Consider the following 144,179-nt stretch of genomic DNA (forward strand, 5'->3'; position numbering starts at 1 on the left):
AAAGAACAAATTTCGAAAACTAAAAAACTAAAGGTTGAAAACGTGCTTTATTTCTTTGTGAAAGTGAAGGTTGCTCTGTCGTGTCTGATGCTTTGTGAGCCCATGGACTGTAGCTCACCAGGCTCCTCTGTCCATGGAATGCTCCAGGCAAGAGTACTGGAGTGCATAGCTATTCCTCCCTCCTGGAGATCTTCCCGACCTAAGGATTGAACCCAGGTCTCCAGCATTGCAGGCACATTCTTTACAAACTGAGCCACCAGGAGAGAACTTTATACCAGATGATGAATCTGGTAAAACTAGAGGAGCAATTAAATTTTGTTAGACTGTTTAATAGTGTCTCAGTGAAAGTGCTTCTGGCTTCGTCATCTTAGTCATTTTTAACTAGACTGGACAAGTCACTAGGGAATACACTGTGAAGAGCTGCCTCCTGGCTGCAGGCTAAATGGCCAGCTACACCATGACTTTTCTCTCTATAATTCTGCTATAAGTGACAGCTGTGTTCTTAGTACAAAAATAAGAACTCAAAGCCACCCACAGAGTTCTCCCCCAAAATAACCCATTTCCAGAAGATCAGAATCTATGCTGAAAGATTTTTTGGTTTGTTAGTTTTTATTTTTTGTTTTTTAAATGAACCCTGAGATCAGTGTGCTTTGACATGCCAGTGTTTGGAGACATTATAAAATGCACATTGCTATAGACTGTGGAATGGACACAATACAATCTTTGGGATTTCTGACACAGTGATGTACCCTGTTAGCAGTTGTCACCTAAATCCCCTGGTGATTCTAAACTCAGGTGACCAAGGGAAGGTATCCAGTGCTTCAGTGAGTGAGTGTGTGTGTGTGTGTGTGTGTGTGTGTGTGTGTGTGTGTGTGTGTGTAGGGTGAAAGTGTGGGGAGGTCTCTCTTCTGCCTTCTCTGCCAACTGCCACAGCAGTTTAATGATCACTGCTTCAGATTATATAACTGCCAATCAGGACTTGCTCATGTTACTTCCCCTTAATGCTATTTCTTTCCAATTCTTTTTTCTGAACTTAATAGAATGTACAATTGCTTCTGATGGACACGATTATTGGAAAGAGAAGCAGAATTAATCTATCTGGCATTAAATCTTAAAATGCATGATAGTTTTAAAAAGCTAACATATTAGAGCATCTCGGTGCAATTTATAAGCGAATAAGTCAATGACAGATCTTCCACTATTTTTCTGATCAAATTGAGCAGCTGTTGTAAGCAGTAAGACTGCTGTCAGTAGACTTTATATACAGCCTTGGGAAGTCTAATTACCTTCCCCTGAAAAACAGGAAGTTTTGAGTTGTTATAAATCCACAGAGTACCTCTTAGTGGATTGGCTGGTGACAGGCAAACTATGTTTTTAATTGGATGTTTTTTAAGGTGGAGTTGTTTGTATACTTTACCAACTATTGCCAGTTCCAATATTTCATTGCTCTATTTCAATATTTTTATATTTCATTGCCCTATTAATCTGTTTTCAAATTTGTGTCCATCCTTACACACCCATGTTTCCTTATTCTAGCTCCCTTAACCCCACTCCAACCTTTCTAATTTGTTTCTTGACTTTCATGTTATGGAATAAAATACTTAATCTCTATAAAATGGTGATGTTACTAGTACTTGCTCCATTGGGTTTTTGTCAGGTGAAAGATAATGCAGCATTTTTAGGTACTGTTAAAATTAAATATTAAAAGGAGACCAAAGTTGAAAATTTTTTAGTAGATGAAACCATTTAAGCCATGTAAGTGAAACTTAATTTAACTTATTCTGCAAAATAAGCAAAACTTAATCTGGACCACTTAGGGTAAATGACTCTGACAATCATAAAATAAATATAAGTCATCTTTCTAAAATAATATAAGATAATCACTTTTAACAAACCCCCTGGTGTCTGGTAACCCCCATTGTAATAGTCAATCAGTGTAAATGTTAAACAGCTTCCTTAGTTTCACTTAATAAGTTGTTTTGTAACATCGTGTCACTGAACTTCATATCAATCTTTGGGTTTGAAAAATCCCAGTTTATGAAGTGATTTTTGTCTGCACAATAAACTTTTACAAATAACTATATCACTAATTCAGTGTATTTACTTCTCTTGGTTCTGAAATGTTGACAGCACTCAGCACAGGCCCCTGCCACTGTAATTCCTGCAAACAAACATTTCCTGTTATTAATATTATTTTTATCATAGAATTTTATTTTTTGTGCATCTCAATCCTGGTTTTTGCAGACTTTACTTTGGCATCATTGCTCCAGTATTCTTGGCTGTAAACTTCCATGGACAGAGCTACAGTTCATGGGGATGCAAAAGAGTCCAACACGACAGAGGAACTGAGCAAATACACACTCACACACACATCTCCATCTACGCTCATCGCAAACTCAGCTGAGTACAGATCTCACTAAGGTTCCTAGCATAGCACCCTTGAGTTTCTAAATGTCTAGCTGCCTCCCCCTATCTGATTATGCCTTAGATTTGGTGGGATTCTATTCATTGTTCCACAGTTAAATCTCACTTGATTCAGAAGAAAATGGTAGTCAATATCTAAATTGCACCTATAGGAAAGGTAACAAAATATGTAGATTTCAGATATAATTTGATGATTAGTGGTCACCATTAGCTGGAGTACTTCTGTTTTTGATAATATCCTTGTCAGGAAAGCATTTATGTAATCAAAAGTATATTTTAAGTGTCTTCTTAGGACCCTGAATGTCATCAGTATATAATCTTAAGGATCGAGGCTGTTGTTTGACTAACCCTTAAAGAATAATGGTATTTGTCTGCTTCGATTGGCTGATGTTCTTGACATACTAGTCATTAAGTATCATCATTTAAACATCACCCTTTGTCAAGAGTCATTTTGTAGAAAAGTGAAAGTGAAAGTCTCTGAGTTGTGTCCGACTCTTTGTGACCCCATGGACTCTAGAGTCCATGGAATTCTCTAGGCCAGAATACTGGAGTGGGTACCATTTCCCTTCTCCAGGAGATCTTCCCAACCCAGGGATCAAACCCAGGTCTCTAGCATTGCAGGCGTATTCTTCACCAGCTGAGCCACAGGGGAAGCCCCCAAAATATTTATTTATATATTTGACTGTGTTGAGTCTTACCTGTATCATGTATGATCTTTGATCGTCACTGCAGCAGGTGGGATCTTTAGTTGCAGCATCCAAACTCTTAGTGGCATCTAGATCCCTGACCAGGTATAGAACCCAGGCCCTCTCTGTAGGGAGTTCTGAGTCTTAGCCACTGGACCACCAGAGAAGTCCCCTCATTTTGTAGAACTCTACGTTAATTCCTACCTTTACCAGATACCTGGAAATTAGAATGTTGATTGACCTGTTGATTGCCCTCTGTTTTGTTTCAGAGCTCTGGTTTTCAAAACTGATACTTAGAAATGATAAAGATGTTCAATAAGTTTTAAATATTTCAAGCTTTTCCAAAAACAGTTAAGAGAAAAATCACTGTTTTATAACATGTAGAAAAATAATGCTAATAAAATTGAATGGAATTGGGAAAAATCATACATGGTTTTAAAACTCTGAAGACCATGTAGTTGACTTACAAGACTTTGAAAAAGTCTTTTTGATTACATCTTTTGTTTAAACACTTCTGTTAAAAAAAATAAAACACTCAAAAGGAAGTATACTTTATAAAAAATATATTTCCTAATTAAGAAAATAATGTACAAATTTTGGAAAACACAGAAACATATGTGGCAAAATAACATCTTAAAATCTTAATTTGCATTTTGCTCTTAAAATGTTTTTCCACCCTGTATTCCAAGAGAACAGTTAGAACTCTTTGTTCTTCCTTACTCAGGAAAGATTTCTGTTACAAAGTTGAAAGGAGAAGCTGTTGTTGGCTGAAAATTTCCTTTCCTGGATTTAGTTATCAGAAAGCCTGAGTTCCTGAGTCCCTAAGAGCTACTCTTAGGAGAAATGAATGCTTTTAGGAAGAAAAACTGGCTACAATGGGTCTAAGACAATGAAAGATGATAAAACAAATGCAAGATCTTGGGTTTGAAAGGGACTGGGACACATGACACATTTATGGTTCCTGAAGAAAAAGTGACAGGTCTTAGGGGATCTGTGATGTAAATTAAATGCACCAGATTTTAAAATTGTTCTGAACCCACAGAGCAAAACAGAGTTCTAAGATTTCAGAGGACCATGGAGACTTGTATAATGGACAGCTTACCAAAGCTTGATATTAGAAAACCTTTTCAACTGCTTTGTGCCAAATCTTTAACCCCCATCTTTATACACCAAACTCCACAGGATAGTCATGTGATGTGAGGTAGGAGGATGGCGGTTCACATTGGCATAAAATTTCTCATCAGCCAAGAATGGGGCTTGAAGTTAGATTCCACTGAATTAAAATATATAATATGATAATTTTTAATATTTGCATTTGTGGAGTAAAATTCATATGTTCTGTACATGTACAGAACAAAATCTTAATCTTAAATGTCATGTGTCTTGTTCTGTTCTAAGACAAAAAGCATTGTGAAAAGAATTTAAAATGATAGATTTGTGTTGTAAAGATGAGTATAAACTGGAAAGATTAAGTACAGAGTCCCTTTCATAAAGACACTTTTCTTGTAGTTGTGTAAGGAGTGAAATGATATATATGGCAGCACTGACACATTATTTAACTAAAAATCTCTGTCCTTTTTCATATCCATTATTGTCCATTAATAAATGAAAGAAGTTTAGATCTCAAAGTATGCTCTCAAAATGCAGCTTACATGTCCATATTTTTATATGTAGAACAGGGAACTACTTAAATTAAATTTTAATCAGTTAAGTTCATTTTTATGGAATTATTATTACTTGGATAAATCATAATTTGGTTCATCTTAGTGTTTTTAGGGGAAAAAAGGTATATAATTCATGCTTTGTTCTTCATCATTTTCTGGAAGAAATAAAAATTCTAAACTGGCAAATTCCCAACGTTTCTAATTGCTGTTCCAATTCTGGCAATATTAAACATTTCAGTACTTGGTTGAGACATACCGTATTTTAAAAAATCATGAAATAAATGTATGTTTTGAGGCTGAGGATGGTTCAAACTGAATAGACAAGAGAGGTCTCGCAGGCGTCCATCCACATCGGTATTTGAGAACTCAGAGTCAGTATTTTGCCTCACTCCACACGATGAAAGTGAAACCTCTCCTCATCTCCCAATAGAAAATATTATATGAATTAGTAACCTGAAGTTAAAAAATTTGTTCCCTTTAAAGTTGACTTTTTCTCTTTTGATACGTAATTATTTCAAAAATGAAAACAAGACTCTGAGCATAATCAGAACTCCCTCTAGTGTTCAGAGCTGTTTGATTCACTATTTTAAAAAAGGAAAGAAACAGCTTAGAAATGTTCCCTTTCCTTCTGACCAGAGACAACTTGCTTAGCTTCCCTATTTGGCTCTATAACACAAGCATGTGGGGAGACCCTGGTAATTACTGACTGATTAGGGGGCTCTCAGGCAGGCTATCCCAAGACCTGGAGCCAAGAACACCAAAATGCCAGTCCTGGCTGCTGGAACCAACCACTCTGCTCTTTGCGCTTCTTGATGCAAAAGCAAAAGGGCACATTGGTTCCGTTCCAGAGAGCAAGCGTTAATGCCGTGCAGCTGGCAGGAATCGCCTTCCGTCTTGAGACTCTGAGTTCCCTGGTAGCATATGTTATTCATTTAAACACAGCTGATTTCACATGTTGCAATTACATAATGAGCGTACATGCTTATAGGGCCGCCCGGTAACTCCTGAGTTAAGAGGAATAAGCTCTTTGTCTCTTTTCTGCTGTGTTCTGAGCCGATTCTCAAGGTATTGCCACTTTTTTTTTTTTTTTTAATTTAAGGAAACTCTAGTTAAGACTTGCATGCTTGCCAAAGCCACAGTGGTGTTGTGACTTGTCAGTGCTCACTATGAGGAAGACAAAGCAGAAAAATTAATAAAGTCACCTACAGGGAAATCTATGCAGATGTATTCATCCTGAGCCAAATACGGCTGCTGGGTTCCCGGGGAGTTGAGTGTGAATTGCATGAGGGGTGGGCAAAGCGGGAGCTTTTTGAAGGTAAAATGATTATTCATGGCTTAGCTCCACCACCCCCCCCACCCCCGATTTTTGGCTACGGTTTTCTTTGGTTCATTATCAGAGGCATCTCTCTGATTTCCCCCCCCCCCCACACACACACACAGTTGTTCCTTTATTTCCCTGCAAAGGAGATGTTAATTTTCACGTCTCTTTGTTCTTAACATCAGCATGACATATGGTACAAGATATTGACACTTTACTTGGACTTTCTGTGATGCTTCCTTTCCTAACCATATGTTTTGAGAGTTTGGATATTTATGTATTGATGAACATGTTGTTATGCCTGATTTTTATCTGAAGTCATTAAAAAAATCTTTAGTTAGACAATTCTAAAGTTTCTCCAGTGTATAAGAATACAGATTTGTGTTATTACTTATTCAGCAATAATACTGTAGCAGGCACTTGATAGGATATCATGTCAAATAAACACTAGTCAGCTCACTGAAAGCAGGGAAAGAGAAGTTTTTGAAATATCTGTGGCTTGACAAATAATCCTTTTAAATAATTAAGACTGGCAAAAGATTCCATTTCCAGTGAGCATTAATCTTTATCCAGGAAAGTTAACAGAGTGGTAAGTGTGAATTATAATTCTTGGTGACCATCTAAGTATTTCTAAAATGTCTAAACTTTACTCTCGGATGCCCTGAGTAACCTGCTTTCCTAAACTTTTCCATCCTCGGGAAATACAATTCAGATTGATGTGATAAGTTTCTCCAAACAAAGTAAGGTCATATTAGTTAATATTCTTGATAGAGAAAGGAGCTAAAGAAATAAAAAAATGAAGGCTGAAGGGGAATTATTTTAAAAAGAAGAAGAAATTATCTGTCCTTTGCCTCCAGTATGTAAGCATAAGGTTGTTGAGAGGATTAATGAGATAAAGAGCTTAATACAATGACTCACACATGACAAATGCACCATAAATGTTATCTGGAATACTAGAATGTCAATGCGTATCTCTATTCCCTTTTGTATCTTCTTAATTTGGAACCAGTTACAAAAAATAAGTTGGGGGTGGGCGGGAAGTGTCGGCTTTATTTCTAGTAAGTTAAAACATGATGTAGCTTTGATCTAAAGGCAAAAGGACTTGCTAGCACTTTCCCAAGGTCTTCTATAAGAGTATACTGTGGAAGTACATTCAAGGAATGTTTGAGTGTAGAGAGCAGATCTTACCCCCAAATCCTCTCTTATACTGGTCTGGGGCAGGTAGGAAAGGAATAAAGAGAATGAGTCCCCAGTGACTGCCACAGTGTAATCAGATAACTCAGGAACATGGACCAGTGAATTTCACTCAGCAATTTTCTGGAGTGTAATTCTAGCCCAAATTCCTCCATATAGAAATACCAGACTGAGGGGCAATAACATTAATTATTGTTATTTATCATTATTACTACTACTACAAATGTACAGTGGCCTTTATTTGCTTGCTTAGCTAAAAATTTAGAAGTAAAGTAAAATTTATTGACTCAAGGAGTTGAGTAGAAACCATCCTAGGAAGCAAGGAGGTTTTTAACACTCTTATTGCATATGTTATTTCATTGAAGTTATTTTTCACACCACTTGGAAACAAACTCTTTTGCTGGTTGCCTTCCTAATATACTCCCCAGCTGCATGTTGCCAAAATTCATGGTCCAGCAGGGACTGATCACCACCAGTGGGAGTTCTCGGAGCAAAATCACATGAACTTTGCTTAACACGGGGGAGACCTTAAAGCTGACGTGTAGAGAAATGATTCTGTACTTTTATATCAGGGAAAGGAAATTCTTACCGTTGACCAGTTTTTATGTGTGGATATTAAATTCTACCACAGCAGGAAAAGGATACAGGAGAATTCCTAATAGGAGTACGAAAAAAATCACACTGTCACTGTTCTTTTCGGTCATTAGCACACAAGGAGAGTTAGCTTCTAATGAAATTTGAGAATAGGAATTTAAATAGTGTTTAGAGTAATTAGGTTTAAATGAGGAAAAGAAATATACAGAGCACAAGGCACTTCAGTAAAGTAAGAGAACTACAGTAAAGAGGCATTAAGCTGACTCTAGTGCTTGTGGTAGGAAGGCAATAGGACAGGAAATACTCAAATAGATACTAGATATATAAATACTAAAAATGGTAGGCAAATATGTGTAAAATGTGATCCAAAGAAACTAGAATAAATTGACCTAGGATTTATTCATTCACTCATTTTTGTGGTAAAATACACATAGCATACAATTTACCATTTTTACCATTTTATAGTGTACTGTTCAATGGCATTCAGTACAGCCACAATGGTGTGAACTATTGCAACTATATAGCTCCAAAACAGTTTGTTCACTGTTTATTCAATCTACTAAACCATCACTTCCATTCCCTCCTCCCTGAAGCAACTGGCAACCACTGATCTGTTTTCAGCCTCTATGAATTTTCCTGTTCTGTATAATTCATATAAATGGGTGCTATGCGTTGAATTGTTTTCCCCTGAAATATATGTTGAAGTCCTAACCCCTAGTATCTCAAAATGTAAACATCTTTGAAAATAATAAATGTAAATGAAAATAAATGTAAATTTCTTTGAAATAGAATTATAATTAGGATGAGGTCATACTGTAGTAGACCAAGGGCTTGCCAGGTGGCATTAGTGGTAAAGAGTCTGCCGGCCAATGCAGGAGATGCAAGAGACACGGGCTTGGTCCCTCGGTTGGGATAGGAAGATATCCCGGTGTAGGAAATGGCAACCCACTCCAGTACTCTTGCCTGGAAAATTCCGTGGACAGAGGGGCGTGGCAGGCGACAGTCTATGGGGTCGCAAAGAGTCAGACACAACTGATCACAACAGCAGCAGCAGCAGTAGACTGAACTCTTAACCCACTGTGACTGCTATCGTTGTGAAAAGAGACATGCACAAGGAGAGGATGCCACGTATCATCACAGAGGCAGAGACTGAGGGGCTGCAGCTCTGAGTCAGGGATTGCCAAGAATTACCAAAAAATCAACAGAAGTTGCAAGATGGACAGGAATCACCCTTCCTGATTTCAGATAGAACATCATGGTCTTCTCAACACTTCGATCTCATACTTTTAGATTACAAAACTGTGAAACAACACATTTTGTTTTAAGTCACCCAGTTTGTGGTACTCTGTTACACCAGTCCTAGGAAACTCATGCAATATATCTTAGAATATGTGGTCTTTTGTGTCTGGCTCCCTTTAATTTGGGTACTGCTTTCAAGCTTCATCCATGATATTTCGTGCATTTGAATTTCATTATTTTGTATGATTTATTAGTATTCCATCATATGGATATACCAAAATTTGTCCAACCATCCACTAGTTGATGAAATGATCTGAGATTTTAAAAGTACTGTTTAAATTGCAAACATGTAATAGCTAATTAATATAAAAGATACATAAGTTATAAAATAATCTTAGATTTAAAAATACTGCACAAAAAGTTAAATCCTAGCTTAACTAGAATTCTTTGAAGTAATTTCATCATTTTAATTTTAATACTCAGTATTTTCTTATCACAATGGAAAAAATGCTATGCTTCCAAAATTGTTTGTCAATGAATCATCTTCATACTTGTCCTTAAGTCTAAAGCTTCTTAAACATAGATGAATCCTAAATATCTGAGTTAGAAGCCATTCCTGGTTGTTCCCTCTATATGGAACTCTATCCTGTCGCACACAGTAGATTATAATTACTTGTTTATTCCTGTCTCTTCCCTTTAGACTTTGAGAGTAAGTGCTGCATTTCATTCATTTTTGTATCTCTTTGTATACTTGGCACTTAGTGAGTTCTCAATAATAATTTCTTAACTGAGTGAAAAAATAAATGAATTACCCCACTCTGTTCTCTCCTGCTGGGAAAAATATCATTCTACCATTTTGCTGAACATAGCATCACTTGGCAGCAGTACCAAATATCAGACTCATGCAAGCCTAGAAAGGATTAATGGTCAACATCAGCATTTTAAGAGCGAGCCACGCTCACTCATTATTATTTATGACTACAGGAGAAAATGCTTAATTAGCTTCAATTCTGAGTTTTCCCTTTGTACACTCAAACCTCTGCTTCACTTTGTTTATTTTTATGTTAAGGTCAAATATGTTTATCTTCAAATACACATTTGTTTTCAGAAATTCTTACTTTTTCCCCAAATCATCACACTTTAAATAAATAATAAATCAATCATCAATAGAACACATAGCTTCCTTGTATATGCTAAGTCACTTCAGTAGTGTCCAACTCTTTGGGACACCATGGACTGTAGCCCACCAGGATCCTCTATCCTTGGAATTCTCCAGGCAAGAATACTGGAGTGGACTACTATGCCCTCCTCTAGGAGATCTTCCTGACCCTGAGATCGAACCCACATTTCCTGCAGCTCCTGCATTGCAGGTAGATTCTTTACCACTGAGCCATGGGGGAAGCCCTTAGAAAAGGCAATGATTGAGTAGAAATTCTATATCAAATTTGAAAAATAAACCAAACAATAAAAGCTGTTATCTCCATTGGCTTATGATGAGTTCAATGTCATACATTCAACATTCATCAAAAACCTAAATCTGTATAACGCACAGGATAGACCCATTGTGAGATAAAAAGACAGATGTGACATGACGTTAAATACCTGAATTCTAGACAAAATAGATATCTACAGAATCAATCCTAAACTAAGACAGAAGAGACAAAATACAAAATATGTTTGGCTAGCACAGTGGTATAAACAATGTATCCTAAAGTTCCCAGAGGAAAAAAGTTTTAATTCTGAGAAAAGAAAAATAAGAAACCAAAGCTTCAGAGAGTAACAGTTATTTGAGCTGAACTGCTTTGAAAAAATAACTGACAAAAGTAAGTTTTATTAAATGTTTGCATGTTCCTGATTCCCAACTAAGAATCTTACATACTTTCAGTTCAGTTCAGTCACTGAGTCATGTCCACCTCTTTGCGACCCCCTGGACAGCAGCATGCCTGGCCTCCCTGTCCATCACCAACTCCAGTTTACTTAAACTCGTGTCCATTGAGTCAGTGATTCCATACAACCATCTCATCCTAGTTGTCCCCTTCTTCTCCTGCCTTCAATCTTCCCCAGCATCAGGGTCTTTTCATATGAGTCAGTTCTTCACATCAGGGGACCAAAGTATTGAAGTTTCAGCTTCAACATCAGTCCTTCCAATTAATATTCAGGACTGATCTCCTTTAGGATGGACTGGTTGGATTTCCTTGCAGTCAAGGGACTCTCAAGAGTCTTCTCCAATACCACAGTTCAAAAGCATCAGTTCTTTGGTACTCAGCTTTCTTTATAGTACAACTCTCATATCCATACATGACGATTGGAAAAACCATAGCCTTGACTAGATGGACCTTTGTTGGCAAAGTAATATGTCTGCTTTTTCATATGCTGTCTATGTTGTCATAACTTTCCTTGCAAGGAGCAAGTGTCTTTTAATTTCATGGTTGCAATTACCATCTGCAGTGATTTTGGAGTCCAAAAAAATAAAGGCTGGCACTGTTCATATTGTTTCCCCATTATTTGCCATGAAGTGATGGGACCGGATGCCATGATCTTAGTTTTCTGAATGTTAAGCTTTAAGTCAACTTTTTCACTCTCCTCTTTCACTTTCATCAAGAGGTTCTTTAGTTCTTCTTCACTTTCTGCTATAAGGGTGGTGTCATCTGAATATCTGAGATTATTGATATTTCTCCTGGAAATCTTGATTCCAGCTTGTGCTTCATCCAGCCCACCATTTCTCATGATGTACTCTGCATATAAGTTAAATAAGCAGGGTGACAATATACAGCCTTAACATACTCTTTTTCCTATTTGGAACCAGTCTGTTGTTCCATGTCCGGTCCTAACTGTTGTTTCCTGACCTGCATACAGATTGCTCAAGAGGTAGGTCAGGTGGTCTGGTATTCCCATCTCTTTCAGAATTTTCCAGAGTTTACTGTGATCCACACAGTCAAAGGCTTTTTCATAGTCAATAACGCAGAAATAGATGTGTTTCTGGAACTCTGTTGCTTTTTTGTTGATCCAGTGGATGTTGGTAATTTGATCTCTGGTTCCTCTGCCTTGTCTAAAACCAGCTTGAACATCTGGAAATTCATGGTTCACATACTGTTGAAGCCTACCTTGAAGAATTTTGTGCATTACTTCATTAGCGTGTGAGATGAGTGCAATTGTGTGGTAGTTAGAGCATTCTTTGGCATTTCCTTTCTTTGGGATTGGAATGAAAACTGACCTTTTCAGTCCTGTGGCCACTGCTGACTTTTCCAAATTTGCTGGCATATTGAGTTGCTGGCACTTTCACAGCATCATCTTTCAGGATTTGAAATAGTTCAACTGGAATTCCATCACCGCCACTACCTTTGTTCCTAATGATGCCTCCTAAGCCCACTTGATTTCGCATTCCAAGATGTCTGGCTCTAGGTGAGTGATCACACCATCATGGTTATCTGGGTCATGAAGATCTTTTTTTTTATAGTTCTTCTGTGTATTATTACCACCTCTTCTTAATATCTTCTGTTTGTTAGGTGGATACCATTTCTATTCTTTATTGAGCCCATCTTTGCATGAAATGTTCCCTTGGTATCTTTAATTTTCTTGAAGAGATCTCTAGTCTTTCCCATTCTATTGTCTTCCTCTATTTCTTTGCACTGATCACTAGGATGGTTTGTTATCTCTCTTGCTATTCTTTGGACCTCTGCATTCAAATGGGTATATCTTTCTTTTTGTCCTTTGCTTTCTCCTTCTTCTTTTCATAGCCATTTGTAAGGCCTCCTCAGACAACCATTTTGCCTTTTGCATTTCTTTTTCTTGGGGATGGTCTTGATCACTGCCTCCTGGATAATGTCACATACCTCTGTCCATAGTTCTTCAGGCACTATGTCTATCAGATCTAATCCCTTGAATCTATTTCTCACTTCCACTGTATAATTCTAAGGGATTTGATTTAGGTCATACCTGAATGGTCTAGTGGTTTTTCCTGTTTTATTCAATTTAAATCTGAATTTGGCAATAAGGACTTCATGATCTGAGCCACAGTCAGCTCCCAGTCTTGTTTTTTCTGACTATATAGAGCTTCTCCATCTTTGGCTGCAAAGAATATAATCAATCTTAGTTTGGTATTGACCATCTAGTGATGTCCATGTGTAGAGTCTTCTCTTGTATTGTTGGAAGAGTGTGTTTTCTATGACCAGTGTGATCTCTTGGCAGAACTCTATTAGCCTTTGCCCTGCTTCACTCTGTACTCCAAGGCCAAATTTGCCTGTTACTCCAGGTGTTTCTTGACTTCCTACTTTTGCATTCCAGTGCCCTATCATGAAAAGGACATCTTTTTGGGGTGTAAGTTCTAGAAGGTCTTGTGACATCTCCTGTTTGACCACTTCCAATTTGCCTTGATTCATGGAGCCCTGGCTGCATGACGCTGGAGTGGCCGTGAGGATATACCCCACATCCAAGGTCAGAGAAGCCCCAGAAAGATGGTAGGAGGGCCTAATTCACATTTAGAATCAAACCCCATTCCCGCCTGAGACACTCAGAGGGCTCAAACAAACCTTGTGCACACCAGAACCCAGGGACCCCACGGAGCCTGAGACAGAACTGTGTTTGAGCGTCTCCTGTGGAGGTTCGGGTCAGCAGTGGACTGCTGCAGGGTCACGGGCTCTGGGTGCAGCAGACCTGGGTATGGCATAAACCCTCAGGAGGAGGTCGCCATTAATCCCACCATAGAGCAGCCTGAACTTACACAGGACTGGGGAAATAGGCATTTGGAGGGCCCAAACAGAAACTTGTGTGCACCAGGACCCAGGAGAAAGGAGCAGTGACCCCACAAGAGACTGACCCAGACTTGCCCAGGAATGTCCAGCGGAGACATGGATTCGTGGTGGCCTACTGCAGGGCTGGGGGCAGTGAGTGTAGCAGTGCATGTATGGGATCTTTTGAAGGAGGTCACCAGTATCTTCATTACCTCCATCACAGTTTGAAAGTGAAAGTGAAGTCGCTCTGTCGTGTCCGACTCTTTGAGACCCTGTGGACTGTAGCCTACCAGGCTCTTCCCTCTATGGGATTTTCCAGGCAAGAGTATTGGAATGGGTTGCCATTTCCTTCTCCAGGGGATCATCCCAACCCAGAGATTGAACCCAGGTCTCCTGCATTGCAGACAAATGCTTTACTGCCTGAGCAACCACGGAAGCCTAGTTTGACCCCAGGTAAATAACAGGAAGGGAACCCATCTCCACCCATCAACAGAAAATTTGGATTGAATATTTACTGAACATGGCCCGAACAGCATCCACTGGATCATCAAAAAAGAAGAGAGTTCCAGAAAAGTATCTATTTCTGCTTTATTGACTATGAAAAAGCCTTTGACTGTATGGATCACAATAAACTCTGGAAAATTCTGAAAGAGAAGGGAATACCAGACCAACTGACCTGCCTCTTGAGAAATCTGTGTGCAGGTCAGGAAGCAACACTTAGAACTGGACATGGGACAACAAACTGGTTCCAAATAGGAAAGGGAGTACGTCAAGACTTTATATTGTCACACTGTTTATTTAACTTATATGCAGAGTGCATCATGAGAAATGCTGGGCTGGATGAAGCACAAGCAGGAATCAAGATTGCTGGAAGAAATATCAATAATCTTAGATATGATCCCGCTGCTGGGCATACACACCGAGGAAACCAGAACTGAAAGAGACACATGTACCTCAATGTTCATCTCAGCACTGTTTGTAATAGCCAGAACATGGAAGCAACCTAGATGTCCATCAGCAGATGAATGGATAAGACAGCTGTGGTACATATACACAATGGAATATTACTCAGCTATTAAAAAGAATGCATTTGAATCAGTTCTAATGAGGTGGATGAAACTGGAGTCTATTATACAGAGTGAAGTATGCAAGAAAGCAAAACACCAATACAGTATACTAACGCATATATATGCAATTTAGAAAGATGGTAACAATAACCCTGTATGCGAGATAGCAAGAGAGAGGCAGATGTACAGAACAATCTTTTGGACTTTGTGGGAGAGGGTGAGGGCAGGATGATATGGAAGAATGGCATTGAAACATGTAAATTTTCATATGTGAAACGAATCGCCAAGTCCAGGTTCGGTGCATGATATAGGATGCTTGGGGCTGGTGCACTTGGATGACCCAGAGGGAGGGGATGGGGAGGGAGGTGGGAGGGGATTCAGTTTTTTCTTTCTTTTTTTTTAGAAATTAAAAATTATTAAAAAAAATTTCAGATATGCAGATGACACCACCCTTGTGGTAGAAAGTGATGAAGAACTAAAGAACCTCTTGATGAAAGTGAAAGAGAATGAAAAAGTTGGCTTAAAGCTCAACATTCAGAAAACTAAGATCATGGTATATGATCCCATCACTTCATCACAAATAGATGGAGAAACAGTGGCAGCCTTTGCTTTTTTGGACTCCAAAATCCCTGCAGATGGTGAATTCAGCCATGAAGTAAAAAGACTCTTACTCCTTGGAAAGAAAGTTTTATGACCAACCTAGACACCATATGAAAAAGCAGAGACATTACTTTGCCAACAAAGGTCCATCTAGTCAAGGCTATGGTTTTTCCAGTAGTCATGTATGGATGTGAGAGTTGGACTATAAAGAAAGCTGAGCACAGAAGAATTGATGCTTTTGAACTGTGGTATTGGAGAAGACTCTTCAGAGCCCCTTGGACTGAAAAGAGATCCAACCAGTCCATCCTAAAGGAGATCAGTCCTGAATATTAATTGGAAGGACTGATGTTGAAGCTGAAACTCCAATACTTTGGTCACCTGATGTGAAGAGCTGACTCATTTGAAAAGACCCTGATGCTGGGAAAGATTGAGGGCACAAGGAGAAGAGGATGACAGTGGATGAGATGGTTGGATGGCATCACCGACTCAATGGATATGAGTTTGAGTAAAGTCTGGGAATTGGTGATGGACAGGGAGGCCTGGCATGCTGTAGTCCATGGGGTCACAAAAAGTTGGACATGACTGAGTGACTGAACTGAACTGAATTTAGCATAGCCCTGCCCATCAGAACAAGACCTAATTTCCCCCTCAGTCCCTCTCTCCCATTAGGAAGCTTCCATAAGCCTCTTACCCTTCTCCATCAGAGGGCAGACAGACAGAAAACAACAATCACACAAAACTACCCAAGCTGATCACATGGACCACAGCCTTGTCTAACTCAATGAAACTACATAGCTTAACTCATTTATTTAATCTTGTAGTCATGCTTGGAGATAAGACTATCAACATCATTTTATAAATTAAAAAAAACAGAGGTTCGAGTAAACTAATTTGTCTAAAGTCACAGTTTTATCAGGAAGAACCAGAATTTAGATCTGAGTGAAATTGATAATAAATTTCAAATTTGAGACTTTCTGTGTTAACCCATAGTTCTTTAGATTGACCCAATAATGGAGTTACCCCAACTCCCGTTTCTCTAGAACACATAACAACTGTTTCATTGAGAGATAAACGTATATGATCTCCATGCTCTAAATAAAGTTCATGCTCTCATCTCAGTGGATGAGAACAAAGCATGCTCTGAAATCACCCAAACATGCTCCCTTCCCGGTGTCATTTGGCAAGTGATGTATTGGTTTAAGCATTGTTTAAGTATGTTGGTTAAGCACAATATATTTCAAATTTCTTTCACGCCTCATTGCCAACTTGAAAATATATTTTGGCAAAAATCAAACAAACAATAACCTATATATGTATGTGTATATTCTTTTATTTGAGTAAACATGCAATAATTTAATATGGACTCTTCATTTTGAACAATAGCTGTAATCTTAACTGAGGCTCTAGGGCCAATATTGTATTCAGAGCCTAACCTTGTGTCAGAAGATGAAAATGTAGGCTTCCATTTCTATTTTGCTCCAGCCAAAAGTCAATGGATACATTTATCTTGGGAAAGGAAAAAAATAACTCGAAATGAGTTTTATAAATCCTGACTTCCAAACTGAAAGTGTTTTACCACTTATTTCTAGATCTTTTGAAAGGAATGACAGAATATAATCCTTTTTCAGTTAATAAATATTATAAAATGCTAAAAGTATATATTAAGTCTAGAAGAAAATTGGAAGTTGCAACTATTTTATAAGAATTACAGCAACTTTTAATACAACTTATAGTAGTAGTTCAAAATTATGAATTGTTGAAGCCTCTTTCCTGGGGAAATGAAGGCAGATATCTATTTCCTTCAAGAAAGTCTTTTATCAGTCACCAATAATTACAGTATAATTTCTCCCCAACTGGTGTAGTCTGTAGAAATATTGCTAAATCTCTCTTCTGTAATCAAGATAGACATCACTAATCTACCTTGGCACATTTCCTGGGGATGCATACCACTAAGAATCATCTTCATTAAACTAGGAGTGTGTGTATGTAAGTGTAATACTAAAGCAATTTATCATGACTTCCTTATGCATATCCTTTCCTTTAAAGGTCAGGCAGATTGAACTTTACTATTTGTAATGCAGGCTTTCATTTATGGATTCTGTAGTTTCCAAAGTGATTTACTAAGCACCTTTACAGTATGGATTCTACTGCATTTAACATGTATTTTGCTCATACCTGATATTTAGGAACATTACGATACACAAAAGGAAGGTTTTATATGTATGTCTGAGCAAATCTGAGTGACCAAAAGTATTTCAGAAAACTAGTACTGGTAAAAAAAATCAATAATAATAAAGCAAATATTTGATGGGACAATATCTGTCAATTATAAATTCAGAATGCAAACTTTATCTAAAGTAAACATTTAATATTCTTCAGGACACTTTAAAACTGTTTTTTAGCATTTATTTATTTGGCTGTGTTGAGCCTTGAAGCAATCAGGATCTTTGTAGTGTCATGCTGAATCTTTCTTGGTGGCACACGGACTCTCTGGTGTGGCACCTGGGCTCAGGAGTTGCAGCATCTGGGCTTGGTTTCTTTATGACTTGGTGGATCTTAGTTCCCTGACCAGAGATCAAATCCACATCCTCTGCATGCTGGGCTGACTGTTAATACCTGGGCCACCAGGGAAGTCCCATTTGTAAAGTCTATAGAGAATATTCACTAGTTAACCATGCTTCTGAAGTTTTCCAGAAACAGTACAGCATAGAACAGAATGATATTCAGTGTTACACAGCAAGTCTCTCCCTCTGATAGAACTGACTTCAGTAAAATATTTTTAGAACAGAACTTTTATACTATAATGTAACTTTATTGTTAATGGTGATCACTGTGCATTATAGCAGTGGGGGGAAATGAAGAAGAATTAATTAACAGACCAAACAAATGTAGATGAAACCCTAACATGTGTTAGTGTTTCCTTCAAATATCTACACTAGCTATCAAGTTCACAGTGTTTAATCTAGTCCACTCTCTTCCAAAAATGTATCTCCTTTACAGTGGCTTTGGAATCAGAGGCTTATGTAATCATTGCATGTTTTAAGATTTTGTAGAGATGGTCATTTTTTAAATGACCATAGCAGTGAAAACTTCAGCTAAATATGGAATCTGTCATATTCTAGTGTTTAAATAAATTATCCAAACTTCTTCCCTAACAGTGGGAAATGTTAGAAAAGAGCATTTGTTTGCAAAATAAATCAGTTTCTATAAAATATTGAGCATGAAATGAAAATGTCCAATTGAGCTAATCTCCATGTAGAAACTAAGACAAAGAAATAGTCCAATAGTGTTGTTAATATTAATAGTATTCATAATATTTTAGAATAGATTTGTATAAGAAATCCCAAAAGAGAGTAAGGATTCCTCTATCTGTAGCCCCAAAGTATCTTGTATTTATTTTTGTCATAGCAATACTGTATCCTTATTTACAGGTCATTCTTGAAACCAGACACTGAATTATTCATTTATTGCAGCTTTATTAATATATACTTTGTATACATCAAAGTGCTCATATACAAAGAGTACACTTTGATGAGCATTCATGGATGAAACAAACACCACAATCAAGATAATGAATAATCCATCACACTGAAAGCTTCCTTAGGCCTCTTTTTATTTCTTCCATTATTCCCTTCCCTTGCCTATCCAGAAGCAACTATTGAATTGATTTTTGTCATTAATTTGTAAATTCTAGAATTATATATGAAAGAGATCATATAACATACAGTTTTTCCTGTTTGATTTATTTTATTCAGGGTGCTTGTTTTGAGATTCAAAGATGTGGTTGCATGTATCAATATCGCAGTTCTTTTATGACTGATAATATTTCTTTTAATGGTTATGTTACAATTTGAATATGTTTTTCTCTGTCTGTGGATAGTTGTGCTGCTCCAAAGAAAGTTTCTATGGATATTTATGAACAATAATGGTATTCATATATTTTTACATTTCTCTTTCTCATTCCTATATATGGAATAACCAGGTCATATGGTGGACATATATTTAAGTTTTTAAGCATGTCAAGCTTTTTTCCTAAAGGATATTACAATTTTACATTGCTACCAACAGTCTATGAAAGTTCTAGTTCCTCCGCATATGCTACATAACACTTGATGTAGTCAGGTTTGATGGTTTCTTTTGTCATTTTATCAGGGATATGGTAATATTTCCTCGTGGCTTCAGTTTTTGTTTGTCTAATGACTACTATGGTTGAGTAAATTTCCATATATTTATTTTTCTTCTTATACATTATTAGTGGAGACTGTATTTTTTTAATTAGTCTCTTTGTCTTCTTATTTTTGAGTTATAAGAATTTTTCATATATCCTAGACAGAAGTCCTTGGGCAGTATGTTTTACAAATCATATAAAAATAAAAGTACAGGAAAATAAATGTATTTTTTTCATAGTGATACAGAAATAAAAGTTCCACTATAAATTCAGCTCTGGGTGCCAAAGACCTAAGGTATTTTTTAAAAGTGTTAAGTATCTAAGGTTATGAATAGATCTGATAATAAAGAACTATTAGAAAACTGAGTTTACAAGGTGAACAACCACCCCAAAATCTGAAGAAATAAACACATTCAGAAAGTCATATTTGAGGTCTGTTTCACTGAAGGAGAAGACACTAGATTCATAAACCAGTAAGTACATTTAATGATGATTTTGACAAATTGGTGAAGGTTGAGTGTGGACTAATGTAAGAGTGGATAACTCCCTAGGGTGACAATCTTAGGCATCTGCTACAAGTTCTGGGATTTTACTTCCATAAACTCTATCAAGTGGTCATGGTTAAGATTCTAAAAGCTGTTATGATTGTGGCAGACAGAGGGCAAGACAGAAAAATGGAAATCGCTCAGTTGGAACAGCAAAAAGAAAAAGATTAGAACAATTTAAGTGACCACAAACAACATCAAATGTATCAATATTGGCATTATAGGGGTCCCAGAAGGAGAAGACAGAGGAAAATGTGTTGAAAATCTATTTGATAAAATTATGACTAAAAACTTCCCAAACCTGAAAAAGAAAGCAAATATCCCAATACAGGAAGACAGAGGGTCCCAAGCAAAATGAATCCAAGCAGACCCAAAGCAAGAAATAGCATAATTAGAATAGCAAAAGTTGAAAAAGAGAACTCTAAAGGCAGTAAGAGAAAAATGACCATGTACAAGGAACCCCCATGAAGCCATCAGCTGATTTTGTTCTGAGAAACATAAACTCAAAATGGATTAAAGACCTAAATGTAAGACTGGAAACCATAAAACTCCTAGAGAAAAGGTAGACAGAACACTCCTTGGCGTAGGATATATCTCCTCAGGCAAAGGCAATGACAACAATAAAAGTAACAAGTGGGACCTGATTGAAACTTTTGCACAACCAAAGAAGCTACTGAGAAAATGAAAAGATAACCTACTGAATGGGAGAAAACATTTGCAAATGATGTGACCCATGTGAGGTTAATATCTAAAATATATAAACAGTTCATGCAGCTCAATATCAAAACTACAATAATCTGATTTTAAAAAGAACAGAAGGCCCGAATAGGCATTTTTCTCAAAAAGACATATAGATAACCAATAGGCACATGAAAAGGTGCACAAAATCACTAATCATCGGGGAAATGCCAGTCAAAACGCCATGAAATATTGATTCACACCTGTCAGAACGGCTATAGTGAAAAAGACCCCAAATAACAAACATTGGGGACAATGTGGAGAAGAGAGAGCCATGGCACACTGTTGGTGGGAATGTGGATGAGTGCAGCCCTTATGGGAAACCATGTGGGGGATTTCAGGAACTAAAAATAGAACTACCATATGATACAGCCATTCCATTCCTAGGTACACATCTGAAGGAAACAATAACACTAGTACAACAAGGCATATGTATCTCAATGTGCATAGCATCATCATTTAAAAAAGCAAAGATACAGAAACAACCTAAGTGTCCCATCAATGGATGAATAGATAAAGAAGATGTGTGTGTGTGTGTGTGTGTGTGTGTGTGTGTGTGTGTGTGGATACAATGGAAATTACTCAGCTACAAAAATGAATGACATTTTGTCATTTGCACAAAGCATGGAGTTTCATGGTGGGCATTATGCTTAATGAAATAAGTCAGACAGAGAAGATATTTACTGTGATATAAGTGATATTCCACATATCACTCACATGTGGAATCTAAGATAGGAAATGAAAGAATGAATATAAGAAAACACAAACAAATTTACAGGTATAGAAGGCAAACGAGTGATTATCCCATCATAACAAAAGCATAGACTTTCTTTTGAAACTCACATGAAACATTCACTAAAATAAAACACATTCTGTACCATGAAGCACACCTTGACAAATTAAAAAATCAAAATCATACAAAGTATGTTCTCAAAGCACAAGAGAATTAAACTGGAAACCATTAATAGAAAAATATCAGAAAAAGTATCCAAATATTTAAAGACCAAACAATACACTTTCAAGTAACATTTGATCAAAGAAGCCTCAAAGAAATTTTAAAATATTTCAACCAAGCTAAAATGAAATTAGATCTTTTAAAAATATATGGAATGTGGCAAAAGCAGTAATTAGAGGAAACCCTGCAATATTAAATGTATACATTACAGAGAAGATAAATTTAAAACCAACGACTTCCATTTAGGAGCTCTTGAACTCTATGAAAAGCAGAACATTTAAACAAAAGCATGCAGGAATAAAAATAATTAAAATTAGAGTACAAGTCAAGTAAATTGAAAATAGGAAAATAATTTTTAAATTATTAAAGCAATAAAACTAAACACTGATTCTTTTAGAGAATATATGAAATTGCTAAAGAAATAAGTTTTAAACAATAATTTTTTAAAAAAGAAAAATGCCAACTAAAAATATTATATGATGAATTTCTAGCTTGGCTAACCAAGACAAAAAAGGCAAAAGATACAATTATCAATATCAGAAATGAAAGAGTGTCATCACTGCAGTTCCCATGGACGTTAAAGTGATAATAAACTGTTATTCTGAACAACTCTATGCCCACAAATTTGAAAAGTTAGACGCAAGGGACCAGTTTCTTAAAAGAATGAAACTACCATCTAAGCAACTACAGATTCAAATCTGTGTCTTCTCTCCTCTGCAAGGCTATGTCCTGTGTTTGGATACAAGTTTCTTGTGCCAATGGCAAGAAACCACCTGCAGGCAGAGAACCAGGTTGATGGTAGGGCACTTCTCATTTATTTTTCTTCCTTCAGGAATTAAATTTATGTCCTACTGTCCAAAACAATTTGGTTTCCACTTTATAGTTATTTAAGGCAGGAAGCTATTCCTATCCCAGTTACTATCATGGTTAACTTTGATAGAATTTTGATTTTATCTTTAACGCAATCTTGAATTTACATTAGCCCCCCCCCCTTTTTTTAAGTATCCATTTTTTCTTTTTATTGATTTATTTTTCATTTATTTTTATTAGTTGGAGGCAAATTACTTTACAATATTGTAGTGGCTTTTGCCACACATTGACATGGATCAGCCATGGATTTACATGTGTTCCCCATCCCAATCCCCCGTCCCACCTCCCTCCCCCTCCCATCCCTCTGGGTCTTCCCAGTGCACCAGTCCCGAGCACTTGTCTCATGCATCCAACCTGGGCTGGTGGTCTGTTTCACACTTGTTTCAGTGCTATTCCCTCAGATCATCCCACCCTCACCTTCTCCCATAGAGTCCAAAAGTCTGTTCTATACATACATTACCCTTTTACCAAACTTGTGTCTTTTGTTGTTGTTGTTCAGCTACATACAAGTCATTCGCCTAATGAAATTCGGAACATACAGACTTCCTTTTTTTGTTGTTGTTTTTATTTACATTATATTCTCAGTGCTATATGATACTTTATTAGCCACAATTCAAATCCTTGCCTCTCTTGATGGAAAAATATATTCAGGGAAGTGAACTGAGTTTTCCACATTCATGTAAACAGCTAAAACATAAGAGAGCTGGAACGTAAGCCCAAGTCTCTCATCTCTTTCTCTTTTCGCTTAGTGGTCCACTAAAAATAAAGAAATAAGTAAGATAGGTTAGAAGTAGAATTGACCAAAGAGAAACAGCATTCTTTTCTGTATGACACAAACATACTTGTAACTCAGCATCAGTAGAGAACTTCAGTTAAAAAGCAATTTTGTGATGGTCTATTCCTCTAGCATCGCCTGGATTATTTTATCTCAGAACGGCAACCTTTCATGAGACATCGCAAATGTCTCCCTTAGCTAAACTAGCCTTGCCCAGGGTGGGGTCGCACTGAAGGCCAACGGACGGCCTAAACCAAAGCAAGGTCATGTCTGCCCGTTGCGTGTTCAGGTTCCCGCCCTTGGGGAGTTTGATGGGTCTAGCTCTGGCTGGGGACTGCAGACTGGGGTAGCCGGCAGGCCTGGGCTGGGCCCGGGGTGCGTTTTGTGCCTCTTGGGTTCTGCCATGCCCAGAGCATAGCCCCCAAGATTATGACGCTACTTTAACTGAATTTTCCATGTTCCTTTTTACCTCCAATTTGGGTCTTTTTGCTTTTGAAAAACACTGAGAAATTCAATTAAATGCTTTTGGAATTTAAAAAAAAAAAAAAAGTTTGACAAGTTTATATGCCACAGAGAAAAGGGGAGGAGCTGAGGCACAGGGAAGGCTAGGAGACACATTTAGTGAGCACCAACACCCAACTGTACAGAATGCGGCAGCTAAAACCGAGTCCTCTCTGCAGTGTTTTTCTTTAATCAGCATCTGAGAAGTGTGAATTACAAAGACCGGTGTCTGCATCCTCCTGAGGGCCTCCCTTTCCTTTGCTTTCTGACTCACCAACATTCCATCCTGTCTTTCTTAGAATAAACACTTAATGTTCTTCCCAAGATGTTTACAATTTAGTCAGTGAAGCTACTGTATACTTGAGCAAGTAGGAAATGTCTATCTATTTGTTTATAGTACCCAACCATCTAAAATTTCTCTAACCAATAGTCTTTTCTTTCCAAAAGCATCCCCAGGCTTTGGAGAATTTCTGAGCCTAGCTCAGTATCACCTTCAATAACAGCTTGCTTCTGAGTTTGCCTGTCCTCGAGGAATAGAAAGCTTTGGCAGCTGTCTTAGGCCTCTGTGATTGTGAGGAACTGCGTCACACTGCAAGCAGCTGTCTGAAGTGCTCTTCCTTAATTATGAGTATTGATTGTACTCACTGAGCTCCATCAAGAATACCATTTCCATATATAGTGCTAGCTGCCTGTCTTTCTTTGCTGATTTAAAGAACAGACAGATGTCTGCTCTTGGGCTTGATACAACTGCCCAGTGAATATTTCCCTAGGCTTTCCCTCGCATGCCACAAATATCCATACCATTTGACAGGGTTTGCATACACAGTGTTACAAGAAGCACCACATTCACACATTTGCTCACCATTTTTTATTTCCATTCACGTGGTTAAGGATAAATCAGAGATTGATTCAGGAGTTGTTTTCATGCTTACCTTCTTTCATTTCACTATATCACAAGACCTAGCAATAAAAATTAATAATGCTTTCAGAATGTTTTCCTCAATAATTATATTTTTATGCAGATAATATTTAATATTTTGTGAGATTCACTATTCATTTTTTCTTGAATGATTATTTCCATCAATACATGTTTATAGCATATTGTGTATGTGCCAGACGTATTAGACACTGAATATCCAAAGTTTAAAAGGTACTCTAAGGCCTAGGCAGGACAACCTTGAAGGTAGACACTATTCCTTTTCCAGGCATAGTTTAAGTAATTGAGAAGTGTGATTCTTCAAGTAGTCTAATATTGCAATGTTACACTCAGTCCTGTCTGCTTTTTTGCAACCCCATGGATGGTATAGCCCACCAGGCTCCTCTGCCCATGGGATTCTTCAGGCAAGGATACAGGAGAGGGGTGACATTCCCTTTTCCAGGGGGTATTCCCAACCCAGGGATCTAATCCAGGTCTCCTGCATTGCAGGCAGATTCTTTACCATCTGAGCCACTAAATAGGAATAAACCTTGTTAAATTCTATAGAAAGGATGCTTACCTGGTTTTGCCCACTCTGGACAACAGAATCTTAGAATATTAGCTATTATTGTTAAGTAGTATCTGCCAAGGACATAAATATATGGATTTATATAAATAAGGATTTTTTTTTTAATGTCAAAGAAAATAAAAGTATTAGTCAAGACTCATGAAAGCTTCAAAAAATGATCGTGACATCTATCCCATCACTTCAAGGCAAATAGATGGGAAAAGAATGGAAACACCAGCAGGTGAGTTCTTTACCACCAAATCACCGGGGCAGCCCAGTGCTTAAATAGTACCTGGCATAATGGGCACTCAATAATTATTTGTTAGATAAATGAAGGAAGGGAAATAACTGACAAGAGATATCCCACAATTACTCAAAAAATTATCCAATAAACTAGTTCAAATTGATTTTATTTCATTTGCATGCCAGAGCTTGAACATAAATATTTTAATATTTAAAAATTTGAGGACATATATTTATTTCTTCCTCTCTGAAAAATGACTTAAAAACTCCATTTAATGAGGGAAAATCTGGCATTCTAAATCCGTGGGTAAATAGAACTAGAGATATCATTCAGGATAGACTAAATTATACTACAAAAAAAAAGCAAATCCATAAAGCTAGCAGTTTAGGAAAACAAAATTATATTTTTCATCAGTGTGCCCAAAGCAGGGCATCAGGGAAACTGCTCCTCATAACACTTAAATAGAGAATCTCAATACATGCCTCTAAAGCCTCTGGGGCAGTAGAATAGGGTGCAAATCATACACTGGCTTCCAACGTTTCTACCCGGAAGGGACATATGACGTGTTTACTCACATTGGCAATGCCTAATTTCAGAAGGTGTTGGGAATTACTATCTACCATTGCTCTAGAAGAAACTGAGCAATTTGTGAACAGTAAAGTACCATACTGAGATTTTCTTACAGAAGTACTTCCAGCACTTTTGAGCTCTGTATGTACATAAAGCACCACAGTCTGTAGGAGGGTCAGCTCACTTTAGTCCATGGGCAAAGTGTAGCCTACTGCCTGAATTTCTAAAGTTTTACTGGGACATAACCATGCTCATTCACTTATGTATTGTCTAGGCCAACTTTCAAACTACGTTGCCAGCTGAATAGCTTAAAAAGAGACTATATGGTCAGTAAACTTAAGTATTTACCCTTTAAGCAAACTGCCTCAAATTGTATATTTTCTACTAATTAAAAGAATACTTGACAAGTTACAAACAGATTTACTAAATTCCTAGTAGTCTTGTCATTGACTATATTTCCAATAAATCAATATGATATTTTTATTATAAAAGAGTGCTTCATTCCATAAAAAGGAGTAGAATTCATTAATCACTGGATATTGTAGGATGTCAGTTCTATTCAAATGTGGATTCTGCTTCTTCTAGAGTCCTGTGATTATCTTTAAATGATCCCAAAGTGATAGAAAGTGCTAAAAAGTGTCTCATATTGCCTTAATTGCCTCTCTTAATAACAGTAGTTCTGCATAGAGCCTCATCCAAAACATAACTATTAGTTCTGAGAATTAAAATTTCCTGAACACATCAAAGTGACACAGTGCTCTGAGCATGCTATTTTTTATATTTCTTTTAATCCTCTAGAGCAGCAGTCCCCAATATTTTTTGGCACCAGGGACCAGTTTTGTAGAAGACAGTTTTTTCCAGGGACCAGGGGAGTGGGTGGGGATGGTTTGGGGATGTCTCAAGTGCATTATGTTTATTGTGCTCTTTATTTCCATCATTATTACATCAGCTCCACCTCAGACCATCAGGCGTTAGATCCCAGAGGTTGGGGACCCCTGCTCTAGGGGCTCTGCCTCTGCACCGCAGAGGTGAACAGGCACATGACCCGAGGAAGGCCAATGAGAGGCCCTCTGTAGTGATAACATGAGCACTGGGACAGGGTCTCTAGGGCTGATACAGTAAAATTTAGGGACCAGATAATACTGGACCTGTGATCGGGGATTGTCTTAGTTCAAGCTGCTCTGACAGTACCATAGGCTGGATGGTTTAAACAAAAAATGTTTATTTTGCCTAGTTCTAGAGGGTGAGAAGACCAAGGTCAAAGTGTCAACCGATTTGTTTCCTGGTGAAAGGTCTTAGAGATGGCTGTTTTCTTCCTGGATTCTCTCAGAGAGAGAGTATAAGCTCTCTGGTCTCTTCATGTAAGAACACAAATATAACCATGAGAACTCCATCTTCATGACCTCATCTAAACATAATTACCTCCCAAAGGCCCCAACTCCTAATAGCACATTAGATTTAAGAATAGGGTTTTAACATGAACTTGAGTGGGGAGGAGCACAAATATTCAGTCCATAGCAGGGATCATTCCTCTCAGAGCCTGAGAGAGGAAGAACCCAACTCAAAGAAGCAGAGACTACAGACCAAAAGAGGTAGAGATGGTTCCAAATATCTTGTTCAGCATGGTTTGTTCCAGCACATCTGAACTAGTTTGTCTTATGCTGTACAGTGAGAAACTGATTCCTTTAGCTTCAGGGTTTTGTTTTTGTTTGTTTGTTTGTTTTCATGTCTTTGAAAATAAAATATTTCAGGGAGAAGTAAAGCAATAAGGATTAAAATTGAAAGAGACACATGGATCCCATTGTTTATTGTAGCACTATTTACAATAGCTAGAACATGGAAGCAACCTAGATGTCCACTGACAGATGAATGAATAAAGAAGTTGTGGTATAGGTACACCACGGAATATTACCCAGCCATAAAATGGAACGCATTTAAGTCAGTTCTAATGAGGTGGATGAACTTAGGACCTATTATACAGAGTGAAGTGAGTCAGAAAGAGAAAGATAAATATCATATCCTAACACAAACATATGGAGTCTTGGAAAATGGTACTGAAGAATTTATTAACAGTGGAGAAACAGAGAATAGACTTATGGACAAAGGGAGAGGGGAGGAGAGGGTGAGATGTATGGAAAGAGTAACATGGAAACTTACATTACCATATGTAAAATAGATACCAATGGGAATTTGCTGTATGGCTCAGGAAACTCAAACAGGGGCTCTGTATCAACCGAGAGGAGTGAGGTGGGGAAGGAGATGAGAGGGAGGTTCAAAAGGGAGACGGTATATGTATACCTATGGCTGATTCAAGTTGAGGTTTCACAGAAAACAGCAAAATTCTGTAAAGCAATTATCCTGCAATAAAAAATAAATTAATTTTAAAAATGTTAAGGATTGAGGAAAAAGGATTTTTTTACTTTTTTCCTGATCAAAGATTTGATCAATGAGTAGGAAAACAGTATTAAACGTCACCAAGCAAGAATATTGTATAGAAAAAGGTGGAAGTTGGAAGATTAATTTCAAAAATTTTTCTCAGTCCTAGTGATAGGGTAACAGACAGGAAGGCCAGGAGTCTCCAAAGAGAGGAAATAGGCTGCAGGTGTCAGACATTTTTTATCTCTCTCTTAAGCCTCAGGAGGAAGAAAACTAGTGTTACATTTTTTTCCCTTCTCTATACAAATTTAAAAAGAGTTCTCTGTTAAAATTCTGTGTTGCCATAATGACACCTGGTTCCACCTGAAGTTAACTTTTCTCAAACCTTGAGCTAACCAATGCATTTCTCTTGTGGAAATGTTTGTCTTCAGCTATGTTAATATGCTATATATTTACCACAGACTCTGTCTTAAAGTCGGTTCAGCCTAAAGGCTCAGAACCACCTGACAAACCAGTTTGTTATACTCATCCATTGTTCTCCTAATCTATGTTAATGAAGCTATATATTTGTATGGAAAGCAGCCTTTCTTCAAGATCCAGGCCAATTGTTTTATGGCCCAGGATGACTCATCTGGTGTCAATATTATCTCAAAATGCATCTTGTGGGTGAGGGCCCTGGTGCCATTCCCTGAGTTTTGACACATTTCCTTTCTCTAATTAGCAGACTGCTAGTAGCTATATAACATCCAGCTAAAGACTAGCAGGGGAGGGGCACTCTTTCTGCCTGCTTCTGATATCTCTGTCAGAAGCTTTCTCTATCTCTTTTATACTTTAATGAAACTCTATTATACAAAAGCTCTGAGTGGTCAAGCCTCGTCTCTGGCACTGGATTGAATTCTCCTCTGGAGGCGAAGAATCCCAGCGTCTTTTGTGGTTTAGCAATAACCTTTCACTAGGAACTAAAAATTAAATCAATAACTGGCACTCTTATAAATAGGATCAATTGTATATGTAGGACATAGATGCTTATCTATGTGGTGACTGTAAAAAGTGATAGAAAGGACCCTTACCTCAGATGCTTATTACCAGCAGCTCAGCATTATACTGTAATCTGAAGCCAAACTATTGGTTTTTCACCCACACTTTAATATGGGCCCAAATTCCACTGGATCTTTTCATTTCCTGATACATGCTTCTTTAGAGTAAATTCCTAGATGCTGAATTCTTTGAGGGAGAAGAGCTCCTCTTGTTTTGTATTTTATGTTCACCACATTGCTCATTGTAATCCACTTATGTAATACTTAAAATTTATTATTATTTTTTTTTTTTGCTTTTTGCTTTTTTTAAAATCAAGATTACATTTTGAAAGAAAATTTTAATTGCTTAACCTGAAAGATAATTAGTTGCAGTCATTCAAACTGGATGTGATGATGACAGAAGAGATGTTTGGAGATATGGGACCAGTCTTGCAAGGTTTACTGAGAAGATTATAAATAAGACAGAATAAGACAGATCGATGTACGCTACCTGGGCAAACTGGGATGTGTTTAATTTCTCTAGACTTCAATTTCTTATGTAACTTACAGGAATACCAAATGTAGATGTGGTATCAAAATACTAGGCCTCAGTTTTTTATCTGTTTAAAATAAGTGTTAAAATGTAAGTACCAGGTTATTTTGAAGTGTAAAAGAAATCCTATGTGAGGCATCAACACATCTTGCACGTGGTAATTATTCGACAAATTTTTATCTTATCTCCTTTCCTCTGAAAGGGCATCACAAAGTATCCAGTTTTCTCATATTCCATTCAAATGGCCCCAGATTTGAAAAATCCCTACGCTTAGTCATAATTAGTATTCAGTGGCCCAACCACTGTTCTCAGACATTCATCACGCTAACTTATCCTTCATAGGGTTTGAAGTGAAGTTGTTCAGTCGAGTCCGACTCTTTGTGACCCCTGGACTGTAGCCTACTAGGCTCCTCCATCCAAGGAATTTCCAAGCAAGAGTACTGGAGTGGGTTGCCATTTCCTTCTCCAGGGGATCTTCCCAACCCAGGGATAAACCCAGGTCTCCCGCACTGCAGGCAGGCTTTACTGTCTGAGCCACCAGGGAAGCCAGGACACAAAGCGGGCCTTACCGTCTGAGCCCCCGGGGAAGCCCAAAGTGAAAGCACTTGCTCACTGGTGTCTGAGTCTTTGCAGCCCCATGGTCTGTAGCCCACCAGGCTCATCTGTCCATGGAGTTTCCCAGGCAAGAATACTGGAGAGAGTATCCCTTTTCCTCTCCAGGGAATCTTCCTGACCCTGGGATTGAATCTGGATCTCCTGCAGTGCAGGCAGATTCTTTACCACCTGAGCCAGCAGGGAGGCTCCAAGACGTTGGCCACCTAATGCAAAGAGCTGACTCATTGGAAAAGACCCGGTGATGGGAAAGATAGAAGGCAGGAGCAGCAGGGGACAGCAGAGGATGAGATGGTTGGATGGCATCACTGACTCAATGGACATGAGTTTGAGTAAGCTCCAGGAGATGACAGAACAGGGAAGCCTAGCACACTGTAGTCCATAGGGTTGCAAAGTTGGACACGACTGAGTGACTGAACAAAAACAACAAAGTGGGCTTGCTTGTATCATCTTAGGAAGCAGATTCTGCCACTGTCCACATTTTACAGATTTAAAAAAAAAAAAATGAGTTCAGAGAAATGTTCTTTAATGTGAAAATGATCTGATGCTTTAATTGACCTTGAAGTTGTAGCAATAATCTTCCTTGTCAGTTGAATAACTTTTTGTTCTTGGTAAATAAATACTTTTTTTCAACTCTGATACTTTTGATACTTTTAAAGATTGAGAACTTGACTTCTGCTGCTGCTGCTAAGTCTCTTCAGTGGTGTCCGACCCTGTGCAACCCCATAGACAGCAGCCCACCAGGCTCCCCCATCTCTGGGATTCTCCAGGCAAGAACACTGGAGTGGGCTGCCATTTCCTTCTCCAACGCATGAAAGTGAAAAGTGAAAGTGAAGTTGCTCAGTCGTGTCCAATTCTTCGCAACCCCATGGACTGCAGCCTACCAGGCTCTTCCATCCATGGGATTCTCCAGGCAAGAGTACTGGAATGTGTTTCCATTTCCTTCTCTGAGAACTTGGCTAACTGATTTGTAAATTAAAATTTCTCCTCTTTAAAAAAATTTTGACATTTAGCAATGTTCCTAGCATAATATCTCTCCTCCAGGAACTGGACAGTTCTTGTGTTTTTACTTGGTTTGCATTTTTTAAAACAATGCATGCTTTTGCAGTACACTGAGACCTCTGAGAGATAACATGACTTTTTCTTTATGCATATGGAAACAATCAAACAAACTCATCAAAAAAATTCTCTTTACAAGAGGAACTTGAGATTCACACATTTTTCATAAACTCTAAACCATGCTTTGCGTGGGGAGCCGGCCTGACTGCTCAGGCCCCTTCTCGGCCCTGAGAGAGATCAAAAGGGTCTCTCTCTGTCCTGCCACCCCTGATTTATTAAAGCGCAAATTGGCCTTTCTCACCTCCCTCAAGGAAATTGCTGCAGCCACCATTTGCCCATTCTCCTGACTCTGACAAGATTATCAAGCTCCTGTGAATCTTTAACTGATTGTAAGATGCCAGTGCCATCCTCTGCTAGTCTTAAAGAGTTGAGATAAAATTCATGAGCTAAAACTAGTGTCTGCAGTTCTGCACGTATGCATGTCTTTGATCTAAAATTTGGTGAGTCCTGTGAGCATATATATGTATGTTACCCCTCAATAAAGTTGTCAGAATCAGTCATGAGCTGACTCCGTCCCTCTCAACCCCATCTTTCCTAGTCTTTCATTTCTCAGGTGCTCTGGTGATTGCATCCTCGACCTGTTCCTTAGCCGGCTGGCCCAGCAGCTTTGGTCATTTATTTTGTGCCATTTCTCCATAAACCTTTTCATCCAATCCATTAATCATGATTTTTAAAAGTCTTCTCCAATTTACCAATGAGTCTGACTTTATCTTTCGATGATGAGGTGTCCAGAACCCAGTTTATGTTTCAAGAAGTTTTAGTTATCCAATAAAAATGAAATACCTATCACTTAACCCATTGCTTTAATCCATGCTATGACAGTTTTAATAACACCCTTTAAAAGAGTTAAGTGTCTTTCTATTTCATTTCTGGATAAAAATGAATCATAGAGATTAGCAATAAGGTCTATGATAGAGATTTTGAGAGCTCCTTATATTCTAAAACAAAACTTGAAAAATACTTGGATTTACCTTATGGTCAAGATCACCAACATTCTTTATGAGTTTCATTTTGTATTAACATATCCCAAATTTGTTCTCAGTCAACACCTTATCTCTGAAATACCTGAGGTTTCTTCTGTTTTATGATCCATTCATCTTCAAAGCCCCAAAAGACCCAAAGCCTTCCCAGATCATTGTGTCTTCAGCTTCTAAGGACTTGGCCCTTCATTTTTCACCTCTACTTTTCATCTTAATGTTCTCATCCGTGTACCTTCAGAGCCTTCTTTTCTCCTTCTATCACTATGTCTTTTTTTTGTTTGTTTGTTTAAATAATGACATTTACTGATAGTTTGCGTGGGCATGTGCTCAGTCTCTTCAGTCATGTTTGACTCTGTATGACCCCATGGACTTTAGCCCACCAGGCTCCTCTGTCCATGGGATTCTCCAGGCAAGAACACTGGAGTGGGTTGCCATGTCCTCCATCCCTCAGGGGATCTTCCCCACCCAGGTACTGAACCCAGGTCTCTGGGATTGTGGGCACATTCTTTACTGACTGAGCCACCAAGGATGGAACCTGAATCTCAGATCATCTACCTTGGCAGGTGGGTTCTTTACCACTAGTGCCTTTCTCAGTAAGAAAGTCTACTGAGAGTCTAATGTATACCAAAGATTGTGTTTCGTTCTGTGCTTGTGTTACTTTTTAAGCTTAACGATACTCTTATGAGGTGGATCATATTATTCTCCCCTTACAAGCTGAGGAAACTTCCAAAGATTGAGTTGTAAGTCAGGATCCAGTCAGAAAAAGCACACCAATTGTTTTTAAAGAGATAATTCAATATAAGGAATTGTTACTTAGGCATAAAAAGTTATTATGTATGTAACTGAGCATTATAAAGGAACACTGAGGTGGCAGGGAAGAAGCACTGGCAGGAAGAGGAGTTGAAAATCATTTTTCTGCAAGTGACCAGGTGCTGGTGTATGCGAGCTCAGAGGAAGATTTGGAGGAGGACCTGGCACCCAAACCTCTGAGGAATGCTTTCATCCAGCTTGTGCTGATGTCTCTAAAGGTTGAACAAACTTTGGTCCATGTTCAACTGCTTCTAAACAAACTGCTGCTGCCACAGTGAAGCAGCAGCTTTGCTGGTGCGGCAAATAAAAACAGGAAATCCAGCCACAACTAAATAGGAAGGAAACTAGGTGAAGAATATCCCTGATCTTTCTTCTAGCTGGTTGGTTTATTCTGCAATCAGCGTCATGTTGGTAGAGCCTTTTAGGAAGCTAGGTGACAGAAGTATGGTTTGCAGAATCCCAGTCTCAGCATCACAAAACAGAGTATAGAACAATGACTTTTAAGATGAGAAGCAATAGCTTAATAACTGGTGTGCTCCCCCTGTGCCTAGGCTTCCCTGGTAGCTCAGTCATTAAAGAATCCACCTGCAATGCAGGAGACCTGGGTTCAGTCCTTGGGTCGGGAACACCCCCTGGAGGAGGGAATGGCTACCACTCCAGTATTCTGGCCTGGAGAATTCCATCAATAGAGGAACCTGGCAGGCTACAGTCCATGGGGGTTGCAGAGTCGGACACGACTGAGCAACTAACGCTAACACCTACTCAACCTTTTCAGAAACTAAAACACCCTTCAACCTATATTATTTTTTAAATTTTATATTATGTTTGATTAACAGTGTTGTGTTAATTTCAGGTGTATAGCAAAGTAATTCAGTTATAAGTGTATCTATTCTTTTTCAGATTATTTTCCTTTGTAGGTTATTGAAGAATACAGAGCAGAGCTCCCCGCCACTATAAACCATTAGTTCATTCACTAAGTCTGTTTCCATCTTGCAAACAAGTTCATTCATATCACTTTTTAAAAGATTCTGCATATTTAAATTTCAACAAACAACAATAGTAACTTTAGATTCCAAGCAACATGATGCAGCAATTTTTTGGTTCACAACTTCTTTTCAAAGTGCAAGTGGTCATTGTATTCATCTCTGGAAAACAGTCACACACTATTTACCTTAGGACTCTGTTACTTTTCGTGCGATTCAACCATCATCCCGTTGTTACATTTCTTATGCTGTGAATTGGTGTCTTGGTGAGAAATAATTTTATAAAGAATATACTGACAGTGAGTATTGCATTGTAGAAATCCATGGATACAGGACTAGCAGAACCTTCATGGGCAAGACCGTCTTTAGATTGCATGTCCACTCCAGGGAGGACATCAGAAAACAAGTGCCATACTTCCCAGTCTTGTGATTACCACCGACAGAACACTCCCCACTCATCTGCTTTTCTCTCTCCTGACAGCTTTCCCACAACCAAGCTCATGGGTTTAATGCTCATAACCAACCCCAGTTATGCTCCCTCCCAGTCCCACTCCATATTAAGAGCTATTATCAATTTTTAAATCACTTTGATTTCATAATATTTAATTTTAATAATGAAAATATTTTATCTTCATAATAATAAAAAATATAAATTCTACTTTTAAAATACTATAAGTTAATGCAATCAACCCTTATGTTATATATCACATAAAATGACTACCATCCCCAAGAAAACCAACTTTTGGTTATATATTGAATGATAAACAGCCCAAAAGAATCAAAGTATATCAAAGTATCAAATCTATTATTTTACATTCTGCGATTATCAATTGAAAAGCAAATTTTTTTACCATCTACTGTATGTCTGTCATGGAGCTAGTGTTTAGGATTCAAAGATACCTTTGCTTTTTGGCAGCTTGGTCTATGGCAAGAGGCAGGCAAACTGGCTAAAATGTTCAGTTCAGTTCAGTCACTCAGTCGTGTCCGATCCTTTGTGACCCCATGGACTGCAGCATGCCAGGCCTCCCTGTCCATCACCAACTCCTGGACTTTACCCAAACTCCTCTCCATTAAGTCGATGATGCCATCCAACCATCTCATCCTCTGTCTTTCCCTTCTCTTCCTGCCCTCAATCTTTCCTGGAATCAGGGTCTTTTCAAAGAAGTCAGCTCTTCACATCTGGTGGCCAAAGTATTGGAGCTTCAGCTTCAGAATCAGCCCTTCCAATGAACACCCAGGACTGATCTCCTTTAGGAAGGACTGGTTGAATCTCCTTGAAGTCCAAGGGACTCTCAAGAGTCTTCTCCAACACCAAAGCTCAAAAACATCAATTCTTCAGCACTCAGCTTTCTTTATAGTCCAACTTTCACATCCATACATGACTACTGGAAAAACTATAGCCTTGACTAGACAGACCTTTGTTGGCAAAGTAATGTCTCTGCTTTTTAATATGCTGTCTAGGTTGGTCATAACTTTCCTTCCAAGGGGTAAGCGTCTTTTAATTTTGTGACTGCAATCATGAATAAAGTGTTATGAGTACATCATTACAAGTACACTATGAGCATTCTTGCATGTGTGCATGCTCAGTCATGTCTGACTCTTTGTGACCTTGCGGACTGTAGCCTACCATGCTCTTGTTCCCATGAAATTCTCCAGGCAAGAATACTGGAGTGGGTTGCCATGCCTTCCTCCAGGGGATCTTCCAGACCCAGGGTTGAACTTGCATCTCCTGTGGGTCCTGTGTTGCAGGAGTATTCTTTACCACTGAGCCCCTGAGGAAGCCCCATGAGTGTTTTTAAAGAAATGTTGATAAAGAGGTGTGTAAGGGGGAACACAGATCCTGACCTTGATTCTGATATGAATGTATAATAAGTTTCTGAATATATTACTAAACAAATTGAACAGTGTTTTAAAAGTCAATAAAACATTATTCAATACACTTACTGAAAATTCATTCTTACCTCTCATATAACATTTTTCTTGCTTTCTTGTGCCATCAAGCAACCACCAACACCAGGCTCTATCATAATATTTCATCTAGGAAAGTGAAAGTGCCAGTCACTCAGTCATATCTGACTCTTTGCTACCCCATGGACTATAATCTGCCAGACTCCACTTTCCATGAAATTCTGTAGACAAGAATACAGTAATGGATAGCCATTCCCTTCTCCAAGGGATTTTCCCAACCCAGGGATTGAACACAGGTCTCCTGAATTGAAGGCAGATTCTTCACCATCTGAGCCACCAAGGAAGCCCAGGATAAATCCTAGTGAATCTCTATTTTGAGCCTAAGACTGTGTTATTTTTAGTGAAGAACACATGAATGCGTAAGAAAACAGTTACATTCTCAAAATTTCCATCTGAGGGTAAAAGAAAAGTATATATGCTTGGTGAGAAAAGAAAAAAGAAAGAAAAAAACAAAGAAACAAAGAATCTAAGCTAAGGTAGAATCATACAGAAAAACTGTAGTTTGGCCCCAATATTATAAAGTTTGATTTAATTCCTCCTTGAGTTTAAATTCATGTTTTCATTTCCCTATGGAAATAGAGTAATCTTAATTTTTGATGTTCATTTTGAGAACTAAATGGAAAATATCCACATGATGTTAGTATTCAAAAATAATTTGATGACACTTCCAATTGCTGGGTATTTTATCATATTTAAAGCCTAATAGATATCTTATTTCACTAAGACCTTTTAAAAATCATTTAATGATTTACTAATTAATATACTTCTTATGCTGGTCTTTATAGTATCCTAAGACTTTGATACAAATCCCTTAATATTTAAAATGCTGTTGTTGTTTAATCTGTAAGTCATCTTATCTCTTGCAACCTCTTGGCCCACCAGGCTCCTCTTCCTTGGGATTTCCCAGGCAAGAGGACCGGAGTGGGTTTCCATTTCCTTTGCCAGGGGATATTCCCAACCCAGGGATCGAACCAGCAACATCCTGTACTGGCAGGTGAATTCTCTAACTGCTTAGCTACCAGGCTGTTAAACTGGCTTAATGAAAATTAACAGTGCTTAACAGAGGATGAGATGGTTGGATGGCATCACTGACTCAATGGACATGAGTTTGGGTAGACTCTGGGAGTTGATGATGATCAGGGAGGCCTGGCATGCTGCAGTTCATGGGGTCGCAAAGAGTTGGACATGACTGAGCGACTGAACTGAACTGATCAGTGATATATTATATTTTTAAAGTATTAGCACCTTGAGGTTTCCCTTATTGATATTTAAATGCTTAAGTAAGTAGTTGAATGTATTCTGCATTTTTCATTCTCCTCATCATTCTTCTCTTAATTCTTTTGAAGAGATACTGAATATATCTTTTGAAGAGAAACTAAATAAACACCATGTATTCCCCAACACAATGATGGAAAGCCAATATCTAATCTATGATATACTAGTATACAGTTTTTGGCAGGGTTGTTAATTTATATAACCCTCAGTTTCTTCATCCATAAAATGGTAAAAGTAATAGATTTTTTTATTTTAAACTTTTTATTTTGTATTATTGTACAGTCAATTGAAGTATATTCAGTTAGCAACGTTGTGATAGTTTCAGGAGAATAGCTAAGGGACTTAGCCACACATATACATGTATCCATTCCCCCCTCAAACTTCCCTCCCATCCAACCTGCCACATAACATTGAGCAGAGTCCCACATGCTATACAGTAGGTCCTTGTTGTTATCCAGCTTAAACATAGCAGTGAGTACACAGATATTTTGTAAGTTACTGTATTATATGAGTAACACACACAAAATATTTTGCACTCCGACAGGAAAATAGTAATAGCTACCCAATACATGTCAGTTTCTTAATTTATTATGATGATTATTTTTGGTTAATTTCGCTATTACAATTAGAGTAAAAAAGGTCATGCCATGCTCAAATCCCCAGGGTTTAGGATAAAGCAGAAAGAATAAATGATTTATAAAGTATAGTAATAAAGAAGTAGTATGAACATGGAATTACGCATCACACTGCCTTTGTTTCTGCTGGATAAGTAACAATCATGTGCCCTCTGCTAGGTTAGAATTACTGCCAACTAAATTATAGTTGGCAGAGAGCTGCAGCTGCATTTATTGATATCAGAGGGAAGATGCCAAGTGTCCATGAAATAGACCTACAGAGGAGAACAACCCAAAGACTTTTCTTTCTACTTTCTTTAAATCTCGTTCTTCCCTACCTTCCACTTCTTTTAACTTGGGATATGTTCCTTTATTTGATATATAAACCTGTATACATATACAAACACATATATTTAGTATTTTATATTAATCTTTCAAATTAAAGTTTTCTTACTTTAGAAATTGGTACCACTGTGAGGAGAGAAAAGTATTTCTTTTAATACAATGAAATAGAGTAGTAATTGGAGAAGGCAATGGCGACCCATTCCAACACTCTTGCCTGGAAAATCCCATGGAGGGAGGAGCCTGGTAGGCTGCCGTCTATGGGGTCGCACAGAGTCGGACACAACTGAAGTGACTTAGCAGCAGAGTAGTAATTGGTTAATACAGAAGCCTCTGCTGAGTAATTTTAACTCTTAAGTCACTACCACAAGCATTTATATTATAAATCTACTTTAAGGGAGATGCCAACGACAGGACTAGGACTCATTGTGTTATCTTATACAAAATGTTCATTTTTTTAAGAGTTGTTATGTGCGTACTAAGTTGCCTCAGTCGTGTCCAGCGCTTTGCAACACTACGGACTGTGTTCTGCCAGGTTCCTCTGTCCATGAGATTCTTCAGGCAAGAATGCTGGGGTGGGTTTCTAGGCTCTCCTCCCAGGGATCTTCCAAACCTAGAAATGGAACCCACATCTCTTATGTTTCCTGCAGTATGAGTAGAAGACTACTCTTATTACCACCTGGGAAGCCCACAGAATCTTTAAGGATTTTTAACCGTAAGAAAGCTTTTTTCTTCAACATGTCTCCTAAGGGCAGCTTGCATAATCCTGGGCACATGAAACAGCCTCAATAAAAACGTGTTAATTAGTTGACTTCACTGATTTCTAAGTAGACAATTTCTTCCATTTGTCTATGACATTTATTCCAAATAAATGTTTCATCTTTTATAAATCTTGGACTCATCAGTTTAAGAAAAAAATATATTACTTAATAAAAGCATGACAGAATATCTAAATTAATACTCAAAATCAGGTGAACAAATGCTTCAACCACATATAATTTCAATTTGCTTCAACCATAACATGTGTAAACCTACTTATATTTGTATTCATATGATCTTCCTTTTTTCATGGATAAAAGTTTATGCTTCTTTCCCAGGTCAGTTCTTCATAGTCCATGGAATTCTCCAGGCTAGAACACTGGGGTGGGAGGCCTTTCCCTTCTCCAGGGGATCTTCCCAACCCAGGGATCAAACCCAGGTCTCCCGCAGTGCAGGCAGATTCCTTACCAGCTGAGTCACAAGGGAAGCCCTTCTAAGTCATTTGTTGACATGAAAAGAGCAGCAGAAAATCTGAGTTTTACCTCATGACCCAAGTACCCTAGCTGAGGTCCCACGGAGGAACACTTTGCTTTCTTATTTCAGCTCTCACAGTGTAAACAAATATCCTTTCTTCAATTTACTTAGTACCACATTTTCTGCTTCTTGTGTCTCATGTTAGTGACTTCACTATTTAAAGTGGCCTAAGCCTAGCATTGCAGTGCTGTCTAGTTTTCCTAAATGCAAGGAGGCCGTGATATATCTTATGAAAATAATAGATAAACTTCATTCAGGCATGAGTTACACTGGTGATGGCTATATATTCTATATTAATGAACCAACAATATACGTTAATTAAGGTGTCTTTAAACAGAAACATGCTTACTACAAGGTTGTGCATTGATTAGCTGATGAAAAATGTGACCAGAGGCTCATAGGAACCTAACAGATATTTCTTTTAAGAGAAATTATTCAGTATTCTCTAATTCAGTGTTTCTGGATATTTTATCAAATAAGACTACTGAGAAGAATAAGAACCTTAGCAATACTATAAAAATTAAATAAACTTTTAAAAAGCAATAAGTAAGAATCAAAAGCTGGAATCAAGATTGCCAGGAAAAATATCAATAACCTCAGATATGCAGATGACACCACCCTTACGGCAGAAAGTGAAGAAAAACTAAAGAGCCTCTTGATGAAAGTGAAAGAGGAGAGTGAAAAAGTTAGTTTAAAGCTCAACATTCAGAAAACTAAGACCATGGCATCTGGTCCCGTCACTTCATAGCAAATAGATGGGGAAACAGTGGAAACAGTGGCTGACTTTATTTTTTCAGGCTCCAAAATCAATGCAAATGGTGACTGCAGCCATGAAATTAAAAGATGCTCACTCCTTGGAAGGAAAGTTATGACCAACCTAGACAGCATATGAAAAAGCAGAGACATTACTGTGCCAACAAAGGTCCATCTAGTCAAGGCTATGGTTTTTCCAGTGGTCATGTATGAATGTGAGAGTTGGACTATAAAGAAAGCTGAGTGCTGAAGAAATGATGCTTTTGAACTGTGGTGTCAGAGAAGACTCTTGAGAGTCCCTTGGACTGCAAGAGATTCAACAAGTCCATCCTAAAGGAAATCAGTCCTGGGTGTTCGTTGGACAGACTGATATTGAAGTTGAAACTCCAATACTTTGACCACCTGATGTGAAGAGCTGACTCATTGGAAAAGACCCTGATGCTGGGAAAGATTGAGGGCAGGAGGAGAAGGGAACGACAGAGGATGAGATGGTTGGATGGCATCACCGACTCAATGGACATGGGTTTGGGTAAACTCCAGGTGTTGGTGATGGACAGGGAGGCCTGGCATGCTGTGTTCCATAGGGTTGCAAAGAGTCAGACACAACTGAGAGACTGAACTGAACTGAAAAATCAAAAGAAAAGTTACACAAATGAACCCAACTTGTATTCATTTGGTAGCATTGCTACACACAGAGAAATATTCCACATAACTTTTAAATTCAATTATTTGACAGTATATTCCTTAAGGACACTGGGGAATGCAAATATATCCTAAACTACTTTTGCTAAGTGTATCTTTTAGGGTAGTATTTTTACTTTTACTCTAAGCCTACTATGTGTGTGCACAAATGTATATGTGCACACACTTATGCAGTGGGAAATAGCAAATGATTATGTTGATATCATTAAAAGTCAATTTTTTAGGTGCTTTTGTTGTTTGTTTAGTCTCTAAGTTGTGTCTGATTCTGCGAGTGTGGTTTAAAGGAGATAAAGTAAAAAATCAATGACTTTAAGTAAAACTTCTGTAGTCTCAATTTGAAATAAAAATATCAGTAGAACTTATGTTACATTTTTAGCTTTTAAAGATTTATATATATTTTTGGTTCTGTTTACTGAAAAATCTTAGAAATGATGAAAAATCCAATAGTAGTAACATGTCCTGATTCTAGATTGTGCTCTTTGAATATTATTTCCAGTTGAAAAGAATGAGATTTCTATGGAGAAATTTCTAATTCCAGATCTCCAGTAGGAATTATACCTGATAAGCTTGGATTATGCTGGAAAAAGTAGAAGTTATGCAAGTTTTGTGTTAAAATGTTTTTAAATCCCTCAACTCATAATGATTCAAGCAAACAAATATATAAATCTTATTGATCATCTTCAGAGGATACTTAGGAATCAATAAAAAAAAAAGATTTAAACTTTCTTTCTGTACCTTTGTTTAATCAGAAGTTGCAGAAAATAAGGATCTTTTCTTAAAAGTATTCTAGCCAAAAATGAAGAACAAATCTGAATTGTCAGATTAATGTATCTGGTAGATACAATTAATGACTAATAATATTACAAAAAGACTAACACTGGTTATCACCTGATGGTTATAAATCACACTAGCTATGAAACAGCCTAACCGAAAAAAAAAAAAAAAAAAGCAAAAACTCAATCTGTATCTATCAATTTATAGGATATGTAAAAAATGAACTTCAGTCAGAAAAATAAAAGGAAAAGAAAGATTGAAAGAGAGAGACAAAAAGTAGAATACTGCAAACTTAGCTAAAAAGAGACTTAACAAGAATATCAATAAGTAGCAATGTATACATTTTCTTGGATACTTATTGAAATAAAAACACTGTTAAACAAATTGCAAAGTATTGAGACAAATGTGAACACCATATTTGATGATTTTATTTTTAATTTACTGGTATTATGTAAGTTTGGTGACATTGATAATTGTATGATCTTGTGATTAAAGATTTAAGGAGTCCTTATATTTTAGAAATATATATCAAAGTAAATATTTACATATGGGTGATGAGATATCTGAAATTTGCTTCAAAGCAATTCATGGAAAGTGTGTGTTGAACAAGGTAACATAACTTGGCTGTGTGCTCAAGTTGTAGATGTTGAATGATGAGTAAATCTGATTCATTGTTATTTTTAACATTTGCATCATGCCTTTAGAAGTTCAAAGAATAGACATAAAATATGAGTTTTAGTTTTGAAATACCTTTTCTCCCCAAACACTCATATAATCTATCAGCTAATCCTTGTCCACTTTACTTTCAAAGTGTTCCAAAATCTCTCCATTTCTACCAAACTTCATCAGTGGTACCAGACCAAACTTCCATTATCGCTTGCCTAGGCTTCTTCCAGGGCCTTGCTAGCTTCCCTGCTTTCTGTCTTGTCCCCCAACAGCCTGTTCTCAATCCAGGAATCTAAAAATGTAAGGCTGATCAGGCAGCCTACTGATCGAAACTCCCTAAGGAAATTTTATAACAGTTGGAATAAACTTTTCAATATAACCCTCAATGATCCTGCCCTGGACTATCTCTTCCACCTCAATTCTTACCATCCTTTTTACACCCTTCACTTCAACCAGGTTCTAATTCTCAAGCATCTGTGGCATGCTACAGTCTCTAGGCTTTGCATTTATTCTCCTCCCCTCTCTGGAGCACCATTCATCTCTTTTTTGTATGATTTGCCCCCTTGTGCCCGTCAGTTCTCAGTTAACATGTCACATTCTCAAAGATGACTTCCTGACTACCTGATCTAAAATAATAGATTTATATTACAAACTCTAACCACTTATTTATTTTTTGTAGCACATTTTGCTATAATACATTTATTTGTGAGCAAGATCTTTGTTTTGTTTAGCACTGCCTCCTGACATCTAGATTGTCATCTCCTCAACAAATATTTGTTGAATAAGTGAAAGAATGGATGATTTTCAATTGATTAAAAGCCCATTGATAAGAACTTGCTTAAGTCTGTATTGTACAGCTGTTATTTGATATTTTAAAATTGTACAGCTGACCATTTGATATTTTAAAAAATTATCCCATTTAATCTACATATGAACTCTTGTGGATTTACTCTATAATTATCACCTTTCATAAATAAAAATACTGAAGACCATGGAATTTAAAGACACTCACATTCACATAGTTTAAAAAACCAGTACAGCACACATTCCAACCTATGTCTGTGTAATTCTGAACCATTTGCTCTTTTTTCTATATCATTCTACCACATAAAAAGCACATCAGCTAGGTGCAGGCCTTCTGAAATAAATAAATCAACTCTTTGTTATTATAAATACTAACACCAAGTTTTCTGATCAAAAGGAACAAGTAAGCCCCATTAGATATTTGTCTGTTTATTCACCAGCACTGAAGTATTCTTTTAAAGCTGGTCTCTTTGGAGGCTGTAAATCTCTGTTTGATATGTTCTCTCTGTAAGCCCACAAAAAAGAAACCAGCATTTACCTGATCCGAAATAATGAAAGTGCAGAAAAATCAATAATGGGAAAGAATAGTTGCCCTCAGATTATATTTTCCAGAAATAACAGCAATGAAAAGGAAAAAGACATGGCCCACTAAGATGCCACTACTTTATATCAACCTGGTATTTCTTGAAATTCCTCTCTATGTAGAATTGGCCTATTTCAGCATTAATTTGCTGTAAAATGTATCCAAGGTTCACACATGCCTGTCTTTGATGTTATAAGATCTATGGGAACAAGGCATAGAAATTTGGAGTCCTGGGTTCCAGTCCTAGATAAATATTTTTGAACTTTCTGAGGAATGATGTTAAGTCTATTTATCTATAAATTAAATAAAGGGCCAAGGTAAAGTTCAAAGAACTAGAAAGGCCTGAGAATGAAGCAGAATATAGAGTTGGGAAAAGGCAGAAAGCCTAATAAGTAATTCAGAATTTTATGCTTTGACATGTTTTGTATAATTTCATCTTCACAATAACCTTTCCAAATAGTCATACTTAGCCCCAAACTATATGCAAGGAATAATAAAAAGTGGATAATTTCATCCTACAACTGGGAATTTTATTGTCCATCGCTTATTCATTTCAGATAGTCTGTGTATGATTGTGGGTGAAACTTTATACTGCACAACTGTAAGGATTAAAGAACAACACAGTTGCTTTTGTTTTCATTCTGAAGACTATGTTTTGGTATGGTCTGAGTCCTCTATATGCAGATACTAAGACAGAATGAGTTGCACCCACACATGATTGATGGGAGGACATGTCTTTGAAAGATAAATGGCAGATGAAGCAGATTTAGGCATGGTAAATCTCCCATAAATCTCCCTAGAGCAATCCAGACCTGACGCTTGTGAAAGCAGAAAAGAAGGAGGACTGATTGGATCTGATGAGTCCCAACTGTAGTGCAGCTCTGGGAAAGTTGCAGCCCCACGGGAAGTTCCAGAGCAGAGAGTACACGTCAGAGGAGCCCTGCTTCAGGCAGAAAGGGACTTGTAATATCACCCCCACCTTGTTGTTTATCAGAATGAGTGAAGAGCTTGAGGGAGCATCAGTGTGAATACTGATGCAGGACCAAATGTGCAGTGATTGGGGATTGCCAGTTAACTACGTTCCTTATAGCAAGTCCTCTTTAAGGGAATCTGATGGGTGTACCTTCAGAGTCACTAGAGGTCTCAATAAACATATTAATATCCAAGTTCTAAAAGTAACTATGACACTAACATAGAGTTTGGTTTTCAATTCATTGTTCTCCACACTCTACATTATTTTGTTCATAGTTATGACTTTAAATATTAAATACAATAATGAGTTAATCCAGACCACAGAATCAGATCTCAGTTACAAATCTGGCAAGAATGAGCAATCAGACTAGGTTTAAAAATTGCTTTCATGTTTTATTATTTAATCATATAAGAAGTAAAAATAATATATATAAGACAAATCCAAAAAATGGACAGATTTGTCATTTTCACTCTTCCCTAGATCCAGAGTATTGAGAAAGCTCAATTATTTTAGCCACTAACATAGAGGAGATCAAAACTGAGCTTGCTGCCACTGGGTCATTAGGTTAGGATAAAGGTCTTGTTAACACAAATACAAAGAAACTTTTAGTCTTCTATATTCATATACTTCTGCCCCCTATTGTATACTGCTTCATTAGGCTTACAGTATGGCTAACCCTGGCGTATCAAAGATTATAGCACCTGCATCTGTTTTTCTAGGTCTCTCTTGTAAGAATAGACTTCTAAACTGTCTATCTACAGGATAAATTCCCACATCCAGGCTTTTCATATGAAACTGAACTCATCACCTCTCCCTACAATTTTTTCCTTCTGTATTATCAGTCTCAGTAGCACTATTATCCATGCAGTCTGATAAGATGTATACATTAATTTTAGTTTTTTCTAAAATGGAAGAACTCTAACAGCAAATTAGAAAATGCTTAGAGTATCATGAATCAAGGCATATGATTCTTTGCTCTTTATATTCTTGTGGCTTACATGGATAATTGCATATTTCATGATAATAGTTTTATAGTAAATATCCAGTGTTTTTGAAAATGTTTACAAATGTTGTACCTCAAATTAATTAACACTGTCTTACATATCAGGGCTTATCTGATAACTCAGTTGGTAAAGGATCCACCTGCAATGCAGGAGATCCGGGTTCAGTTCCTGGGTCAAGAAGATGAGCTGGAAAAGGGATAGGCTACCCACTGCAGTATTCTTGGGTTTCCCTTGTGGCTCAGTTGGTAAAGAATCCACCTGCAATGCCAGAGACCTGGGTTTGACCCCTGGGTTGGGAAGATCCCTGGGAGAAGGGAAAGGATACTCACTCCAGTCTTACACAATTTTACTACTTTCCCACTCATATTTGCAGCTCAGACTTTCCTTGATTCATGCTATTATCTTTAAAGTGTTAGTCACTTAGTCCAACTCTTTGTGACTTCATGTGATACAGCCCACCAGGCTCCTGTGTCCATGAAATTCTCCAGTAAGAATACTGGAGTGGGTAGCCATTTCCTTCTCCAGGAGATTTTCCCAACCAAGGTGTCAAACCAAGGTCTCCTGAGTTGCAGGCAGTTTCTTTACCATCTGAGCTACCAGGGAAGCCCTTTATCTTTAAGGGAGGTGGTAATTTAACACATATGTAGGTGATAGGACAGAATAAAAGAATAAAGATACACAAGTTTCTCAATAAGATTGAAGAGTAAACTAAAACAAACAAGATGGCATTTATGGGATAAATATGACATTGTTCTCCTCGGTACGAAAACAATGTCTTACATGGGGAGGGAAACTGGCATTCTTGCAGTATGATACCAATGTTATCATTATCGCCTTCTATATCATCATGCCTCTTATATGTCTTCTCTGTGCCTGGCACTGTGTTATGTTTTATATATATATATATATATATAAATTATTATAAGTACACTCCTAAAAGCCTATGTGGTAGTTTCAACATCATGTCTGTTTTACAGATTAAGAAATGGAAACAAAGAGATGAACATTAACTTGCCAAGTTTATACTCAGAAAGAGTTGGAGGTAGGATTAAATGTATGTCGTTTGACTCAGGGCCTGAAATCTTGTGAACTCTGACAGACAACTGAGTTTTAGTTATGTTTCAGCTGCCCCCAAAACAAATGAGACGATAGGCTACATTACAGGAGTAAATGAAGTGATGAGGACACAGCTTCTGAGCGGTGAGGGGACTTGCCCATATGCTGACCCAGCCACACGTAGCTCAGGCAGGGTTGATGCTGGGGTGCAGCACCGTTCTAATCATTCTAAATACGCTGCCCCCAGTACTGTGCCACATCCAACGTGACTGGCATCTATTCGGGGTCTTTTCCGTATTATAAGGTTCTCAAATGAGTCAGAGACTCCAGGGGAATAGTTTACAGGGGGTGTAGAATTAATATTCCAGCTGTGCTTCAGGCTGATTGGAGATCTTTCCTCTGCAAACTTGGATAGAAAGCTTGAATAATATCCCATCAGAGCCCCTGCACAGTTGAAGAGCTATAGGAAATGGTTCATTATCAGAGGACTTTTTATTAGCACAGGTTTGTATTGTTACTTCAAAAATGCAAAATTCATTTAACCTATGGTAAAAATCAGTCCTATATAAATACTGGGAAATCCCATGGACAGAGGACCCTGGCAGGCTAGTCAGTCTCCCAAGAGAATTGAGTATCTTTTATGGGATTATTTTAAAACCAGGTATTCTTTTTAATGAATTGCCTATAAAATATTTTGGCCATTTTTTTTGTTTTTTTATATTAATTTTTGAGAGTTTTTAAATATATTCTGGGTAAAATCCTTTGTCAAATTTGTAATTTGTAAATATTTTCTTTCTCATTTTCTTTATGCTGTACTTTAGAGAGAAGATTTTTTAAATTCAATAGAGTTCAATTTATCTTTTTTATTTGTTTGTTTTTATGGATCATGCTTTTAATTTTTGTTTATGATATGAGATATTAATATAGCTCCATTTTTATATAAATGTCCAATTGTCCATTCATCATTTGTTGGTAATACTGCCCATTCTACCTTGATTTTCTTTGCCTGTGTGTCAAAAATAAATTGATCATATTTGAAGTTCTATTTCAGAATTCTGTATTTTGGTTGATTGGTATGTGTGTCCATCTTTTGACCAATACCACACTGTCTAGACATTGCTGTAGTTTATAATGTGTTAATGTCAGGTAGCATGTGTTCTCCAACTTGATTCTGATATTTTTTATGAGCTTTTCACATAAATTGTGGAATCAGCTTATTTATCTGTACAAAGAATCCTTCTAGGATTTTGATTGGAATTGAATTAAATCTACAGATCATTTGGGGAGGATTGATATTATGTCTATCTCTTAACAGAGTATCACTCCTCTCCATTTATTTAGATTTTCTTTTTTTTCTGTCATGAATATTTTGTGTTTTCAGCATGCAAATCTTGCACATTTTTGTTAGATTAATACCCAAATATTTCACTTGGATGGGGAGGATTTTGTAATATGTATTTTTTTCTAATTTTTGGTTTCTAATTTTTCAACCCCAGTGTGTAGTTCTTTTATTGAGGTATGACTGATTAAATTAAAAGACACTTTCTTCTTGGAAGAAAAGTTATAACCAACCTCGACAGCTTATTTTTTAATAAGAGACATTATTTTGGCAGAGACATTACTTTGCCAACAAAGGTTTGTCTAGTCAAAGCTATGGTTTTTCCAGTAGTCATGTATGGATGTGAGAGTTGGACTATAAAGAAAGCTGAGGGCCAAAGAATTGATGCTTTTGAGCTGTCGTGTTGGAGAAGACTCTTGAGAGTCCCTTGAACTGTGAGGAGATCCAACCAGTCCATCCTAAAGGACATCAGTCCTGAATATTCTTTGGACGGACTGATGCTGAAGCTGAAACTCCAATACTTTGGCCACCTGATGCAAAGAACTGACTCATTTGAAAAGATGCTGGGAAAGATTGAAGGCAGGAGGAGAAGGGAATGACAGAGGATGAGATGACTGGATGGCATCAGTGACTCAACAGACATGAGTTTGAGTAAACTCCGGGAGTTGGTGATGAAACAGGGAAGCCTGGCGTGCTGCGGTCCATGGGGTCGCAAACAGTCGGACACAACTGAGTGACTGAACTGAACTCCTAGCTGATTTACCATTTTATATGTTTTGGGTACATAGCATAGTGATTCACAATTTGTTGTTCATTTTTGTTATACTTAGTAGTTTTATTTTTTAATTCCACACGTCAATGATAACATACAGCATTTGTCTTTCTTTGTCTGATTTACTTCACTAAGCTTAATACCCTTCAATCCCAAGCTGTTGCAAATAACATTTCATTCTTTTTTATGGATGAATAGTATTCCACTCTGTATATGTATGTGTGTGTGTATATATATATACATAAATATATACATGCATATATATATATTTATCACTTCCTGATGTACTTTTTCACTCTTAATAATTTTCTTTATTCTAAAGTTTGCTTTTTTTGATGTTAATAAAGACCTAAGCATTTTTTTAAATTGCTGGTGGCATAGTATTTTCTTTAGCATCCTTTTATTTATATCATTATGATTCCAGTTAATTTCCGATAGTACATATAAGGATATTTTTAAAAATCAAAAGAATTCTTAGATTTTATTTGATGTATTTAGACCATTTACCTATAATGTTATTATTTATAGGTTGAACTTAGGTCTACAATTTCATTAGTGTTTTTTGTCTATTTTGTTTTTGTTCCTGTGACTTCTCTTCCCTGCATTTTTAAAGTTGAGTTGGTTTTTTGAATTTTATTTTAATCTGCCTATTGTCTTCAAGAAAAAAGTGTTGGGACTTCCCTGGAGGTCCATTGGTTAAGATTCTATGCTTCCACTGCAGGGAACACATGTTTGATCCCTGGTCGGTAACTAAGATCCTGTATGCCATTCAACATAGCCAAAAAAAGAAAAGAAATGTTGCTGATCTAGTGATTACAACATGCATACAAATTTTTACCCAAAATACTTAGAATTATTGTGTTTAACACTTCAGGTACAATAAATAAACCCTATGACTTAATGTGGTGCTAGTGGTAAAGAGCCTGCCTGCCAATGCAGGAGATATAAGAGATGTGGGTTCAATTCCTGGGTAGGGAAGATCCTCTGAAGGAGGGCATGGCAACCCACTCCAGTATTCTTGCCTGGAGAATCCGGTGGACGGAGGAGCCTGGAGGGCTACAGTTCCTAGTATCACAAAGAGTCGGACATGACTGAGCAACTAATACTTTTTTTCATGACTAAATATAAGAATTTACCCTCTTGCCTTTTTGATGTAGCTTTCATGTATATCTGCTTACATTGAAACTCACCTCAGAAAGTGTTATTATAATTTTAGCTTTCAATAGCCATACATAATTTAATAAAATTAGCAGGAAAAATTAGTCTCTTGTTTAACTAGATGTTTACATTTTCTTTTGTTCTTCCTTCGTTTATGAGAGATCAGGTTTCCTTATGTTAAAATCTTATATAACAATACATTTTCTTCCTTAATTTCTAAAAGACAATTTTGCTAAAAATAGGATTTAAATGACATTTGTCTTCTATTAGTGTTAGTGTTTTAAATAATGTTGTTCAAATGTCTTCTGGCTTCCATGATTTCTAGTAGAAAACCTTTGTTTATTTATATGACATGTGATGATAATTTCTGGGAAAAAAATAATTTTATCCTTGATTTCCAGTAGTCTGATTTTGACATGTCTGGGTGTGGCTTTCTTTGAAATTATCCTGTTGAGCTCACTGAGCTTGCTGGATTATTCAATTTATGTTTTTCACCAAATTTAGGGATTTTTTTTCATTATTTCTTCAAACATTTTTGTGCACCAATTTCTTTCTTTTTTTCTCATTTTGGGACTCCAAAGAGAGTAAGTTTGGATGTTTTGATGATCTAATAGCTGCCTGAAACTATATTCATTTTCTTAAGTTTTTTATTCTCTCCATTATTCAGGTGAATAATTTCTGTCAATCTACTTCAAGTTCACTGTTCTTTTCTTTGTCATCTCAATTATGCTATTGAATCTCTTCAGTGAATTTTTATCACTATTATTGTATTTTCAGTTATAGGTTTTTTTTACTTGTTTCATTTTATAGCTTTTATTACTTTTCAGAGAAATTCTCTTTTCATTCATTTCAAGAATATTTTCTCTCACTTCTCAGAGTATTGTTATTACAGCTGTTTTAAAATCTTTGTCCAAAAAGTCTAACATTTCAGTCTGTCATTGTTGGCATAATACGTGCAAGTTTTTATTTGTTTGTTTTCTTTCCCTTCTTGAAAGTTGTTTTGGTTTTCCTGGCTCTTTGCACATATTGTCATTTTGCATTCCATCCAGTTCAATTTATTTAATTTTTATATATATTTTTAACTGGAGGAAAAGTGCTTTACAGTGCCGTGGTGGTTATGCTGTACAACATAACAAATCAGTCATAATCGTGTGTGTGTGTGTATATACATATATATATATCACCTCCCTCTAATTCTATGTTTTGAGACTTTGTACATGAAAAAGAATGTTTGGATTTTATGGGCTATGTTTTTTCTTTCTTTTTTTTTTTAAAAGAGTACTCAATCTTAGATTCAGATCAGAATTCTCAACCTGCCCTCTGTGGGCAAGCAATCCCATATTATTTTAGTCTATAGAGACTTTTCAGTGCTATTATGATCTTTACTTCTTATGTACCTCCTAAGTGTCATTCTGAAATATGGGCATGACTTTCACTGTAATTCAAATCTCAAAGTCTATTCTGGCCTCCTTCTAATTTGTATGAAGCATGTGCAGCTTGGTGGGGATTCCAGGACTTCTTACAGTGATTTAAAGCACTCCTTCTCATGATGTATCTTCTCCATGGCCCACTCTTGACTTTCCCTTTTTCCAGGTTCCTCTTTCTTAGTGTTGCCTCTAGAAAGCCATTGATTTATCCTCCCCATATTGCCTCGTACACACCATAACTCTTTCAATTTTGTAGCAAAGCACCAAGGAGAATGAGTCTGGAGGATCATTTTTGGTGCCCCACAGCTTCCACACCTCTAGCCAGTATAAGATAAGGAGGGTCAAAAGACTTTGCCCTTTGTGCCAGTGAGGAAGGAATTTAAAAAAAAAAAAAAATGCTGCTTTCACAAAATAGGTTTAAAGGAGACATAAAATTCCTAGGCACAGAACAATAGCACAATTGGGAGCTAAGCCATAGATATGTGGTTTTTAAGTCCTAAAGGAAAATTTCTATATAGAAGCACTGAAGTAGGGACTTCTTACTTGGGAAAACAGTTTCCTTCCTGGAATGACAGAATAAGCCAGGAAGAAGCTCAGATGAACAACAATTTTTCAGAGAACATATAGTGTAGAATCTATCATTATAATGTGGAAAATATTGAATGAAGTGAAAGCTGCTTTCAAATTGTGAAAGTGATAAATGCACTATTTGTAGATTCAGTGAAATATATTGAAGCCTTTATTTCTTAGCAAAATGAGACCAATACTTGTGAGACACAGTGAAGGATTTCCATTGTCCTTTGAAATTATTTTATAAAAACTTGAAATTTTGTGAGAAACTAAGTTGCACTGTAAGATGCTAATTTCCCTATCTTCTTCCTTTTATTTGGTTAAGTCATATGGCATGCGGGATCTTAGTTCACTAACCAGGGATCTAATCCAGGCCCCCTGCAGTGGAAGCATGAAGTCCTAACCACTCCATCACCAGACAAAGGCAATTGATAATTTCCCTGTCTTCAGTGTTTCAAAAAGATAGCCCAGCCAAGACTGGACAATCATCCAATAGGAATTATGTGAAGGAGATTTCCACTCTGAAAATAATGTATCAGCAGATAGTAAAATTCCTTTTAACTCTGAGAGGCTAGAGTGATTTAAACTATCAGAACTAAACCATTTAGAAAAAATTGAATAAGGAAATCTTAAATGTTATTTCTTGATTTTCAAACTTCAAATTTATATTATCAAGTGAAAAATTTTTCCCACCTAATCCCTTAAATCAAATACATTTAGTATCATCCCCTACAAGCCAACAAAGTTCCATTTGATTCATAAATAATAAATAGTAGAGCACCTAGCAGGCTAAATTTATTTTGAGAAAATAGCTTCCATAATATACAGATAAATGTATTGATGATTAATTAGCTTAAAAACTTCTTTAACATTGCTGATTAAGTAATAGGTGAGTTAACAGAAGAGTCTGCCACTATTTTTAATATATAACTAATATTGCAAAAAGCATATTCATTAGCCACTTCTTTTTTACTTGAATTGCAAATAAATAATGAGTAATTTGATTTCATTATGTATGCAAGCTGTCCTAATTTCTTAAAATTCAAGACTCTTCAATAAATGCCAGTGCATCTATTTAGTATTCCCATGTTATTAATCTCCACGATATCCCCACAGAATGCACTTATTTTCCTCATGAAGTCTTCCTTTCACCATGATTTATTGGCCATCTAACATTTGCCAGAAACTCCAATAGGCATTGGAATATAAATTAAGAACATGGTCAGTATTCTCAAAGAATCTACAATCTAAAACAGATAGATATACAAATAAGAGTATAATGGTCATGACGATAGGTTTTGGTCATTTCTGCCATGTTAATTATGCTGTGCTGAAATATTTTCATGTACTTATTTTATTTGAGGTCTTATTTTAGTTTATTACTATGAGATAGAACTTGCATATCTAAAGTAATTAAAAATTATAGCCTCCCCACAGTAATATTCCCTGATAACTCAGTTGGTAAAGAATCTGCCTGTAATGTAGGAGACCTGGGTTCAATTCCTGGATCAAGAAGATCCCCTGGAGAAGGAAATGGCAACCCACTCCAGTATTCTTGCCTGGAGAATCCCACGGACAGAGAAGCCTGGTGGGGTACAGTCCATGGGGTCGCAAGTGTCAGACATGACTTAGCGACTAAACCACCAGTTGGGCAGTGACTTAACACCCATGCACGTTTGCACCGAGGTGGCTTGTACTGGAGTCAGTGGCCACAGGGTCAGTTTCTTGGATCTGCAACCATGGTAGAGGCAGCAGCTTCCTTGACTTTGACTTTGCTCTGTGCCATGGTTTTGGAAGTTTTTCTAAGGGCTTAGCAGAAAGTCCTTTTCTTCATCCTTCATGAAAAAACTGTGATTGCTTCCTAACAGTACTGTAAAAAGTTGATCACACTTCATAAATTCCTTTATGTTGAAACTATCTAGACTGATTTTAGTGTCTGTATCCAAAGATTCTTGTTAATATTGAGCACTCAGTCCAGCCCGAGGGCAAAGAAAAGGTATAAAGAAGGGATTCTGGAAAAGGTGACTTCTGTAGTGATCCTTGGAGTGAAAAGTCCAAGAAAAGAAGTCATCTGTGCATTGCATGCATGCTCAGTTTAAGTCATATCTGACTCTTTGTGACCCGATGGACTGTAGCTCCTCTTTCCATGGAATTTCCCAGGCAAGAATACTGGAGTGCCATTTCCTTCTCCAGGGGATTTTCCCGACCCAGGGATTGAACCCATGTCTCCTGCATTGTCAGGTGAATTCTTTGCCACCAAGACACCTGGGAAATCTATCATCTGCACAATACTAGTGTGTAGAAAGTTCAGATGCATCAGAAGTCACATCCACGGTAATCCAAGTAATGGAATATTCACTGTTGACAGGGTGTTACCTTGAAGTTTTCTTTTTGACACAAAATTCCTTCTTAAAAGATATGCAAAATAGCTTTTCCATTTAATTAAAGCTTTCTCGGTTGTGCTGGCATCCAAAGACTCAACAAAAGAATCTGATCAATATAATTATAGTTTGTCCCCTGTATGATTAAAGGCATGTCCGTTTGACAAAAGCATCTCTAAATTCATGCAATTCCAGGTCAAAATGTTTTTTTGTTGCTGTTGTTTTTGTTCTATCTGGCATGAATTCCCATTATATACTATGTAGATTATCGATAAAATCAATGACTTGCCCAAACAAATGGCACATGTTCACCTGCCTTTAGACACATATTCAAGTTTATTCAATTTTGTTCTCTCTCTCAACCATGATTTCCTGCCACATTTTGCTCTCAGCATTCAACAGCTTACTTCTGTACCCAGTTGCCTTCCCTAATCTCTGTGTATAGCCATCTAATACAATTCCTTATATACAAAAATCCCCCCAACTAATAAAAGTTCTGCTCTTTTCCACCTTGTAGAACATGTAGTTCAGAAGTGTAAGTAATTTGCCCAATTCATACAACATCAAAACCAGAGTGGTCTGCAATACTCCACAGTCCTTATCTTAACTACTTAGTTACATCATCACATTGACACCCAGGGGAAAATAATATGAAGATAATTGTAGGTCCCACAAAGAAGAAGCATTTCCAATATATGTATTAGTAGCTAATCTTAATCAATCTAGTTCTTCCTTTATAAAAATATTTTCAATCAAAGATATATTATTTCTAAAACAAAATGTGCCTGACCATTAGGCCCAGCAATATGAACAAATAGTAACCTGAATCTCAGCAATATGAACAATAGTAACATGAATCTCAACATGACTTTTCCTATTAAAAATAGTTTTGTAATTTAAATGCAAAACAGAATGGGAGGAAGTGCCAAGGGAAAGAAAAGCAATTGTTAGGGAGAGGAAAACTAGTTAAGAGAAACAGAATTTTATGTCTGAAAATATTGCTTACAAATGTTTGAAAATATGAAATGATTGCTTCCTTATTCATCATTTTTATTTTTCAATTCCAGAAGCATTTTTTGGTTTTAAGTAACTTTTTATCATCTTAAATTCAATGGGCATTGATTCATTTTATGATAGCTTAAAAATGGGAGTAATAATGCATTTTAGTGCAACTTCTGGAATAATTTTTCAATATCTACTTTTTAATTCTTTTTTCACTGAATGCAACCAAGGCAGACTCTTCTATTTTCAGGAGAAAACAATATGTATTTATCATGTCTTTTTTAAGGTATTGTTGAGAAAATTTAAGTATTTGAAGTATACTGAGAAGGCGAAAGATTTATACGATCTGAAGAGAAACCAGAGTATACTGAGAAAAAAATCACCTTGTTCTTCCATAAAATGCCATTGGGAATCACTGTTAAAGTAGAAGTTATGAACACACTAGACTAACAATCTGATTCTAATTGTCATATCTCATGAACGTATGCTTTTTGTCTAATTTATTTATTTTTAATTGGAGGTTAATTGCTTTACAATGTTGTGTTGGTTTCTGCCATACATCAACATGAATCAGTCATAGGAGAAGGAAAAGGCTACCCACTCCAGAGTCCATGGGCTTCCCTTGTGGCTCAGCTGGTAAAGAATCCACTTGCAATGCGGGAGACATGGATTCAATCCCTGGGTTGGGAAGATCTCCTGGAGAAGGGAAAGGCTAACCACACCAGTACTCTGCCCTGGAGAATTCCATGGACAGTCTATGGGTTAGCAAAGAGTTAGACATGACTGAGCAGCTTTCACTTTCACTTTTCTATAATAACAATGTTGAGCATATTTTAAGGCGCTCTTTAACCATCTGTATGTCTTTTTGGAGAAATATCAGTTTAGGTCTTCTGCCCATGTTTTGACTGGGTTGTTTGTTTTTCTGACATTGGCCTGCCTGAGCTACTTGTGTATTTTGGAGATTAATCTTTTGTCAGTTAATGCATTTGCAATTATTTTCTCCCATTCTGAGGACTGTCTTTTCATCTTGTTTATGGTTTCCTTTGCTGTGCAAAGCTTTTAAGTTTAATTAGATCCCATTTGTTTATTTTTGTTTTTGATTTCCATTGCTGTAGGAGGTGGGTCATAGAGGATCTTGTGATTAATGTCAAGGAGCATTCTGCCTGTATTTTCCTCTAAGAGTTTTATAGTTTTATACATTTAGGTATGTAACCCACTTTGAGTTTATCTTTGTGTATTAAGTTAGGAAGTGTTCTAATTTCATTCTTTTACAAGTAGCTGTCCAGTTTTCCCAGCACCACTTATTGAAGAGACCGTCTTTTCTCCATTGTATTTTCATACCTCCTTTGTCTAAGATAGGAGAAGGCAATGGCACCCCAGTCCAGTACTCTTGCCTGGAAAATCCCATGGACAGAGGAGCCTGGTAGGCTGGAGTCCATGGGGTCGCTGAGTCAGACATGACTGAGTGACTTCACTCTCCCTTTTCAGTTTCATGCATTGGAGAAGGAAATGGCAACCCACTCCAGTGTTCTTGCCTGGAGAATCCCAGGGATTGGGGAGCCTAGTGGGCTGCTATCTACGGGGTCACACAGAATTGGACACAACTGAAGCAACTTAGCAGCAGCAGTTGTCCAAGATAAGGTGACTACAGGTATGTGAATTTGTCTCAGGGCTTTCTAACTTGTTCCGTTGGTCTGTTTCTGTTTTTGTACCAGTAATATACTGTCTTGATGACTATAGCTTTGTAGTATAATCTAAAGTCAAGAAAGTTGATTCCTTCAACTATGTTATCATAAATGCAAGGCTTTGCTACCTTTTTTTTTTTAGAACAAAAAGATGGAAATATTTCTGTGTCAGATTTCAGGTTATTATTGGGTTGGACTTACTTATTATTGGAGTCCATGAGGACCTGGTTTGCACTACCTGTGGTTTTGGTTTTCTGCCTCTCTGTATCAAACAAACATATCTAAAAATTTGGCCTCTTTGGCCAGCTCCTTTGCTCCACAGAGAAGCATCAAAGCAGAGACAGTCACTGATTTCTGTATCCTTTAGGCAATTGCTGTGAACTCATCATAGTATATCTTAACACAGAAGCAAATTCTTCTTTGTATGAGATTTTGAATGTATTATAATAGGTATAAATATAAATTGACTTGATTTTGATCTGCATATTTGTGTTGTTAAAAACAAAAATGGCTCATATATGTTTGAAGATTTACATCTTGAGATAAGAATTAAAATGCAAGAGTATTTCTACTTGTATCATTCAATTACTCTGAGCAACCAAATTAATGAAAAATAAAATCACACCTGGAAGTTCATGATTGCTTAATTTAGAAAAAAGTTATAACCATCCCTACTCATGAGTTGTTTCCTGTGAAGCCACTCACATTCTGAAACTCTAGCCAGACATCAAATCAGATTATGTTGGACTGCCATTTAGATTATTCCTGTACCAAATTACCTCACCTAATTATGAAGATACCATTTCTGTATTATTCTACACAAATGATACTTAATGTGTTTGTGCGGTGAGTCAAAGAAAATCCTGACATATTCCACTCTATAGATTAAAAGGTTTGAGGGCTCTTGATCTCATAGAGAAAATTATGAGTTATCATTCTCATTTTATTTTAAATTACAATATTTTTTGAACCATATGTACAGTGCTACCTTTTGTTCATATAGGGAGCCTTCCATGGAAGTTCATGATTGTTTTTCTAAAAAAAATAAATAACTCTATCTGGGTTTAATGATGTGCTGCATTGTTTATAAGACAATTTATGAACTCAAAAGGACTTGTTTCATCACCCTATAGGTAAGTAGTAAGCTGTCTAACAAGACAAAGTAATCAAATGATTTTTGGTTAAAGTCATGGGCAGTGTCCAAGCATGTGCAACCTCTGTTGTGTAGGACCACTTTCTTCTCCTAAATATTAGAAATTATACTTTACTAAAGATTTGTTTTTAATCACCTAAGGTGCTAATCACATTAGGTGCTATTGAGGTATAGAAGTATTATAAGTGGTTTTCAACTGGAAGGAGCTTGAGGAGCCTTTAGTAACTTATGTCAGAACAATAGATTTAATAACCTATGAAAGCCCCCAGGGAATAGTATAGTGGAGGAGGGGGGAATATATTCAATTATATATGCATGAAAGTAAATCAAATACATAAAAGAGACATAAAAATATTAGGGTATTTTTAAAACAAAAAAAATAGGCTTAGAGATAAAAGATAACATTTGTCCTTAATATTTTCAAGAGACTTTTACTTAACAGTGAGTTTTGAATACAGTCAAAGCTTAGATTTCCCACCAGTTACCACCCCTACTATCTTCTGTCATGATCATAATCAACACCATGAAAAGTGTCATTAAGAAACCTCCGGTGAAATTAAATCTCTAATGTGTGCTCTAAGTATTAAAAGAATTTTTACTTAACAAAGATGGTACTTCAAGTTTTTCCTCTGGTGAGTTATCTGCTGACCATCGAGTGAGACCAGACAAATGCCTCTCATCACGGTGCAAGAAAGCATCCCAGAGTCGACAACATTGAAGCAATAGTGACACCTAGCAGCAAGCATGGTCAGTATGATGTATCTCACAAAAGACTTTCAAATGCATAAAGATATCATTAATTCAAGATTTCCAGCCTTTTTCTCAAAGGTGACAAGTACAATAAATATTTATCAAATCCCCCCTTAAATAAATGTCATTTATAAAGTAACCAAAAGCAAATCATTCTTTATTTTTGCTTCCCAAATTACACCTCATTTTAAGCATTCAAATGAGAGTGTCACAAACGACTTTGATTTTAAGATGCATTTTTACAACAGCTGCTGTTGTATTATTGAATCTATAAGCATTGCAGATTAGCTTTCACATAGTGGATCTTAAAAAATAAAAGCTGCCTCTCTGCTAGCATAGTTGACTAGCTGCTTCTAAAATGTAATTTATTTCACTCACATGCCTTGGGAAAAAGTTTGATACATAGTTCAGAGAAATAAGATGAAATGGGAAGCATCAACTTAAATTTAAGGTAATTTTAAGTGGAAAAAAATAATTTACTGACTACTAATTGACAGATATTTAAAGCTAACCTAAAAATTTTATTCCACAGCATTAATGTAGCAAGATTTTTTTTTTCCTTTACTTTAAGTAAAACTAGAGTTTGAGCCATGTGAATAGTCTACAGACTGGACAGTTTACTTGGTTTTGACTTTGCTTACCTACAGACGTTCCTCCTGATTAGTGCTAGAATCTAATTCCTAGTTGCTTTGGTGAAGAAAAAGAAGTCTGGAGAGGATCTCTAAGCTTGTGCCGTTGTCCACTGATATTATCTCAATGTCAACAATTTGTGTTATAGGAAAAGCAGACCTTGCTGACACTGAAGTTTATGTATTACATTAAAATATTGCTACTAGTTCCTATTATTCTGAACACTGAGAAAAAAAGAAAACAGCTTTTCTTGTGTGGCAGTGAACATTAAAGTTTCTGTCAACATTCCATAGAGATAGTAAAATAAGTTTTATCCTGCAAAAATTCACTAAAGTATGATAAATGAAACTGCCAATACAAGGGAAAGAAAAAAAAGAAGGCATAAGCAACAAGACAATAAAATTATGGCTTGCTCTTTTTAAAATATTACTTGAGAAGTTTGGGGTAAATTAAAAGAAAGTCTCTCCCTTGTGCATGGCATAATACTATACATAGGAACTCTAAAAACGCCACACACACACACACACACAGAGAAAATATTAGAATATATGAATTCAGCAAAGTTGCAGAATACAAGATTAATATATAGAAATCTGTTGCATTTTCTGAACCAATTATGAACCATAGAAAAAGAAATTAAGAAAGCAATCCCACTTATAATTACATCAAAAAATAAAGTAAAATACATGGGAATATTAACCAAGAAGATGAAAGACCTATGATCTGAAACTATAAGACATTGATGAAAGAAATTGATGATGACACAATAAATGGAAGCACATAGAATGCTCAAGGATTGGGATAATTAATATTGCTAAAATGCCCAAACTAATCAGAGCACTATGCAAATTCAGTGAAATCCCTATCAAAATACCCGTGACATTTTTTATCTAACTAGAATATGTAATTCTAAAATGTGTATGGAAATACAAAAGACCCTGAATAGACAAACTAGTCTTGAAAAAGAAGAACCAAACTTTAGATAACACACTCTCTAAATTCAGACTAAAATGTGAAGCTGCAGTTATCAAAATAGTTTGGCACTGGCACAGAAAAAAAAGACATAGAGGTCAATGAAACAGAATAGAGAGCCCAGAAATAAACCTATACACATATAGACAATCTACAAGAAAAGGGGCAGGACTATATGATGTGTGTGGGGGGAGGGAGATGAAGACAGTCTCTTCAATAAATGATGCTGAGAAAACTGAATAGCTTCATGTAAAAGAATGATATTGGACCACTATCTTACATCATACAAAAAAACTCAAAATTAAGACTTGAACACAACCATAAAACTCCTAGAGGAAAAGACAACCAAAACATTCTTTGACATCTATCTTAGCAATATTTTTCTGGATCCATTTCATCAGGCAAGGGCAATGAAAACAAAATAAGCAAATGGAGCTATATCAAACTATAAAGCTTTTGCACAGTGAAGGAAACCATTAACAAAACAAAAAGCCACCCTACTGAATGAGAGAAGATATTTGCAAATGATATGGTCAATAAGGGGTTGATATCCAAGCTATAAAGAATGCCTATAACTCAATATAAAAAAAAAAAACTGATTAAAATACGCCAGAGGACTTGAACAAACATTTTTCCAAAAGAGACATATAGCTGGTCAACAGGTTCAGGAGAAGGAACTCAGCATCACTAATCATCAAGAGAAACGTAAATCAAAACCACAATGAGATATCACCTCACCCCTGTTAAAATGGCTAAGACAAAAAATAACAAATGTTGGCTAGCATTTGGAGAATAGGAAACTCTCCTGTATTGTTGGTAGGAATTTAAATCACTGAAGCCACTATGGAAAATGGAAAACAGTCTAGAGATTCCTTAAAAATTGAAAATACAACTGTCATATGATCCTGCAATTCTGAATATTTATCTGAAGAAAACAAAAATACTAACTCAAAAATATATCTGTAAACCCATATTCATTATTGCAGCATTCTTCAAAATAGCTAAAGCATGAAAACAACCTAAGTGTCCACTGATGAATGAATAAAGAAATAGCATGTGATATACAGTGGAATATTATTCCAGAATAAAGATGAATGAAATCGGCATTTGTGACAACATGGACGGACATAGGGCACATTATGCTAAGTGAAACAAGTCGTACAAAGACAAATATTATATAATTTCACTTACACAAGGAATCTAAAAACAGAAGCCACCAACCCAGGTATGGAGAAGAAACTAGTGGCTGCCAGAGAAGAGGAGTATGAGAAGGTGGGCAAAATTAGGGAAGGGGATTAAGTAAAAGCCTCCACTTATAAATGTCACAGGGATGTAACGTATGGCATAGGGAATATAATCAATAATATTGTATTGACTTTATATGGTCACATGGTAATTAGAAATATCATGGTGGACATTTTGTAATATATGACAATATTGAATGACAAAGCGCCGTGGCTGCGATGGACCGCACAGAAGCACGGCTGAGGGGAGCGACCCCTCGCCCAAGGTCAGGGGCGGCGACCAAGAGAGCCAGGCTGCGACGGCACAGGAGGGCCGAGAGGAGCTACCCCACATTCAAGGTCAGGAGGGGCGGCCGTGAGAAGATAACCCTCCTCCAAGGTAAGGAGCAGCAGCTGCGCTTTGCTGGAGCAGCAGTGAAGAGATACCCCACGTCCAAGTTCAGGAGGGGCTGCCGTGAGAAGATACCGCTCCTCCAAGGTAAAGAGCAGCGGTGAAGAGACACCCTATGTCCAAGGTAAGAGAAACCCAAGTAAGACGGTAGGTGTTGCAAGAGGGCATCAGAGGGCAGACTCACTAAAACCATAATCACAGAAAACTGGCCAATCTGATCACAGGATCACAGCCTTGTCTAACTCAATGAAACTAAGCCATGCCGTGTGGGGCCACCCAGGACCTACGGGTCATGGTGGAGAGGTCTGACAGAATGTGATCCATTGGAGAAGGGAATGGCAAACCACTTCAGTATTCTTACTGAATACTGACAACTCCATGGACAGTATGAAAAGGCAAATTGATAGGATACTGAAAGAGAAACTCCCCAGGTCGGTAGGTACCCAATATGCTACTGGAGATCAGGGGAGAAATAACTCCAGAAAGAATGAAGGAATGGCTCCAAAGCAAAAACAATACTCAGTTGTGGATGTGACTGGTGATAGTAGCAAGGTCCGATGCTGAGAAGAGCAATATTGCATAGGAATCTCGAATGCTAGGTCCATGAATCAAGGCAAATTGGAAGTGGTCAAACAGGAGATGGCAACAGGGAATGTCAACATTCTAGAAATCAGTGAAATATGATGGACTGGAATGGGTGAATTTAACTCAGATGACCATTATATCTACTACTATGGGCAGGAATCCCTTAGAAGAAATGGAGTAGTCATCATGGTCAACAAAAGAGTCCAAAATGCAGTACTTGAATGCAATCTCAAAAATGACAGAATGATCTCTGTTCGTTTCCAAGGCAAACCATTCAATATCATGGTAATCCAAGCCTATGCCCCAACCTGTAACACTGAAGAAGCTGAAGTTGAATGTTCTATGAAGACCTACAAGACCTTTTAGAACTAACACCCAAAAAAGATGCCTTTTTCATTATAGAAGACTGGAATGCAAAAGTAGGAAGTCAAGAAACACTGGGAGTAACAGGCAACTTTGGCCTTGGAGTACAGAATGAAGCAGGGCAAAGGCTATTAGAGTTTTGCCAAGAGAACACACTGGTCATAGCAAACACCCTCTTCCAACAACACAAGAGAAGACTCTACACATGGACATCACCAGATGGCCAACACCGAAATCAGGTTGATTATATTCTGTGCAGCCAAAGATGAAGGAGCTCTATACAGTCAGCAACAACAATACTGGGAGCTTACTGTGGCTCAGATCATGAACTCCTTATTGCCAAATTCAGTCTTAAACTGAAGAGAGTAGGAATAACCACTAGACCATTCAGGTATGACCTAAATCAAATCCCTTATGATTATACAGTGGAAGTGAGAAATAGATTTAAGGGACTAGATCTGATAGACAGAGTGCCTGATGACCTATGGACGGAGGTTCGTGACATTGTACAGGAGACAGGGATCAAGACCATCCCCATGGAAAAGAAATGCAAAAATGCAAAATGGTTGTCTGAGGAGGACTTACAAATAGCTGTGAAAAGAAGAGAAGTTGAAAGCAAAGGAGAAAAGGAAAGATATTCCCATTTGATTGCAGAGTTCCAAAGAATAGCAAGGAGAGATAAGAAAGCCTTCCTCAGCAATCAGTGCAAAGAAATAGAGGAAAACAACAGAATGGGAAAGACTAGATATCTCTTCAAGAAAATTAGAGCTACCAAGGGAACATTTCATGCAATGATGGGTTCAATAAAGGACAGAAATGGTATGGACCTAACAGAAGCAGAAGATATTAAGAAGAAGTGGAAAGAATACACAGAAGAACTATACCAAAAATATCTTCATGACCCAGATAATCATGATGGTGTGATCACTCACCTAGAGCCAGACATCCTGGAATGTGAAGTCAAGTGAGCCTTAGGAACCATCACTATGAACAAAGCTAGTGGATGTGATGGAATTCCACATGAGCTATTTCAAATCCTGAAAGATGATGCTGTGAAAGTGCCAGCAACTCAATATGCCAGCAAATTTGGAAATCTCAGCAGCGGCCACAGGACTGGAAAAGGTCAGTTTTCATTCCAATCCCAAAGAAAGACAATCCCAAAGAATGCTCAAACTACTGCACAATTGCACTCACCTCACACGCCAGTAAAGTAATGCTCAAAATTCTCCAAGCCAGGCTTCAGCAATATGTGAACCGTGAACTTCCAGATGCTCAAGCTGGTTTTAGAAAAGGCAGAGGAACCAGAGATCAAATGCCAACATCTGCTGGATCATCAAAAAGGCAAGAGAGTTCCAGAAAAACATCTATTTCTGCTTTATTGACTATGCCAAAACCTTTGACTGTGTGGATCACAATAAACTGTGAAAAAAAACTAACATCTTTAACCCTTCCTTAATATGGGGTTGGAACTCTTCCAAGAAATATACATTTACAAACTCATTTTCTCCTCATCACCAACCCCCAACATATAGTCACTGCTATTGAATCTATTTTACAAATAAGAAAGCTGAGATACAGAAAAGTCAGATAAGTTGCATACATATATTCAGCCAATAGCTTCTGAATAGTCATCCCAAGCAGTACCATATTGTTAACCACTAGACTAGAGCACATCTCAAATGTAGGAGTTAATTTTTGTCTGCCAGGCACTGATCTAAGCAAGTATACCTGTCCACCTGTAACATCCCTGTGAACGAGGAATTTATCTCTATCTAACTGATGAGAAACTTAGAAAAGAAAGGCCCAAACTCTGGTGGTTTAACACAATTTCAGTGGCTTATTCTGTTCATACTGCATTGTTAAAGAAAAAGAATGCTGTTTCATGATTCTTTGTTTCTGATAACTGATTAACTATAATTAAATAATTGATTGCCCTCTATGTGTTTCCTGCTGCCACCCAGTAGCAATTTATCATTAAAAAGAGATCCTGTGACTAATGAAGAGACCGCAGATTTTAGAGTCCAATCTCAGCTTGCTCATGCCCTGACTCTGTGCTCCTGGGTGCATTTGCTAACCTTTTCAAAAATCAGTTTCCTTAAGAAAATGGAAAGGATTGATATCTTTCTCCTATTATTGCAGTAAACATTCAAGGTCGATTATAAAAATGTGCTTATCCTATAGAAAGTGCTTGGCCAATGGAAGCTAGTTTGAATTTTTAATCATTTTATTTATCTGTGCTTTTGTTCTAAGGTTGGCCATAATTTATGGGAGAGCCTCAGAGAAATTATAAAAGCTTCCAGGAAGAGTGTGAAAACCCAAGACAGACTGGCTGGCTTGTTTCATAACAGATGTTCATCCAGGAAAATGTTGCCCATTAATAGCTATCTTAAAAGGTGAGGACTACATATAGATGTAAATATAGAGAATGGCAGTAAGCAGCATTACATAAATAACAATAAAAATGAAACTACTGTCACAGCTGAAGAAAAGGTTTTATTTTCATGGTTTCAAAACATGGCTCAGTGTTTCAGTGTCTCACTTCCATTGAAGTGCCTGATGACTGGAATTGACTGCTCTAAAAGTTTCATGAGAACTGCTGTTGAACGTGCTATTTGGCAATTTTTATTTTTCCCTCTAGCCATACCTAAATCATCTCTTCTAAAAATCACATCTCTCACTATTAGGTATCAGTTAATAAGACAGGATTAGAATACAGTGCGAATCCACTTGATAGGAGGAATCACATTACAGAAAACCATCTAATGGCAAGAGTCTATTTAAGCTGTGTCTCCCAAGGGAAGGGATGCAAGGCCCATTGCCTAACAAAATTAAACTGAAATTGAGCAAAGGGCTGTAAGTTATTCTTCAGGGGATCATTAAATAAAAGCAATGGTAACCATAAGTATTGGCTTTTACAGGACAGTCTTACTTTCCTGCCATTTTATTATTTTCAATTAAACCATTCTGTTAAAGCATAACTAAAGTGAATTCATTTCTACAAATTTTAAGACTTTTAAAAAACAAATTAGTTTATAATTAAAAAAAATATTATCCGATCATATACTCTGATTTTAGGATTATAATACTGTTAGTACATATGGAGAACTAGTACCATGATAGTGTAATGGGGAAGTACAAATCTGACTTTAATATTGTATCAGTTTCTTTTGCTTTAGCCTTTGTATTCTATTGATTTTGCTGTAAGTTAATTGCTAAAAGAATGTTGCCTATAGTTTGAAATGTACAGGATAGCCCATTCCCAAGGATCTAATGATCAAAGGCATAAAACTTATCCATTACAATAGAAATAAAAAGTTGCAGAACAGAGGAAAACATTTGTTTTGTTGTAAGTTTATAGAAACACTATGACCAGACCTATGTAGATAGTTTTAAGAACAAAGGATTCTGGTAGCAAGAAGTTTGCAGCAAACAGCTGCACCCCCTTCCTTTTGGCATAAAAGGGACCTGAATTCTAACTGTGGTAAGATGATTCTTTGAGGCACTGGTCCACCAACTTCTCAGTCTGGTGGCTTTCTGAATAAATATCTACTGCCCCAACAACTTGTCTCAAGAATTACTGGCCTGTCATGCAGCCAGCAGTACAAGTTTGGATTTAGTAACAATTAGGCATTTTCATATACAGTTATTTTATTCTCTCCTGATCAGAAAACAGAAAGAAAATTATGTTTATAATTGGTCCTTTCAGATGAGTCTAGTGAGAAAAGAGTTTAAAATATTTTTTGTTTCTTCTACTTGGAAACTGTGGTCATGTATGGATGTAGGAGTTGAACTATAAAGAAAGCTGAGCACAGAAGAATTGATACTTTTTGACTGTGGTATTGGAGAAGACTCTTGAGAGTCCCTTGGACTGCAAGGAGATGCAACCATTCCATCCTAAAGGAGATCCGTCCTGGGTGTTCATTGGAAGGACTGATGCTGAAGCTGAAACTCCAATACTTTGGCCACCTGATGTGAAGAGCTGATTCATTTGAAAAGACCCTGATGCTGAGAAAGATTGAAGGCAGGAGGAGAAGGGGATGACAGAGGATGAGATGGTTGGATGGCATCACTGACTCAATGGACATGGGTTTGGATAAACTCCGGGAGTTGGTGATGGACAGGGAGGCCTGGCGTGCTGCAGTTCATGGGGTCGCAGAAAGTAGAACACGACTGAGCAACTGAACTGAACTTAGAAACACATTCTCTTGCTTTTTTGAATTGTATGTTTTTGAGAAAGCTACCTATGATTACTAGTAAACTGATTCAGAGAACGAACTTCGTGTCTTAAATGTACAAACTGAAATTAAGCTACTATACAGAGAAGTTTTTCTATTTCTACTTCAGTATAGAAATTGTCTTTAAAGTATTAAATTAAAAGTCTTGATTGCTATGTAATGCTAGAACCAGCCTGAACCCAGAACTTTATTTACATGTACAGGTTGAAGAAACTTTTTTAAAAAATTAATTTATTTATTTTAATTGGAGGCTAATTACTTTATAACATTGTAGTGGTTTTTGCCATACACAGACATGAATCAGCCATGGGTGTACATGTGTCCCCCATCCTGAACCCCCTGCCCAACCTCCCCATCCCACCCCTCAGGGTCATCCCAGTGCACCAGTCCTGAGCACCCTGTCCAGGTTGAGGAAGCCTTTAACAAGAACTCATCTCCATTCTTTCTTCTTAATTTCCAAGCCCAACATAATTTGATCTTTTTGCAGTCTTGATTAAATAAAATTCAATAACAGATAGAATATATAAGATATTTTGTTGCAGTAATCATGCTTAACATGAGATCTACATTTATAACACAACTTTAGCTGTATAGTACAGTACTGTTAACTGTAGGTATTCTGTTATAGAAATTATTCATCTTACATTACTGAAACATTACACCTACAGAACAACTTCCCATTTCTCCTTTCTCCAGCCCTTGGCAAGCACCATTCTACATTATGACTTTGACTACTTCAGATATTAAATGGAACCATGCAGTATTTTTTCTTCTATGACCAGCTTACTTTACTTAGTAACATATTCTCAAGGTTCATTCATGTTGTCACAGATGGTAGAACTTATTTTTGAAGGCTACTATAAAATATTAAAAAAAAAAATCCCTATATTCCACAAGCAATGGGTAACCTCAAAAGGAATAAAAATAAATGCTGTAAGTATTAATGACTAGGATTCTTAATTATATGCTGGTCATCTCGAAGACATGCCCCAAAACAGAAAGACAATGGTGACATGAAACCCACATCCTGGCCCAGTGAGCTCAATAACTTAATGACCCCTACTATATGTTCTCTTCAGACATAAAAAAACAATAACTTACAGAAAAGTGACATTTCAGAAAGAAAAACCCTGGGCTTCCCTGGTGGTTCCAAAGGTAAAAAATCTTCCTACAATGCAGGAGAACCAGGTTCAGTCCCTGGGTTGGGAATATCCCCTAAAGAAGAGGATGGCAACTTGCTTCAGCATTTTTGCCTGGAAAATTCCATGGACAGAGACGCCTGGCTGGCTGCAATCCGTGGGGTCACAAAAAGTCGAACATGACTGAACAATTAACACTTCATTTCATCTTGGAGTCTATAAAATATTCATCACTTCTAAATTATGCAGTGAAAAATGTGAGATGATTTTCTTTACATTTTTCACAAAGAAAAGCATAATTATCTAATCATTCTTAGTGAATCTCATTTTGACTGACAAGTGTAATAGTACAACTCACTTTAATGGGCAGACAGCATTTACATCAATAACATTATGTTTTGGTTGTTGTTCATTCACTCAGTCATATCTAACTCTTTGCAACCCCATGGACTACAACATGCCAAACTTTTCTGCCCATCACTATCTCCCAGACTTTGCTCAAACTCATGTCCATTGAGTCAGTGATGCCATCCAACCATCTCATCCTCTGTCATCCCCTTCTCCTCCTGCCTTCAATCTTTCCCAACATCAGGGTCTTTTCCACTGAGTTGGCTCTTCGCATCAGGTGGCCAAAGTATTGGAGCTTCAGCTTCAGCGTCAGTCTTTCCAATGAATATTTAGGGTTGATTTCCTTTAGAGTTGACTGATTTGATCTCCTTGCTGTGCAAGGGACTCTCAAGAGACTTCTCTAGCATCATAGTTCAAAAGCATCAGTTCTTGGCACTGAGTCTTCTTTATGGTCCAACTCTCACATTTGTACATGACTACTGGAAAAACCATAGCTTTGACTATACGGACTTTTGTCAGCAAAGTGATGTCTCTGCTTTTTAGTATGCTGTCTATGTTTTGGTAGAGAAATATTGTTGAGATAAAGGAGATTCCTCTCTTTCACAACCACAGAACATATCCTCCAGCACTCTGGTAAGCTAAAATCATACACAAGCAATTGCAAATTGCTTGATGTGTGATATTTATTTATACAATTTTTCTTCTGTAAGAATTAAAGTAACTATGGGACAAATCAAAAGATTGAAATAAATCCTTGATCCCTAAGATCATCTAATATGAAGTTATCCCTTTGGGTTGTAACAAATCAAATAACCTCGGGCGGGGCTCTGGAAATATCCTCTACCTTCACTTACAAAACTATTTTAGTGCTTGTTCTGCTGTTCCATAATCTACAGCATTAACTGTTTGTAAAGCATTTCAGTTAAAAGGAAGCAGCCAGGAGATTTCTTATACCATCCTTTCTTTGTTTTGAGGGAAAGGTGAGTTGCAAGCTGGAAGGAGGGAGATATTGACTCAGCAATCTAGAGAGTCAGGAATATTGAATTCATGAGACAAAAAGCAGAAAATAGGTATATTGAATTAAAGATTAAAGGTGGGAGGTGACAAGCAGAAAAGCGAGAGAGTGGGAAGAAAATAAATAGTAGAATCAGAGAGATCTGGGTGTGTATGCCCAGCTTGCCATCTGGGTGATCCTGGAAAGAAATTTTTTGTCTCCAATTTCCCCTCTGAATAATGTATCTAATGACTTATTAAGGTCTTTGAAGACTAAAACTATCACCACATCACACATTACGCAGCTCAGACTACGTAGTTGGGGGGAAAAATATGTTATCTTTGCCTTGTTCAGTCCTCTACTGTTGTAGAGATTGCCAGGATTTTAGATAGCAAATTTTAGGACAATTCCTCTGAGTTAATATTCTTAATTTCCAAATAGCCACTTTTGTTTTGACCAATATATGTACCTTCTTGCATCAGAGAACTATGTCTTCTGCCTTACTCTAAACTGCCACCATATTCTATTCATTCTCTCTCCTGGCTAATTATTTTTATTTTTACTTTCTCAGTGTAATGTTACTTCCTCAAGGATCATTTCCCTATTGACACACCTCAGTATCTAAATAAACTTAACCCCTCTGTCACAGGTCCAACAGCAAACTGTGTTTTATCCTATTTATACTTTCTTCATCCATCCATATGTGCTGGACATTTATTATAATTGCAATTAACTTATGCTTGTAATTTCTTGTTTAGTGTCACCTCCCACTCATTGGATATTCCTAGAGACACTGTTTTAGAATACTCCCTGTTACTCCCCCACATCTAGAGTGGTGCTTACTATATAAGAGGGGTCAATAAATATGAGTGTTTATGGATGTTGAATTTGTTTTATATAGAAAAGATAATTCTAGGATCATCAATGTTATTTTAAATTATTTAACATCAATGTACTATCCCGTGCTTAATTAAAGGATCTATGAAAAATAATCAAGGCCACAATTAGAATCATAACTTATTTCAAGTTAAGTACTCAGAGATTAGACACATTTTCAGGATATTTATAACCAGGAGAAGCCACTCACTCTCTCTCTTTCTCTCTCCTATACACATTACACATAGATGTACAGAAAAGTATTGCGTATGTATTTGGGGGTAAATAATTATTGCAGCCTTTAGTGATGTGCAAATGTGTAATTACAGACAGGAAAGCATATAGGTAAGTTACCTTATCTATAAGGTAACTAATAATGGATGAGCATTAAAATAAGTTACCTTATCTATATAAGATAAGTTAACTTAAGATAAGTTATATAAGATAAGTTACTTTATCTACAAGGTAACTAATAATGGATGAGAAACATATTGTAATTTTGAGGAGTTACTTATTAGAAAGCCATTAAAAAGACCCACTAGGTGGGTAAATCTGTTTAGTGAACATTCCCATTTTGTTTCACTGTGCTTTGGCTCACATTTTGTATTCATAATTTATACCACATTTTGTTCCCCTATTCTACTATTTTTGTTTTATTCTTAAAAAAAGGGGGGGGGGGAAAGAAACTACAGGATTTAATGCAGTGTAAGAAAGAAATAAGCATCTTTAAATCCATTTAGCACCTTTAAGTTCTGCTTTATCTATTTCAGCATTTTTCTCACTCTTAATTAAGGATGATTATAAAACATCCTGACCTTAGGCAAAGAGGCTAAATCTGATATTGTTAAATGACTTTTTGTTCTACTCTGAAGATAACTCCTAAACCCAAAATTGCTAAACCTGGGGAGAAAATTGGCAGACAAACTCAATAAGCACTTGCTTTGTGGACAATCCACAGAATGACTTCTCAAGGTTAAATTACCTTTATAAAGAACCTAGGCATTCTAATCCTGAAACTCATAAGATTATTTGACACCAGTGCTACTAGTGTAAAAATCACTATAATAAATTTCTAGACAATTGATATTCTAGGATGCAGTTCAGTCCACTCAGAAATTGATCTGCTTTAATTTTGTGGGCTTCTGTCTTGTGGATTTGTGCTCAGGCTTTAAATATTCATCCATGTCTAACAAACTTTGCTGTTTCCCTTCATTGCTAGCTGGTATTTTGTCCCTGACTCCTATTGACAACTCTAATAATGTATAAATTTGCTACCTGTTTTCAGAGTGATTCAGCATAGGAAAAAAAATTAGAAAGATTTCAAAAATGAACTCATTGTTATTGGTAACTCAAGAAATGTGAGGGAGCATTTTTGGTAATATGAAGTATCCTAAAGTTCACTCGTTATCAATAACAGCGGCTAATATGCTTTTAAGCTCGGCATTCAGGATGGTGTTTAAAATATTTAGAGGTAAGAAGTGGGAACACGTGAACAGTGGGCCAGAGCCATAAATTGCTAAAAACAATGCTAATTATTAAACACTCCCTAGGGTAACAATTATTATCAGAAGATCAATTTTACTTTTAAATACAGAAAAACTCTTAGCAATATAGAATTGCTAAGAGAAAATACAGAATACAGAATACAGAAAAGCTCTACTATAAAAGCAAAGCTCCTATTAAAGTCTCAGTTTGAATGCTGGGGACTGGGTCATAGGATATAGTCTAGAGCACATTTTCACAGAACATGAGAATGCTTCTGTCACACTGCAAAGAAAGGCTCGGTCACCTTGGAAAATCCCACCCTTGGAATGCAAGGATTTTAAAAGGATTTTTTGAAGCCATGATGGATTTAAGTTAATGAATCTTTTAATACCTATGCCAGGTTCAATCTCTTTCATGTACAATTGGGTTTATAAAAGGAGCACTAGTCACCACAGACCTTCATCTGTATTCACCAGAAACCCTACATAAACATTACTGGCTAAAACAGGAACATACAGCATGGAAAAAGAGGAAAAAGAGGGACTCGACAGAGGAGAAACCCAACAAAGGCTGTCTCAGACAGGGGATGAAGGTCGACATTAACAGTGGTGAAAAAGGCTAAGTCAGCTCAAGGTTTCTTAATACCAACAGAAAATAGTTATTTGACAATGTTCTGGTCCACATTATAGAATAAACTAGATCAGTTGTGTTGGAAATGTAACTGCTGCTGCTGAGCCGCTTCTGTCGTGTCCGACTCTGTGCGACCCCATAGACGGCAGCCCACCAGGCTCCGCCATCCCTGGGATTCTCCAGGCAAGAACACTGGAGTGGGTTGCCATTTCCTTCTCCATATATATATGCCCACTATATATATACACACACATATACATACATATATATACATATATATATACACACACATATACATACATATATATATATATATATGTATATATATATATACACACACGTATATATATGTGTATATATGTTGTTGTTGTTTAATCCCTAAGTCTTGTCCAACTCTTTTGTGACCAAATGGACTGCAGTCCACCAGACTCCTCTTTCCATGGGTTTTTCCAGGTTAGAATACTGGAATGGGTTGCTGTTTCCTTCTACAGGGGATTTTCCCAACTCAGGGATCAAACCCACATCTCCTGCATTGACAGGTGGATTCTTTACCACCAAGCCATCATGGAAGCCTATATATATTGCATGATACAATAGTAATGCTTTACTAACACATATATATGGAATTTAGAAAGATGGTAATGATAACCCTATATGCAAAACAGAAAAAGAGACACAGAAGTACAGAACAGACTTTTGAACTCTGTGGGAGAAGGTGAGAGTGGGATGTTTCGAGATAATAGTATGTATATTACCTATAGTGAAACAGATCACTAGCCCAGGTGAAATGCATGAGACAAGTGCTCGGGCCTGCTGCACTAGGAAGACCCAGAGGAGTCGGGTAGAGAGGGAGGTGGGAGCGGGGATCGGGATGGGGAATACGTGTAACTCTATGGCTGATTCATGTCAATGTATGACAAAACCCACTGAAATGTTGTGAAGTAATTGGCCTCCAACTAATAAAATAAAATTAAAAAAAAAAAAACAGCAAAAAACTTAAAAAAAAATAGTAATGCTTGAGATTTCACACCAAAATCAACTTTATCTGCTACTCTTATTTAAGTTTATTAATTTACGATAACTATTTCTTTCATTGGATCCAGATAAAAATTTTGGCAGTCCCATGAATTGTCTGGTTCATCTTACAGAATAAAACACACTATCATCACTTCAAGTTACAGTTTCAATTTATTACTTGTATTTTTAACATAATAAGTCAACTACACTTAGGCATACCCCAGATTCTACCCCATTACACCCTTGAATCCTTTATCTTAAAAGTCTTATCAAACCTTTAGGTTGGAGATATACTGCTTTATCTTTCCCTCTTAGTTGGATTCATAAAAAGCTGTTGCCAAAGAAAAATTTTATAAAAATCATCACCAGATTTTCAATACAGTCTTATTTTACAGTCCATGTGATTATACAGTTCAGTTCAGTTCAGTCACTCAGTCATATCTGACTTTTTGCAATCCCATGGACGGCAGCATGCCAGGCCTCCCTGTCCATCACCAACTTCCTGAGTTTACTCAAACTCATGTCCATTGAGTTGGTGATGCCACCCAACCATCTCATCCTCCATCATCCCCTTCTCCTGCCTTCAATCTTTCCCAGCATCAGGGTCTTTTCAAATGAGTCAGTTCTTCATATCAGGTGGCCAAAGTAATGGAGTTTCAGTGTCAGCATCAGTCCTTCCAATGAACACCCAGGACTGATCTCCTTTAGGAAGGACTGGTTGGATCTCCTTGCAAGGGACTCTCAAGAGTCTTCTCCAACACCACAGTTCAAAAGTATCAATTCTTTGGTGCTCAGCTTTCTTTATGTGTGATTATTACATGGCAGTAAATAATAAAGAACTATGCTTCAAGAATTTTCTTTGTAGTTACATCATACATTCCAGGGCTCTTTTGAAATGTAATACTTACTGTACATTGATGTCTCAACAAAAACTTACCCATTAATATCTTGTTATGTGTGTGTGTGTGTGTGTTACTCTAAAATATCTTACAAGAATAAATTTGTGATGTGTTCTAGAATCAACAAGCACCTATTCACTAACAATAGTGGTTCTCAAACTGTAATCCCAAGAGTAGTGCCAGCAATATGGTATTGGGAATAGGATTGCAGGTAAAATGCACAATACGTAATTAAAATTGTATTCAGATAGAGAGCAATATTTTAGTACAAATGAGTCCTAAATACTGCATGAAACATAAAAATTTTAATTTTAACTATGTTTTTAGTTGCTAAATCTGTTAGCAGTGTTTGAGAATTTGTGAAACATGCAGCAGATTCTCAGGTCAGTCCCAAAAACCACTGAATGAGATGGTCTAGGGTTGGAGTGCAGAAGTTTCTGTTTTTAATAACTCTGTTGCTTGGATGTGCACTGAAGTTTGATGAGTGCACTGCTCCAGGGTATTATGAATCTCTTAGTCAGCGATCTTGATGCTACTCCCAAACTGGTCCTTCTTTCACGAGCTACCAGTAGACTCATTCTTGCCAAGTCACTGCATTAATAGAACTATACCCAGTGGTGCAATTAATGTAATTTTTATGCTATCAATAGTAAAAGGAATCTAGAGTGAAAGAGAGTCTGAAATGACTGGTGTGCTAGATATGACCACCCCACCCCCCCATCACTGAGATTTAGGTTCCTTAGCTGTGAAGAACAATTCTCCCTTAATAAGTTTTTACCTATGTCCCTGATTTCTGGTTTCCATACTAATTTCCAGCTGAAACAAGACTAGTTCAATGCCAGATCCCCCTTTCACCCCACCAAATCATCTCACACTTAGAATCTCTGGTATTCACTGGGATTCGTCTTCTATCTATACTTAAAACACCCATTTTTGAGAAAAACTGTCCCCAAGCCTAGAAATTCTGCAATTGTAAACCTTTGTCCTTAATTTGTTTCCCTTGAATATGGTGTTTCATTTTAGATCAATAATATGGCCCCCTGGCTGATGACAGGGAGGCTCCTCTGTTTTGCTCTGTCCTCTTTCTCCTCTGGCTTCCTTTGTCTAGAAATTCATCTTGCCCTCATCTCTTACATGGCAATATCTGAGTCTCACTAGCTACAGTTGCATTAAGTTCAGTGTGTAAAGTACCACATATTGTGACTTAACCACAGCAGCTCATCAACCATATTTCTATTGCCTGACCTATCTCTGAGGCTAATTGCTATTGAGCAAATCCTTACTAATGCAGGAAATTGAGGAGATATGACTCATCATGAATACAAATGCATTCCACCGTTACACTTTCCAAAATGCTTTCTTTTTAAGGTCAAGGAAAGGAAGGAAATCCAAATTTATTGAATGCTGACTGTGTGCCAAGAGCTATACTAGATGTTTTACATAGTTGTCTCAGTATAGGAATTTTTTTTTGTAATCCTGTTCTTACCACTCTCTTCCAATGCTTGAAATCTCTTAATTTACAGAATAGTATTTTTAGGCCTGAAGTAATTAAAAAGGACAGAGAAAATCAACCATGTGGATTTCAGTGAAATGAAGTAAAATTAGGAATGGATTCCTAGGAATGGAAAAAGTAATAGATAATTTTTATTGAGGCTTCATAGCCTCTAGTGTAAGAAAAATACAAATAAGAGAACTCATGTAATATTTTCTTGTCTTGGTTGAGGAGAGAGATAAAGAGAGAGAAAGGGGGGATTAAGAATGAGAGAGAGTAAAATATAGAACAAAAGTGTGATTGTGTGAAGAATTTCAAGCAAAATCTATTTTCATCTCGAGAAACCAGTAGGTGAACCCCGTCACAACTTGAATGTTTAATGTCCTATGTTATTAATTAAGTTTTCAAATCAAAGGAATTCTACTACCAATTCAAACTGAGATACAAGTATGATCATATTATGATTATGTAAAGAAGATAAACTTGGACAAATTGTGTGTTTTCACCCTTTAAGTAAAGAAAAATAGAAGATTAATTAAGCAATGTGTGTGTGCTCAGTTGCTCAGGACTCTTTGCAACCGCATGGATTGTAGCCCACTAGCCTCCTCTATTCATGGAAATCTCCTGGCAAGAATACTGAAGCAGGTTGCCACTCCTTTCTCCAGGGGATCTTTCTGATCTAGGAATTGAACCTGGGTCTCGTGCATTGCAGGTGGACTCTTTACTGCCTGAGCCATTGTACCATATTATCTGGGAAGAAACCATTATACCATATTATCTGGGTACAAATTAAACTTAGATTTTTATTAAAAAAAAGAAGAAGAAGAAAACTGACTCTGAGCTTACCTTTGCAGCTTCAAAAATCTATTAAAGGAAACAAATATTTAAACCTCAATATTGGAGTTAATATTATAAATCATTGCAATATTGAATATACAGCTGAATATTCATTAAAATATACAATATATTGGATTCCTTACTTCTAGCAGCCTAAATTGTCATGGAAAAAAAAGTAGTTATCATGAGGATAAGTCTACTTGCTCTAAGAATGAAAACATTGGCAGTATTGTATTAATGGCCTGTAAAATTTATCTGAAGATCTAGACTGGATTCAATTGTATCTCCAATGAAATATATATTTAAAACATACACTATCCATTTCAATTACATTTTATATTTTATCCAATCTTGTTTCAGATATTTTATTTCCTTTATATATTTGTCATATTTCTTATTATTGCATTATTTTTATTACTAATACTGTGCAATGACTTTCTGTCAAATGATTGTTTTGAGCTTGAACAATCTCATTTGTTGTAGTAAAAGTAAAGGTTCCTCTTGGTACATGATTCTCTTTGGGTGTCAATGGGAAGTTACCAATATCCTAAGTAATATGTTTTGATTGATTTTTTTTCTTGTTTTTTTTAAATAAGGTTACTATTTCATTTAACCTCTTTAGACGAAATCTCTATTACATCCACTGTAAATTAAGAGTGTTGCTATTGACTATTGTTCCTTAAAGTAATTTAAAATTTCTAATTATTTTCTCATTCATGGCATAAAAGCTCAATGGCCAACAAATTAAGAAAGTCCATTTGTAAACTTTAAATTGCTATTCAAATGTTATGTACAATTTTAAAATATGTGTTTTCTAAATTCTATACTTGGAAACTGGAAATAAATGCAAAGGAGACCTGACAAACTTTGCTTTATTTTAAAGACATTTTGTCAAAAAATACATTCCATGTGTGTTTCTGCTAAGCATTTCTCTTGGAGAAAATGTACACAGCTTATGAATTTTTAGAGAGTTAAAGAATTTTAATATGTTTGAAATAAATGTCTTCCAATAAGGATCAAAGTAGTTCATAGTATCTGAGGGCCAGACTATCAATCAGAGAAGTTAACATGCCCCTTTGTGAAAGTTATCAAATGATATTGCATGTATAAGCCCTTTTCACAGACCTAGATTTCTAAGCCATCAAAATTTTTATACATTTTCAATTGCCCTCATAAAGTTACATTTGTTATTTGTGGGGTTTTTGGTTTATTTTTTTAATCTCAAAGGAAACCCTCTTCACAGATACATAGTAGTTTAGAAAACTAAGAGAAATATCTTATCTTCTGTCTAGTGACTCACTTTTAAATGTTCTTTCTGAATCATTACAAAATAAATAAATAAATTTCTCCAATTTAGAAGTCTCAGACATCTTGCAAGGAATGTTGAATCCAAAAATTTGCAGTTATGGTTCAAAGGCAAGATTTTGTTCATAAGGCACCGTGTCTAAATTAGGATTTATTTTGAAAGAATTACTACTCAGAATAAAGCAGTATAATGGAAATCAAAGGAGTGGGGCAGAAATAGACTTCATGAAACATAAGAACAAAGTTGAGAGTTGATCATACGAATCAAGAAGATTTATAATAACTAAAAGTAGGGTAAAAGATTAGACTAAAATTAGTTGGTAAATGTTTTCAACTCATAGATAGAATTAGTATCTCTACAGTTTTGGAAACAAGAAAAATTGGTTGAGGATAAATTGCTTCCACTAAGAACTACATTTTACTAGGAACTCATATAGTAAGTTAACATAGAATTTGATGGCCATACTGAACAACTATCACTATATGAACCCCTCAGGAAAAGTTCATTCAAAATGGCCTAGTCTTTGATCACCATACTGTGAAAAGGCCATCCGTAAGAGGAAAGAGAAAGACATTTGATATTTCACAAGCAAGAAAATGAAACAAAAAAAGGTGCATGGAAAAGAGGGAAAATGTATTTTTAACATGTTTGTAACATTTTCTTTGTCATCAAGTGCCTTTAATTTTCTAGTGCCCGAAATGGCTTATAAATATTAGCAAAAGCAATTTTATTATCTTCAATTCATGAATGAAGCATTGGGAGTTAGTCAATCAACCTTAGGAACATACAAAGTCACTAAAACTGTTGTATCAGTGTTTCAAAATCTCATAATGATACTTTTTTTAAAGTAATCCCTAAAAAAAACTTGACCTATTAACAAATCTTTTGCCTAGTAGTCCAATATTAGCATAAAGTAGTTAATTATTTCTCTCATACAAGGCAAAATGATTGAATGCCAGTATTTTCCAAGTTCAATCAAAGTACCACAGATTTCTAGGGCATTGGCAGTGACACTATTTTCTCAATACCAGTTTGGCAAAGAAAAATTTTAAAATATTATAGATGCTCCATACACTGTGTTAGACACCATGGTTAAAAAGATAAAAATAAAACTTAACCTGAATGAGCATACAGTTAAATGAAGGAGACAAACATGTGGCTAAATCATTAAATCACATTTCCAAATGTTATCATAGAGATTGAGTAACGAGCAATTGACTATGCTTGAAAGACGGATGGCTTCTTAGAAATTATAAATTAAAATGAAATTGCACTGTACTTCTGTGTCTCTTTTTCTTTTTTGCATATAGGGTTATCGTTACCATCTTTCTAAATTCCATATATATGTGTTAGTATGCTGTAATGTTCTTTATCTTTCTGACTTACTTCACTCTGTATAATGGGCTCCAGTTTCATCCATATCATTAGAACTGATTCAAATGAATTCTTTTTAACAGCTGAGTAATATTCCATGGTGTACCACAGCTTCCTTATCCATTCATCTTTTGAACTCTGTGGGAGAAGGTGAGGGTGGGATGTTTCGAGAGAACAGCATGTATATTATCTATGGTGAAACAGATCACCGGCCCAGGTGGGATGCATGAGACAAGTGCTCGGGCCTGGTGCACTGGGAGGACCCAGAGGAGTCGGGTGGAGAGCGAGGTGGGAGGGGGGATCAGGATGGGGAATACGTGTAACTCTATGGCTGATTCATGTCAGTGTATGACAAAACCCACTGAAATGTTGTGAAGTAATTAGCCTCCAACTAATAAAAAAAAAATAAAATAAAAAAAAAAATGAAATTGTAAATGATATTCAAGTAGAGAACTTTCACTTATGAGTACAATCTAGAAACTTTGATGAGAATATCTCTCCATCACTAATCAAGAGAGCAAGTGGAATGAGAAATGAAATTGTAGAACACCAAGGAAATCAGTCCTGAATATTCATTGGAAGGACTGATGCTGAAGCTGAAACTCCGATAAAGAACTGACCCATTGGGAAAGACACTGATGCTGGGAAAGATTGAAGGCGGGAGGAGAAGGGGACGACAGAGGATGAGATGGCTGGAGGATATATATCACCGACTCAATGGACATGAGTTTGAGTCAACTCCAAGAGTTGGTAATGAACAGGGATGGCTGGTGTGCTGCAGTCCATGGGGTCGCAAAGAGTCGGACACAAATGAGCGACTGAACTGAACTGTACTGAATGAGCTCAAACCACAAAGTAAATTCATACTCACCTACTGATTCTTCTGCACAGAAAAACATAATTTTTTTTTTTTTACATGTACTTCACTGAGTGCATGGAAGAAGCACACTGAAGACTGAGACCAAAGCAAGAACTGAAAGACCTTCCCTCTGAGACACGTAAAACCATGTACAAGTTTCAGGCTGAAACCAATTGAAGACTAGGGGCAAGAACAGGTATCTCAAAGAATGATCCTGAAATATTTCAGGTCTCAGACAATATAAAGCAATGACACTAGAGTCCTGTAATTCAGAGAAATTAGGTGATGCACATTCTTTTCCATTATACTTTGAAACATTCACGAGTAGACCATGTATTAGGTAAAAAAATCTCTCAAAAATGTTCAAAGGATAAAGATAACATGGAGTATGTTTTCTGACCACAGTGGTGTTAGATTGATAGTTAGCAACTCTTAAGATATCTTGAAAATCCCAAGTATATGGAAATTAAATCCTATAAAATAAACAGATCAAAGAAGGTATCATAGAGTGAATAAGAACTATTTTTAATTATGAATCCAAGGTAACAGAACATATTAAACTTTAGAGTTGGCAGCTATGACAGTGTTTGAGAGACATTTGTAGTTCCAAATGCCTATATTAGTAAAGAAGAAAAGCATAAAACCAGTGGCCTAAATTTCTAAGAATGTATGAAAGAATAACAAGTTAAACCTATGACACCACACATTTTTCAAGTGCTGTTAATCCAAATTTATCTCCAGAAATAGAAATTCTTCTGTAGAAATCAATACATTTACAGATGAAAAGAAATAATAAGAGATTATGTTGCAACATATCTACCATAAGAATGACTAAAGGAAGTTTTCTAAACAGAATATAACAAAAGAAGGAATCTTGGAACATTAGAAATAAGTAACAAAAAAAAGGAAAATAAATAAATAGGATATCTACAATAGATTTTTCTTCTCTCAGATTTTGTAAGTTATATTTTATTATCATGTATGCAACATTTTTATGACTTCTTATAAGATTTTCTCTTTATTTGTTGTTTTGAACATTTTGATTACAATATGCCTGGATGACATTTTGGTATATTTCTTTTGATGAGATTTCACTGAGTTCCTTAGATCTGTTGGCTTATAGTTTTCATTGAATTTAGAAAAAATATCTATTATTTAAAAAATAGCTTGTTGTTCCCCATCTCATGTCTAGCCTTCCCTTCTGGGACTCCAATTTCACATATATTAAGCCACTGAGTGCACTTGTCTTTCCTCTACAGATGCTCCTTTCTTTAATTCTGTTCTCTAATTCTTTTTTTTTTTTTATTTTGGTACTTAATTTTGAGTTATTTCTATTGCTATGTCTTTTCCTAATAGTTCATTTCTATGATGTTAATTTTTACCATTATTTCTACTAGTATATTTTTCAGTTCACATTTTAGTCTTTATCCCTGAAATGTGTTTTCATACCTATGTCTTTGGTTAACTTTTTCATAATACTTAATATAATTACAACTATTTTAATATCTTCATCTTCTAATTCTAAGTTACTTCTGGAGTGGTTTTGACTGATTGATTGTTCTAATTGTGGGTTCTCTTTTCTTTTTTGTTTGTTTCCTTGCTGAGTACATTTTTAATGTTTTAATGAAAAATGGTGCTTTATTTTGTAATACTGTACAGAATTATTGGAATCTAACTTGAACAATGTGAAAAGCTTATTTCATCCATCACCTGCAAAATGATATGCATTGATGAGCATATCAAAAAAAAAAGCACACAAAAAAACTATGAGACAAGAATTGCCCCACCTCTGATGGTCTGGTCACCTATGAATCCTGGTGAATGATTCTGATGTAGCTTGTGGTGGGTTTTAATTTTATTGTAGATTCCAAATTGGAAAGTTTCCAGAGCACTTTATTATTTTGGGGTATTCCTGGATCAGGGATTGAACTCATGCTTTTTGCATTGGGGAAGCCACTGAGGTACCATGGAAGCCTTAGAGCACGTTAAAGTGAAGTCATGTCTTCATATATTATCAAATGAGTCTAAGCCATAGAAAGAATCTTAGAGATGACAGCATTGTCTCTTGTATGTACTTAAAAGAGAACTGAGGTTTGTTTTGATGAAGTGACTTGTCACAGGTTGCAGTGCTTTGTATTAGGATCTGAATTAAGAACTTTATAGTCTTTAAAATTAGTTAAAGTCATAGGAAAAAAATGAATAAATTCTTTAAAAAATGAGTATGATGCTAAGTATTATGAATTTCTTATGAAAATTAATAAAACATAAATATGAGTTTATACAAATATAGGGATGCATTCTATGTATGTTTTAATTACTCTAAATATCAATTTCTAATTAGGATGAAATAAGATTACTTATAATATGTCATTTATTCCAAATTAAATATTGTATCATAAAATAATGCATGGGAAATTGACATATCTTAGTTGCACTGAATATCTTTAAAGACTGATTTACATCTTGAAAATCATACTCAAAGAATCCCATTTGAGAAGATCCTTATTAGAATATTATTTTTTATCACATTCATTTTCCTCCAATTTTCATGTGTATATATTTCTCTTTCTCCAGATACTAAAGTCAGACAAGACACCACAAGAAAAGAAAACAGGCCAATATCCCTGATGACTATAGGTCCAAAAATCCTCAGTGAAATACTAGCAGTCTGAATCCAACAGAACATTTAAAGGATCACACCAAGGTCACACCCATGACCAAGTGGGATTTACCCCTGGGCTGCAAGGATAGTTAACATATGAAAATCAATTAATGTAACACAGAACATTAATAATGCAAAGCAAAAAATTAGCATAAAGCATTAAAATGACATGACTGTCTCAACAGATGTACAAAAAGAACTTGACAAAAAAACACTCATGGTAAAAACTCTCAACCAGCTAGAAATGAAAGGAAAGCACTTTATCTATGAAAAGCTCATAGATAATACCATGTGCAGTGGTGAAAACCTGAACGCTTGTCTTCTAGGATCGAGAACAGGGCAAAAATGAACACTTTACCACTTCTATTCAACATAGTGCTGGAAATCCTGGTCAGAACAATATAGCAAGAAAAAATAATAAAGACATTTAAACGAAGGCTAAAGAAGTAAAATTGTTCCTATTTGCTGGTGACACATTCATATATGTAGAAAATCCTAAAGATTCAGGGGAAAAAAATGTAGAACTAGTACATTAATTTAGTAAACCTTGAGTAATTTTTGATTGGGCACCACACATTAAGAAATTTGCCTTTTGTGGGGAGAGATATTTGAATTCTTATAAATATTCAAGCTCTTTTAAGGGACTCACTTAAGTCACTGGGGAAGGGGTTTGAGTCTCATATGTAATGCTTTTAATCTTTCTATGGCAGTAGTAATGCAACATTTAGCCTAGGTTTATATCCTCATTCTGAGGCAAGAACGGTGTTCTCTACATGAGTCATGACGTTTTTCAGTCTGCCTGAAACAAGTCCTTTCACAAACCTGTTTAGGACTAGACACTGCTTCCTCTAATAACAGAGTCTGATGTGGGTCCTTCTCAGGCCTCGTATGTTTCCTCACATGCATGACGTCACTCAGCTGAATACTTGAGAACCCTCTGCAGATTCAGAGTTCCTTGTGCAGCTCTGTTTTCTCTCTCCTGATAGTCTGGCCATCTTTACCTTTCTGGACTCTTGGCTCTACCCACTCGACTTAAAGAGTCAGTGAGTACCACCTGGATACTTCTTCTCTGTGTCTCTACCTGAAAAATCATGACATTAAGCTGGAGAAATTGCAGAACTCATTTGTTTCTTATCTTTAAGGAATGACTTTTCTTTTTGCTACCTACACAATGTCTTGTAAACAATTTAATTTTTGGTCATTTCAAGTGGTTGCATTGATCTCGCTCCTATTCTTCCAACTTGGCCAGAGGTAGAAATCCCAGTGCATTTTTAAAATGAATTTTAAAAATCTGGAGTAATTGTGGTGAAGTCTGAAGGAAACTCAGAATAATGGCCTTAGAATAATAGATTATAACATTTTTGTTACAATAGCTTAATATCGAACATCCAGGCTGTTACATACTGCATCAAGTCTTTGCATTTGGAATGGTTTTCTGAAGCAGCAACTTTGAAGCAATTGTGACTTCTCCAAGTTTGGAGTGAGAGCAAACTGGGGGGAGAGAGAATAATATCAGGAGTAACTGAAAGCCTGTGGGTGGGTTGTCAACCAGGAAACCATGTCATAGGGAAAGATAGCACAAAAGGGAGACTACAGAGAGGCACTATCCAGTATGGTAGATCCAGGCAGGTAATGACTAGTTATCAGCCTCAAAATAGCTAATAAAAACTGGTATATATTTTACACTCACAGCATGCTCATTTGACTAGTCACAAAAGAATGTGCTGTAAAAGTATAACACAAACCAGATTTTGAAGACTTTAATGAAAAAATCTGATAACAGTTTATGTTACCTACATATTGAAATTACATTTGGGGCAAATTTGGACTAAATAAAATCATTATTGGAGTTAATTTTATCACCTGTTTTTCACTTCTATAGTGTGGCTACTAGAAAATATAAAAATACATGTGTGGCTTTCATTTGTGGTTCACATTATATTTTGAATTGGATAGCACTTAGTCCAGAGACTCGAGGGTGATCTATAGACTCTTTCTCGGTGAAACTGTATAACTGTTCCCACAAACAAAAGGATGAATACAGTCTAAGATCCTCTCTACCATTTTGGAAACCATCTGTGGGCCCAGTGGAGAACCTTTACCAGGGAATGTTAACTATCATGTCATTTGGGAGAATGGAGAAGCGAGTACTTCTGCCCTGGGGTTTGACTGGGCTTCTGGGCCAAGATAAAAAGTGGGAACACAGTAGTAACCAAATTAGGAACTCTGACATCTCCCGCAATAATTTTTTCTTCTCTTCTTCACCAACTATTTTTTCTACCCACTATCTGTTCAGTTTAGAAGACTCTTTTTATAAGTAGAGTGTCCACCTAACATAAGTGGAGCTCCTGGGAGTAAATACTTCTTTGTCTTCTTCATTATTTAGAAGTTGTGTGCAGTATTACTCAGACATAAAAAAGAATGAATTTGTTTTTCCACTTGAGACAATATGTATGAACCTAGAGGGTATAATGCTTAATAAAATGTCAGACAGAGAAAGACAAATAGTGTATGCTTTCATTTATAGGTGGAATCTAAAAATTAAAGCAGATAAGCAAATATAACAAAACATACAGAAAAAAAAAAAAACTAGTGGTTAACTGAGAGGGCAGGTCTAGGGGGAGGAGCAAAATATTAATAGGTGAAGGGATAAAGGTAAAAAATAAATAAGTCACATAGGCATATTTTTCAGCCCAGGGAATATAGTCCAAATTTTATAATAACTTCATATGGAGCATAATCAATAAAAATAGCAAATTACTATGTTGCTCACCTGAAACTAATACAATATTGTAAATCAACTATACTCTAATTTATAAAAAAGTTTGCATGTGTGACTTTTTTTTAAGCAAAATAATGTAGACCTAACAACAGATGTGATCAATTTTGTATACCCCACTTGAAACTTCGAGATCCATGGTCTTAGAATCTGGGGATTTTATTTCATAGCCACAAAGTAACAACTGTAAAATATGAATTGTTAAAGCATGAGCAGACTCCAGAGAAACTTGATTGATAATGTCAGAAAAATGAAATTATTGACAGTGAATGAACTGATGATTATTTGACCGTGATTAGATGCAACACCTCCCATATCACCATGTAACCTCTAAATAAGGAGCCATTCCATAACGAATTGGAAATCAAGCTAAGACCTAGCCTTATGAGGGATTTTCTGTATGAAGAACTTACTTTTTGAACATTATCTTGTTAAACTGACATCCAAGAAGTGTCAGGAGGTTTGAATAGCCATCATATCTTAGACTTGCAGAATTTTTCTTTTTTTGCTTTGATATTCATGCATTTTTTAACATAGGTACACAATTGTTGGCAAAGTACAGTTAGTAAAATTATTTAAGCAATTCTATACTGTTTTCTTTACTGAAACTCCCATATTGTCTGTAAAATTTATAGTCTGCCATCCTATTTTCAAACTTCTAATTCTATTCAAAAAGCAATGCATCCACAGGCAGAAGTCAGCTGGAGCAGCTTCCCTCCCTCCTCACCTGTGATCCTCACAGGGGAGCTTCCTGCCAGCTCCCAGGGAGATCTTTGCCACAGCCCCTCATCCCCACCCAAATGTGTCTGCACCTGTACTCAGCCTTATCCTGATATTTTCATATTGTGGCATTTTAAGCTCCATGAGAGAGAGAAAGGGAAGTAGAAGAAATGCTCTTGTTTTCTCAATGTTTTCATTTTCCTTGAGGAAAAACACACATATTTTGGCTGAAAAGTAGCAGTAAAATATGTGAGTAAGTGAGACACAAGGAACACACACACACAGAAAAAGAGCTTTGAAGAAAATGCTAAATATTAAAAATATTACAAAAAGTCAGAAGAAAATAACGTGATAATTCCCCACCGAAAAGTCTGATTTTGAAAGCTTTACAGCTATCAGACGCCAAACTGAACAGGTTAAGCAGGGAAAACTGCAAAGTCATTTCACTCAGTGTTTTCAATTCTTTTTGGTGATGTGGTACACATGCAACATTTATAAACTCACTAGGGCAAACTGGGAAACAGTTAATGGGTCAGAAGTAACCAGTCAAGGGATGTAGTTATTCCAGGCCCTGCCGGGGTACCCTCCTGCCTGAGGGTGTCCACCTTAGCACACTTAGAGCCGGGTTTGTGTGCTCAGTCACTTCACTTGTGTCCGATTCTTTGAGACCCTAAGGAATGTAGCCTGCTAAGCTCCTCTGTCCATGGGGCTCTCCAGGGAGGAATAATGGAGTAGATAACCATGCGCTCCCCGTGGGGATCTTCCCAACTCAGGGATCGAACCCGTGTCTCCTACATTGCAGGCAGATTCTTTAACCCACTCTTCCACCTGGGAAGCCCAAGGCTATATTTAAATGACATGTATCTGTTGGGAATGTTTGATTTATAAAACATCTTTCTGGGCCACTCCTTCCAAAGAGATAAGTTTTTTGTTGCTTGATTTTTTTTTTTTTTTTTTACTGTGAGATTGCATCATCTGACCTAAAGGCAGCAATCTAGAGGCAAATTCACAACTATGAATTTATTTAGCATGAGAACTCTGACAAAAAGAGGTACCTTAAACTGCACTCTGTCTGGCTGACTAAATTACAACTGTTCTATAGGGCCTGATGTGAGACTTCCATAAAATATAGGGGAAAAAAAAGGATTTTTTTTTTTTTTAATGGAGGGTCTTTAAGAGTACAGCAATAAGATTTACAAGGGAACAGAAAACATGGGTAAGAAGACGACAAAGGGAGAAAAAGAGAAAGAAATGTCAAAAGCCGAATAGGAAAAGCACAGGAATAGAAAAAAATCAGGAAAGGACAAATTAAGTTAGGGTTGCCATGCATTTTCCTGAGAAGGAAATGACCTCTCTTCCCTCTAAGGCATCAGTTAGTTAAAGTCTCTGCACTGGTCACAGAACTGCCATCAGACCACAGAAGGAATGCTGGCCTCTGAAAGGCCATGCTGTTCCTACTCAGTCTGTGGGCCCCTTGTCAGAGCAGTCAGTCTTCTCCCTTATCTCCCCTCTATCAAACATAGTTTATTCCTGCTCTTTGACACCTGGAAAACATACGTACCACCACCCCTAAAGCCAGTTCAGTACAAATGCTCATTTCTGCAGAGCCCCTCTTGGACTCCAAAGTGACCACAGGAATTTTGAGAAGTTCCTCAGCTCCACCGAAAGATTACTTTCTCATGAATCACCCTGTGAAGTTGATAATACTTCTTGGAACATCGCTTTGTAAATGCTAGTAGGCAAGTGTATAGCAATTTATCAGTTTCTTATCCTATAAGGAAGTATTTCATTTCTTCCTCTTCTTCATACATACCTTACTTTAGAAATCTTCTCATGGCTTTTATACATATCATCTAACATTTTTGTGCCATCAAACACACATCCCAGGCACAGCAAACTCCATTTATGAATAATTCATGCATTTCCCAAAACCCCATTATGGTCAGTTGCAAAAAGGGTCATACATTCATCCCATCCATTTATGCATGTCCCCTACACACTATGAAGCAACTTCTATTAAGTAATTAAAACTATTTCTGAACACTTTAATACAAAAAAGTTGTGAATGATTGTGTGTCTGCTCAGTCATGTCCAAATCTTTCTGACTATTCAGACTATAGCCAATCAGGCTCCTCTGCCTAAGGAATTTTCTAGGCAAGAATATTGGAGTGGGTTGCTGTCATTTTCTACTCCAGGGATCTTCCCAATTCAGGCATTGAACCTGTATCTCTTGTGTCTCCTGGATTTGCAGGTGGATTCTTTACCACTGTACCACCTGGGAAGCCCACAGAACAGGATAAATGGAGGCAAATATTTGTAACCCTGTGTCTTGCTTCAGCAAATGGGCATTAGTAAATGGGCTGTGAGAGAAGGCTTGCAATGTTCTGATACATGTACGTTGGGGCTTACTCTCTCTTACAAGTCTTTGGAGCCCTCACATTGCTGGGTGGAAAAACAATAGGCATGTCTACTAGAGGATGAGCCTGCACAACCCCACAGAGTAGAGACTAGCTTACCCAGCTGAAGTCTGTCCATGGTCAACCATTCTGTCCATGAGTGAACCCTTTGCACAAGATTATTATTATCCATGTGGACCTAGATGAACTGAATCAGACCAGAAAATCACCCAGTCAACCCAGTGAACTGTGGGAAGTAATAGAGATGTGTTGTTTTAAACCAGGAGTTGGGAAACTTTTTCTGTAAAGGGTCATGTAGGATTTTTTTTTTTAATTTTGTAAATCATTTTATCTCTTTCTCAACTATTCAGCTCTATAGTTATAGCAAGAGAGCAGTCATAGAAAACAGACAACTGAATGAATACAGCTGTGTACCAATAAAACTACATTTAAACTTAGTTTATAGCTCCAGTAAAAGTTCATCACACTAGTTTTCTGACTCCTGTTTTAAACCAGTAAGTTTTAGGGTGGTTTGTTACATAGCAAAGCAAAAGGGACACTTGTTTTGTTGTAGTTTCTTTCCTCACCTTCCCAGCATAGTTAACTACTCCAACCGGCCCTTTAGGATTCAGTAGAAGCACCATTTCAGAAAGTCTTAATGTTTTGGTTTTGGAATCAGATTGATCCAAATCTGAGTCTTAATTCTACCACATACTATGTATGTGTTTGAGATTTGGGGAAGTTATCCTGTCTTGAGCTTTAGTTTATTCCATCTACAAAATAGGCCTGTGTGTGCTCAGTCGCCCAGTAGTGTCTGACTCTTTGTGACCCCACGGACTGTAGCCCTCCAGGCGCCTCTGTCCAGGAGATTTTCCAGGCAAGAATACTAGAGTGGGTTGCCATGTCCTCCTCCAGGGGATCTTCCTGATCCAAGGATCAAGCTCATATCTCTTGTGTCTCCTGCACTGGTAGGTGGATTCTTTACCACTAGCGCCAAGTGGGAAGCCCTAGAAAGTGAAAGCTGCTCAGTCATGTCCGATCCCATTTATTGTACAGTCCATGGAATTCTCCTCGACAGAATACTGGAGTGAGTAGCCATCCCCTTTTCCAGGGGATCTTTGAACCCAGGTCTCCCACATTGTGGGAAGATTCTTTATCAGCTAAGTCACGAGGGAAGTCCAAAAATACTGGACTGGGTAGCCTATCCCTTCTCCAGTAGATCTTCCAGACCCAGGGATGGAATTGGGCTCTGTTGCATTGCAGGTGGATTTTTTTACCACCTGAACTACCAGGGAATCCCCAAAACAGGCCTGGCATAAGTAAATATTTAATTTTCAGACAATTAGATGTTATAGTATAGTTAAATATTGTGTCATTATATCTTTATTATCTTCACTCCCAGTTTAGAATAGAGACTCTACACTAACATGATATCTCGTGCATACTCCTATAACACCATTTACTATAGTGTATATTAATGTTTTAGTTTTTCTTGTCATTATTTGGCACAAAGGAATTGCTTCATCATCAAGCAGAATGCTTCTTTCCTCCTCTGATGATTCCTTTGAAGAAGACACACAGTTGTTGCCTCACTCCTGGCCGTTCGCTATCACATTACTAGACTCAAGCTACTGAGCCCAGTTCCCACCTGGTTCTCCTGGAAAGGTAAATGCGCTCTCGGAGAACACATGCTCTTCTGCTGCTCCAGGGAAGAGTGTGTTTACAGTCCAGTCCTGAGCTCCTTGATCAGCTTAGTACACATGCCTGGTTCTAGGGTTTGGTGCTAGGTGTTAGGAGGACCCATTTTGCCTTCACATTTAAGGTATATCATCCAACCTCGATCTGTCATAAAATGAAGGTTTAATTTTAATGTTCATTTTCCTGCTTTGTGACATATTTTTCAATTGATTCATAGTTCATTCTGAGAAGAAAGACACTTTTTGTTGAGTATTTTTGAGATCCCAACATACATGCAATACACTCAAAACTATTTCTAGGAAATAGTGAGCAAATTCCTATAGGGGTAAGAGGAGTAATCTTCTTTCCTAATCCTATCTAAGTAGAGAGGCTTCCTGAAATTAGATTGTAACTATTGAAAGTTACAGAGAGAAAATGGACATTTGCATTTCTGGGGGCTACTTGCTGAACTGTGGAAATGTGTATGCCAGGTCTAGGCATCTAAACTGACTGAGTATGAATGTATTTCTGGAAGAATCTGACATGTGTCCCTAAGAACCTTTGATAGGAAGAGACTTCATTAGCAGTAGCTGGATAACCACACAGGTCGGTGGTGGCTTTCCTGTAGGCCATGTGGGACTGAACAGGGCTTGAAGCTGTCCACAGAGTTCTGGCCGCTACTCATGGGCTTCTCAATAGAAAGACGCCACAGGGCACTGCTTGGCATAAAGGAATTAGCAAGGAGCATGAAGGTGGCTGCAACTGACCGCACAGAAGCGCGCCGGCTACGATGGACTGCGCAGAGGCGTGGCCGTGAGGAGCTACCCGTCATCCAAGGTCAGGGGCGGCGACCGAGAGTGCCAGGGTGCGATGGCACAGGAGTGGCCGAGAGGAGCTACCCCACATCCAAAAAGCGGCGGCTGCGCGGGCGCAGGAGGGCAGAGAGAAGCTACTCCACGTTCAAGGTCATGAAGGGCAATCGTGAGGAGATACTCCTCCTCCAAGGTAAGAGAAATCCAAGTAAGACGGTAGGTGTTGCGAGGGGCCATCAGAGGGCAGACACACTAAAACCATGATCACAGAAAACTAGCCAATCTGATCACACGGACCACAGTCTTGTCTAACTCAATGAAACTAAGCCATGCCGTGTGGGGCCACCCAAGAAGGTCGGGTCATGGTGGAGATGTCTGACAGAATGTGGTCCACTGGAGAAGGGAATGGCAAACCACTTCAGTATTCTTGCCTTGAGAACCCCATGAACAGTATGAAAAGGCAAAATGATAGGATACTGAAAGAGAAACTCCCCAGGTCGGTAGGTGTCCAATATGCTATTTTCAGTGGAGAAATAACTCCAGAAAGAATGAAGGAATGGCGCCAAAGCAAAAGCAATACCCAGTTGTGGATGTGACTGGTGATAGAAGCAATGTCTGATGCTTTAAAGAGCAATAGTGCATAGGAACCTGGAATGTTAGGTCCATGAATCAAGGCAAATTGGAAGTGGTCAAACAGGAGGTGGCAAGAGTGAATGTCAACATTCTAGGAATCAGCGAACTAAGATGGACTAGAATGGGTGAATTTAACTCAGATGACCATTATATATACTACTGTGGGCAGGAATCCCTTAGAAGAAATGGAGTAGCCATCATGGTCAGCAAAAGAATCCAAAACGCAGTACTTGGATGCAATCTCAAAAACGACAGAATGATCTCTGTTCATTTCGAAGGCAAACCATTCAGTATCACGGTAATCCAAGCCTATGCCCCAACCAGTAACAATGAAGAAGCTGAAGTTGAACGGTTCTATGAAGACCTACAAGACCTTCTAGAACTAACACCCAAAAAAGATGGCCTTTTCATTATAGGGGACTGGAATGCAAAAGTAGGAAGTCAAGAAACACCTGGAGTAACAGGCAAATTTGGCCTTGGAGTACGGAATGAAGCAGGGCAAAAGCTAATAGAGTTTGGCCAAGAGAACACCCTGGTCATAGCAAACACCCTCTTCCAACAACATAAGAGAAGACTCTACACATGGACATCACCAGATGGTCAACACTGAAATCAGATTGATTATATTCTTTGCAGTCAAAGATGGAGAAACTCTATACAGTCAGCAAAAACAAGACCGGGAGCTGACTGTGGCTCAGATCATGAACTCCTTATTGCCAAATTCAGACTTAAATTGAAGAAAGTAGAGAAAACCACTAGACCATTCAGGTATGACCTAAATCAAATCCCTTATGATTATACAGTGGAAGTGAGAAATAGATTCAAGGGACTAGATCTGATAGACAGAGTGCCTGATGACCTATGGATGGAGGTTCGTGACATTGTACAGGAGACAGGGATCAAGACCATCCCCATGGAAAAGAAATGCAAAAATGCAAAATGGTTGTCCGAGGAGGCCTTACAAATAGCTGTGAAAAGAAGAGAAGTGAAAAGCAAAGGAGAAAAGGAAAGATATTCCCATTTGAATGCAGAGTTTCAAAGAATAGCAAGGAGAGATAAGAAAGCCTTCCTCAGCATTCAATGCAAAGAAATAGAGGAAAACAACAGAATGGGAAAGACTAGATATCTCTTCAAGAAAATTAGAGCTACTAAGGGAACATTTCATGCTAACGATGGGTTCAATAAAGGACAGAAATGGAATGGACCTAACAGAAGCAGACAATATTAAGAAGAGGTGGAAAGAATACACAGAAGAACTGTAGAAAAAGATCTTCATGACCCAGATAATCATGATGGTGTGATCAGTCACCTAGAGCCAGACATCCTGGAATGTGAAGTCAAGTGGGCCTTAGGAACCATCACTATGAACAAAGCTAGTGGAGGTGATGGAATTCCAGTTGAGCTATTTCAAATCCTGAAAGATGATGCTGTGAAAGTGCCAGCAACTCAATATGCCAGCAAATTTGGAAATCTCAGCAGCGGCCACAGGACTGGAAAAGGTCAGTTTTCACTCCAATCCCAAAGAAAGGCAATGCCAAAGAATGATCAAACTACCGCACAATTGCACTCATCTCACAGGCCAATAAAGTAATGCTCAAAATTCTCCAAGCCAGGCTTCAGCAATATGTGAACCGTGAACTTCCAGATGTTCAAGCTGGTTTTAGAAAAGGCAGAGGAACCAGAGATAAAATTGCCAACATCTACTGGATCTTCAAAAAAGCAAGAGAGTTCCAGAAAAACATCTATTTCTGCTTTATTAACTATGCCAAAACCTTTGACTGTGTGGATCACAAAAAACTGTGGAAAATTCTGAAAGAGATGGGAATACCAGACCACCTGAACTGCCTCTTGAGAAACCTATTTGCAGTTCAGGAAGCAGCAGTTTGAACTGGACATGGAACAACAGACTGGTTACAAATAGGGAAAGGAGTATGTCAAGGCTATATATTGTCACCCTGCCTATTTAACTTATATGCAGAGTACATCATGAGAAATGCTAGGCTGGAAGAAGCACAAGCTGGAATCAAGATTGCTGGGAAAAATATCAATAGCCTCAGATATGCAGATGATGACACCCTTATGGCAGAAAGTGAAGAGGAACTAAAAAGCCTCTTGATGAAAATGAAAGAGGACAGTGAAAAATTTGGCTTCAAGTTCAACATTCAGAAAACTAAGATCATTGCATCTGGTCCCATCACTTCATGGGAAATAGATGGGGAAACAGTGGAAACAGTGTCAGACTTTATTTTGGGGGGCTCCAAAATCACTGCAGATGATGATTGCAGCCATGAAATTAAAAGATGCTTACTCCTTGGAAGGAAAGTTATGACCAACCTAGATAGCATATTAAAAAGCAAAGACATTACTTTGCCAACAAAGTTCTGTGTAGTCAAGGCTATGGTTTTTCCAGTGGTCATGTATGGATGTGAGAGTTGGACTGTGAAGAAAGCTGAGCAGCAAAGAATTGATGCTTTTGAACTGTGGTATTGGAGAAGACTCTTGAGAGCCCCTTGGACTTCAAGGAGATCCAACGAGTCCATCCTGAAGGAGATCAGTCCTGGGTGTTCATTGGAAAGACTGATGCTGAAGCTGAAATGCCAATACTTTGGCCACCTCATGGGAAGAGTTGACTCTTTGGAAAAGACCCTGATGCTGGGAGGAATTGGGGGCAGGAGGAGAAGGGGACGACAGAGGATGTAATGGCTGGATGACATCACTGACTCAATGGACATGAGTTTGAGTAAACTCTGGGAGTTGGTGTTGGACAGGGAGGTCCGGCATGCTGTGATTCATAGGGTTGCAAAGAGTCGGACATGACTGAGAGACTGAACTGAACTGAACTGAGCTGAATGAAGCTGGCACTAGTGGTAAGGAATCTGCCTGCCAATGCAGGGGACTTAAGAGATGCAAGTTCAATCCCTGTGTCAGGAAGATCCCCTGAAAGAGCACATGGCAACCAACTGTAGCATTCTTGCCTGGAGGTCTCCATAGACTGAGGGGCCTGATGGGCTACAGTGCATAGAGTCACACAGAGTGACATGAAATGACTTAGCATGCATGCACACACATGAAGCATTAAAAGGAACTGCTGGAGAGTTTTTCCCAAAACTTGTGAAGAAACAAAGCCATGAGCTATTCCTTACAGGAAGAGTTCCGAAAACATCACCATGGATCTAACTCGAAGCCTGCAGTGATGTAGACGTTTACCTGCCAAAAGCAGCAGCAGCTGAGGGGGCTGGCCTTCCTTCCCTGCTCCTCACAGCTCCATGCAACACTGGAGACCAAAAGGGGGGCCTAAGAGGAAGTAGAATGCAGACAATAAAAGAACAAGTCAAGACACCCTCCTTCCCTTTAGACCAAGAATTAGCTGGAGAGAAGGAAAAATCAAGTTTAAAATACTGGTTTTAATTGTGGTAGACAGTATAACATGCGATGGAAATATGTTCTCACACCTGAAAGACTGTGCTGTGCTCCGTTGCTCGGTGGTGTCTGACTCTTTGTGACCCGATGGACTGTAGCCCACCAGACTCCTCTGTCCATGGGATTCTCCACGCAAGAATACTGGAGTGGGTAGCCACGCCCTCAACCCAGGGATCAAACCCAGGTCTCCTGCATTTCAGGCAGGCTCTTTACCGTTTGAGCCACCCAGAAGCCCAAAGACAGTGGATTACAAAGGGAAATAGGCTGCTTTCTGGTTTTGCTCCATTGCGTACACGCCATCCAATAATCCATGTATATGCGTATGTTGCTGTTGTTTAGTAATTAAGTCGTTACAGACTCTTTTGCAACCCCATGGACTGTAGCAGGTTGGGCTTCTCTGTCCATGGGATTTTCCAGGCAAGAATAGTAGAGTGAGTTGCCATTTCCTCCTGACCCAGGGATCAAACCCGTGTCTCCTACGTCTCCTGCATTGGCAGATGAATTTCTTACCACTGAGCCATCTGAGAAGCCCCATAGATGTGCATACAACCATTAATTATTGCATTTTCTCTTTAGGTTGGTAACATTACAGCCAAACAATAAACACAAATACTTTACTAGTAGAAAGAAATTAGAGATGATTATGACTGGTCAGTAAAATGAGACTGTTCAGTCCTATGTAAATCATAAAATAAAATCTTTAACCACTTTTCTACAAACACCAAGATTATCTGATCTTGCTATAAAACTACAGCTAAGTCAGCATGCCAGCCACGAATTCAATGGTGTTTTTACGTTTCAGAAAATATACAAAGAAATTATGGCCTCAAAATATAGATAAGAGAATAAGAGCAGCCAAACTTTTTTCAGTCTGTATAAATAATAGTTAGAACCCTTATTTTAGCACCCTACATTATTTAAAAAATAGGATAAGGATTCGCTAGTTAAATAGCTATTTCTACTCTATACATTTATTCTTAAAATACTTTGCAACCAATTTTTTTTTTTCTTTATCTGTGTACAGTTCATATAACATTTTGGGTTAAATTCTTCATCACAACATTTTATCATTGCATTCCCATTTAATACAAAGCCACAAGACTGCTGAAAAGGTCTACAATAATTTAAGTGTCCCTAAGCACACCATTTCTCTGACTACATGCATTTTTTATACCCTAACTCCTATTGTAATGCTTATGATCAATAAAGATGCTTGCTCAGAAGTAGAATAAATTTGTGAACTATTAATATTTCATGCCCTGGAACTTAAATCATTGTCCACTCTTACTTAAATAAAATTCTTTTTTATTCTTAGTGGTGGCTTATGGAAACAAAATCATTCCTGTTTATAGTACTTTCAGAAAAATTACCTTTCTAACATATTTATGGATAAAACTTAGTCCTGTCTTAACTATTACTGCTGAAAGGTCATTTGGAGGAAATCTATGTAAGATTTGAATGTGTTTCAAGGGATTTTGTATCTGAATTCCCATTAACAAAAGTGCAAGGAATATGGCTTCTTTAGGGGATTCCCAGGTGGCTCAGTGGTAAAGAACCTGCCTGCCAATGCAGGAGACTCAAGAGACTTGGGTTCATTCCCTGGTTAAGAAAATCCCCTGGAGGAGGAAATGGCAACCCACTCCTATATTCTTGCTGGGAAAATTACATGGACAGAGGAGTCTGGGAGTCTACAGTTCATGAGTCCAAAAATCAGTCACAACTGAGCAACTGAGCATGCACATGGCTAATTTAACCTAATAATGATAGCAATAACTTGGTAAGAGGATATAAAGAATATATAGAATCAGTGGATGGGAATACCAGAAAATGAAGCCCAGAAGTTGCTAAAAATGAAACATCTAAAATATGACAGGCCCATAATATTTGACAGACAAATTAATGAATAACTGATTCAATAAAGTTAAATTTTACCAGTCAGATACACTTGTGGAAGTGTTTGATTTGTAACTGAAGCAAAATTAGCTAGAATGTATTTCATTATCTGTAAATACAAGTGGAGAAGTAAAAAAGCAGCTGATGGCTTAGGAGACTTGAGGTCAGAGGGGAATCCATGCTGGAAATGCACATTTGAGAGTTTTCTGTGAATACAGGGTGTTTTAAGTCATGGGACTGGAGAAAATCACGAAGTAGATTAAAATAAGAGGTGGTGAAGCAGGCCTGGAGCACAACAATGTTAAAGAACCAGCCAAGGAGACCAAGAAAAGGCCAGTGGGATGCTGACACACCCAGGGATGTATGAGGCTCTAAAACTCAAATGTGTTCATTCCCTGAGGCTTCCCTATGAAAGTATCAGAAATCAGTTGACTTAGAAAAACAAATGTTGATTCTCTCACAGTTCTGAAGGTCAGAAGCATGAAATCAAGTATCGGCAGGGCCATGCCTGCTCTGGAGGCTCTGGGGAGAATCCTAGCATGTCTCTTTCATCCTCTGCTGTTTGCCAACAGTCCCTGGCTTCCTTAGCTTGCATCACTCCACTTCTGCCTTCTGTCCACATATGAATATGGTCATCTGCTCTGTGTGGCTCTGTGTCCGTTTCCTCTTGCTCTAAGGACAGCGGTTATTATATCAAGCCCCACTTTAACCTGGCATGACCTCTTTATAACTAATTCCATCTGCCAAGATCCAGTTTCCAAACAAGGTCACATCCTTGAGGTTGAAAGTGGACATGAATGTTTGGAGGACACCAAGTAAAAATAAGGACACCTTATTGCAAAATTCAGACTTAAATTGAAGGAAGTAGGGAAAAACCACTAGACCATTCAGGTATGATCTAAATCAAACCCCTATGATTATACAGTGGCAGTGACAAATAGATCCAAGGGATTAGATCTGATAGACAGAGTGCCTGAAGAACTATGGACGAAGGTCTGTGACATTGTACAGGAGGCAGTGATCAAAACCATCCCCAAGAAAAAGAAATGCAAAAATGCAAAATGGTTGTCTGACGAGGCCTTACAAATAGCTGAGAAAAGAAGAGAAGTGAAAGGCAAAGGAGAAAAAGAAAGATATACCCATCTGAATGCAGAGTTCCAAAGAATAGCAAGGAGAGATAAGAAAGCATTCCTCAGTGACCAATGCAAAGAAATAGAGGAAAACAATAGAATGGGAAAGACTAGAGATCTCTTCAAGAAAATCAGAGATACCAAGGGAACATTTCATGTAAAGATGAGCACAATAAATGACAGAATGATATGAACCTAAAAGAAGCAAAAGATGTTAAGAAGAGGTGGCAAGAATACACAGAAGAACTATACCAAAAATATCTTAATGACCCAGATAACCATGATGGTGTGATCACTCACCTATATCCAGACATTCTGGAATGTGAAGTCAAATGGGCCTCAGGAAGCATCGCCATGAAAAAAACTAGTGGAGGTGATAGAATTCCAGTTGAGCTATTTCAAATCCTAAAAAGTGTTGCACTCAATATGCCAGCAAATTTGGAAAACTCACCAATGGTCACAGGACTGGTAAAGGTCAGTTTTCATTCCAATCGCAAAGAAAGTCAATGCCAAAGAATGCTCAAACTACTGCACAGATACACTCATCTCACATGCTAGTAAAGTAATGCTCAAAATTCTCCAAGCCAGGCTTCAACAGAAGTGAACCATGAACTTCCAGATGTTCAGGCTAGTTTTAGGAAAGGCAGAAGAACCAGACATGGGACAACAGACTGGCTCCAAATTGGGAAAGGAGTATGTCAAGACTGTATATTGTCACCCTGCTTATTTAACTTATATGCAGAGTACATCATGTGAAATGCCAAGCTGTATGAAGCACAAGCTGGAATCAAGATTGCCAGGAGAAATATCAATAACTTCAGATATGCATAGAACACCATCCTTATGGCAGAAAGGGAAAAACTAAAGAGGCTCTTGATGAAAGTGAAAGAAGAGAGTGAAAAAGCTGACTTAAAACTCAACATTCAGAAAACTAAGATCATGGCATCACTTCATGGCAAATAGATGGAGAAACGATAGAAACAGTGGCTGACTTTATTTTGGGGGGCTCCAAAATCACTGCAGATGGTGATTGCAGCCATGAAATTAAGATGTTTACTCCTTGGAAGAAAATCTATGACCAACTTAGACAGCACATTAAAAAGCAGAGACAAGACTTAGCTAACAAAAGTCTATCTAGTCAAAGCTATGGTTTTTCCAGTAGTCATTTATAGATGTGAGATTTAGACCATAAAGAAAGTTGAGTGCTGAAGAATTGATGATTATGAACTGTGGTGTTGGAGAAGATTCTTGAGAGTTCCTTGGACTGCAAGGAGATCCAACCAGTCCATCCTAAAGGAGATCAGTCCTGAATATTCATTAGAAGATCTGATGCTGAAGCTGAAGCTCCAATACTTTGGCCACCTGATGCAAAGCACTGACTCATTGGAAAAGACTCCGATGCTAGAAAGATTAATGAAGGCAGGAGGAGAAGGGGACGACAGAGGATGAGATGGTTGGATGGCATCACCAACTTGATGGACATGAGTTTGAGCAGGCTCCGGGAATTGGTGATGGACAGGACTCCCTGGTGTGCTGCAGGCCACAGAGTTGCAAAGAGTAGGACACGACTGAGTGGCTGAGCTGATACTGAAGTTAAAAGTGTTTAAGGAGGTAGGAGTGACTAATTTTTCCCAATAATGCTGAAAGTTCAAGACTGGTAAAGACTGAGATGTAAATTTGTTTAATAACCACATAGAAATCATTAGACTCCCTCTAGTGAGGGCAATTTCACATAGTGGGTAGGAACTTGGTGTAAGTTTAGCTATATGTACTTTAAAATATTTACCAAATGATCTAGCAATCCCACTCCTGGACATATATCCAGAGAAAACCAACTTCAAAAACAAAACTTCCAAAATACACATGTGTTAGTATACTGTAAAGGTCTTTATCTTTCTGGCTTACTTCACTCTGTATAATGGGCTCCAGTTTCATCCATCTCATTAGAACTGATTCAAATGAATTCTTTTTAACGGTTGAGTAATATTCCATGGTGTATATGTACCACAGCTTCCTTATCCATTCGTCTGCTGATGGGCATCTAGGTTGCTTCCATGTCCTGGCTATTATAAACAGTGCTACGATGAACATTGGGGTGTACATGTCTCTATATATGGAATTTAGAAAGATGGTAATGATAACTATATACAAAACAGAAAAAGAGACACTGAACAGAATGTACTGAACAGAATTTTGGACTCTGTGGGAGAAGGTGAGGGTGGGATGTTTCGAGAGAACAGCATCGAAACATGTTTATTATCTATGGTGAAACAGACCACCAGCCCAGGTTGGGTGCATGAGACAAGTGCTCGGGCCTGGTGCACTGGGAAGACCCAGAGGGATCGGGTGGAGAGGGAGGTGGGAGGGGGGATCGGGATGGGGAATACATGTAAATCCGTGACTGATTCATGTCAATGTATGACAAAACCCACTACAATATTGTAAAGTGATTGGCCTCCAACTAACAAAAATAAATGAAAAAATATATATGTATATATACATGCACCTCAATGTTCACTGCAGCACTATTTACAATATAGTCAGGACATGAAAGCAACCTAAATCCGCAACAACAGATGAATAACTTAAGAAAATATGATATATATATGTATATGCATGTATGTATATATGTATATATACATACAATGGAATACTACTCAGCCATAAAAAAAATAATGCACTAAGGCCACTTGTAGCAACATAGATGGATATAGAGATTATAATAATAAGTGAAGTAAGTCTGACAGAGAAAGATAAGTATCATAAGAAATCATTTATATGTGGAACCTAAACAATGACACAAATGATACAAAATAGAAATTGACTCATAGACACTGAAAGCAAACTTATGGTTGGTTACCAAAGAGCAAAGGAAGGGGAGGGATAAATTAAGAGTTTGGGATTAAAAGAGACACACTACTGTATACAAAATAGATAAACAAGGACCTACTGTATAGCACAGGGAACTATATTCAATATCTTATAATAAGATTAATGGGAAAGGATTTTAAAAAGAATATACATGTATGTATACATGTATATATAAGTATACATATATATTTGGATCATTTTGCTGTTTACCTGAGACTAATACAACATTGTCAATCAACTATACTTCTGGTAAGAACAAAAGAGACTCGGGAAGAGAAGAATTAGGGACTGAGTATGCACAATTATTTTCAGGATTTTTCAATAAATGGTAGTAGAAAAAATGAAGTGGGGGAGGAGTGGAATATAGAGATGAGAGAAATAATTGTATTTTTGTATACTACCCTTATGGCAGAAAGTGAAGAGGAACTAAAAAGCCTTTTGATGAAAGTGAAAGAGGACAGTGAAAAAGTTGACTTAAAGCTCAACATTTGGAAAACTAAGATCATGACATCTAGTCCCATCACTTCATGGGAAATAGATGGGGAAACAGTGGAAACAGTGTCAGACTTTATTTTTCTGGGCTCCAAAATCATTGCAGATGGTGATTGCAGCCATGAAATTAAAAGACGCTTACTCCTGGGGAGGAAAGTTATGACCAACTTAGATAGCATATTAAAAAGCAGAGACATTACTTTGCCAACAAAGTTCTGTGTAGTCAAGGCTATGGTTTTTCCAGTGGTCATGTATGGATGTGAGAGTTGGACTGTGAAGAAAGCTGAGCACCAAAGAATTGATGCTTTTGAACTGTGGTGTTGGAGAAGACTCTTGAGATTCCTTTGGACTGCAAGGAGATCCAACGAGTCCATCCTGAAGGAGATCAGTCCTGGGTGTTCATTGGAAGGACTGATGCTGAAGCTGAAACTCCAATACTTTGGCCACCTCATGTGAAGAGTTGACTCTTTGGAAAAGACCCTGATGCTGGGAGGGGTTGGGGGCAGGAGGAGAAGGGGACAACAGAGGATGAGATGGCTGGATGGCATCACCAACTCAATGGGCATGAGTTTGAGTAAACGCTGGGAGTTGGTGATGGACAGGGAGGCCTGGAGTGCTGCAATTCACGGGATCAAAAGAGTCGGACACAACTGAGTGCCTGAACTGAACTGAACTGAACTGATACTTCTGGGAATAAAAAGCAGGAGAGAGAACAATGTGCTTGCTCATAATTAACAGCATATTTCCTCTTGTCATAATTAACATGATATTATAGCACAGCAGCATGTTTCCTCAATATAATTAGCATATCTTCTTCACAAAATAAAAAACACACCCACCCTATTTTGACTTTTAATCTGCTTTGCCTGGAGTCTGATGGATTCTAACTCCATTTATGGATCTAGAGGCAATACGGGATGCTATGACTGAGGCTTCTGATAACTGATAGCTCCTTGCACAGGTAACTTCCTGAGGCCATCCTTAAATTTTTCAGTGTAGGCAAACCAGCTACAAACGCCATGAAACCTCATGGTTCACATTAGGGAATGGTCAATTTTTTATGACTGACAAAGTAAATCTCTCATCTCTTGTAGCTAAGATCTTGCAGAGGATTAACAGCAGATTCAGAGTTTGAGTCTGCAAGGGTTCCGGGATATCTAATTTGAATTCACAGCTTCTCCCAGCTCTTAGGTTAATGATAATGCATTGATTAAGAGAAAGTGAAACCCTAAGAAAAATTCCTTAGATGGAACTCTTTACAGAATAATTCTCTGATAATATTGTACTTATGCTATAAACTAATAAAAATATAAATAAGAGATCCTCATATACTCAGAGATTATTTGTTATGTATGTATTATGGCAAAATAGAAGCATAACAGAAGTTGCAAAATATTTAAAGTAAATAATAATGGAAATGCTGTATATCAAAGCTATGGCATACCATTAAGTCAGTTCTCAAAGGAAAACATAAGGTGAAATCATGTAGTCGAATAGAATAAAGGTTAAGAATTAATGAAGCAAGCCTCCAGTGTAATATGTTAGAAAAATAAAAGCATAATAATCTCCAGGATATAAAAGGAAGGAAGTAATAAAAATCATATGAAACCCTACAATTTGGCTGGCTTTTCTTTATATATATATATATATATATATATATATATATATATATACATACATACATGTATATGTGTATGCACATGCATACCTATATGTATATAATCTGCACTCAGTGCTAGCACAATATAAATAGACTTTATTATCATACCCATACTGAGTCTATATCAAGAAAACCAAATTGGTTTAGCATTAAAAAATCAGAGTAGTTTTGCACATTAATAGCAAAGGGAGAAATTAAATTATTATCTCAATATGTGCAGAAGTTTTGACAAAATCAGCAACCATTCACTATTAAAACAAAAATAAACAAACACAAAATATCTCTTAACCAACCAGGAATAGACAAGAACCTTTTAATTCTGTTTCATGGTATTTACTTAATACACATACACAAGCATAAAGGTACAGATAACACACATATATAGGTATAAACACATAGTTATGCAGTTAATTCTCATTAATTATGTTCTAGAAAGTCACTATGAACACTGAATTAGCAAATTCTGTATCTCTACTCTTAGAAGAATTACCTGGTTTGGTTCCTACAAGCTTGTGTTCACAATTTCATCAATGCGTTGATATTTTCTGTGTTTCTTTTTAAAGACAACTTTACAAATATATGTTGCTGAATCATTAACTCTAAAGTTGCAAACCACAGCACTTTAACTCATACCTGAATAAAGTTATCTACTACAAGCATTTTCTCCAGAAGACACGCACTAGGAACAATAAACAGCCCTTCAGCACTGTTGTTCAGTCACCCAATCGTGTCCAGCTCTTTTCGATCCCATGGACTGCAGCACACCAGGCCATCCTGTCCCTCACCATCTGCTGGAGTTTGCCCAAGTTTATGTCCATGTCCATAGTCATGTCCACTTCAGCACTACGCTTGTGAAATTACAAACAAAACTCACAAAAATGAGAAAAACTTGACACCAAAATGAGTGCAAAAGGGACACTATTTGTGAGATAGGAAAGAAGGTAGGGAATCACTCCATTTAGTCTCAGCTGGGAACATGCATGTTCAGTGACTCAAGTTTTTCACAGCTCTGCGTGTGTCTGTGAGTGATCACAAAGGTAGTGATTGGCACTGACTTGGGGGTTACAAATAAGTTATGGTGATGGGGCAAATTCAAAATACAGAAAATGCAAACAATAAAGATCAACTGTACAAATAATATGCACACACAGAAGTGTCCTGCTTAATGTTGAAATATTGAAAGTTTTCCCTTTGAGATGAGGAGCAAAACAAGGTTTCTTGCTGTCATCACAGCTCTTCAACATTGTCACAATCCTGGCCAGTACATTCAGTAAGAAAAATTTAAGTTGAGAATGGGAAACAAAACTCAAGATTCACACATGATATTGTGTATTTAAAATCCAAACATCAGCTAAATTGGAGTTTATTAATTTTGCTAGATTGAATACACAAAAATTAGCTTATTTTCATACAAAAGAAAGAAGTTAAAATGCAATTTTGAGTAGTTGTTATTTATATCATGAATGATATTTTGAGCACTGTAAGATCATCACTAATAATCTATAAAAAATTAAAAGATACACATGGTTATGAATAGGAAGACTCAATATTATACAATGTCACTTGTCTCTAAATTGATCTATAGATTTAATATGAACTCAATGAAAACCCCACCAGGTATCTTACAGTCAAAATTAATAAGTATTCTTAAATGTATATATAAAGTGAAAGGAACAGAAACAGTAAAGACTCAACAAAAAGCAAAGTGAGAGCACTTGCTCTGTTAACAGAAAAAAGCTTCAGTGAAACCCTGCATTGGGGAAAGGATAGAAAATATACCAAAGAAGCTGAATAGCAATCCTGAAAATGAAATAAACATTTATGGGCATTTAATTTAAGAGCAAACTGGCACTACAGCATGGTAGAAAACTAGTATTTTTAACAGAAGAAACTAGGGCTACTGGAAGCCGAATGGATAACATGCCTTTGCACTCTTACCTTCTACATGTAAAACTACAAGCCAGACAGACAATAGCCTTAAATGTGCAAAGGAAACAATGAATATTTTAGAAGATAGTAGAGGAATAAAGTTCTATACCGTTGGAGTGAAACATGATATATTAAACAAGACACAAAAAGCATTAACTCTGAAAGAAATAAATTAATAAAAGGGACATTATAATTAAGACTTTTTTCTATTAAAATACATCACTTACTTAGTAAAAGTTCAAGCCACAGAATGGAATAGTTATTGGCAACATAGCCTATGAAAGACTGTATTCAGAATATAAATATTCTCTATTGATCAATTAAGAAGACAATCAGGTGTTCCAGGAAATAAGGAGACACTAACCGGAACATTAAAACACCAATGCTTGAGCTCCACTTTCACCACCTCTAGAGGTACCTCTACATAAAATCTAAGAAACAGATTTCATAGCAGTCCTGGCCCCAGTGTATATGGCATCTATGGTGCCCATCACACTAATCTTAGATGACCTCCTTTTCAAAAAATCAATTTCCATCTCTATGGTTTAGTTCATAACTCTGCTACTCCTTTGAAATGGCTTTCCTTTCTATGAAGAAACTGTTAGGAAAACCCTCTCTAAATACATCAGCAGAAAAAATAGCTGATTGACAAAAAACTTCATACCTTCGGTTCATGCCAAGTACAATTTAGTACCCCAGATATTGTCAATTAAAGAAAACAAAAATATGGAAATAACTCCTTTCAGTTATGAGATTTATTCTAGAAATCATCTGTAAGATGGGGGTTCTTCAAGAAAGTTGTATCAATAGCCTTTTATTAGCTCAAATGCTTTTATCTTGTTCTCTCAATGCAGTCCAATATTTATTCTATTATTTAAATGAAATTCCTGGTTTCAATAACAGAAACTACTCTGAAACAACATTGAAGTCAAGGTGAAAATCACAAAAAGCAATAAAATTCATACTTTTTTTTACTAAGTAAAATGAAAAAAAGAGAAAGTGTGAGACTACCATAGAGGTAGTCCAGTGTAGGAATCCCTTATGATATTATGGCATAACTTGAAATCACTTATCTCTATCCTAAATTTCTGATTCATATATTTCCTAAAACTCTAAATTGGTTTTTCCACAGTAACATTCTCAGCCACAGAAGCAATTCAACAGTCCATTGAAAGTGAAGGTGAAATAGATGACACTTGCTAACATGTACAGATCATTTGTACATCAAGTGCTTTTTAATTGGGAACTATCTGTGTTGAGTAGTTGTTATGCTCTCAACACTTCACAAGACAATATCAAGAATCAGAAGGCATAGGGCTTGTAAAAAAATTTTACATGTTTTGGGAAGAGCATAGGAAAATTCCTACATGGAAAGTTTGGGGACAGTGAAGAGATCATTTAAATGGCTTCAAAGAATCTGATGAAAAGCTATGGGAAAAGAAGCAAAAATCCTACTGTAAAGTGAAGTGAGGTCAAGATTTTGGAAATGAAGAGCTATAGGGGTTTTCAACATGGAAATGTGATATGATGAAGGTCACATTTTAGGGAGACTAACCTCATATGTGGATGCAATCTGATGGAGTGATGAGAAGCCAGGAGACTGGCAGAAAGACTGGAATAACCTAACTATGGGAATGTGAAAGCAAATCAGGGCAAATATATTTACATTGGAGCTTGCTCACAGACCACCTGAAAAGAGAACAAGCAGAAGTTAATAGAATAGTCCCTTCATCTTCCCATATCATTCAATCAGAGCTGAGGCTTAAATCCCTCAGTTGGTCCTGCTAAACTTTGAAAGATTTACTACCTCTTAAAAACATTCTACTAGGAAAACATTCTTTCTAAATAATAACCCAGAGCTTGAAGAGATGTCCAAAGGTTAGTCTCCCTGCCTCTTGCCAGAATTGCTTTCAAGCCATGAGACAGGTGTGTACATGACAATTTAAAGATAACCTGAAATTTATACCAGGATGCCACTAGAATGAAAAGGAGACTATAATCACAGGAAAACTTAACTGTACCCCCATAGACACTGAAACAAAGACCTCTGACAGTCTTCCAGGGAAAATAAAAGTGAAATGTCTGTTTCTCTTATGGATAAGTGTAAACAGCATATGTCAGCCTTTAAAGGTGAGGTATCAAAAGAAAAAAAAAAAAAGAAATTCACAATGCATAAAAAGTTAACCAAGGCCCTGGTTTCATGAATATTATTAAAAAACTGGCAACTAAAACATAAAAAATTAGTACTAACCAGGTAGCATTTTTTTTAGCTAATTCTAAAGATAAAACAGTCTTTCTAATATAATTCATAATAAATCCATCCTGGCTCATTTGCTCTTTAGCACATCCCACCTTAGAAAATACTGTGTAACTGAAAATGAGAGCATTTTTTTTTCTGCTTTGTTCAAGTGCACCCCAAGTGTTTAAAGGACTGACTAGAATATATGCGCTCACAATGTATGCTTTTTGTGTTACCAAATATTCTCATTATATTATTTAAATAATCTTTTATAAATCCTTAAGATAGTTTTAGATTTTCACTTTAAATATTCAGAGGTGATAACAAGACACCTCCCAAGCCACATATAATATCCACAAATATTATCCACAGATATCCACAAATCCTGTAGAACATTATGCAGGATGAAGAGTTTCAGAGCACTGAATTTAAACTCAAAACTTTGACTGCATTTGGGGTTGGGTGTTGGTACCTATTAGTTACAGATCTTCAATAATTGATAACATCTCTCTAATCTTCAATATTCATATCTATACTATGACACACAAAAAATCTTATTAAGTTGGGAGTCATTCTCACTATTGGAGTGAGATAGTACAGATTAAAGAAAGTAAAAATGTCTAGAATGATGCATTTGTAATAGATTAGAGTTGGAGAAATCAGTACAGATTTATGTTACCTTAATAAAGATAAAGCTGGTTATATTTGTGGACAGGTGGGTTTATAGAAGTTCCTATACAAATATAAATTTCTTTGCTCTTCCCACTGAAATGACCAAGAATCAATGACATCCAGTAGGAATAAGCACATCTGCCACTCAGATCTTAATTTCTAACACCATTCTCCAATAAAAGGAACCAGAGCTCCTTGGGGAAAAAAACCAATTATAGGACTAGGGCAAGAAATGTATAATATGAACCTATATGATCTCATAGTTGCCAGAAAGTGCTAAAAACAACCCCCAGTGATGTATGCATGTAACAGGGCATAGGAGCGAATTCAAAGAGTTTCCAATGGGCAAAGCTGGGATGATTTCACAGTAAAACATAGTAATATTGAATCATTATTCTAATATTACCCTCATGAATTTTACTGGTATAAATAAAATATTTGATAAACAAATAATTTAAACAGAATAGACCAATTTCCCATATGAAAAATCACAAATAATTTATGTAGATACTCTACCATTAAGCAGTGAAGTATTAACTGTGGGCTCTGCATAATGACATTCTTCCTGAAAGTACAATGGGAAAAGGCAAGAAAAAAGTAACTTTATAGTGGAGAAACCTGGAAAATATCACCTTAGCCAGGTGACCAAAGTAAACATCAGTAGTGATGTCATGTTGTAGAATGTACTTTGATATGATGTTATAAAAATACCACTTTACTTTTGGGATCTTTCACTCCAAAATTTACAACTCCAATCTAGTCATGAGGGGGAAAAAAAAAATAGACCATCAGAAAAATTCCAGTTGAGAAGATTTCTATGAAATATCAAACCAGTACTCCCCAAAGCTCTCAAGATCATTGAAATAAGGAAAGTCTGAAAAACTGATTTTAAGAGGAGTCTAAGGAGATATCACAGGCTTTCCCAATGGGTTGGTGGGTAAAGCATCCACCTGCAATGAAGGAGATACAAGTTCCTGAGTTAGGAAGATCCCCTGGAGGAGGAAATGGCAACCCACTCCAGTATTCTTACCTGAAAAATTCCATGGACAGAGGAGCCTGGGGGATTACAGTCCAGAAGATCACAGGGTCAGACATGACTGAGTGAATAAAGAACACAAGGAGATATCGCAGCTAAATGTAATAGGATATCCTGGATGCAATCTTAGAGAAGAAAACTGACATTAAGTAAAAACTAAGGAAATCTAAATAAAAAAGAATAATGTATCAGTAATGCTTCATCATAATAACAAATTAATAATAATAATATAAAGTGATTCTGCAGATTTTCTGTAAATCTAAAACTCTTCTCAAAAAGAATGTTTATTTAAGAAATACCTACCAAGTAAAATCGTCATGGTTCTTATAAATTCAAATAAGGTCAATATGGCAAATATATAAGGTGAAATGCAAATTGGCATTATTTTTTAATTTCTGTACAGGGAGATAATGTAGGAGACACTTTAAGAAAACTGAAATTAAACTGTTAAATCCCACTGTTAAATCCCAGTAACTTCTCTTCCTCTTGGATTCAAATAAAGATACTTGGTAGTCACATTACAGGTAGTGTCAACTCCTGCCTCTGTTTAATCTATACTTTGCTTGGAATAGACTCATATGTGTTACAATAACAAATGTTTTTCAAATCTCAGAGACTTCAATTGGCAATAGCTCCTTTCTTATTCAGCACTCATTTTCATTAGTTTGTTCCACACCATCCTTATTCAGAAACATGAGCTGATAGATTCTCCACCAACTGGCATCTCACCATTTTTATAATCTAGCACAGTGATAATGGGAAACAGCATAATGAATCTAAAACTGCTTATGTCACGTGATGCATTAGTTCAGCTCTATCTCACTGGCCAAAGTAAGCCATCTGACCACATCTTCAAAGAAGTGGAAAAAGACATCCTAAGACAGAACTGTAAGGAGCAAAGTCATAAATATCAGTTACCAGAAAGAATGACTATGATATTCTTTTATAAAAATCCATCACGTTATTTATTCATCCACTCATTCAGCCAATAATATGGGAAAGAGGAGGGAAATTGCAGAAGCAATCAGTCCACAAGATTCGATTTTCAAGGAAATTTCAAGATAAAAAGCATAGTGTGTGCATGTGTGTCCTGTGGCTCAGTCATGTCCAGCTCTTTGTGGCTTCATGGACTGTAGCCCACCAGGCTCCTCTGTCCACGGGTTTGTCCAGGCAAGAACACTAGAGTGAATTGCCATTTCCTCCTCCAGGAGATCTTCCTTACCCAAGGATCAAAGCCTCGTCTCATGCAACTCCTGCATGGGCAGGCAGATTCTTAGACTTTGGTTCAAATCCCAGTGCTTCCACTTTTCTTCATTTCTTTCTTCTTTGGACACATGCGTGCACACACACACACACACACACAGTGATTAACCAAGCCTGAGTAAATCAGATGTGCTTGCTGTTGGGACACTTGCAAAGACAAATAGAAAATGAATATAAAATGTCACCTCTGCCCATCAATAAGCCTCATAGTATATCAGCTTATCTCTGATTTGTGTCTGTTGATGTGTTTTGATAAATATTTTGGAGAAAAGGGGTACATACTTGTCCCTAAGTGGAAAGTTATCTCGGTTCCCTCTACAATTTCTCCTCTGATCTGCAAATCATCAGTGCTCTCAAACTACATAAATCTGTTTAAGGAGAAATTATCACTTCTACGGATGGTATGATATGATAGTTTCCAGGAGTTTTCCTGAGATTATTGGCATTGCCCACTGTATCACCTAAAGCTACACCATCACAGATTAATTTCACTGATAGAAAAAGGGACACTCTAAAAGTCTAGGATAAAAGTGTAAAATCTTAGGAAGGGAGTCCCTTAGACTTACATTAATTGGAACTAAGGAAAGTGCTTCCAGACAGTGCAGAGAGACCGTGACCTCGCAGTAACAGGTAAAAGTAAAGTGACCTAGATGGTACAAAATTGGAGAAGCAGGAACTGGAAAAGGTCACATGTGTATGAAAGAAAAGTCCAGCTGAATCTATTACTTTGCCTAAGGCTAAGCTTGAGCAAAAGAAACAGTGATGTAAACATTCAAATAAAAGTTGCCTGCTGTTCCAGCATTTGGTTAATTGACAGACCAATCTTTTCAGCTAAATATTTTAGAACAGTTTAATAAATCCTAAACATGAAGCATTAATAAATACATTAACCAGGAAGAGAAGGTCCTGGGGAGAGTAAAATTCCTTGAAGTCATTTTCATACCATTATTTTTAAGAACGCTGTAGGGTTTAATATGAGATTAGCATCAAAATCAAGACAGGCCATTATAATTTTTAAAAATATCCTTCAGATATGCTTTCCTTGGTAGATTCCTTTGGCCTCCCACTGCCATTCTGTTTGGAGCTGGTGTTTGAACTCAGGGCTCCACTCTGCAGGTCATCTATCAAGGGGAAATTAGCAAGCACATAGCTGGTGACAGGATAGAAGAATCTATTCAAAGTCTTAACAAGGGAAGCATCATGATTCCACTGACCAGATAAATAGGGCAGTGAGGAGACTGAAGCTACATGAAAATATTTATGATTAAAACACATTTCAGGAGCTTGCTGTTCTTCAGGGGATTAATGATGAATGGAAGCACTTATGATTAAAATATGAAGGCTGCTCCCTGTGTAAACAAAGCTGGTATGATGAAACTTACCAGGAGTGTCTTGCTTCCATAAATGTAAGATGTTTATCATTAATTTGCCCTGGAATGACCATCTGTTTTTCTTACAGGGAGCATGGTCATTCATGCAAGTCAAAGGTCATGCTCTTAGGCCACTTGAAAGCTAACCAAGCACTTTTGTTGGCTGGGACAGTCCCAGTTAATTCTGCTGCACTGATATCTTTAACAGCACCAGTTTTACCCTCAAAAAATTTATTATATGGTCACTCAAATAATAGGCAGCTTCTGTGACTGATTTGAGCTCAATATAAATTGATATCAGCTTCACACCAGTAACGATCAATGAAGAATTTCCTTGATCGTGTCATTTGATTAGAATGCTAAATTCATGAGGTCAAAATCATACACCTTAGCCATTTAAAAGCAGGGAAAAGTAAATCTATTCCAAGATCAAATAATTTTCTAATTAGGCTAACTTTCAAATATGTTTAGGGATGTTGAAAGAGAATATATGTTTGTGAATGGTGTTGCAGCTGTTTAGTTGCTAAGTCATGTCCAACTCTTCATGACCCCATGGACTGTAGTCCACCAGGCCCCTCTGTGCATGGGATTTCCCAGGCAAGAGTACTGTAGTGGGTTGTCATTTCCTTCTCCAGGGAATCTTCCTGACCCAGGGATTGAATCTGCCTCTCTTGCATTGTAGGCCAATTCTTTATCACTTAAGCCATCAGGGAAGCCCCATGTTTGTGAATACACGTACTTTATCAGAAGACTTACCAACCATGTGAATTGGGGCAAGTTACTTTACCTCAGTGAGTTCCCGTTTTCTCATATATAGAACTGAGATAAGAAAAAGATAGGTTATAATTTCAATAAGAATCTAAACCTTCCTATGGAGAGACAATTAATAAAGATCACTGAATTTATAATAAGACATCAAATAATGATGCCATAACATACCAGTTGTGGGACCTTAAGTAATTCATTTTAACCACTCTGTGCCTAAGTTTCCTTATGTGCAAACACAGGTGTTAAAACTATAAAGGTCTTTTTCATTGCAAGGATAGAAAATATATAGACGGTGAAGGGATTGGAAAATTGTATAACTGTATCAGGTGTTATCTCAAAGGTGGAGAGATAACTAAAGCTTTGAGATGAGGATAAGTCTATTCAAGTGGATGTTTGCAAAGCAACATGTGCTTTTTAGAGGGAAAAATGGCTTTTACTTGAGACAGAGTTTTTCTTGGTTCTTAAAAGTATTGAATTGTTGGGCTTCCAACTTGAAGATGTGAGATGAATACTTTCTTACGATTGGCAAGAAAAATGCATAAACTTGTGCAGTCATGCAATACTGGTGATAGTGGAGGTGTTGATTTAGTTGCTAAATCATGTCCAACTCTTGTGACCCCATGGACTGTAGTCCAAAAGTCTTCTCTGTCCATGGGATCTCCCAGGCAAGAATACTGGAGTGGGTTGCTGTTTCTTTCTCCAGGGAATCTTCCCAACCCAGGGATTAAATCTGAGTCTCCTGCATTGCAGGTGAATTCTGTACTGACTGAGACACCAGGGAAACCCCTCCAATATTTGTGCTCATGGGTAAATGTACACTTCAATGAAGTAACTTAGGTATATTATCAGGATAATACTTCAGCATAAGTAGGTAAATACTTGGGTTTTTTTTGTTTTTGTTTTTGTTTTTTTTGAGAATGTGGACTTGTTTTCTTATGCCCAATCATTATTTGTTTCTGGGATATGCATATGAATTTATGTCTGAACTTTTCACATTAACAATCAAGAGCCAAAACTAGACTGTAGAAGCAGGAAATGTATAAATTCCAAACTTATCTACTCATGCAGGAGAAGAAAAATAATGATGATAATAAAAATAATATCAAATAACACAGTGCTTATTATGCAATAGCATTTGCCAGATTATAGTGCTAAATACAATTTAAGCAATTCTCACACATTAATCTCAATTCTTACAATAACTTTGTAAAATAGATATTATTATTATCCCTAATTTACAGATGAAAAATACTGAGATGTTAAGTAAGATCTCCATTATCAAATACCTAGTACGTAAATCATACAGTTTGGATGCAAACCTAAGTGATTTGACCTCACAGTCCTTTACCCTTATCCAATAACCAAGGAGATGAGGTTTAGTGTTGTGAAATTTATACTCTAAGGTCTTATACATGGTGTTATTTAAAACAATAAGTTCAAGGTTGATAGAAGGGTTATCAGACTACTGTTTCTGGCACTTGTGAAAGCAGATTCCATACTAGTGAGGGGAAATACTTGCTTCTAATGGTTCCCATTTTCCTTTATTTTTTTTTTGCATTTCTTTTTCTTAGGAATGGTCTTGATCCCTGTTTCCTGTACAGTGTTATGAAACTCCATCCATAGTTCATCAGGCACTCTGTCTATCAGATATAGTCCCTTAAATCTATTTCTCACTTCCACTGTATAATTATAAGGGATTTGATTTAGGTTCTACCTGCATGGTATAGTGGTTTTCTCCACTTTCAAGGAGAGATAAGAAAGCCATCCTCAGCAATCAATGAAAAGAAATAGAGGAAAACAATAGAACAGAAAAGACTAGAGATCTCTTCAAGAAAATTAGAGATACCAAGCGAACATTTCATGCAAAGATGGGCTCAATAAAGGACAGAAATGGTAAGGACTGAACAGAAGCAGAAGATATTAGAAGAGGTGGCAAGAATACACAGAAGAACTGTATAAAAAAGATCTTCACGACCCAGATAATCACGATGGTGTGATCATTCACCTAGAGCCACACATCCTGGAATGTGAAGTCAAGTGGGCCTTAAGAAGCATCACTACAAACAAAGCTAGTGGAGACAATGGAATTCCAGTTGAGCTATTTCAAATCCTAAAAGATGATGCTGTGAAAGTGCTGCACTCAATAGGTCAGCAAATTTGGAAAACTCAGCAGTGGCCACAGGACTGGAAAAGGTCAGTTTTCATTCCAATCCCAAAGGAAGGATTGCCAAAGAATGCTCCAACTACCACACAATTGCACTCAACTCACAAGCTAGTAAAGTAATGCTCAAAATTCTCCAAGCCACGTTTCAGCAATATATGAACCATGAACTTCCAGATGTTCAAGCTGATTTTAGAAAAGGCAGAGGAACCAGAGGTCAAATTGCCAACATTCTCTGGATCACGGAAAAAACAAGAGAGTTCCAGAGAAACATCTATTTCTGCTTTATTGACTATGAAAAAGCCTTTGACTGTGTGGAGCACAATAAACTGTGGAAAATTCTTAAAGAGATGGGAACACCAGACCACCTGACCTGCCTCTTGAGAAACCTGTATGCAGGTCAGGAAGCAACAGTTAGGACTGGACATGGAGCAACAGAGTCAGCTCATTTGAAAAGACTCTAATGCTGGGAAAGATTGAGGGCTGGAGGAGAAGGGGATGACAGAGGATGAGATGATTGGATGGCATCACTGACTCAATGGACATGAGTTTGAGTAAAGTCTGGGAGTTGGCCATGGGTAGGGAGGCCTGGCATGCTGCGATTCATGGGGTCACAAAGAGTCAGACACGTCTGAGCGACTGAACTGAACTGAATGATTCCCACCATCATTATTCTGAAAAACAGTGAATTCTGGTTTCATGAAAGAGCTAGATCTTAGACTGGGGGTGGGGTGGGGGAATAAAGATGCCCTCTCTGCTCTTGTCTAAGTAGGTCTGGAGACTGGGGAGTGGAGATGCTGAAATATTCATAGTATTGACTTGCTTTCTTCCATGTGAGGGCATTTTAGAAACTATAAGAAACCAACCCAATGCAGTATTTCAAGGTCACGTTTGAGCTTATGAGTTATGTGTTCATGATAGCAGTTATAAATAAGGCTTTGGGCTTCTTTTCTATCATTTCTAACCACAAGTAAGTCTTTTCACAAGGCAAAATGTGGTCTCATTAGTTTTGTGGGAAAACAGGAGCATGGATATTTCCTATAGCCATAGTGGGATAGGGCAGAGGTGACCTACAGAGGACAATGTCTAAATGAAAAGTAATTTCTCTAGAGTTACGGATGGTTATGGCAGAGGCAGCCATGTAGGGGAAACACAAGTTTCTGAGCAAAAAAAACATCCTTTGGGATTTGATTAGAATTACCTTTAGGCCAAATCTGAAAAACTCAGCAATTGCTTAGGGCACATTTGGTAGAGACAAACTGGAGAGCCTAGTGACACTTGAGTTACATAAGGAAAAGCAAAGAAGTAAAATAGCTCAAGAAATAGTTTCAGTGCCTTAGAGCCACTGGATTCAGTTTTTCTTAGGATGTAAGACTCTTGGAGAGAGAAGATGAATATAGGATACAACCTGTGTGATAATGACCCACCCTTCTGTATATACTTTACACTCATAAGTCCACACTCATCCTCTGCAGGAAATCTGTTTAGATAAGCTTATCAATACCCAATGGGCTTTCCTGAGGGCTCAGATGGTAAAGAATCTGCCTGCAATGTAGGAGACCCAGTTTTGATCCCTAGGTCGGGAAGATCCCTTAGAGAAGGGAATGGCAGCCCACTCCATTATTCTTGCCTGGAGAATTCCATGGACAGAGGAGCCTGGGGAGCTACAGTCCATGGGTCACAAAGAGTAGGACATGACTGGGTGACTAACACACACACATATATACATCAGTATACTGTATAGTTATGATATACTATATACACACTCTACTCTCTCTTTGCTGATTTTTACCTATCAGATGAGATAACTGCTAAAAGAACATATGCTTGAAAAATATTCTCTCTTCCTTACTCTTGTCTTTTGTGTCACTCCAGTGCCAAAGCAAAGGATCAGAAGACATCAGGCTTAACCATTCTCTTCTGCCTCTCATACCTGTAAAAAAAGAGAGAGAGAGAGAGAGAGAGAACCAGTGTTGAAGAGCTTGGAGATCACCCAAGAAAATTCTCTTTGTTCACTTCTTAACATTACAAAACGTGTTCACCCTGTTCACAGATGTAACCCCAGTGTCAGAGACAATTCACTCAATTAATGCATTTAAAGAGTAAATTAACACATGACAATGCACACAACTTCTGCTTCATTATTCCATGCCATTAGACTGGTGATCCAAACCTGAGCACTAAGTCTGAGAAAGTCCATTCAGGCTGGTATCTGCTTGGCATCTTTCCATCTCTCATTCATACTCTGGGTTCCACTAGATATTTTTGTCTTGACCGGAGAAGGAGGTGAAGTTTGGAAACCCACACTCTCTAGGCTAAGCTACTTTGTAATAACACCAGCTGTTTGTCTGCTTAGTTTTCCTCCTTCCACAACTTACTTCTGCATACTTCTTTTAGTTCAATATTCTCCAGCAATTACAAATGGTTCTGATGCAGTTGTCAATCTTAGGAATATGTCATTTTAAACACACAATTGGACATCATCAAAACTAAGTCAATTAGATTCTTTTTTCCTGGAAAATGGACTTTTTCAATTTAGATATAAAAAGGCAGAACACAGTTCAAACTAAGGTATCTAATAATAGCTTCCAAAAGGAGTAATTCAAAAGGTCCTGCTAGTGTGATCCCAATAGTTACCCTAATTCTTCATCTTCCCAAGATGTGACGTTCATCTCTTCCTTCAGTTGTTAAAGCTATGCCAATAAGTCCCCTTCAGCTCCTCCTTAGGTTAAGGAGACTAATGTTCTGTTGCATGCAACAGAATAACCCTAATTATTTGTCAAGTATTTTCATGAAACTGTGAGGTAGCTCCTATGTGAATTATAGACATAAGTTAGCCTAACAATAATAAAACATCTTACTCATTATTGTAATTATCTGACTCATTCAGGTAACTCCAATATATAGAATAGTATGTAGGGAAAATTACATACATACAGCCTGGTATGCAGGGAAAATTAAATAAATATGTTATATGAGTTAAGCTGGAATCAAGATTGCTGGGAGAAATATCAATAACCTCAGATATGTAGATGACACCACCCTTACGGCAGAAAGCAAAGAATAGCTAAAGAGCCTCTTGATGAAAGTGAAAGAGGAGAGTGAAAAAGTTGGTTAAAACTCAACATTCAGAAAACTCAGATCATGGCATCTGATCTCATCACTTCATGGCAAATAGATGGGGAAACAATGGAAACAGTGAGATACTATTTTGGGGGGCTCCAAAATCACTGCAGATGGTGATTGCAGCCATGAAATTAAAACACTTGCTCCTTGGAAGAAAAGCTATGACCAACCTAAACAGCATATTAAAAAGCAGAGACATTACTTTGCCAACAAAAGTCTGTCTAGTCAAAGCTATGGTTATTCCAGTAGTCATATATGGATGTGAGATTTGGACTATAAAGAAAGCTGAGCACCAAAGAATGATACTTTTGAACTGTGGTTTTGGAGAAGCCTCCTGAGAGTCCCTTGGACTGCAAGGAGATCCAACCAATCCATCCTAGAGGAAATCAGTCCTGAATATTTATTGGAAGGACTGATGTTGAAGCTGAAACTCCAATACTTTGGACATGTGGTGTGAAGAACTGACTCATTGGAAAAGACCCTGACGCTTGGAAAGCTTGAAAGCAGGAGGAAAAGGGGATGACAGAGGATGAGATGATTGGATGGCATCACTGAGTCGACAAACATGAGTTTAGGTAAATTCCGGGAATTGGTGATTGACAGGGAAGCCGGGCATGCTGCAGTTCACAGGGTTGCAAAGAGTCAGACACGACTGAGTGACTGAACTGAAGAGTTAATGAAAAAATAAATTGTTTTCTTATAAGTATATATCCCTGAGAAATCCCTTGGGAAAGTTACTGTGGCCTGGAAAAAAGGGCATTCCCAAGACTTCCAGCCAAGAACCATTTAAATACAGCTTCAGCTTCTGATATCCCTTCTAAAAATGTCTTCTATAAGGAAGTTTTCTATGCTTCACCACTATTTAGCTGGTTAGGCTCTTCTATGTCCCTTAGGGTGCCTCTCATCTCAGTGCTAATCACAGGACCAGTCACTCACATCACACCATCACAAAGAATAGTTCACGGTGCTTTCATCAGAAGGGGTAACAGGTATAGCTGGCACGTTGAGTTCTATTAAGTTCTTAACAATAATATTAATTATATTATTAACACAATCATATTAATAATATAACATAAATAATATGTAATATTAAATTATAATGATGAATAAAATAAAATTTAATAGTATAATAAGATAATATAAAATAAGTTAATGATATAAAAGTATTAATAATATTATTAATATTGGATAGTTTTAGAAATATATTAAACACATGTAAAAAGCACGTCTTATGTGCCTCTTCACATGCTCCTGTCAATCTGTCAGTCTATAATTCTCCCTACCTCCAGTCCACAACCAAAGTACTTGGCTATTTCCAATGCATGCTTCATTTCTGAGCCTGGAGGATTATTTCCTCAGGTAGACTCAGGTTCCACTCCCTGTGAAGTGAGTCTCTGAAAAACAGCACATAGATGGATCTTATTTTTTTATCCTGTTAGCCACCCTATGCCATTTGTTAGGAGATGAGATTGAAAGTGGTTGCTGGTAGGGACTTCTCTTGCAGTCCAGCAGTTAAGAATCCAGCTGCCGGCAACCTAGATGTCCATCAACAGATGAATGGATAAAGAAGTTGTGATACATACATATGATGGAATATTAGTCACCATAAAAAGGAAAATAAATCTGAGTCCGTTCTAGTGAGGTGGATGAAACTAAAGCCTGTTATACAGAGCAAAGTAAGTCAGAAAAAGGAAAAGAAATGTTGTATATTAACACATGTAGATGGAATCTAGAAAAATAGGCTGATGAACCAATGCATAAGGCAGCAAGAGAGACACAGACATAAAGAACAGACCTGTGGGCACAGCGGGGCAAGGAAAGGGAGGGACAGATGGGGAGACAAGCATGGAAACATATGCGTTACCATATGCAAAACAGATAGCGAGTGGGGAGCTGCTGTCTACCTCGGGGAGCTCAGCTTGGTGCTCTGTGACCACCTAGACCGGGGGGATGAAGGGGCGAGGTTCCCAGCGAGGGGACCCATGTGTACCCGGAACTGGTTCCTGTTGGTGCACAGCGGAAACCCACACGACACAGTGAAGCAATTGTCTTCCAATTAAAACAAATTAAAAAAAAGAAGAAAGATTCACCTTCCAATGCAGAGGATGTGATCCCTGATGAGGGGTCTAACATCTCTCACGCCGAGGGGCAGCTAAACCAGTGCACCATGACCGAGCCTGCGTGCTCAGAGCCCAGGCTCCACAGCCAGAGACGCCCACACGCAGCAGCGAAAAGCTGACCCAGTGCAGGCAAAAAGAAGTTCAAGAGTAGATGGACCCCAGGCCGGGAGGCATCCGAGGGTCTTTGCTTCTGCAATCGGCCTTTTCCTCTAAGTCTCCTCGCTGGGGCACAGATTCTGATCATCTCTCGTTTCCCTTTCTTCTTGCTTCCCTGTGTGTTTTTCTTATTGCCTTGTTTGTATAGCACTCTTTCTGTCCCTCTCCAGTGAGTTTTCAGTGAGAATTGTTCCAAATTTAGGTGCATTTTTGCTGTGTTCATGGTAGGAGTGGGTTCTTCCTCCTCCTAAACAACCATTTGATTCAAATTGTTTTGTGTGTGTTTTAACAAATGTGCCAATTTTAATAATCTAGATTTTCAAAAATTTTGGCATAAATTTATTTATAGTTTTTATTATTTATAAAACCTGTTTGATATGTAGTGATGACCCCTCTTTAATTCTCAATGAGAGAATTAAATCTCCAGGTTATAAATCAGGAGATGAGCGATGTCCCCTCATTTATTCTTAATTTATAATCTGGTGATTTCTTTCTTTCCTTCTCTCTCTCTCTCTTACTTAGGTGGGAACTTATCAATTTAGTTCACTAAAAAATAAAATTTGCCTTTGTTTTACTGTCTACTCACTGTTTTTCTCCATTGTTTTATGGCTTTAATGCCTTATGTCTTTCATTTTAACGCTTACCATTATTTTCTCCTTCATTCTAAGTACTGGGGTTCTTCTCTTCTAGTTTCTCAAGAGGAAAGTGTCAGTGCTGATTTTTCAAAATTCTCTCTTTGCTAATATAAGTATTTAAAGCTTTAGATTTACCATCCAAGCACTGTTAAAACTTCCTAGAGACAAAATTATCATTTATTTTAGTTCTCCTTCTATTTTAAATATTTTCTAATTAAACCTTAAATTTTTTCATTGGTTCATGAGTTATTCAGAAGTGTATGATTTAATGTCAAAATATGTAGTGGCTTTTTTTCGTATATCTATTTGTCATTGCCTACTGATTTATTTCTATTATGGTCAGAAAGCATGTCATGAACTAAAGCTTTTAAAATATATAGCTTTATTTTATGTTCTCATATGATCTATTTTGGTGAATGATCCATATGAACTTGCAAAGTGTGTATACTTTCAGTTTTTCCTTTGTAGGATTTCATAAATGTTCATTTAGTTAAATGTGTTGGTTTGTTTTAATCTTCTATAATCTTACTAATTTTCTTTAATTTACTTATTTCTTATATTTAAATGTATTGAGGGATGAATGTTAAAATCTCCCACTGTAACTGGGGATTCAGTCATTGGTTTCATCAGTTTTATTTTCACAAGTATCAGTGTTATTTTATTAAGTGGATATGTTTAAGAATTGTTAAGTATTCTTGATAAACTGATGTTTCATCATCATTAAAGACCTTCTTTATCTCTGATAATAATCCATGTTTTAAAATATCTTTTTGGTAATAATATAGGCACTCCAGATTTTGAAGAGTAAGAGTTTTTATGGTACATCTCTTTATCTTTTACTTTTGCTCTATATCTTTGTAATTAAAATGTCTGTTTTAAGAAGCAGTTAGGCTTTATTTTTTATTATCCAATCTGAAAATCTCTGCATTTTATTTTATGGATTTAATTTATTCAAATATTATTTAATGAGATTACTTTGATATTTTTAAGTGTAAATCTATTGATTTTGTTTATTCTTTGTTCCAATTCTTACCAATTATGTCCTTATTATATCATCTTTTGAATTACTAATTTTTAAGACTGTTTTTTTGTAGATCACTTTTAGATACACAGAAAAATAGAGATTAAGGTTCAGAAATTCCCTTTATACTCCCTGGCACATCTGTCTTCAAGATGACTAGACCGTCTACAGAATCAAATGTCCTATCGAGTCAGTTCAGTGATGTTTTTATTTAATAGCCTAATTTTTCAGTCCTTGTATGTCCAAGGCTTTTTTTGCTTTGTTTTGTTTTGTAATTTCTACAACCCTGCTGAGATTTCCCATCAGTGTATTCATTATATCATATTTTATTCTAAATCTTTAAACACTTATAATAGTCGTTTTAAATCCCTTGCCTGATAGTCCCAATATTCTTCTTGCCATTTCTGCAACACACTCCAGTAACTGTTTTTTTCTCCTATTTATGGGTCACTTTTTCCTGCTTCTGTGTGTATCCAGTAACTTTTATTTGTATTCTGAACTCCGTGAATGCTATGTTGCTGAATGCTTGCATTTTTTTTGGTTTTCCTTTAAATAATTTGAACATTTACTCTGGCAGAAAATTTGGTGGTGTATCAGCTTGATCCTCAAGGATTGATTTAGGTTTTGTTGAAGCATATCTCAAAAAGTAGTCTTATTGAAAAGACATGGCCTTTTTCAGCTATCAACTCTATTCAGTGAAATCTCTTCACTCTGCTGTTGGGAAATGCAGTGTACCAAGGACTGTGTCATCTCCAGAATATCTGTTTATCACAAAGATCCTCAGTAGCTATTTTCTGCTGAACCTCAAAATGTTTCCCTTTAAGAATATGTAGCTTAATATTCTGACAAATGCTCAAGGAAACTCAGTGCAGATTTCTGTGTTACTTCTCTGGAGCTCACCCAGGTCTCTAAAACCTTCCAGCAACAAATTCTACATATCTCAGTAGCCCTAAACTCCAATTTCTCTTTATCCAGACAAGCCACTGGTATCTGTTTGGGTTCAGCTTTGTGCCGTGGTGTAGAAAGTGTCCCTATGCAGAAAGTTAGGCTGAATTTGAAACTCACTTTATGTATTTGCCTTCTATCAGAAATTATAGCTCTTTGCTCTCTGTTGTCTGGTCAGTTGAAAACATTCATAAATTTTATTTAATATTATACTTGTTCAAATCTAGTGAGTAAATCCAATACCTGTTATTCTTCTATGGCTAAAACCACCCTTCCTTTTTAAAAAACTAAAATTTTAAAGAAATAGCTGGAGGGCTTCTCCTAATAATAACACAGTAAATGTGTATTTATATTGAAGGTAATCTTTCAAAGAAAGCCAAGGCCCAAAAAGTTAAGGAAAATTGGTGACAGTTTAGAAACATTATTTGGCCCATTTTGTTACTTTCAATTAAAAGTTGATCTAACCTAACATCAACAAAGATCCGTCTAATCAAAGCTATGGTTTTTCCAATAGTCATGTATAGATGTGAGAATTGGGTCATAAATAAAGTTGAGCACTGAAGAATTGATGCTTTTGAACTGTGGTGCTGGAGAAGACTCTTGAGAGTCCCTTGGACAGCACGGAGATCCAACCACTCCATCCTAAAGGAAATCAGTCCTGAATATTCATTGGAAGGACTGATACTGAAGCTGAAACTCCAATACTTTGGCCACCTAATGCGAAGAACTGACTCATTTGAAAAGACCCTGATGCTGGGAAAGATTGAAGGCGGGAAGAGAAGGGGACAACAGAGGATGAGATGGTTGAATGGCATCATGGACTCAATGGACATGAGTTTGGGTAAACTCTGGAAGTTGGTGATGGACAGGGAGGTCTGTCGTGCTGCAGTCCATGGGGTTGCAAAGAGTCGAACACGACTAAGCAACTGAACTGAACTGAATCCTAACACCAACCAATTGTAGCTCATAATGAGACTAAGCCATATTTTTTGTGGTTTTTCTATCATCACTTTGCATCAGGATCTTTGTTTTCACAATTTACTTGATCCTATTCACACTTTCTGTACGTTCTTGGCTTACTATTCTTCGTTAATGCAGGGCAAATACTAGCCTCAAGTAAGTTAAACATAGAGTATTTCCACAAAAAGCAGCTTTCATCTCTAAGGATGATAAAGCTAATAATTTATGCACATATTTGAATAATCTAGGCCAATCCAGCTAAATTTTAAAAGCCTGTAAAGCAAGAGGAGAGACATGATATTTTAATACTACTTGAATTTTAAATAAAGAAGTGAGAGTTTGATACTACAATGAGTGGTCAAATCCTAAAAACCTAGAATCTAAAATATATTAGCATATTTTATGTTAGTATAAAATATTATATATTAGTATTATATATTAGTATATAACAAATGATCAATTATTTTTGGTGTGCTTATAGTAGTTGAAATCACATAAGACTGATACACCAGGGGACTTCCCCAGTGGTCCAGTGGCTAAATCTCTACACTTCCAATGCAGGGGACCTGGGTTGGAACTAAATGCCACAAGCCATCACTAAGAGTTTGCATGCCACAATTAAAGATTCCACATGCCTCAATGATGATTAAAGATTCTGTGTGCTGCAATTAAGACCTAGCACAGCCAGATAAATAGATAAATATTTTTTAAAAGGGCTGATACACCAAGCAGGATACAGTTCATTAACTTATTACAGAAGATAATAGGTACAGGATTGAATATATTCTATGTTCCCCTGGACTCTGCGGCACATACATCAAAAGAAATTACCTTCTAGAATCCTCCTGCACTGTTAGTGGAAACGTAAATTGGTACAGACACTATGGCAAACAGTTTGGAGTTTCCTTAAAAACTAAAAATAGAGCTATCATGCAGCTCTGTACTCCTACCACTGCACATATATCCAGAGAAAAGCATGATCTGAAAGGATACATGCACCCCAGTGTTCATTGCAGCACTATTTACAGTAGGCAAGACATGGAAGCAAGTTAAATGTCTATTAACAGAGGAATAGATAAAGATCTGGTACATTTATAAATGGAATATTACTTGGCCACTAAAAAGAATGAAATGATGCCATTTGTAGCAACATGAATGGATCTAGAGAATGTCATACTGAGTGAAATAAACCAGAAAGAGAAGGAGAAATATCATATGACAGTCCTTATATGTGCAATCTAAAAAGAAATGATACAAGTGAACTCACAAACAGAGACTCGCAGACTTAGAGAACAAATCTGTGGTTGCCTGCACACACTGCTGTATTTAAAATGACTAACCAACAAGGACCTCCTGTGCAGGGCCTCTGCTCAGTGTCACGTGGCAGGCTGGATGGAAGGGGGTTCAGGGGAAAAGGAACACATGTATATGTGTGACTGAGTCCCTTTGCAGTTCACCTGAAACTTTCACATTATTAATCAGTTATACCACAATACAAAATAAAAACTTTTTAAAAAGAAATTGCCTTCTCTATAACATGTTTTTCTAAGCTAGCTACAAATTCACTGATTCATTTGTCCTCTGACTTAGTTAACATCATCAATAAAATTATAATTTAAGGCAATATCCAAGAAATCTAGTATAAATTTTGTCTCATTCTATTAGAGATTTAAATTATTTAATTTCAACAGAAATTTTTTAAAATCTTCTCTCCAGACTCTTGGAAATAATCATTTTCCCTGACACTCCCAATATGCCACCTTAAAGATCAGCAATATTCCATGATAAATAACTTTGCAATAATGAATAAAATTTTGGTCTTTTATACTAGTGTTCAATAATGTGACATTACAAGAAGAAAACAGAACAGAAACTAAGAATAAGACATAGATCAATTACTCTGAAATTTTTACAAACATTTCAGGGCTCTGAAAATCATAGCTCTAAATGTCAATGAAGAATAATTTTCTCACTTGCATTTTGAATAAATCATGGCTGTTTGTGTACTGAATTTTCATAGTCAAATTCTAAGAAAAAAACCAAAAAGATAAGGATCATGAAAAAAAATCATATTTGAATATTAAAAGCTCAGTCACACCTACTTAAATGAATATACTCTTCAGAATAAGTTAACTGTAAAAAGTATTATGAGCATGTAAAAAGTGAAAATAGAATATCAAAATGCCAAAGTTAAATGTAAGACAATTCCTATGCATTAAGAGGGAAAGATAGAGCATCAAAGCTGTCGGTAAAGAATCAGCCTGCGATGCAAGAGACCCAGGTTCAATTCCTGGGTAGGGAAGATCCCCTGGAGAAGGAAATGGCATAGAGGAGCCTGCCAGGCTACAGTCTATGGGGTTGCAAGAGTCGGACAGGATTTAGCAACTAAATCACCACAAGAGGGAAATACAACTTTCAGAACATGAAATAATATGTCTACACAGTTTCCTGTTTACTGAAACATCAAAGAAATCTTGACAAAATTAGAGCAAAATTTTCCTAAAAACAAAAAGAGGTGTGCTTTCATTGTTACAGGCTTCCAGATCCATGGGAAATGAGGTAGACCGACATGACGAATGCCAACAGGACTCCCAAAACAGGATGTCAGATTCTTGTTCTAATTTATAGATTCAGAGTAAATCTTGCCATTTTTATGGCTAAATGTATTTCAAAAAAAGAACACAGCAAAAGTATTATTTTCTACCCTCAATGGAGTATGCTCTGTAGACTAATATAAAATACAGGTTTTACTAAGACATAAGGAAATAATGGTCATCACTCTTCAGCTTTTAGAGCTTTTAACTCTAACAAATGAAGAAAGGAAAAGCTTGCAGAATCTCCTTGAAAATCCAGCCACAAGAAAACTTTTGGATATTTGATATTATCTATTAATGAATCAACAAAGCTTAGTACAGTACATTAACATATTCATAAAGGAATCAATGTCAAGGGTAAGATGTTTATCACCTCACAGTAATAATCAGAAGGCTTTTTAAGTGGTGCAACACTTAACTGGCTAATTGGCAAATATACTGAATATCCCCTCCTAAATTTAAATTTTAATTTAATTACTATGAGCTACTGAAACCTTCTCAGCATGTTCATTTATTCATCCATTTAACAGGTAATTGTTGAGCTCCTACTCTTTGTCAGGCAGAGTCCTTGTCCTCAGGGAGCTTTCAGTGACTCTGTGGACCCTGCTAGATTCTAGAAAGAGCATTAAACAATATGGGCAGCTTTCTAGTCTTCACAAAGCTCTCATTCCACTTGGAGAGACTGATATTAACAAAGAATTTTATAAAGCATTTTCAATTTCAGCTTTATAATTTCTGATAAGGGGAGGAATATGGTCCTATGAGAGTGTCTCACAGAGAGTCTGAAATCGCTCTTTTTCATGTTAGTAATATAAAACTTTCGGAAATTTAGAGAATTTTTCTGAAAATTTGGTTTATTTTATGAGAAAATTTTTAGTTATTTTCATCACTCCTTTGTTTATTTGCAAATTCATGTCAATTGCTGAATGGGCAGCATAGAGAGATCAAATAATCTATAGCTCATTAAGAGAGTATTTCTGAACTGTTTCCTGCTTGCCCATTATGTGCTAGGAATTATTGCATGCTCTAAGAGTATAAAAATATATAAAGGTAAAGAATTCACCTACAATTCGGGAGCTACAGGAAACATGGGCTTGCTTCCTAGGTTGGGAAGATCCCCTGGAGGAGGAAATGGCTGGTTCTTGCCTGGAAAATCCCATAAAAAGAGGAGCCTGGTGGGCTATCGTCCAAAGGGTCATGTAGAGTCAGACAAGACTGAATGACTGAGCACAAGTTGGTAACGGAGTGAGTGACAGCCAGAGTGATGCTCAAAGGAGGTATGGGGGAGAGTCAGATAGAGATAGAGATGGAATGGGTGTTTGGCTCTGTTTAATCATTCTAGAATGACAAAAAAGAAAAAAAGGATTACATTTATAGGTTGAGTGGAAACAGCCAACAAAAAAAGATGTTAAAAATTCAGGAGAAAGATTGTACAGTTAATGGAGTATTTGTGATTTTTGTTTGACAAAATGCAGTGCAAAGGCAGAGGGATTCTTCCTAAATTCTGGTTTCTTCCATGAGTTCCTAAAAGAAACCAACCATCTCCTCTCTTACAAAAATTAGCCCATGGAATCACAGAGAATGATGGAGGGTTGCAAGAAGAATAAACTTTATTCTGTTGCTTATTTCCTTTTAAATTTTTATTCCAACATAATATAGTAGTTGCTGCTTCAAAATATGTAAAAAATACTTGACATGCATAACATAAAAGGTGACAGCCCCTTACAACTATCCTCTTAGAGTTACCCTGAGCTAACAACTTTTTTCCAGACAAACCCCCTCCCAAACATAAGCTATGAAGTGAAAAAAAAAAAAAAAAGAATAAATCAACAAGATTTGATATTTGCACAGTGAATTTCAAGAAAACGCTGAAGCCACGGAGTAACAAGACACTGATCAGGAACGGGGCTTGATCACCAATGAGGATGATGCCTTTTACCATGAAAACTGAAACAAAGACAGCAGAGGTTAATGAAGATCACCACGTGAATCATTAGAATAACGAATTCCAATATCAACTCTGCCATCGATTTTCTGTATGGCCTTTGGTGAGTCACCTATTTCCCTTGGTGTCAACTTCTACTTTAATAAAATGAGTGGGATAGATTATAAGATTTCATTATAAATTGATATACTAAGTTATAACTTTTATAGACTTTGGAATTATCAGAAATAGTGCTCTCAAAATAGTGATCATAAATGATGAAAAATTCAATAAACTCTACCTCAAATAATGAGTCAAAGGAACTAAACATAATGATGATGTATATTTTAAAATCAATTTTGCTAGACTTATAAATGACATCTTTATACAAAACAAAACCCATTTGGTTGGCTATAAACCATTTAAAGGTATGTTACCTCAAAAGATTTCTAATATAAAATGATTTATAAAAATCTACTTTTATTACTTTCATTTTTAAAATCTTATTGGATTATAGTTGATTTACAATGTTGTGTTAGTCAGATGTATAGCAAAGTGATTCAGTTATACATATACAAAGATTCATTCTTTTTTTACATTCTTTTCTCATATACAGAACATTGCATATTACAGAATATTGAGTAGAGTTCCCTATGCCATATAGTAGATCTTTGTTGGTTATTTGTCTTATAAGTCATCGTGCATGTGTGTGAAGCTCTCAGTTTATCCCTCTCCCAGCCATGACTCTCCTTGGGTAACCATAAGTTTGTTTTCAATATATGTAAATGTTTCTGTTTTGTAAATAAGTTCATTTGCATCATTTTTCAAATTAGCTTCCACAAATGGGTGAAATCATATGATATGTGTCTTTCTGTATGTGACTTACTTCACTTAGTATGATAATCGGTCCATTCACATTGCTGCAAATGGCATTATTACACTTTTTTAATGGCTGAGTAATATTACATTGTATGTGTGAACTACATCTTCTTTACCCATTTTTCTGTCAATGGTCATTTAGGTTGCTTTCATGTTTTGGCTATTGTAAACAGTGCTGAAATGAACATTGACGTGCATATATCTTTTATAGTTTTCTCAAGGTATATGCCCAACTGTAGAATTGCTGGGTCATCTGGTAGTTCTATTTTTAGTTTTTAAAGGAACTTCCATGCTATTCTTCATAGTAGTTGTACCAATCTGCATTCCCATCAATAACATAGGAGGAGTTCCCTTTGTTACACATCTCCTCCAGAATTCATTGTTTGTGGACTTTTTAATGATGATCATTCTAACCAGTATGGGATGATACCTCATTGTAGTTTTGATCTAATTTTTCTGATAATTAGCAGTGTTTAGCATCTTTCTTGTGTGTTTTTGGCCATCTGTATGTCTTTTTTGGAGAAATGTCTGTTTATATCTTCTGCCCATTTTTTGATTGGGTTGTGTGCTTTGATGATATTAAGCTGCATAAGCTGTTTGTAAATTTTGGAGACTAATCCTTTGTTGATCACATCATTTGCAAATATTTCCCATTCTGTGGGTAATTTTTTGTTTATGGTTTCCTTTACTGTGCAGAAGCTTTTAATTAAATCCCATTTGTTCATTTTTGTTTTCATTTTCATTCTCTAGAAGATAGATCAAAAAAGATATTGATTTGATTTATGTTAAAGAATATTATGCCTATGTTTTCCTCCAAGAATTTTATAATGTCTAGCCTTATATTTAGGTCTTTGATCTATTTTGAGTGTATTTTTGTATATGGAGTTAGCAAATGTTCTAATTTTATTCTTTTAAATGTAGCTATCCAGTTTTCCCTGCATCATTTATTGAAGAAACTCTCTTGTCTCTATCATGTATTCTTGCCTCTTTGATGTAGATTAATTGGTCATAGGTGTACAGATTTACCTCTGGGCTTTCTGAGCTGTTTCAGTTATCTTTATTTCTGTTTTTGTCCCAGTACCAGACTGTCTTGATGACTGTAGCATTGTAGTATAGCCTGAAGTCAGGGAGCCTACCTAATTCCTCCAGCTCCTTTCTTCTTTCTGAAGGTGGCTTTGTTGTTCCGTTCTTTTGTGTCTCCATACAAATTTTAACTTTTTTTGTTCCAGATCTGTGAAAAATGCTATTGGCAGTTTGATAGGGGTTGTATTGAACGTGTAGATTGCCTCATTTAGTATAGTTGTTTTGACAATATTGATTCTTCCAATCCAAGAACATGGAATATTTTTCCATCTGTTTATATCTTCCTCAATTTCTTTCATCAGCCTTTTGTAGTTTTCAGAGTAGAGGTCTTTTGTCAACTTGGATCGGTCTATTCTTAGATAATTTATTCTTTTTGATGCAGTGATAAATATATTTTTTTCCTTAAATTCCCTTTCTTGTGTTTAGCTGTTTTATAGGAATGCAAGATATTTCTGTGTATTAATTTTGTATTCTACAACTTTACTGAATTCACTGATGAGTTCTAGTAGTTTAGGATTTTCTGTATGTAGTATCATGTCACCTACAAACAGTGACAGTTTTACTTCTTTTCCAACTTGGATTGTTATATGTCTTCTTCTCCTCTGATTGCCGTCGCTAGAACTTCCAAAACTATGTTGAATAACAGTGGCAAGAGTGAACATCCCTGATGTTCCTGATCTTGAAAGGAATGTTTTCAGCTTTTCAGCATTGAAAATGATGTTAGCTATGGGTTTGTCATATATAACCTTTATTATGTTGAGGTAACATTTCTATTACTTTTAATAAACTGTACTGTAAGAATTCCCTCTTTCTTTTGAAAATGACCAAAATAGATTAGATTGTTAAGCTATCTTAAATTATGTTTTTTTTGCAAAACACTAATATAGCAAAACATTACATTAAATGCTATTAAAATTTAAAATATTTTACTGACATTTTTTCTTTGCAACCACCTGATTTATCACAGTTTAGACATAGTTTCAGGTTAATAATTTATTCAGGAATTTATTTAACAAACATTTATAAATTGCCAACTGAAACATTTAAAAATAGACTCACCTTCATAATTTCAATGATTTTATGCAAACACATGGAAATAGAGGACTTAAAATATGACTGGATGTTCTTACTCTCTTGGTGAACTAATGAAAAGGAACTGAAGAAATCAATTAGAGAAATAAAGCCATTATTTGGAAAAATTAGGTGCAAGAAAATTACCAAACTATTATGTCTAAAATATGCACATGATTGTAAATCAGTTCCATTTGTTTGGTACTAACAAACTTAGTGCTAATTATTATTATAGACTTAATTAGCATATATAATGTCAACAATCTTAAGTATACACATGTACTAGATTTATAGTTCAGTTCAGCCACTCAGTCGTGTCCAACTCTTTGTGACCCAGTGGACTGCAGCAAGCCAGACTTCACTGTCCATCACCAACTCCCAGAGCTTACTCAAATTCATGTCCATCAAGTCAGTGATGCCATCCAACCTTCTCATCCTCTGTCATCCCCTTCTCCTTCCACCTTCAGTCATTCCTAGCATCAGAATCTTTTCCAGTGAGCCAGTTCTTCACATTAGATGGCCAAAGTATTGGAGTTTCAGCTTCAGCATCATTCCTTCCAATAAATAGTCAGGACTGGTTTCCTTTAGGATAGATTGGTTAGATCTCCTTGTTGTCCAAGGGTCTCTCAAGAGTCTTCTCCAACACCACAGTTCAAAAGCATCAATTATTCAGTGCTCAGCTTTGTTTATAGTCCAACTCTCACATCCATACATGACTATTGGAGAAACCATAGCTTTGACCCCAGACGGACTTTTGTTGGTAAAGTAATGTCTCTGCTTTTTAATATGGTATCTAGGTTAGTTTCTAATATGCTATCTAGCTTTTCTTCCAAGGTTCAAGGGTCTAGATTTTAAAGTACTAGCATTTAGTACTAGATTTTAAACTACCATCTTTAATGAAATTCAACAAGTATGTATTGAATATTTATCATGTGGCCATTAGTATTCAAAAAGACAGTGAAGTAATAATGAATCATGTGTAAATATATATGTAGATGTGCTTCAACAAGTTCACAATATTTAAGTGGAAAAGACCAACGAAAGCATCACGATCTCACGAAATGGATGCTATAAGAGCACAAACTATTTGGGAGAGCATAGTGAAGGGAATAATTAATTCTAGAAAAAGTAAGTTGACTTATAGCATGGATGCTTTTACTGCTAGGTCTTGAGTCAATATCACAACCTGTATTCATTGAACATAGGTGACAAAACAAAAGAGTATCCGGGAAATGGGGTACTCAGTTGCTCTAGTCATGTCTGACTCTTTGTGACCCCAGGACTGCAGCCCACCAGGCTCCTCTCTCCATGAAATTCTCCAGGCAAGCATACTGAAATGGGTTTCCATGCCCTCCTCCAGGGGATCTTCCTGACTGAGGGATGTCTCCTGCATCCGCTGCCTTGAAGGCAGATTCTTTACCACTGTGCCATGAGGGAAGCCCTCTGGAAATGGGGAATTATATAAAATTCTTGGAAAGAAAGAAGGTTATTTCTTGTTTGGGAAATTGCAACCAGTTTAGCCAAATTCATGCATAGAGTTTAATGTCTTATGAGAAAGAACATGGAGCAATAATCGGGGTTCAATTTTAAAGTACCCTGAGAGCCAAATCAAGATATTTTGACTATCTTTTTTTAAACTGAAGTATTTCCAGCACTGATTGTGATTAAGAATTCCTTGCAGAGCTGCCCTATTTGTCCCCAGCCAAGATCAAATGAAAAGGAATCTTCGTTGGAAGACCCATAATATACTTTTAACTCCTAAAACTTATTTTGATGCCTGGGTTGAGAAGATCTCCTGGAGAAGGGAATGGCTACCCACTCCAATATTCTTGCCTGGGAAATCCCATGGACAGAGGAGCCTGGTGGGCTATAGTCCATGGGGTTGCAAAGAGTTGGACACAATTGAGGGAGTAACACACACATGTGCAATTAGAGACCAATATATGATGTTGAATATATAAATGAATTTACCTAGTCTATTTTTTCAGTACTTTATATTGCTTTTTCTGTAATCAGTGGTTACCAAACCTGCCTGTGACTCAATAAAAACAGCAGATTTTATTGGCAGTACAGTCATCAGAAGCTACTGTGGAGTTTGAGGTCCATGGATCTATCTGTATTGCTGAAAAGCTCCCCGGGCTTCTGGGAAGTGTCTGAAGTGGTCTCAGCATGAATTTGCAGGATGGCTTTGGATAGAACTTTAACACTCATATTTGCCAGATAATCTGTCTTGTACTTCACTCTATGATTTGTAAAACTGACCTGAGAACTATCTGGGAAATATAATTTATTCAATTTCAGTTTAAAAACCCTGCAACCACTGTATACTAGGCCCTTAAGTTAATAGGTGGGCAGGTTTGGGTAAAAAGATGCTTTCAAGGACTCTCCATATTAAGCACAGAAAATAGACCCACAACTGACTATAATACCAGACAGAGTTTAGTAGTTAAGTGTAACAGCTAGTTGCATATTATGAAAAGAAAAAAGAAGGTTGTACTTAATTCTGTCTGGTGGAAGTAGACTGGGGCTGGGGGAGGCATGGGAATAAGGGAAGCTTCACATGGGGGCTATAGCCTAGTAGCAGGATTTTATAAGATGAGATGAATTTCAAAGGCAGACGGGAATGATATTTCAGTATTTAAAAAAAGCAGCATATTCTTAGATACAGAAAAAGTTTTGTTTTAATATTAATAATTTCGCTTAACATTCTCAAGGGTAATGTTTTTCACAATTCTTGTCACATTGAAAGACAGGTGTCTACTCTTTTGTATGCATGCAATTTGCAGGATTAGAAATGCACATTTCAAAAACCGAAGAACTAATCTTACAAGAATAACCCTGAGCATTTGACTCTGATTCTTTTTCCATCACAGTTTGCCTAGTTCATAGAACCCTCACAGTCTCTTAATGCCTTCCCTACATTCTCTTTCTTGGTTTTCATTTTCTTCCTTTGAAGATCATAGCAATCTGCATAATAGGCTACCTGTCTCAAGAAGAGGGAGAGTGATAGCAAAATGGACGGTCTCAACTCCCATTGAAACTGAGAGTCTTAATAAAAGTCAAATGAAGAGAGATAAGGAATCAGATTTGAAGAAAAATGCATAGCATAGTTAAAACCCAGTAGAGAAAAGTTTCATCATCAGGGAGACATTTGAAAATAGTTGCACCTGTGAATTTGTGCTCAATGTTTCTTTTAATCACAAAGTTTCAGGGTCATTTTTTTTTTCTTTTATCAGAATGTCCCTTCACCCTTAGGGTGAAGACCAGTACATAACAAAAGAGATGTTAAAACATGCCAAGGTCATGTGATAAAAAATATCAATTAATGTGTCTATGATATACCAATTACTTCAGAATTTTTCTGTTAACATGAAGATCACTGATTTGTCCCTAAAGTTTTAGTTTTTGAAACATTGGGAAGCTGTAACTTTACATGATACAATCTGGGAAGCCTGAGCTTCTTAACATTACATGTACAGTTTAAATTTAAATAAATTATACAGTATGGTAAGTGCTTAATCAAAAATGTAAAACATTTCTCAAAAGTGCACTCATAAAGTATATCAGGCAGAAGAAATGCACACGGAAGATTTTACTAGGAAAATCAAGCAACTAGCCCAGTTAATAAATAGACTGTTGTTTCTAGCACTGAAATAATGTGACAGAATACAAAGGTTATAGATTTTGGCATCTAATACATTTAGGTAAAGATCCCACTTATACTGTGTTATAACTGTCCAATCTTGAACAAATTACTCAATCGCTCTAAGTCTCAGTTAACTTACCCATAAAATGGGAAAAATTTAGCTAAGCCTCAGGCTTGCTCCAAGGAATCAGCATAATATAAAATAATGTACACCAATCACAAGGTAAGGCAAGCATTTGAATATTGAGGAATAGTAATAAAAGGAACACAGAAACCCATTGTTCTAACCTTTGTAGTGACAAATATCCAAAGAGTTCTTCTGGAATTGAGAGTGCTGAATTTTTCCTTTCAATTCACCCTCTAGAACATTAGACCTTGTCATTTTAAGTTGTTTCCATTGAAACACAGGTTTGCCAGATGATGCAGTGTTTGGGATTCTGCTGGTGCCTGGTCTGCCTACGTGACAGAATGAGGCATTTGCCTAGCACCATTTGCTGTAGGATTACACAAAGATTAACTGTGAACTTGTGGTCTTAAAACAGAAAGGGAAATTCTGTTTCAAAGAAGAAAGATTCTGTCTAAATATGCAGTGTGCACACAGTTCAGTGACAAGCTTCCCATGTCCTGAAGTCTGTTATGGAAGTGGGGCCCTTCCCTCTGGGATTTCTCCACAGCATCACCCACTCCTGATCAGTTCCAGTCATCCCTGCCAAACACTCTGTCAAAAGGAGTTTGCAAATTACTATCCTGAGTGCCTGGTGTGCAAAAGCAGATAATGTCAATGACACTAAGATCTGGTTAACATTACAATTTACTAGCGTTGGTGGAGGTTGAAAGATTTTGCCTGGAAATGCACTCAGTGTAAAAGGCCTAGGGCCGAAAGAAAGGATAAATTGTCAACAGAGGCTTGTAGCAATACATGGACACATATTAAAGATATTAATGCTGTATACACACATGCATAGTTACAGCAATACATCTATTATCTCATTAACCTATAGTGTTCGGAAACACATATAATCTCTTACATGTGTAATTCATTGTTGTCGTTGCTGTTGTTTAGTCACTAAGTCATGTCTGATTATTTGCAACCCCATGGACAGTAGCCCACCAGGCTCCTTTATCCGTGGGATTTCCCAGGCAAGAATATTGGAGTGGGTTGCCATTTCCTGTTCCAGGGATCTTCCCAACCCAGAGATCAAACCCACGTCTCCTGTTTGGCAGGCAGATTCTTTACCACTGAGCCACTAGGGAAATCCTACATGTATAATATATTGCACATATAACTAAAAGATAGTTCTGTATCCTGACCCTAGTCGGCTAGTATTGACTTCATATAGCAACACATGCAGTTGCTATTTACAGGCATGACACACAAACATATTAACTGTATATAAACATACAAACTCTTTATACAAATCTATAGTAATGTTTTACACAATGTTTAATCCCTATATAAACTTGCATAATGGAGATGCCATAAAAGAAAATATGACAAGATATTTAGAGACAATTAACATTGGTTTTATCACCATTGTTAAGCATTGCAGTTTATGAGATGGTTGTCTGATGCTTCTTTTTAAATATGTCTCACTCTCTTTATGTGAGATCTCTGTTTTTATTACCTCCGCAGTTTTTATTCAGAGGAAACAGCCTTACCTCTTGTTACTGATCCGTACTCACACTGAGCTGTGTGCTGAGCTTCAGTCGCTCAGTCATGTCCGACGCTCTGCGGACCCCATGGACTGTAGCCCACCAGGCTCCTCTGTTCACGGGATTCTCCAGGCAAGAATACTGCAGTGGATTGCCAGGCCCTCCAGGGGATCTTCTCAGCCCAGGGATCAAACCCAGGTCTCCCGCATTGCTGGTGAATTCTTTACAGTCTGAGCCACCAGGGAAAACCGTGTCCTTTCTCAAATTGCTCTTCAACATCCATCACTTTCTTGGAGTTTCCTAGGTCTCCCCTTTGTAGTGATGACTCAACATGGTTTGAGGTCTTATTGAGACAGCAAAATACCCTGAGCAGGGAACACATCTAAGAAAAATTATAAAAAAAAAAAAAAAAAATAGAGTGTCTTTTAAGGGATGTGTAAAGTAATCTGCTGAACATTTACTGGAAAATAGCATTATGTAAGAATTTAGAACGCAGGTACTGTGAAGACATGGTCCTAGGTAATAACCCTGCCTCTCTTGGTTACTGACTATCTGAACTTAGGAAAATAACTAACTACTCTAAATTGGCTTCATCATTAGGAAAGGGAAATATAATAATATCTGCCCTCCAGGGTGGATTTGAGGACTACGTGATAAGGACTATGTGAACACTTTACACAATACTTAACACAAAGTTCTCAGTAAACATGAGCTATTATTACTGCTTTAAAAAAATAACTCTTATCTGCAAAACCAGATGATAACTCTAGTGCAATTCTGAAAAAGGATGTACCTCTTGCATAGATAGGTTTAATGATCTCCAAGAAATATTAGGTCAGAATGAAAGATGCTGATTTTAACACAGTCTGTGCACAGATAAACCTTTACTACCTGTAATTCTCTCCTGTGATTCATAGCCCAATGTATGATATAATATGATAGACAACCACAGATGTTCTATTTCAAGCAATTAAAGGCATGAACCCCATACTAAGTGGATTCCTCAAAGATATGCTGACACAAAATAAGAAAAATAATCCACAGCCTCCTTGTCTCCCCAGAGCAAAATGTCAATCTCTTTTAGATTTCTCAGACATCAGCAAAACACCTGCTTTGTTAAGAGTTTCCACTGCTTGTCAGCAGAAGTAGGAAGACACAGTGCTTGCTTTATCTTCCATACAACCCTTAAGCACTCACAAACAGGACACTTTAAAACACACATATGCACATAAAATAACGTATGTTTTAGAATTGTGAGTTTAGAAATTTTCCTGGCTTCCCTGTGCAGTTCCTTGAATGTAGTATACAAAGGACGAGGCAACCTAAATAAAAAAATTTCTTCCAGCAATAATAATTTTATTTTGAAGGGAGGAAGGTTGCAGGGAAAGCAGAAAAAAGAAAAGGTTATATTGTTTTTATTGACTGTTAGGATGTCTGTGAGTGTGTGTGTGTGTGTGTGTGTGTGTGTAAAATGAGGTGTTCTACCTACATCTTGACAAATTGTCAAATACTTCTTTGGACTCTTCCTTCATCTGATTCTCTCTTCTCCATTTCTCATTGCTCATAGAAGGTTGTTTATGTCAAATGAGTGAATGAGAACTTTAATTTTTCACAGCAAAATAAACACTGCTAGGATTGAAAGACACCTAATTTGCCTTGGGTGGTGGGAAAGTACTGTCTCAAAACAGCACTGTCTGTCTGTAATTATTTAATTTTGGATTCTAGACATATAGACTACAAACTTTTTGAAGTCTAATTTTGTATGTACACAATAAGGAAATCTTTGTCCACTTAAAGTCCTTGCTCACTTGATAAAATTTTGCTTCCTACACTCTTGTATATTCCTTAATACCCTGAAATAGCACCATAACTACCAGCATCTAGAATTATTTTTCCACCTATTTGGATAATGTGGAGATATTGGCATTTTGTTTATTTTCATAAAGCTCACTTAAATCACTTGACCCTAACCAAGGAACAGAGACATAAAAATTCCACCTTCCGGCACAACTGGATGTGACTTTGTTGAATTCATTTTGGTTTCATTTTATGCATCCAATCCTCATTCAGTCTTTTTTTTTTTTTTTTCCCAGTGGGTTTTGTCATACACTGACTCATTCAGTCTTTGTTTCTCAAGGTCAATGCATGTTGTTTAAAGGACTGGAGGAAGGAGGAATCTTGAGTGGTCGAGTCTCTGTGTTGGCAGGGCTATTGAGAAAAGCCCCAATTCAACACTGGCTGAATCTCTATAATGCTTGGGTAGCATCATTAATCCTTTGCAACTAGGAACAGTCAATTAATTCCTCTTAAAAAGTACTAATTTTTTTTTTTAAAGTACTAATTAATCTCATTTAAATTATTCATAGATGAGTGAATGAGTGAGTGAGTGAAAGTCACTCAGTCGTGTCTGACTCTTTGTGACCCCATAGACTGTAGCCCACCAGGCTCCTCTGTCCATGAGATTCTCCAGGCAAGAATACTGGAGTAGGTTACCATTGCCTTCTCCAGGTAGAAGACTGATGATTTTGTTAAATGGCAACCTGCCCTGTGGGGAGGGATACATGAAAGAATATGTTTCCTGGGTATTACACAGGTCTTTCTTTGCATACGTCAAACTAACGCCTACATTATTCGTCACTACGGCAAAAGTATGAGGTAATGGGATGAGGATGTGTCTGTGTGTGCATGTATGTGTCCCCCTGCTGTATAACATTTGATCATTTACATTGTATCGGAAAGCATGCCATATCTACCTTTGATTCCTAAGGAGAGAACAAACTTCAAGAGAACTAGACAGGACCACTTTGACTCATTTTTATTATGAGGCAAACAGACAAGGAAATGGTATCCTGATATCACTGACTCACACTAAGATTCAGCTATAACAAGATTTGCTGTTACCACACATTAGAACAGAAATGCAAAATTCACTTTGGTTGCACTGACTCTCACTTTGCCTTCTGCATTTTCATGATCTTCAGTAGTCAACTCAATGCTTTATTTATATTAGTACCAAGTATTTATTTTTATCTTATATAAAAATTATGACCCCTCTTTTGTGGGACTGGAATTCAAGATTTTTTTTTACCCTATTATCTTCCTTTTTATTAGCAAATGTTCTACAGTGACAATATCTTCTTTAGAGAATTAAATGGATTAGAGATAACATCTCACCTTATCAACCACAACTTTTCCAGTTATAATTTTAAGTTAGGTACTATTTCATAATTTTAAATTATTTTGAGAAGGCATCCTAACTTTTCACCCTTCATTTGAATGACTGCTGAAAAAGCCTTAATATCACATATTTTATATGAAAAAGGATGTTACAAAAAAAACACAAGAATATTTTTTTAGACAGGGAGTGTTAATATAAACCAGAAAAAAATCATATAATTATAAAAATGCTATTTTCATTTTGAGGAAGAAAATTTTTGCCTAAGTTCATATTTTTGCAGGAATTCCAGTTAAAGATTTCAAACTGAATATATGTCCTAATTTTTCACTGCTCCTCTTAACTGAAATATTACTAAAGCTGTATAAAAGTGAATAATCATAAACAACCCTAAAAATAAAAATAGCTTTTATTTGCACATCAAAGAAGTTGATTCTTTAGTGTAGTCTATAATTGGATAGGACTATATTGACAGAAATTAAAGCAGAAGGTAGCAAACCTGGAATATGACCAGCAAAAAGCAGAAACTCATCTCCTTAATGGGCTTGAAGGAGCTCAAACCTAGAATGAGCAGCTACAGAAAGAAGTAAATGTTGGTCATAATCAGAGTAATTGGTGATTATCTGTAGAATAGCTTGATCAGGAGGCATTTTTCTCCTATAGTCATCCCCAACATTGCATGGCTGCAGCCATGAAATTAAAAGATATTTACTCCTTAGGAGAAAAGCCATGATCAACCTAGGCAGAATATTAAAAAGCAGAGATATCACTTTGCCAACAAAGGTCCATCTAGTCAAGGCTATGGTCTTTCCAGTAGTCATGTATGGATGTGAGAGTTAGACTATAAAGAAAGCTGAGCACTGAAGAATTGATGCTTTTGTGTTTTTTTGCTTTTTTTTTCTTTTTTTTTCTTTTTTTTTTTTTTAATTTTATTTTATTAGTTGGAGGCCAATTACTTCACAACATTTCAGTGGGTTTTGTCATACATTGACACGAATCAGCCATAGAGTTACACATATTCCCCATCCTGATCCCCCCTCCCACCTCCCTCTCCACCCGACTCCTCTGGGTCCTCCCAGTGCACCAGGCCTGAGCACTCGTCTCATGCATCTCACCTGGGCTAGTGATCTGTTTCACCAGAGATAATATACATGCTGTACTTTTGAAACATCCCACCCTCACCTTCTCCCACAGAGTTCAAAAGTCTGTTCTGTACTTCTGTGTCTCTTTTTCTCTTTTGCATATAGGGTTATCGTTACCATCTTTCTAAATTCCATATATATGTGTTAGTATGCTGTAATGGTCTTTATCTTTCTGGCTTACTTCACTCTGTATAATGGGCTCCAGTTTCATCCATCTCATTAGAACTGATTCAAATGAATTCTTTTTAATGGTTGAGTAATATTCCATGGTGTATATGTACCACAGCTTCCTTATCCATTCATCTGCTGATGGGCATCTAGGCTGCTTCCATGTCCTGGCTATTATAAACAGTGCTGCGATGAACATTGGGGTGCACGTGTCTCTTTCAGATCTGGTTTCCTCAGTGTGTATGCCCAGAAGTGGTATTGCTGGGTCATACGACAGTTCTATTTCCGGTTTTTTAAGAAATCTCCACACTGTTTTCCATAGTGGCTGTACTAGTTTGCATTCCCACCAACAGTGTAAGAGGGTTCCCTTTTCTCCACACCCTCTCCAGCATTTATTGCTTGTAGACTTTTGGATAGCAGCCATCCTGACTGGCGTGTAATGGTACCTCATTGTGGTTTTGATTTGCATTTCTCTAATAATGAGTGATGTTGAGCATCTTTTCATGTGTTTGTTAGCCATCTGTATGTCTTCTTTGGAGAAATGTCTGTTTAGTTCTTTGGCCCATTTTTTTATTGGGTCATTTATTTTTCTGGAATTGAGCTTCAGGAGTTGCTTGTATATTTTTGAGATTAATCCTTTGTCTGTTTCTTCATTTGCTATTATTTTCTCCCAATCTGAGGGCTGTCTTTTCACCTTACTTATAGTTTCCTTTGTAGTGCAGAAGCTTTTAAGTTTCATTAGGTCCCATTTGTTTAGTTTTGCTTTTATTTCCAATATTCTGGGAGGTGGGTCATAGAGGAACTCGCTGAGATTTATGTCGGAGAGTGTTTTGCCTATGTTCTCCTCTAGGAGTTTTATAGTTTCTGGTCTTACATTTAGATCTTTAATCCATTTTGAGTTTATTTTTGTGTATGGTGTTAGAAAGTGTTCTAGTTTCATTCTTGTACAAGTGGTTGACCAGTTTTCCCAGCACCACTTGTTAAAGAGGTTGTCTTTTTTCCATTGTATATCCTTGCCTCCTTTGTCAAAGATAAGGTGTCCATACGTTCGTGGATTTATCTCTGGGCTTTCTATTCTGTTCCATTGATCTATATTTCTGTCTTTGTGCCAGTACCATACTGTCTTGATGACTGTGGCTTTGTAGTAGAGTCTGAAGTCAGGCAGGTTGATTCCTCCAGTTCCATTCTTCTTTCTCAAGATTACTTTGGCTATTTGAGGTTTTTTGTATTTCCATACAAATTGTGAAATTATTTGTTCTAGTTCTGTGAAAAATACCGTTGGTAGCTTGATAGGGATTGCACTGAATCTATAGATTGCTTTGGGTAGAATAGCCATTTTGACAATATTGATTCTTCCAATCCATGAACACGATATGTTTCTCCATCTGTTTGTGTCCTCTTTGATTTCTTTCATCAGTGTTTTATAGTTTTCTATGTACAGGTCTTTTGTTTCTTTAGGTAGATATACTCCTAAGTATTTTATTCTTTTTGCTGCAATGGTGAATGGTATTGTTTCCTTAATTTCTCTTTCTGTTTTTTCATTGTTAGTATATAGGAATGCAAGGGATTTCTGTGTGTTAATTTTATATCCTGCAACTTTACTATATTCATTGATTTAGCTCTAGTAATTTTCTGGAAGAGTCTTTAGCGTTTTCTATGTAGAGGATCATGTCATCTGCAAACAGCAAGAGTTTCACTTCTTCTTTTCCTATCTGGATTCCTTTTACTTCTTTTTCTGCTCTGATTGCTGTGGCCAAAACTTC

Source organism: Muntiacus reevesi, chromosome 5 (assembly GCF_963930625.1).
Source record: "Muntiacus reevesi chromosome 5, mMunRee1.1, whole genome shotgun sequence".
Taxonomy (NCBI): domain Eukaryota; kingdom Metazoa; phylum Chordata; class Mammalia; order Artiodactyla; family Cervidae; genus Muntiacus; species Muntiacus reevesi.